Source organism: Drosophila tropicalis, unplaced genomic scaffold (assembly GCF_018151085.1).
Source record: "Drosophila tropicalis isolate 14030-0801.00 unplaced genomic scaffold, ASM1815108v1 contig_158, whole genome shotgun sequence".
NCBI lineage: Eukaryota > Metazoa > Arthropoda > Insecta > Diptera > Drosophilidae > Drosophila > Drosophila tropicalis.
The window spans coordinates 5,014,847-5,155,575 of NW_027172602.1; the positions used below are offsets into that span (position 1 = coordinate 5,014,847).

The following is a 140,729-nucleotide window of genomic DNA, read 5'->3' on the forward strand; positions in this document are numbered from 1 at the left end:
ATACATATGTATATGTAGGTATATATAGAGACCTGTTCTGTTCATGATCATGTTGTTTAAAGAGCAAGTCAGTTGCTGTTTTATCTGTCTTATGGTTAATTGTAATTACGATACTTACCTGTCGAATTGTTATGCAACGTGTCATGAATGTAAACGCGCATGTTCCTTGGTCCCCCCTGCCAACCCCCCAGTCCAACCATCGCCTTCTCAGTTAAGTTACACAGGTATGTAGGTAGCAGAAGAAGAAAAAATAAATACTGTGTAGGTAATTAACAATAATTAATAATGCAAAATTCACTCTCCCTCCCTCCTCTCTCTCTCTCTCTCTCTCTATCTCTCTCTTGCTGTGTGGTCAATTCTGTGTGTTGTGTCTGTTTCTGTCTCCTTTGTAGTTGTCGTTGCTTGTCGTTGTTGTTGTTGTTGTTGTTGCTGTTATCCTTGCAATTCTTTTTCTCTTCTTGCGTGTAAGGGGCACATTTTGCCAACATGCGTGAATAAATAAAAGTTTCCTAAAGGGATTGTCACCCATGCCACTAAAACAAAATCCGCCTGTCATATATATCACTCCGGCAATGGTAGAGGCCGCCGACACAGGCGACGAGTTTGTTGGAGTTACCCCGCTCACACACACATACATACATACATACATATAGTGAAGAAGTGTCCGAAGAGACCGAGAAGTAACCGGCCCATAAAATATGACAAACTTGGCAACGGGCAGCCTATGTATAAGAGACTAAGCGAGAGAGCAGCAGAGAGACAATAGAGAGAGGGGGGAACTGGGAGCTGTCGGCATTGGGGATACCAACTTAAAGGTGGGACACCCACTTTGCAGCTGTCAATCGTCTAAATCGTTATGGGCAATTGTCAAGAAAAAAAAAAAAAAAGCTAAAAGCCATTTGGTGGGAGGTGTAGAGGTGCTGTCCGCCGGGGGACGGTGGCCAAGGGGGCCAAGGGGTTCTTTTGTACAGAGAGTAAAATGCAGCCATAAAATGCCACAAAGTCAGTTTTAAATTATTAACGACAACAAATGTTGTGACCGAGCGGCAAACTTGACTAAACGACATGAACATAGGTAGGTACCTACCTATCCATCTATCCAGCTATCCATCTATCCACCTATCCATCTATCCTTCTATATATGTACATAAAAACCAAAATGTTATTTAATCTAAGTGAAAAAAACAAAAGAAAATCAACTAATAGCAATAAATGTAAACTAACAAGTTGGAAACTAATCAAGAACATTGTCCTTGCGTTTGACACAAAGTTTTGAAAAATTATAATTTTGAAAAGAAAACTTATGAAGATAGAGGAGCCTTTCATTAGTTATGAAGATTGATTGATATCGAAAGGAAACGATTATCAAATGATGATGGATATTAATCAAAAGCAAATGTATTGCCAACTTTTATATACCCTTTTTCGTGCAGGGTATGAATGACAAACAATGGCATGGATATCAAATCATCCCATCCTGTCGTCACGTTCATTTAAATGACCTGGAACTGGAAATGGAACTGCATTTACCCAGACTCCCTCCTCTTGCCATCCTTGCACCCATGTCTGTAGGTGATATTATGATCATTGGGACTCGCAATCAAAACAGGACAAAAAGTAAAAACCAGAGAAAAACATAATTCGCCAATCAAGTTTTATGAAGTTTTTAGAAATTAGAAAAAAATTTGACATTAAAACTGTATTGTAGGTGATTGAGTAGAACCCAAAGGATGAACTTGATTTGGAGCTCGATTGCATACATACTTATCTCTCAAATATATATATATATATATATATGCACTCTGTGTCGGTTGGCAAAAGGCGCCAATGTTTGCACCACGGGGTGCAATTTGCCATGCAGATGAGGCCAACTTGGTGAGTTTTTGGTTTTTGGTTATTCGTTTTCATTTTTGGTGTTTGTTTTGGATTTTGTGCCCCCAAAAACTGAAACCGTTTACCTTCCAAAAGGAACGTATTTAAGCAATTTTATTGCCCTTGCCCTGTGAAATGAGGAATAACACATTGTTGTCGCTAAAAACGATAAAAAAAAAAAAAAATAAGAAATCGGAATCTGTATCTGTATCTGAAAATGTGCCGATTCCTGTTTCTTGTTGGCTTTCTATTTGGCCAAAGGAGGCGGCAAAGGAAGGAAGTTGTGAATCTTTTGGAGAAGTCTTGACAGCTTTACTGAGCCGCAGATTGTTTTTTGTCTTTCGAGTGTGTATTATGGTGTTTCCTGTTGGTTCTTAGTTATTGTATATAAATTTGCCCTTTTTTATTTTTCTAAAAGTAATCGTTCAACGAACCGATTGACAAGGTAATCTTCCCGAAAACATGTGTTTGCAATATCAAGGCCGTGCCACCCAAAAACTGAATGAACCCCAAAATCGTATCTGAATCCCTCACACCCCATGCCACACCCAATGTGTGTGTGTGTGTGCGTGTGTGCTCAAAAGTTTTGCAAAAAGAAAGCCAATTCTGCCCTCTCCCCCTTTGGCCTTTTGCTTAAATGCTGAAACATAAAAAAAAGGGAATGAAAATGATGAGTGAAAAGGCAAACGTGATGGCCACAACAACAAACAAAAAATGAAGGAAGAATTCGAAGCTTCCGATAAGATTTGGACCAGCAAGTGAAAAGGGTTCTGGCAAAAGGGCAGGGACACGGACACGGGCACGAGCACGGCCACTTTTTCTCGCTTCATCACTTATGCATGCTTTGGTCTATTAGATTTCCGTTTCCGGTTCAACTGTAACGCATGAAAGTTATACACACACACACACACACACACACACACACACAACGTGTTTGAGGTTTTACGCTCTTTTTGGTGCTGCACACGTCAATGCGATTTGAACCGCTAAGGCTTACACACCTGCCCACAAAAGTCACAGGACTTTAGACCCGGTTACATCTTATGCACACAAATACAGAAACTTTGTGGCCAACAAAAAAAAAAACAGCATAAAAAGAATACATTAATACCCTCTATTTCATGGAGCTTAAGGGTATATAAGGCGGTTGGCCACAAATGGACTCTCTTTATCCTACGAGGGTAAATCGACTTGGTATACGAAAACTCTTTCACTCTCTGCCACTGAATCAATCATTTTCTATGCTATCCTTGAAAGGGCAAGGACAACCTCTTATGCAAATAGAATCGATAAATCGATTGTATAGAAATCAATTCTTTGGAAAACTATCGAAAGTTTGTCAATTAATTAATTTTCAGAAGATTTATTAGACATTTCCAATCGTTACATCAATTGATTACTTTTCAAATGCATTTTTCCCAATAATCGAAAAATTTATCGATCGATTCGATTAGTAAACAGTTCAATTCAAATGTATCGAAATTGGGTTAAGCGTATATCTAATCATTTCGGGCAAGAGAGAGGGGAGAGGGGTGTGTGGTCTCTTCAAGGGCATTCAAGGTGCGGCTGTTCAAATTGAAGCCCGTTGATAAGGACTTTGCGAAAGTCTTTGAACATTAGTGGGCAGAGGGTAGTGGGGGTGGTATGGTTGGGGGGGGGGACTTTGTCTGGTCCCTTTTGTTCATATATGTACATATAAGCATTTAATTCGTTATATGCTGTTGGAATTTTTGCCGATAAGGACGAAATAAAGTTTAGGTCGCCGCGGATGGATGGACAGATGGACAAACGGACGATTGGATGGATGGATGCATATGGTTGGTTAAGTGGACCAACAAACGGACCCACAACCGAAATACGCTTTTCTACCACTGCTGACAGAAGACAAAAAGGGTAAGGATCTGTAAAGGGTGGGTTCACATGGGTCCGAATGGTATGGCATGGGATGGGATATGTTAAGATGCCTTGGCATGTGGATGTTGATGCCAAAGGTTTTATCCCCATTGAATTGTTATTGTTGCTGATTTCTTAAGTGGCTCCCAACAGCTCAGCTCTGTCCTATTATTGTTGTTGGTGTTTCTGTTGTTGTTCCTTGTTGTTTAGTGGCATCATAAATAAGGCAACACTTTTCACAATATGTTCAATGATGGATCAGCAGGTCAATTTTTCATGCATGTTAATATATATTCGTATGGTTCAACTGCTTTGCCATAAGGAAACATCTTTAATGAGAATGGAAAGAATCCCTCTGTCGTATCCTTTGAATGATTTCCATTTCTATTTTCTAGAATGTCCGATTTCCAGAAATTCCATTTGCCAACGAGTATATTTCATTTAAGTAGTACTTACGAAGCACCCACCCAAAACATGAAGGAATCCTTGCCGCCAGGTGTCCAGTGTCAACATACCTTAGATTCGGCATTAAGTATCATTAGTGTAAACAATAAAACAAGGATCTTGCAGTTTGATTTGTTGTCATAAGTTGACTATATGTAATTGTATGGACTGCCTTTTGCCTTTACCCTAAACGAAGGAGAGAGAGGGGCAGCCAACAAGATCATTAATAATAAAGTTGTTAGGTTGATTACCTGGGCATTGATAGCTACAAAAGAAAGAAAAAAAACCCTCAAGTCCTTACACATCGATAGATGGATGGATGGATGAACTGGGCATTAATAATTGTGACAATTTCTCACTCCCCATGAGATGGACACATTATGCAATTAATCAAGTAAATATATATATATTTTTTTGTAAAAGCTCTCAATATGACAAAAGTGAAATTAATGATAATGCAAAGACAGACAAGAATTCCATCTAACCGAAAACACAAAAACAAAACGAACGAACCCTAACCCCGTAGCATGACCCCCCCCCACCCTTAATATCAGATACATACGTGGCCCATACACTTGTATAAAAGGCATAAAGGCATCACTACAAACAGTGAGGAGTGAAAAGGAGATTTGGTGGAGGGGGGGTAGTGGGAGAAGAAAATGAAAATGAAACTGGAAACAACAAATCATCAATTGACAAATCGATGCGCATCACTAAAAACTCATTATTCCAATAACAGGACGAAGATGCGCCCAGCAAGCCGCCATCCTCCATACGAGGCATAACCATCATCGATGTTTCGATGGTCATCCTCCGCCTCCGCTTCCGCCTCCGCCTCCATCGTCATCATCATCATCATCATGAATGTTGAACGTTAACGCTGGGGTTTCAAAATCGTCGCATTCGTCATCGTCATATCAGCCGCTCATCTTGTAGTTGAGTGCGAGAACAGTGGTCATTATCTGTTCAGATTTTGTTGCCTTTGTGTGTGTGTGTGTGTAACGACAACGGATGGACACACCAGATCCCCACTCTGTATCTGTGTGTGTGTTTGTGAGAGAAACAATTTTGTTGCTCACTGCAATCATTGCCAGGATCAGGGCCAAAAGCAAACCGAGTGAATTGCCAAGTGCCTAGTGCGGAGCGACATGTTGTTATGCGCGGGGAACTGAAGTTAAATCCACTTTGCCTCATTCGTAATTTACCAGGTTAATGGCAGAAGGAGGGAACCAAACAAAAAGCCAAGCAAAAAAGAAAAATAAAGAACCAAACCAGGCTAAAGGCGACAGCGTCGTCCAAAACAACAAAAACAACTAAAGTAAAGGAGACGAAACAGGGAAGAACCAAAAACTGAAAACCAAAAACCAAAACTAGACTGGAACAATGGTTATGGTTGGGGCTCCATTCGATAAAAATGGCTTCAGCTTTCGGACAGCTCATCTCATTTCGTCTCCCATCTTCATCTCTCTGTCTCTGTTTCTGTCTCTGTCTCTGTCTCTGTCGCTGACTCCATCCAGACAAGAGTTTGTCCGCCTGTTCGTTGTGCTGTCCTGCCCTGTCCATTTACCTATCCATCGAGCCATATATTTCCACATACATACATTATTCCAATTCTGATGGTCATCATCTTTATCATTAACTTTTTGCCATCGAAGATTATGCTCGTGCCCGGTGCCCAGTGTCCAGTGTCCAGTTCACGGTCCTCTGTCTCTCTCTCTCTCTCCATCTCTCTTTCTTTCTTAGTCCTGTCCCTTTCCCATATGTGTGTGTGTGTGTGTGTGTGTGTCTTCTGCATGTGAGCGACAATGGCGCAGAGTGAATTAAAAATACAAAAATGAAAATAAATCATCATCAGAGACGCATGTCAAATTCATCTCTTGACTGCTCGTTCTGCTTCTAGAGTGGCGGAGGGAGCTGTGCTTGGGGAAGGGGACTCTGTGGTCAACAACTGAGATTGAGATGGACATGGACATGGAGTCAAAGTCAGAGACTCAGATGACTCTGCTTGATGAACAATGTCATTGAAAATGTAACATGATGAAAATAATTACTATCCCTATGATTGTGTGGGTGTGCATGTGTGTGTGTGTGTGTGTGTATATGTGTTGGTCATTCAATCTGTCGACAAGATATCGTCAAGTCATAAAATGTTAATTAGATTAAGTAATCTCCCTTAGTATGACAATTAGAAAATAAAACTTCAAATCCGATGGACTTACCAGAGGGGGTCAAAGGAATGGGGGCTCTTGAGCAAGAGGTAGAAGGATCAGAAACTATATTATAACTTTCTAATGAGCAGGTTTGACATAATTTTGGGAAAGGAAAGGAAACAGGACGTTGCAATAGCATTTCAGGAGCCAACAAATCTTTCCATTACCCGACAAGGCAATGATTGAGTCATCATATCGATATGGCATCTGTGTCTTCTGTTTCCCTTTTTGTTCAAAAATCAGATTATAGAATTTCGAGTCCAAAAACGAAATGATAAACTACTTGACAAAACAAAATGTCAAAGGTTTTATTTGGTAATTAAGCGAGTCTTTACACCAAAGCACCAAAGTAATCGGCTTAAACTCAGTAGCCGATAAAAGACGAAATGACACATGGACACAAGACCCATCGAGATGTGTGTGTGTGTGTGTGTGTGTGTGGACAATGGAATCTTTTCTCAATGTGTAATCAATCAAAATTAGATTTGACTTACGAGCCAAAAAGGTGGCATAAAATAGTGCACACATTGTGACAAAATCCAAGACGATGACAATGATATCTAAGGCCACCAAATTCGACGTAGATACATTCAAACATCAATTAAGTCATTGTGAGATTTGATATGAAGCCCAGTCTGGGGTCATCCAAGTACTGAGTACAGGGGGTTGCATCAAGTCAAATGCAGAAAAGAGACCTCAGCTCAAGTGGCAATGAGTGAGCGAGTCTTTGACTAATGGATTAAGTGATTCCCACAGTTCTCTATACCATGCAACCAGATGATCATGTGGTATATTAAAGTCGCCAAAAATTAAAATCATTTTCCTTTTACCCTACTTAAAGAACAGAGTTGGCCGTTGGCGGCGCTAAGGTGCTTGTTGGAGTGAGCAAGATAGCCATCGCACCGACTTACTTATGGAGTTTTCTCTCAACTTGGCTTGGTACATTAATTAAGAGAAGAAAGAATAAAAGAAGCACTAAAACTGGGCACCTAGATCTCATTAAATTGCCATTCATTTGAACCTACATTAATATTGATTGACAGAGAAAGAGAGAGAGAAAGCGGTGGCGGATTTACCAGATGTTTGGGGTGGCCAATAAAAGCCATATTTATGGACAAAGTCTATTAAAGTTTCTTAATATTAGATTTTGAGCCCTCAAAGTTCTGAGATACATTAAGCAAATTCATATCGTTCATATCGGTCATATCTATAGACTCTTACAACTCTGATACATTAAGTCGATATCTATATGTTATGGTTGTTCGATCGTTGCCATTTCAAGAGACCAGTTTGCTTAGAAAGAGGACAAACACTTACTGCTTTTACAAGGATCAAAGGATCACCTGCTGGATCGCTATATAGGCTTTGTCATGCCGCCCATTCTGATCATTTGTGAAAGGTAAATATACATAAATGGTTGGTTAGTTATTGGCTTCGTTTGATTGTTGTTTCATCTAGTTCAAAAGCAAAGAAAAACAAATGACCTTGTGTAATCCACAAATTCAGGCTCCTCACACACACACACACACATACACACAGAGACAGAGAGACAACAAGGAGCGAAAGCAGAGCATCGTTAAAATAAAACACAGAAGAAAAAAAAAAACCAACGACAAGAAGGAAAAACGGCAGTGAAAATTCTCAGGTAACCAATGGATTGGTTCAAGTTAGTGATTGCAGAGTTTAATAGCCGCATTATTACAGCCCAAACAGAGCCATGCAAACACCATAAAAAATGAACTGAGCCAACCAAGCAACCAACCAACCAAACCCACAGTCAAGTCTATAGCCATACCCAAACCCAAAACCCATTGCCATATCCATGCCCATACCCATACCCAGAAGTAGAAGAAGTCGAAAGAGATCCAGTTATGCTCCCATGGGCCCATGCGCCTGCGCCCCGCCAAGCAGCAGGAGTTGCAAACTTCAACATTAATGCTCCTCCAAGATAATGAATATTGTGTTTTCATAGCCTGCCGCAGAAGGCTAAAGTCGCCTTTAACAGCTTCCGACTGGAAACTGTTTTTTCTCTCCAACAACAACAACAACAAATAAAGTCGATAGAGTTGGAGATGGAGCTTAAGTCTGTCTTTCTGTTGTTGTTGTTGTTTTTTTTTTTTTTCTTGTTGGTTTCAGTTTCGGTTTGGGGGGCTTGGAAGGTCGTGCACGCCATCAACATCCCAACCGATCCCCACGACACACTTACGCCGCATTTGGGTTTTGGATTTTTGGTTGCTTTTTCTTTTCTGTAGCGCCGCGAAAAAGCGCAACCATCAAAACCAGCCATCGACAACATCGGCAACAAACTCCATGCCACAAAACTCCATGCCACTTGAGCAAGTGTAGGCGTAATTGTTTTATGTTGCTCGCTTCGCTACGCAAAACTTGGCTTTTCGTTTTCGTTTTCGTTTTCTTGTCTTGCTGCCAAACAAATATTACGATGAGTGCAATATCAAACGCTTGCTTTGGGTTTGGGTTTGGGTTGGGTTCCAGAAGCATCATACCTTCTGTTTTCTTTCTTTATTTTTTGTTCTTTTTAAATTGGCCAACTGTCCCGCCTACCATCGGGGTCCATGCCCATTGCCATTCCCATTCCCATTCCCAGCATCATCAACGAGAAGCAGGAGCAGGAGCCAAACGCGTTGCACTTGTCTCGTATAGATCCTCAAGACGACTTGAGACTCCTCCAAATGCAATGAGCGCATTTTCAATTTTATGCTAATTAGTTTGGATTTGCTTGAAGACAAGTTAAGGGAATGGGAATGGGAATGGGATTGCAACTTCGAGTTGTTGTAGTTTTGGTTTCTTGTTGCCGGCAAAGGTGTTGGCCAAGGTGAGAGCGCCTGCAGCGGTTTTATTGGCCACTACGCCTTCTGGCCATAATGTAGCCAAATGAATTGTGAATGGTTGCCACTGTCTCCATAGATCACACACACACACACACACTCGCACACACACAAATCCTTAATTATTAACTAAAAATGTTCAATAATTGAAAGTTTTGTTTTTTAAGTTAAGAGAGAGTTCGGGGCTTTTTGCCATCATTAGAAACACAAAAATCTTAAACTTACAGCGTTCGAAATTGGTTGGAACAGATTTTAGTCCATAAGTCCTTTTAAAATGATCAATTGGCATAGTTTGATCGATCTTTAAGATATTGAATGAGTGGGTGTTCTTCTTTTGATCATTTCCATAAGATTTGACTCTGAAGAGATTCAAAGAGTCGAAGGCTTATAGCCAAGAGACTAGCTATCTGTGTTAGGCTTAGTTTAAGTCTCGTTGTAATTCATTGGAACCATCATAATGCCGCTCTAGGGACAGCCGGAATCATTCTCTTCCTTTTCCTACTTTCGAATAAGATTGAAATTGTGATTATCAATCAATTTCCTTCAATAATTGCTTGATTCAATGGCTTCAAAATTATCCTGCCCAAGACATTTGTCGCTAAATAAGTGATCTGTTTATGAATCGATCAGGAATGACTACCCATAAAGTAAAGTGGCCACCCAGTTATTGAATTTGTGTGAGATTTGTGTGAACCAAATTCGTTTCTCATGCCATAATTTGGGGGTTAACACACACACACAGTTGGGCATCTCCAACAGCTTTGCCACCGCTGTCCAACGCCCCACAAATTACTATATACTAGTATATGGGAAGAATAAACCTCTTACAATTAGATGATACTAACAATGAGATGTGTTGAGAGAGAGAGAGAGAGCGAATCTGATCGACTTCTTTCTGCATCTGAATTTTTGTTTTGGCCTTAATACAGGGGCTTGGACTTGGGCCTACTTACACTGTGTTACGGGATTCGAATTGAGGGATTTTCGAATTCAGGACTGCCCATTTCATGCTAGTAGACCGTTTAAGTGGCGGCGCATCCGAGATCCCATGGCATCATACTCTTAAATTGTATCGCATGAACCTCATATGCATATGCCGCCTGATCAATTTTTTCGAGTCAAGTCAAGTCGAGTCAGTCTCGACTTTGGCTTTGGCTTTCGCCGTATAATTGGTCTGGAGTGAAGTGGAGTGGAGTGGAGTGGTGTGGTATGGCCTGAGCGGTTCAAACGCAGTAACCAATTGCAAGAGGCCCCCCAATTTTAGTGATAATGATTATGCGTTGCGTTGGCCTCAACATCGACATTGGCTATGGCTTACCATATATTCTTTGTTAGGACCATGCTGATGTGATGTGATGTGGTTTTGGTTATGGAGTCTCCTCTGAGTATATGGTGTTATTGTGATTTGTGGTTAGTTGCAGCTTCTGTGCTACGTTTAAGCCACTGCCACTGCCACTGGTAGCTGTCAGGTCTACGTTTGACTTAAAGGCTCATTACGTTTGGCTACCTTTAGCAATCTGTGGGAAAATTTTCGTGTCCATAATTTGCATTGAGTTCAATTAAATTTTTGCTGCTGTTTTGCTCAGTTTTGTGCCCAGTTTTCTGGCCCAATGCACAATATGGACATTAACAGGAAATTGATGTTTTTGGCATTAGTCGCCTTTAGTTTTCTTTTTGTTTTTTGTTTTTAGGACGTTAGGGCGTGTATATCTGTAATTTTTAAAATTACATCGTTAATCCGAAATACGGCCATATATGGGAAAGTTAACAATAACAAAAACAATAGACAAGGAGTCAAATGGGTTGAAAGGTCCTTGTAGCTTTTTTCAATTAAGCCCTTTGAGTTTCGAACTTAACTGTATATAAATCTTTCAACTTCTCCCACTGAAAAGGTTCAGGAACTTTGCAGTTTGACATTCACAAAAGAATCGTTCGACTTCTGACTTCCTTATAAAACCAAAGTGGGTGGATCCTGGAAACTTTGAATTAAGCGCTCAATTTGTATCAATCATTTAGCAATTCTCAGTGGGACAATGTTTCATATAGGAAACGATTGCAAACTATTGTTTATGACTTCAAAAGTTTAATAAATATCAATCAAATCTAGCAACAAATTTTTTCTTAATGAACTTAATTTTTAAGCTGCCTTTTATTATTTTTATTTATTTATTTATTTTGTATCTTATGCACTCCACTTGATTTTAATTCGAAGTGTAACGTATATTGGTAACAAATAAAGAAAGCTTTTGCTATATGGTCACACTAAAACTGAAACTTCTGCCACCATGCAAGAGCTTTACTCACTCTCATCCTTAGGACTATTACTCGCACCCTTAGGACTATTACTCGCACCCTTAGGACTATTACTGAGTAAAAAGTGCTAAGGTCTGAGTCATTTTAGATGGGCGCCACATTTAAAACAAATGTACTCTTGATTAATAAAACCATAATTAATGAAGAATGAAGGAAAAATCATTATAAAATTATCTCCATAAGTCAATTCAAAATCGAAAATATAATATGTATTTAGCAAACACCACAAAACATAAGATGAAATGATTGAACAAACGACTTCGATACATTTAATTCCAATTTAATAATAATCAATAAATTTTGTGCATTTATGTGAATTTCCGAAAAAAATATATATATTTATGAATATAAGAAAAAAAATGCATTAACTTATTAACATACTGGAGCATAAGCTTAAGCTATGTACGAGTATGATCTGATAGTTTGATAGAGTGCTGAATATATCCTGTGCTTTAATGGGATTTTGTGGGGTTTTTTGTTTGTTTGTTTGTTTCTTTGAGTTTGTCCTACAATGACATTTTGTAATTTGTTGAATTACTCGCCAACGGGCGGAAAATGTTTTTAAGTTTCTTTTTATTCGGCTTATATGAGGAGGATGACGACAATGATGATGACGAGGAGGAGGCAGAGGCGGAGGCGGCGGCAGAGGATGAGGGTGACATGATCAGGGCAGCTGAATTTCGATCCTCCGAGCGAGCCCCATCGTACGGAGTTCGAACAATTTCCGGTAGATGAGCATAATAGACGACACGCTCATTGCGTATGGGCAATGCTAGATCTGGCAATTTATGTGGATTATATTTGGCGTTGATGTTGAAAGAGTCCACGGCGGGCACATCATCGATATAGGCACGTCTCGACTTGATATAGTCCCTTGCTGTGGGCGTATCCAAATAACGATCGGGATACATGACATAGGGGTCGGGATACTGAGGCACACGGGGGCTGTAGCTATCATAGGGATCAAAACGCTGGCGATGCATATACATATCCTCGAAATATTGCGGATAAGAGCGATGATGGTATTGTTCATCGAACCTGGCCAGGAGTCGAGGAGATAAAATAGGGTAAAGCGTCAAGAGAGAAGGAAAAGCAATAACTCACCTATCATAACGCCTTATATACGGATCATACGATCTGGATGGATATAAGGGCAAGCTGCCAGTCGGTTTATTTGCTTGGCCATACCAGGGCAAAGATCTAACCTCAGCGGTTGGACGATTTAACGATGCTGTGTCACCATAGGACATTTTCCCAGCATTACCACCAACGGCAACATTCAGATCCTTATCAATTAATCCTCGTCGTGCATTTAGATAATAATCATAGTCTGCATAGTCACTGGGATACTTCATAATTTTCATTTGTTTTGTCTGCCCGGAACTGGGCAAATGAATATTGTCCACCAAACTATAGTTATCCAATCCACTGTCCACTTGCTCCTCGGCATTCCGATTGCCATTGCCATCCAATCCCTCATAAGGTTCTCCGCTAGCAATTATCACAAATTGTACTAGGATGTAAATGCATAGTCTTCGCTTGTCCTGCAACATATCGAGACCGAATCCAACCGTTTGCAATGATTTACCAAAATGGACTGACCTAAGTAAATCAATGTAATTAAACACTGCCCAGCGCTATCGATAGGTAGGGCAACTAGGGAACTAGGGAGTCGCACACAATGGCCGGCGATATGCTGAGTTGAACTTCAAAAGGCAATTGTTTTGGCGACCAATTCCTCACCAAGCCCCCCCAACCCCGGACCCCACACCCGTTTTTGATCATTTCAAATCCAGTTTGAAAGAGTCAACCGCAAGTTGCATGCAGTAAAATAAAATGCAAAAATCAATGCCGAGTTGAGCAGTGTTCCCCATTGCATTGTGGGAGATATGTATGGGCGTGGCACTCCTCCCCCTCACTATTCTATAACAATCTAATCTGCATTCCTCTTGACATTCTCCCCATACATTCAATCCGGACATTAGCCAACTAGCTAGCCCATGTCACGCTCCGTTGATCCCGCATAGCATAGGAAGAGAATTCTCCATGGAATTGCAGCATAATACAAATTGGACTAACTAACATGTTGATACATAAACTAAACCTAAAATCTGAATATCCATTATACATTAAAATTAAAATACATTAAAAATTTCGTTGCTAAAGTTCTTAATTTGTTGCTAAAAACTTTTCCCTCTTATTTTCCCAATTATCATTGGAATCGTCTTGGTTTCTTTTTTTTTTCTTTAAATATATTTTTAAATGGTTTTAGCCTTAAAATGATGTAAATCATAATATGTAAGATAAATTATAAATTAGTTGCAATAACAAATTAATAGAATAAATCATTAAATGACTAATGTGTGTGTGTGTGTGTATTAATGCTTTACAATCCGTGGGTGATTGTTGTTGTTGTTGTTTTCTTTTCGCTGTTGAAAGGAACCGCTGCTTTTTTGCGCAAATAAATAAAAACATTTTAGAATACAATTATATTTTGCAATTGCGTCAGCGTTGAACCAAGATGAATGCTTTCGGGTAAATTCTTTATTTGAAGTAACCAACGTTGGCATTCGGCGCATTTACGTTGACGATCCTCGCGCGTGACATCGACCCCCAAACCGTTTGCTGCCCACGAATCCAGATTCTCTTGTATGGTGGGCAAGAAATTTGATAATATAATGCGTAATGTATCGCAGGCTCTTGTGAAATGGCTAAATAAAAAAAATTTAGATAATTTTAATAATTCATTAAGTTTTCTGATTATGTCACTTACAATTTATGCTGACTTTGCAATAGCTCATAAATTTCGGGTAAAACAAATGTACAAAAATCCAAATTCCATGACGAACTGAAAATTAAAAAAGGATATTTTTTATTAAAAATCCATTTCAATGAGAATAAAACTTATAATGCTTACGGTTTCTCAATTATTGCACCGAGGAGATCAATAAAAATTGATCTTCCATTATTTTTGGCCTGCCTTAATGCTCCAAGTACATCGTGTGAGCTGGGGAAAAATGAAAAACCAAATTAAATGAACACAAATGTTTGGGAAATGGATCTGCCTACCGTGTTAGACTTCTTAATAACTCTAGGCTTGTTTGCCTATTGCTTAATTCCTGTAGGACAGCTTCATGTGGTCGCGATAGGGCATCAAATTCATAATGATCATTCAAATCCTGGCGATAGCTCATTGGCTACAAAGTGAAAAGTGGAAATTATGAATTTATCCTATTGATTTTTAGTCATTATTTACCTGCGAATGCTTTTCCTGAGTTTTATTTTGTGGCGTCGTACGCATATCAAGTGTGGTACGCGATCTAATCGGAGGTTTTGTAATGATCTCGACATTGATATTCTTTTGCATTGTATTCTCTTTATAAAACTGACTCGTTGAGCCCATTGTACGTTTGTTCTTATTCACCACATTCGATGATGAGGACTTTTTCAATACCATATTATCCTTCAGATTGTGCAATTCCATTGAGCTAACAGAAGACACTTGGCTAAGTTTGTTACTACCGAATATGGATGCCGATGTGGCTTGTTTCGTGCTACTGCTGCCCCCGATACCACCTGTGGTCCGTTTGTGAACTGTGGTCGCTGCTGGTTTCTTGATTAACTTGGACGTCGCATTGATTGTAGGGGCAGCTGGCATTGCCTTATAATTGCTTTCAAAATAATTCAAATTCTGATTGACTGGAAAATCTTCAGTCATATCAAAATTATCATAATTGGTTAGTATCAGGGGATTACTATCGTTTGGATTGTACTCGACATCGTGTACATCCAATCTGTCATCATCCTTCTCAATGGAGGAGTATAAATTATAATCGTCCGTCACCTGCAACGAACTCGGCCCATTCACATGCATTAATCGGCTGGTGGTGCTGGCCGTCGTTGTTACATCCAATCCATAGCCGTAGTTTCCCTCAATATTATAGGCAATGTTGTCGGTAACTGGAACTCTGGTGAATTTTGTATGCCTCAGATTGGGATCGGGATAAATGGGTTCTGTTGTGGTTGGCTGGTTTGCATATGGTGGCAGGGATGATGCTGGTGATGTTTCTACCGACTCCAATACTGCCTCATTGACAACCTCCAAACTCAAATTTGGACTCCTATTGTCCTCATGCTCTTCCTGAACTTGAGCTGGTTTGGAGCCACTTCCCAACGATATTCGAAACGTTTGATTGCCTCTCGAGAAACTTTTTCGATTCGTTGAGTTATGCTTGAAATTTGGCTGGGCATTGGCTGGCTGATAGAATGGTATAACACGATCCAGACTGACCGTATTAACGGACACAGTATCAACCTCATAGCAACCACAGATCTAAAAGCACATATATATTTATACAAAGTTTATAGATTAATAATTTAAAACTCGTCTTAGCAACGTACCAGCTTATTCTTAAGAACCTTCATGTCGCCCAAACATGTCCAATTGCTCTTAATGTGATCCAATTCTCGATTGGGCTCCCAGCCAATAACCGATATACCTGCCACTCCTCCCACAAAAAGACATTCACCATTCTCGCTGGAAAAGCAATTTAAGAAATTTTTGTAAATCCAGATTTCGATCATCAATCGGAAACTTACCTAAATGTTATACACTTAATGGCCTGGCCATAGAAATGACTGGTTTGTGAAACAAGCTGCTGATGCTCTAGATCATATATAGAAACTGTTCCATCGGCTCGACCGGCAGCCAATAAAAATTCAAAGGGATGAAACTGTATGCAGGTGATTGGTGTTTTCGGTGGCTCGGCTATAAATTCCATTATCTGTTTGCTCTTCCGGATATCCCAAATGAGTATGGAACCCTCGACACCAGCAGAGGCTATCCAAAGACCATCCGGAGAGAACTTCACCGAATTTACATGGTACATGTGGCCACGATAAACTTTAATGCATTTGTTTTCATCCTGTACATCCCAAAGTCTAAAACAACAAAGGAATAAATATATATATATTGTATATTATAGAAACATCAGCTTTAAACACGAACTCCATGTCGTATGCGTTATTTTTCATTACGGATACGTCACTTATTTCTTTTGTTATTACAAAACATAAAAATTCAATATAATTTAATTTAATTGAACTAATAGAATACTGACACTTTAAAAAATAATTTCACATAAATAAAAAACCGTATAATAAAGAGTTAACATTTTCTCTGCCTTTTAAATTGGAAATTTTGCGCCTTTTACCATTTTTTTTTTAGCCTTTTTCTCTTTAGCGACTAAAAATGTTTGCTGGGCTATGGCTAGAGTTACCGTTTCTCGGCAAATTCGAAACATTGTTTTTGTTACTAATGCAAAACGCTTATCTCTATCGCTGGGAGACTGCACTTTGTACCTGTGTTTGTGTTTGTGCCAGATTAGTCTCTGGTGGTATTAAAGGAGTTCATTAAAAGAAAAGTTAGTCTACTACTAACTGCTCGGAAATCATGTAAGTAATAGAGCAGAAAACTTGTTGCTGCGGGATGATGCAGACTTCTTGTAGCGGTGGTGGAAGGGGGGTAAAGGGGCGCGGGCAACACTTGTGTGGACTTGGACCATTGGACAAGTCAAGTGCTTTAATTTTATAGGCAATCACTTACACACACACCACACATTCACATACACAAACACACACAGAGAAAAAGACGATTTTTTGGAGAGCTCTTGGGCGATAAAACTATTCAATTTCATTTTCTATTCATTTCACAGAGAGGATTAAGGGGATTACAACCGGACAATTCAAGCATTATAATGTCAACATCAACTTTGCGCTACGATGGCCGTGTGGCTGTAGTAACTGGAGCCGGAGCTGGTCTCGGCCGAGAATATGCCCTGCTGTTGGCCTCACGAGGAGCCAAAGTGGTGGTCAATGATTTGGGTGGTACCCATTCCGGTGAAGGGGCATCACAGCGTGCCGCTGATATTGTGGTCGACGAAATTCGCGCTGCTGGAGGTGAAGCCGTAGCCGATTACAATTCAGTTATCGATGGATCAAAGGTCATTGAGACGGCCATTAAGGCCTTTGGCCGTGTGGATATTCTGATTAACAATGCTGGAATTCTGCGTGATCGCAGCATTGTGAAGACATCCGATCAGGATTGGGATCTGGTGCATGATGTCCATTTGAAGGGCAGTTTCAAATGCACTCAGGCAGCGTTTCCCCATATGAAATCGCAAAATTATGGCCGCATCATTATGACATCATCCAATTCGGGCATTTATGGTAATTTCGGTCAGGCCAACTATTCGGCGGCCAAAATGGGTCTAGTGGGCTTGGCCAATACGACGGCCATCGAAGGTGCCAAGAACAATATCCATTGCAATGTGATTATACCAACTGCAGCCAGTCGTATGACTGAAGGCATTTTGCCCGATATGCTCTTCAATGAGCTGAAACCCAAGCTGATTGCCCCAGTGGTGGCTTACCTGTGCCACGAATCCTGCGAGGATAATGGTAAGTCAGCCGCATTTCATGTGTTTTTTAAATTAATATCGTAAATTTGTTTCTTACAGGCAGCTACATCGAAAGTGCTGCCGGCTGGGCAACCAAAGTGCATACAGCCCGCGGCAAGGGAGCAGTTTTGCGACCCACAATCGACGACACAGTGACTCCCGAATATGTGGAGAAAGTTTGGTCCAAGGTGACCGATATGTCACAGGCCCAGCATTTAGAGGCAATCGCCCATGCCTCGGGCTCCCTGATGGAAGTGTTGGAGAATCTAAAGAATGGTGATAAGGATGCCGTTGAGGATACATTTACTTTCGCTAGCCGAGAGCTTATATTGTATGCTCTGGGTATTGGAGCGACCACAAAAAATAGCCAAGATTTACGTTTCCTGTACGAGAACGATGCCGACTTTTCCCCCATTCCATCATTCTTTGTTCTACCCGGTCTACTGCTGAGCATGAGCAATCCTCTGGTGGGCAATGCTTTGCCGCACAGCGGAGCTGATCTTACCAATATACTGCATGGAGAGCAATATTTGGAAATTACCGATGATCTGCCCGCACAGGGCACTCTAACCACCAAGGGCAAGGTGATTGATGTTATGGATAAGGGTTCCGGAGCCGTTGTTGTCACCAGTTGTGAATCGTTCGACGAGAATGGACGTCTTGTCGTCAAGAATCAAAGTTGCATCTTTGTTGTCGGTGCTGGCAAATTTGGTGGCAAAAAGGAACCCAGTTCTGACGTAGTACCACTGGCACCTGTGCCCAAACGTTCGCCCGACTCATCAATTCAATACACAACCAGTGCAGATCAAGCCGCCCTTTATCGACTATCGGGAGATCTGAATCCCTTACATATTGATCCCAGTTTTGCACTAATTGCCGGCTTCAAAACTCCAATTCTCCATGGCCTTTGCTCCCTGGGCTTTTCACTGCGTGCCGTTCTCAGCAAATATGCTGATAACAATGCCAATCTATTCAAGGCAATCAAAGTGCGTTTCTCTGGCCCTGTGATTCCCGGTCAAACTCTTAAGATTGATATGTGGCAAGCTGGCACACGCATACACTTCCTTACAACGGTCGTGGAGACGGGCAAAGAAGTCATCTCTGGTGCCTATGTGGATCTGAAGAGCTCTCCAGCCAAATTGTAAACAATTGGAAGACAGGGTGATGGAGACGAAGACAGAGAGAAAAGAACTTAAACATAACCAATTTTTGGTGGTAGTTTTCCAATACATACATACATACATATTTTTGTTTCTAAACATCGTATTTCCCACACAAATGTTCGTTTGTCTGTTTTGAACTTAATAAAATTGACTAGTTTTTTAATGGATCTTCTTAATGCTGTACTAAAAGCAAATTAAATCTTATCTTTGTGGTGTGAAAGAGTGAGATAACTGTTAGTATTGCCATTTCAGTTTTAACTATGTACAAAACAGAAGTTTTCTTTTAATTTTCGTCTATTTCTTAAGTAAATATTCATGAAATTCATTCTCTATATTGTCTCTATATAATTTTTCGATCAGGTAAAGTAAAGTATATTAGAATTTCTTAGTAAGAAATTAAGAATTCAAGTTATCAAGACAAAGAAACGAAATGATTCATGTTATACTACTAAGAAAATGAGTTTTTGAAGAGATGTGTCGGTAAAAATGTGTCTACGAATCAAATAAGAAACTAACATAAGACCTAGTCTTGGATAAATTGAATTTTTAAATGCCTTTACCCTAGAATTCCCTCATGGTCTTCGGCGATATATAGTCTATAGGGATTCGTCAAAGGGAGATTTTCATTAAATAGATAAAAAGATATGACTAATATGTTGGATCGCTTCAAAAATAATTCAAAGTCAGACATAGAGATGTTACGTGGCATTCAACAGGCCAAACAATAAGTATGTTTAAGCAATAATACTATAATGATAATCGTACTTTTGATCAAAATCAGCATAATGTTAAATAAGATCGGGCATAAAAACTTACCGAACTGTGGTATCATTGCTGCCAGAGACGACATATTCACCAGATGGATTAAAATCTAACGTACGAACACTTTTCATGTGACCATTTAGGGTGGAATAGATTTTCTGTGCATTCAGGTCCCATCTTCTTATAATGCCAATATCGTCAGCGGAATAGACAAAATTATCCTTATAGGCAAAACGGACGCACTCAATCGATCGATTATGACCGGTTAGAGACTGTGAAATTGAGATAAATATTATTTGAATTGGTTGAAGTAAAATGGATAAGGACTTAACTAACCATAAAACAATCATCCTGGCCAATGGCCCAAAGATTAACATTCCGATCTTCACCGCCAGTGACCAATACACGGCCAGTTTCACCCAGATCCAGACTGGTGACCCCGCCATCGTGTGCCTTAATGGCGTCTGGAAAAAACATATAATATGGGTGGATATAAATATATACAAATTGTTATTAATATTAATTTTCTACAATGAAAATTTAATTCCCATTCAGACACAGACATTGACATGGAAATCTACACTAGACACACGCACACAAAGACACAGCAGACCACACGCACACACACAAACACACGCGCAAACATAAGATACATCATTACTTTCGAATGTATTCGATTTACTTACAGATCCTTCCTAGTAAATTTCTTGGCATTGCCATTATCTTTGAAATTTGTATTATATAATCAGTCTGACGATGTTTAATTGTTTTACAAGTGCGAGTTTTGTAAATAATTCCTTTTATTTCGTAGCAGGTGTGAGAATGCCCAATATTAAATGGGACTGATCAGCTGGAGCTGACCGATTTACGGGGCTTATGGCTTGGCAGCGTAATATAACATTAACAATTGAGTGTACGTATAGACTCATTAGCGACGACGACGACGACAATTACAACATTTTACAATCTTAGAAAAATGTAAATAAACTAATAGGAAAAATCACACAGTTCTCGTAGACAAAAACAAAAAAAAAACAAATGCACTGAAACGGTGCCAGGGCTGGCATTGATTCTCTTTTTCTTTTAATCGCAGAGCCACTGGGCAAACCATGAAACTGGCTCAGTGGTTCGGAACTTGGAACCTGTACCTGGCAATAAGCGAAAGTAACAATTATACATCTGATGAATAATACACATGTAAAATTGCATATTGATTTACACTCTATCTGTTTGCGCTCTTTGCTTACTCACCCACTAAATATACAGTCACAGTCGCTGTGAAATTCACCTTGCATATTAAATATGTTTCTGCATCCCTGTTGATAGTAACTGTTTCGCGATAGCTTATCGTCACTTGGCTATCGATTAGTTCTCAAAAAAAGCATCATCATTGCCCCTGCAAATTGACCACAAATTTTTTGCCGACCAAAGAATTTCGCTTATTCGCTGTGCGTACAAGAAAATAGAATTGTGATTGCCCATCTATAAATCCTGCTTTGTTTCAAGTGATTAAAAGATGTCTGCACGCTACGATCGAGCTGTAACAATTTTCTCTCCTGATGGTCATTTGCTTCAGGTTGAATATGCACAAGAAGCGGTTCGCAAGGGCTCCACAGCGGTAAGTAATTGTAGTTTTTCTTAAATTCTTTTTGCATATACAAATATAAATATGTTGCCATGGCTCCTAGGTTGGTGTTCGTGGAGGAAACTGTGTGGTACTCGGCGTTGAGAAGAAGTCAATGGTCAAGCTCCAGGAGGACCGCACAGTACGCAAAATCTGTATGCTCGACAGTCACGTTGTAATGGCCTTTGCCGGTCTAACTGCAGACGCACGTATCTTGATCAATCGCGCCCAAGTAGAATGCCAGAGTCATCGTCTGAATGTCGAAGACCCAGTGACCCTCGAGTATATTACAAGGTAAGTTCGTAAATAACCCATTGTTGCTTAAACTGTATGGACTAATTTCTTGCCGTCTTTTCCGAAGATTCATTGCACAATTGAAGCAAAAGTACACGCAAAGCAATGGACGTCGTCCTTTCGGTATTTCATGTCTGATAGGTGGTTTCGATACCGATGGCTCACCGCATTTATTCCAAACTGAGCCCTCGGGCATTTTCTATGAGTACAAAGCAAATGCTACAGGACGATCGGCGAAGGTAGTGCGAGAGTTCTTTGAGAAGACCTATCGCGAAGAGGATGTGGCCACTGAGCACGGTGCCGTCAAGCTAGCCATTCGGGCACTACTCGAGGTGGCACAGTCAGGACAAAATAATCTGGAATTGGCCATTATGGAGAATGGCAAGCCATTAAAAATGCTCGACCGTAGTGTCATTCTGGAGTTTGTCAACATAATAGAGAAGGAAAAGGAAGAAGAACTAGAGAAAAAGAAACAGAAGAAGTAACCCAAATGGCGCTAAAAGGAGCCGTTCGCCAGTCATTGAATCATTTTCTAGAAGTAAAAGAGCACATTTTGTATCTTTTGTAACAGAAATTGTACTTCTGTTTATTCTGGATTTTTTTTTATACATATATATATTGGCTTTGAAACGGCCTCTTTTTTTGTAAGTCACTAATTTTCATTTACCCGATATGTTATATGGTATGGATTTGTATGAAATACATGATCATCATAAAAAAGTAATATTATGGACAAGTTTAGAACTTAATCCCTAACTAGGTCGTTATTGATTTGGGCAAATCGACTTCTGTTTTGGAGAAGAGTTTTCTTTAGAATAGATTATTAAAAAAAGGAAGACGGCATTTAAAAAAAAAACCGTCAAAAGGCACTGATTTTGAGTCTTTGGAAATAACATCAAAGTGGTTTTGGCTCCTCATTTATTCATTCAACTCTACGCTTATTAAATATTTTTTAAAATAATTAGCCGGCAATAAATACTGGGAATTAATCGGGAATAATATCGATAACATTGTTCCGATAAAGTCGATAAAGACAGGGCTACCTTGATAACTTTGATCGGATATTGTCGATAACGATATGTTTGCTTCGATAACTTTGATCCGATAATATCGATTACGATATATCGTATCGAGCCAAACAACGATAATTTATAAAAATACTAACCATCGATGTTATTTCCATCTCTAATCATTGTTTTTTTTGCTTTCAACTTGAGAAGTCGTGCGGTGGAATTCTGTCATAAAAACTTTTGTAAATTTCTTTTATTTATAATTTAATTTTTTTTCAAGTGATTGAAACAAAGCATTGAACAGCATTTTCAGTTAGCTCTTATCAATTGTGTATTTATTTCTTTCTCTCTATAGTGTCTCGCTCTTTTCTGTGCATGTGTTTGTGTGTGTAAATTAGTAAAAACAAATTAGCACAACAAAACAAAAAATTATAAGAACTTATATATATAAATTACAACAAGAAAAGCAACAGCATGTCAGCCGAAGAAGTTGAAACGCAACCCGCTGTTGAGGCGACAAATGGAAGCAAATTTGATGTACCCGAAATTGAATTGATCATAAAGGTGAGAGCGCATGCAAGTGTGTGGAATTATATCTATAGATATGTGTGTGCGAGTTGTGTATGTGTGTGATGTGCAAAGAGAAAATGCAAATAGAAATGGAAATAGAGAACAACAGCCCAGCAAACGTTTCTTTTCTTCTTTAGTTTTTTTCTTCTCCTTATTATTTGTGTGTTTTGCTCATAGCCTGACCAAAACAGGTTTTTCCTCCAGCTGCTTCTTTGCTCCTCCTCCTCCTTCTCCTTCCTCTTCACCATGCCATCATCATCATCTCTATCAGCCACTCGGCAAATACACATACTTTAGCACACACACACACACACACATTTACACCTACCTATCAGTGCTGCCATACTTCTTTGAGAAAACTCTAAAAAAAAATAAATATCATAATAATGTTTAGTGTACAACAACATGGTAAAAAAAAAAGGCTACAAATTATGAGCATCCCATATGATTCCTTTCTAAGTCTTAAAGCTTAACATAATTCCAACAACAATAGTTTTAAATGTTTAGTCTAGTGTGAAATGATAATTTAGAGTTTAATACTAATATAATTGGATACAAATCGTTTTGCAATTCCAATTGTTTATTAAATTATCCGCCTAGACGCGCCACAAACTTTAAATTTTTGATAATTGAATTCTAATTTTCCATTATGGGTTAATTATGTGATGGAGTAGTGTGGGCGCGTGTGTGTTGGTAGGGGAGGGCGTGAGAAAAACCTGTGTAGATGATACCATCTCTGATTAGAGGCCTCAAATGCTAGTTTGCACCGATGCCAACAATTTGTTAAACTATTTTTGTTTTTTTTTTTTGTTTCCCCCATTTTTTGTTTTCTTATCTGTTATAAAACTTTAATCATATTTCATTTGCGCCAATTGCTCAAGAATGTGCTTCATATTCGGTCGATGTATGCGAACATTTATGTCTTTGTGTCTGTGTGTATGGTGTGTGTGTGTGTGTGTGTATGTCTGTGTCTGTGGTTTTTTATCTTCAAACTCTGAGTACAGTAATATTTCTCAACAATTACTTATATTTTTAAAGAGACTACGTCATGGCAAAAAGTGTTGTTGTACGCCCACGACTCTGCAGACTAGGACAGAAGAGAGAAAGAGAGAGAGAAGTGCTGTTGTGGTCGTTGTTGTTGTTGTTGTTGTTGGAGATGATGACTAATCTCTAACCCAAACAAAACTCCAAAGCCGAACCCCAAAATGCAATGAGCAATAACTGTTCCGCTCCCTTTTCCTGTTTCTATCCCGCTCTCTTGCCGCAGCCGCCGCCGCCGCCTTCTGTCTTTCCCTCTCTTACTCTCTCTGGTGTGTCAACGTAAAGGCGCACCTGTTGATTAGTTTTCCATTTTTCCAATTTGTTTCATTTCCCCCCAAGAGAAGAAGGTTCGTCTTTATCATTTTTTTTCTGTTTTGTACAATATCAAAAGGAAAGAAAGAAAGAGAGAGAAAAAAGTGAAAGTTCAATTCCATTGCGCGAAAGCTGGGAGTGAATTGAAGTTGTTGTCGTTGCTCCTCAGCTCGTTCCGCGCGTGCAGGCAAAGGCAACAACACTAAGGCTATGAGCATTAATACAAATTTTACAGTTGTTCCACAAAGTCCAAGTCCAAGTACAAGTGAGGCAATGCAATTGTGAATTATTCAAAGATACTTATCCCCATTTCAATCTCCGACCCTTATCCCGATTCAGACTTTACAGAAATATAGTGCATTACGATAAGGACCAAAAAGTATTGTATATAAAATCTTATATATACTTTTTAGGATTGTAAACTGTATACCTTACATTCCCATTATTAATTGGCACTTTAAGTTAGTGTATCGATTTCAATCAATCAATTAGCTAGTTTAGATAATCACTTTCATTTATTTTTTTTAGGCAGTCAACAAAAATTCAATGTGTGCATAGAAATTATTGATCAACTGTATGCAACAAAAAGCATTGAACGCTAAACAGGTTTTTCTCGTGTGTGCAGCAGAGAGTTTTCCGCCTCCCTTGGCACAACAAAAAACATAAAAACACAACAAATGTTTGATGTTGGGGGAAGAAGATGTTGTTGTTGTTGGCAGGGAAAGAGGAAATCAAAGAAATATGAGAAATCTCTTTCAAACAAAAGACTCTAAAAAACAAAGTGACAGTGGAAAATAAGTTAACATTATTGTGGGTAGAGGGGAACTGTAAAAGAAACATCTGTATAGTTTAAAAACCATATTCGGGGCGACATAAATCTTTCAGTATATTATAGTGTTAATTACTTAACACCTAAAAGTAAAATCCAAATCAGATGAAGAGAGAAAAGAAGGTGGAAAATAATATGCATAACTTGTCTTATGTCTTATAACTCATTAGCCCATTAACAATTTGGGTCAAGAAATGATGGTGACAAAAGAAGAGAGCTACTCAGAGGTGTGGCCAAAAAAGTTAATGCTTAATAATCTCAATACAGATAAAGAAACCCGTTGCATGGGGATCCTGCGAATTTGTCTACTTTTTTGGGGGGTTTTCAAAGTCTTTAGTAAATAACTTTTTGAGGTCAACATATCATGAAATTTATCAACAGACATGCATACATACAAATACATATGTATCATATATGTATTGTTATAGGTACATATGTACATACAAATGTATGTATGCATGTATATGCTGAAGGTACTTTTCGTTGATTATAATTCTCCACGTTTTGTTTCGGTTTCTTTTTTTGTTTTTGTATTATTATTATTTTGGCTATTACTTCATCGTAAATGTTGGGGCGATAACTTCCGCTGTTTCTTTGATAAGATATAGAAAATATTTTGTCGACAACTAACGACGAAATGAGAGAAACAGAGAGAGGGAGAAGAAGAAAGCTTCTGTTGGTTTCTCAAGGTTGACTGACTGCCAAAAATAATCTATCAAAACGAAAGGAGCTTTTCAAGATCTCTCCTAATATACGCTGCAATAATGAACTGTATGTATGTTTGTGTATCTGTATATGTACATATGTTTGTACATTCACCAGATGTCGTTTTGGCCGTTCACCATTTGACATTTCGTTAACTGCTTTTGGGGCCTGTCTGTCACTACTTGGCAATCTCTCTCACTCGTCATTTCTATTTCCATTGCTCCATTGCTTCATTGCTCAGTGACCTTTGACGTGTTGTTATTATTGCACAATTGCAATTGCATTTTCAACGAGCAAAATCGTGATGAAAGAAATCAGAATTAACGTGTCACATTATATTCAGGTCGACGTTTCTCTACTATAGCCTCCATTTATTACGTGTGTAATCAGCACAGTTCGCAATAATAATAATAATAATAATAATAATAATACTATCAAAAAAATAATAGTAATCTTTCTTTTTATGCATAAATTAACCATTTAAGCACTCATGCAAAGACTTAACAAAACAAAACAAAAATTTCAATACCGGAAGCTATGTTTAGCACGCAGAAATTGATATACCCTTTCGGAACTACAATTGTGGGCGTCGATCTACAAGTCTTTAGGGGGATAATTGTCTAAGGGGGCGGGCTAGTCATTGATTTTAGCTCGCTCTAGAGTGTAATCCATCAGACACTAGGCACAAAAGGGGGCAATGTCCATTAGGAGATAGTTATTCTATTGCTTCAAATGAATGTACTCTCGCTTTTTTAAAGGGTATATATGTACATACATATACCTGTTGAAGTAATCGGGGCTAAATGCTAATTAACTTCTTATTACCAAATTAAGCCGCAATTTTATTGCTTCTAATTGAAGCGTTTCAAAATGAAGTGTTCTAAATCAAAATTCAATTCTCACCTACATTTTTGTGTTGTGTTAAAAACAAAAAGTTAACTTAAATTGAGAGGAGAATATTTTTGCTAGAATATTGATATGGCTATACCCTTTATTTCACCCTCCGGATATACATTTTTGTTTTCACCTTTTTATTTGTTTGTTGATTTATTTTAAGCTTTATATTCAGTTTTGATTAACATCAAGAAATGTCTTGCATTTAGATAAGTAAATCATATTGATCAAACGAAGGATGTAATCAATTCTCAATCTCTCTCTGCTTTCTCTCCCCCGTTCTGTTTGTGTGTGTGTGTGTGTGTGTGTGTGTGTTATACGTACAATATTAATTTAATGATGATCAAATACATGGTCTGGCACCACTTTTTTCTCTCTTTCTCTCTCGCTCTCTCTGTTCTGTAAACTTTTTAGTTTGTAAAGACTCATCAATGCATGTGCTTATCTAATATATACACATCGATACACATAGTCATACAGATACACACACGCACACATACACGCACATTCAATACTTGACGGCTGCTTAACGTTTTGGGGCCATTGAAGTTAAGCCGGCAACAACAACAACAACGAGAACAGCAACAAGTAAACTTCACACAACTAAACACACTGAGAGAAACAAAGATGACATCATCATCAGTCATTTAAGGGGGCTGCTGCTGCGGCTGACTTTGCCTTGGCATTTGCCAAAACCAAAAAAAATAAAAAAATATTAAGAAGAAGAATTTCATAGGGGAGCTCCAAGATGGAACGAAATCAGAGTACCCTAAGTAGAGAGTAACCTTTAAGGGGGGCGGAACGTAATGCCCCTTCCCACCCTTCCCCTTTTTCCCTCACTCTATCTCTCTCTCTGTTAGGGAGTTAGAAGAATATTATAGATGAGAGCTGCTAATTCTTCTCTTGCTCCCACCGAATATATTCCATTAGGGCAGTTTACAGGGTATTTTGCCTTAAAGATGATTTCTTTCGACATTTATTTAAATAATTTGAAACTGTTCGAACAGCAAAAAAAAAAAACAAACTTGATCAATCATTTAGATTTGGGTAAAACCTATTTATATACACATACTAATAAATATTCCTTCGTGCATCCGAAATGAAGAAGACTTGAAATTATTTTAGCTTTTAGGCATTTCCTGTCCAGAAGAGAGTTTCTTCCCCGCCTCCCCCCACCTCTCTTCATTGTCAATAATTCATCACGCGACAAGAAAAACGAATGTTTCGACTGACTTAAACACAAATGTGAAGTGCAAATGATGATGATGGCGATGACGATGACGATGACGATCATGATGATGATGTCACATGATTGAAATTATGTTGTTTTATTTCGTTAAGAGCTTTTTTGTTTGATTTATTTATCAGTAATTGCTGGCACGCGAATTTTCAAAGGGGGGGGCCGGTGGTAAAAATGGGGAATCAAATGAAATGACCTGAAAAACTGGGAATACCTGCGACCGCAATGTGTGAAACCTTAGCATTACGTAACCGATATCGATATAGTTGGTTAACAAACTCAAATCAGTATTTACCAGTATCTAAATGTTTTACTTGATCAATGTTGTTCAATCTCAATTTCTATTCTTCTTTCTCTCTCTTTCTCAGGCATCCACCATTGATGGACGTCGAAAGGGAGCTTGCCTATTCTGTCAGGAATATTTTATGGATTTATATCTATTGGCCGAATTGAAAACAATTAGCCTGAAGGTGACCACAGTGGATATGCAAAAGCCACCGCCAGATTTTCGTACCAATTTCGAGGCAACACATCCACCAATATTGATTGATAACGGTCTGGCCATATTGGAGAATGAGAAAATCGAAAGGCATATCATGAAGAATATACCCGGTGGCTATAATCTCTTTGTTCAGGATAAGGATGTGGCCACACTGATTGAAAATCTGTATGTGAAATTGAAATTGATGCTGGTTAAGAAGGATGATGCCAAGAATAATGCATTGCTATCGCATTTGAAGAAGATCAACGATCATTTGGCCAATCGCAATACCCGATTCCTAACAGGCGATACCATGTGCTGTTTCGATTGTGAACTAATGCCTCGTCTGCAGCATATCCGAGTGGCTGGCAAATATTTTGTCGACTTTGAGATACCGGTAAGAGTTTTAACCAAAGCCCAAACCCGAAATATATTTTGTATAAATTTATCGTTATCACTATCCCTTTTTTTTTTAGACACATTTGACGGCGTTGTGGCGTTATATGTATCATATGTATCAATTGGATGCCTTCACACAATCATGCCCAGCCGATCAGGACATTATCAATCACTATAAGCTGCAACAGGTGGGTCCCCAAGAGATATAACATACTTTTCTCTAGCCAGAACAGATGTTTCCATTTTCTCTATCACATTCATGAAGTTATGGCTTTTGAAGATACAATTGAGTTAGAATTGTGTCTTTCAAAGTTGTCATTAATGAATTTGATCAATGTTGATTCAATATTTTACTTTTTCCAATCTCTGACTTTCTGTTTTTCTTTCTTTTTCGTTTCCAGAGTCTCAAAATGAAGAAGCATGAGGAGCTGGAGACGCCAACGTTTACCACATCCATTCCAATTGATATTTCGGAGTAGAGTTAACAATTTTCGTATAGCCATGATGCAGTAATTCCCCCCAAAAACGAACGCTCTCCCTCCCCCTCAAACACATAATAAGAAAAATTTTAAAGCAGCAGCAGCAATTACATATAGATCAGAGATCCATTGTTTTTTTTATACTTGGATGCACACACACAACATATTTAACTGAGTGGAATGTGACAATTACAACTACAAAAAACAACAACAACAACTGCAACTATATACATAAATGTATACTTAACACACTTGCAACATAGCATATTTAAATATCTTTCTATATATAAATAATTATATATATTTGATAACGAGCAAGAGCATTTTGCCGTGTTGCCTTTTCAATTTAGCTATGCGTAATTGAATTTTATTTACTGATTTACGACTTAAACTACAAAAACAAAACTATAAAAAACTTTTAAGAAACATGTAACTATTATTCCCCTTTCCCTGATTTTTGTTTTATTTGATTTAATTTGAGCTTTTTATTGTTTTATTTAGAGTATAATTTGAAATACACCCACCCACACACATACACACACACACACCAACACCACCCACCTATATATCTAATATATAGCTTGGCTCTACATCTAATTCAGTTCAGATTTAAACCGCTTCACGGGTACAAATTTTGTTTCAAGAAACAAAAATTATGATTTCCTTTGGTTTTTTTTTTGTTTTTTCTTTTAATTCTTTTGCCATTTTGTTTGCTTTTAAATTTTTTTTTTTTTATTTAAACATTACTTTTTTTTAATACATAACAAGGAAAAAAAAAAAAAAAAAAAAAAAGAGATGAAAGAAAAGATAACGAAAATAAGATGAGAAGAGGAAATGAAGAGTATTTTTTGAATTTAAGTGAAAAATTACAAATAAAACAAAAATATATAAAATTTGTTTATTATTTTAACATGAATTGGAATAAGACGCCATCGATTTGTCGAATACCATGGCTGATCCGAGGCCTATGGTGGGAGGGTTGGGTGGTTCCAGACCTAAGATTTAGTCTTTAACTTTCTGACCCCGCCCATACTAAGCGATATCATACATTGCATCATATTTCTCATATCAACATATTTATTTTATATACAAATTTATTAAAATCTTCTTGTCTTTAATATAAAACAATTCAACAAGCTTAAAAATTACTCTGAACACATGAAGCAATTGTCTTCTTACAGTAGTAGACTAATATTAAAATAACTAGTTTTGACTTATTCACAATAATTTCATTTACATTTTATAATAGTCAACATAGACCTGAATTTGTTGTCAGTTTTGAGTGTAAAATCCTTCTACTCTCTGTTTTTGGGATCTGCATGATGATGATGGGGATGTGCCTGTTTGGGTGGCAATTTATAAGGACGTATAAACTTAATGTTTGTCTTCAAGGAAACGGGCAACATATTTTTCGGCAACAGGCAGTGGAGAAACACTTGAGTCAGATAGCCAGTGATGCCCCAAATACGATTGCTGTCGACCAAAAAGACGGGCCCACTATAGCCGGCACGGAATTGTGTATGTCTTGCCGCCGTGCTGGCCATTAATGAGTTCAGCGGTATGCTGAAAGCCTCCTCCACCTCATCCAGATTCAAATGCAGCTCCGAGATGTGGAAGTTCTGTATATGTCCCACTACCGGCACAATAGCTGATGTGCGGGGTAAAAATATTTGTTTACCCTCGCCCCACACTTCAATGCGTTGACGTGGCAAACCGATTTCCTCTTCGGTTTCTCGCAGCGCACAGTCCACAAAACTCCTGTCCTGTTCATCTAGTTGTCCGCCGGGAAATGAGATTTGATAGCCATGGCGACGCAAGTGACGTGATCTTCGTGTGTATAACAAAGAGAGCTGATTGCTAAGAAGATTAGAAGATAAATCATTATTAACCTCCATCTACATATGTGCAATATGTATGTATGGGTGGTTTGTTCACCTTTGGAACTTACGTATCTCTGTCCTGGCACAAGGCCACTAAAACTGATGCGATTTTCTTTTCATGTTTATTGCTGGTCATCGACTTTGGCCGGGGGAATTCTGCCAAGTTACGTAACTTTTCCAAGCAGCGTTCTCGATTTTCGGGTGTAAGAAGCATCTGATAATCGGCGGGTCCAAGAAGTTCAACTGGAGCCGCAGATTCTTGCCCACCATTTGAGGAATAGTGTCTAAGCAGCAGAACGAGGCGAGAACTGTGATTTGTTTTGCTAATTTGTAAGAAATTTTTAAGATGGGTCAAGGACATAGTGTGCGTGTGTGTGTGTATGGGCGTAACTGGACAACTGTTTTATTAAGAAAATATTAAAATCTATTGTTGTGGTACTCAAATTATTTGCACACTGTTGCGCTTAAAACAGCTGATTGCGGTTCTGAACTCCGCTATCGCTAAGACTTCATGATATCGATATTTGTGTTTACTTCATTGGTAAATATCGATAAATTTTTTAAAATTTGTAAGAATCGTAATTTTAAATTTAAAACAAAAACTTTACCTTTTACAAATCTGTCTTGTACATATTACTTTAAAATTTGTAAGAATCGTAATTTTAAATTTAAAACAAAAACCTTACCTTTTACAAATATGTCTTGTTAATATTACTTTTTTTTTTTTTTTGTCGCTTAATAGAAACGTTTTAAAAACCGTGAATTTTCCATCTATATTTGTTTGGTAGCACTGGCTACGAGCTTTACCAATCTTGCAATTTTCAACACTGACATATTTTGACAGATTTTTAATGATGTACCATTTAGCGGGAATGCAAGTTTTAAATGAAAAATTAAGGTTTTAGTTATATCCTGTGCTACGGCCGACGTGGGCTTTAAAGAGAGAACGCCCAGCTTTTTGTGTATTTTAAGAAGTGTGATACAAAGAAACTTTTAAAACATGGCCACTGGTAAATCGCAGGTTAATTTTCGAATCCACACAAGAAGCATGACTTTGCAAGCTAGCCAAGCAAAATCCAATTTGATATCGTTGGAAAAGGTACCCAAAAAGAATACAACGTTTAGGGTGATGAAACTAAGAAATCGGAATATTAAATTATCTCTGCCCTTGATACAACAAAGTGATATCAAGAAGCCAAGGACTATGACGAAGGCCCAGAAGAGGAGCAAACAACAGCCAACAAATCTCGACGATTCAGAAACAACACGCGACTGCAGGAGCAATTCCTTAGGCAGCAGTAGTGGCTATAACAGCGTTTCAGATGATCAGCAGCTACCAGAATCTCAGGGGCCACCACCGCAGCAGGACACGCTTCCATTGATGCGGAACGATAATCAACCGTTGCGCAAATCTTTAAGGCGTCGCCGCTTTACTCAGTACCAGGTAGTGGTGGCATCTTCTACTGGGGACAAACCACTGCCGCGTCGCCATACTCAGTACACGGAAAGGGATCCAATGATGATGGCCAGAGGTCAGCGGCCACCCAGTGGCGAATATACAGTGGAGTTCATTGAATCTGTTGAAGTGATTCACTGCCAGCCCTTCTTTTGCGTCAAATGGTTGGGCTATGACCAAGATACCAATACGTGGGAAACGTATGATAATCTGGTGAATTGTGCGGCTCTGGTTAAATTTGTGGCAGACAAATCAAAATTATATGAGCGATATATAATCCCCCTATCAAAGGAACTGGAGGCACAGTTGAAAAATGTACCCAAGACTGATAATTTCACCATGATGCAGATTGATGGCTATGATCCATTAAAACTGCAAATAGACTTAATTTTACTGGCCCAATACGAGGCGTCCGGTAGTCGGAGCTTAGTAAATCGTTCACGTATTACCGAAAGAGCTCTACTTTGGATGCAACTGAGGGACATGCATTTGCAAAGACGCCGCCAGTTGAAAACATTGGCACAGTTTGAGAAGATTATTAGTAATGCCGATAGGCCATCGCCTGGTATCAAAGTAGAGAATAATGTGGATCTTGAACGAATCGATGCGAATTACGTTTACAGCAGGAAGAATATTTGGGGATCGGGTGTGCCCGAACCAAGAGCAAGTCTGCTGGCCTGCAAATGTTCGAATATCACAAATGGAAAACTATGTTGTCCATTGAGTCGCTGTTGTGCTCGTTTGGCCAATGAACTGTTTGCCTACAACAAGGCAACGAAGCGGTTGCGCCTCACACCTGGTAATCCCATCATTGAGTGCAACAGTTTGTGCTCCTGTGACTCGACGTGCCCCAATCGCGTCGTGCAGAATGGACGGCGGCTGGAGTTGGTTCTCTTCAAGACCAGCAATGGATGTGGCTGGGGTGTACGAACTGTCCGTGCCTTGGCAAAAGGGGAATTTGTTTGCGAATATATTGGTGAGATTATAACCAGCAAAGAGGCCGACGAACGGGGCAAGTTATATGAGAATCCTAGTTGCATTTACCTGTTTGCTCTTGACTACAATTTGACCCAGGATGAGGAGTATACTATCGATGCCACCAATTATGGCAACATCGCGCGTTATCTGAACCATTCATGTGATCCCAATATATCTGTGTTTCCATGTTGGATTGAGCATTCACATTTGGCCCTGCCTCGTCTAGTTTTCTTTACCGTGCGCTCCATAAAAGCTGGCGAGGAATTGTGTTTTGATTATATCCAAAGGACTGAAGTGCAGGATATACCCCAGTCGAAGCGCATTAAATGTCTTTGTGGTGCCAAAAATTGTCGTAAAGTTGTATTTTGATAATCGACGTTGATCTCACCCCACCGTATTTTTGTTCCATCTGGCAACGCCAAAGAAATTTCAAACAAAAGAGCAAGCCGTTATTATTTTTTTTTCTTGTCTTTTTTTAAAACATTTTATTAAAACTTTCTCATTTGCTTGTTTTTCTCGAATTATATCAATTTGGTTTTTGGCTGCACAAAAAATATATATGTATGTATTTGTATTTATATATATATATATATATAAATATGATGTATGTATATTGCATTTATTAAATATTAAACGCCTTGTGTTAACGCTAAATGTTCCTTAGGTATTTTGTTGTTGTGTTTTCTTTGTGGCTGGATTGAAGGGGGATGAGTTGGAGAAGGACGGGTAGGAAGAAGGTATTCCAATAGAATATACATATTATTTTCTCATTTTTTAATTTATGTATTTTCATGTATGTGTGTGTCTATGTGTTTGTTTGTGTTTTTTCTTTTTATTTAGGTACTGCATTCAACTACATTTAGAATTATTCAAACATTACTTTCGTTATTATTGGCGGATGCGGAAGTTTTGCCAGCATTTCCGCTGCCTGTGCCTGTGCCACTGCCACTGCCATTGCCGGCTGCCACTCGTGTACGGGTGAATTTACTAATGGACAAGGGAGAGCAAACGGATCCTGCTGATGATGATGAAGTGGCTCCTGCTGCTGCGGCGGCGGCAGCAGCGGCGGCATCTAGACGTATACTATTCCCAGCCGGATAGACACAGCAACCTTTGCGTCTGCGTCCAACCGATGGCGATGGCGAATTATTTTTATGATTATTTTGTTCTAGTTCACCGATTTGTACTAATATGGACATGGGCATGGCAAGATCCTCGCTGCCCGAACCTCGCGGAAAGACAAACTCTTCGGATGATAGACGCTTACGGACTCGGCCACCAACCACGTCGGGTCGCTTGCCATTGCCATTGAGTGGCGAGGGCGAAGCTGGTGCTATTATGGCTGGTGGTGGTGTCTCCATGGTGCCATTGCTGACAACACCGACTCCAACTCCTCCGGCTCCGGCTCCACTTATCAGAGGAAAATGTGATTCAAGAACTCCCGGACGCATCAGAATTTCATCTAAATGATGGCCACCATTCAGATTTAGAGGTGCTGGCTGTTGTCTGGGTGTGGCAAATTTTTCTAGCGATGAATTGGCGCTATAGAAACTGGTATCAGTGGAGCCCAAGGTAGCAGCGGCTGCAGGAGCCAAGGGGCCAGCCGATGTCGAACACAATTGAATGGGATCATCAGCCAAGATGTCACTATCACTAAAGGTTAACTTTTTGGCCGGTAGTGGAGCTAAATTTTCATGCTGATCATCAAGCTGATCGGCTGACTTGGAGCTTATGCCGGCGGCAGCACCCCCAACGCCACCAGGAAGCTGTAGCCTTTGCAGGCTATGGGCGGATGCAGACTCGAAGCTATCATCGCTCGAGTCCAGACTACTATTGTGATGCTGATGCAGACGCTGATGGTGTTGCTGCTGCTGATGATCCGGAAAAATACGTGGAAATGTCACAAAGACACGTCCCAGACGCTTATACTGATCCAGATTGCGACTGTCATCGGCGCAGCTGGCAAGATTTTCACTAAATTTCGGTGCCCGTCTCATCACCTTGGGTGTGTGCAACTGCGATTCAAAAATATCCTCTAATGGCACTTTGGGGGCACCTGCAGCTCCGCCGGCACCGCCCATATTTTGTAGAAATCTTTCAATGCTATTGGCCAGACTGATAGGGACACTTGTGCGCGAGGAAACACTAGAGATTTCGGATAAAGTCTCGGGGCTTGCCAATGGCGCCAGGCCATACCAATCATCATGAAGCAAATCCACACCAGCTGCATCCGATGCTCTACGCAATGCCACCTGCATCTGGGTGAGAGGCAAGGAGCGTGGCTTACGCTCCGAATGCTGTCGAAAGAGAGGCAACGTCAGATCAGGCGGCGGTGGTGGAGTTAATGCCATGTCAAAGGCCACCGCCTTGAAGCGAGGTACTATCACTTTCTCCACCACCCCCTCTTCAATCAGCTCCCCCTCTTCCAGCTGCTGATCATGATTTTGCTGGTATATCATTGTGGCTGCCGTTTCCGTTTCACTCATTATGGATGGACTCTGACGCATGGCGACTGTAACAGTGGTAGTGATGCTATCGTCCAGAGCACTTGATATGTCATATGGCGTCGGTGCTTGACTGCGTCCTCCAGCCAATGAGGAGGACTTACTACCGCCACCGCCATGGCTAATGCACATTCTATGCTGTTCGGTGGTTGTCGCACCATTCGTAAAGGATGTCTCCAGACAGACCTTATGCTGTGCTGTCGGCGTCAACAGGATGCAATTGCTTAGATTCGTATAGGAACTTTGTTGCTGCTGCAAGGATTGATGAGCACGTTCATCTGGCATTAAAAAACTGCCGCCTCTTGAACGTTCTGGCTCCTGTGGTTCATTGGATGTGGTGGAGAAGGCATTGGAGGTTTGCCTTTGGGGTTTACGTGGACCACTCGTCGTTACAACCTACGCAACAGTAAACAGCAAATGAATATATAGGGAAAGAGAGGGGAGAGAGAGAGAGAGAGACAGAGAAAAATCGCATTATATATATGGAGGAAATGCTATCTGATGTGATAATGATATTGAATACATATAATGGTATTAGCTTAAAAATTGAGAACTTTTATTTTGTTTTGCTACTAAGGATGCAGAAGAAATATCAATTTATCAATAAACTGTATATCGATTAGTTGATCCTTTAATAGGACATTTTTCTTTATTGATCTGCATCCCCAATAGAATGTAGAACATACACATCATAGAGATAGAGAGAGAGAGTGAATCAAGAGCGAGATATATAGTGGAAGATATTTATATGTATGTATGTATGTATGTATGTATTAAGGATATATTTTATATGGCTCTGGATAAGTACGAACGATTATATACAAGTTGAAAACTTGACAGCGAGTGATTTTTGAGAGAGAGCGAGTGTAAATGACATAGCGTTTAAAGTACAGTTGCGTCAAAAAAGCATTTTGTAGTAATAGTTAGTAGTTAGTAAAGTGGTTTTAAGAGGATTGTGGGAGTGGAAGTGGGTGTGGTGGTTGTCGTGGGCGCGGTAGGGGGTGAGAGGGTGAGGCTAGGTATGGTATGGTGTCTATGTGATTTTTTTTTTTTTTAATTTTAGATACAGTTGCTTAATTAATTAGTTCATAGTATACATCATGTACAAAAAAATTTGTTTACATTTAGACAAGAGCGACAAAAACAAAAATCACATAAATCATACGAGGGGGAGAGAGAAAGAGAGAGAGAGAGAGACAAATAGAGAGAGAGAGTTTTATATATGTATATATCTATATATTTATATATAGAGCGAGAGAGATAGAGAGAATTGTAATTTGATTCGACATTTTATTTTTTTTTTTTTTTAATTTGAATTGGAATTTAAAATTTGAACGAGAGCAAAATGGAAAGTCTTTTTAATTGATTTTTAATAGGCGGGCGGGCTGTACCTGGTATCTGTATTTTGTGTTGTTGTTAGAGTTGTTGTTGTTGTAGTAGTAGTAGCTATTGTGTTGTAATCATTACATTTACGATTAGTAGTTGCTGTACATGCCTTTACCGTTCGATCTCTACAAGACACGACCTGCACACGACACACACATATACAGGGAGAAAGAAAGAAAGAGAGATAGTGAGTGAGAGTGTGAGCGAACGAGCTAGCGAGCGAAAATAGAAAGTGGGGACAGCATGTGACAGAGAGAGAAGTCACAGACGAAGCTGTCGTTAAATTTCATATACCCATACATATACATATACAGGATTCTCTGCATTATCATTAAAAAAAAAATGAAAGGCCCACTACCTCTTATCCTTATTTTCCCCAGACAGGTGCAGCTCTTTTCCCATGCAATTTGGCCTAGTTCTGTTATGCAGATGAATGATTGGGCAATGAGGCGACAAAATTAAAATAAAATAATATTTTTGTTTAGAATAAAAGAACTTACCAAAAATTAATTTTAACATTAAAAAATATCTCTCATGTTAGAGGAAGAAATAGAATTAGATATTGATATTCTTGATATTCTTGCGGAGTTGGGGTTATTAAAATTAAAACTTCATCAGCGTCTATATTTTGGGAGTTCACGTACCCAATATGGTGTCTACAGCTCTTATAGTTCACGAGAGTTAGGTCATGATACAGACGGATCGGACAGCTGGTCATAAACTCGGCTGTTTATGCTAACTAAAAATATATAGCATACTTTTTGGCACTACTTTGGTGACCTTTTTAGCCTACCAATGCATGGTATAAAACATAATTTTAATATTTCCTTATAATCGGCAGAAAGGAGACTCTTTCCTTAAAAACGTAATATAATTGATAGATGATTTTAAGAATGGCAACAAAATATAACAAAAATTTATAATAATTTGGTAAGAGCAAAGTAAAATATAACAAATGAAAATTATTTAAACAACATGTGGTTTATTGTTTTTTTTTTTTGTGGTAATAACCTTCAAATCAATAATATAATGAGATAGACAAAGTACATTTTATGAACTTATCTAATAATAAATAGATAGACAATCAAATAACTTAATAAAAAATACAAGCGATTCGTAAGATATTCCGTTTAAAGTCCACTTATATGGAACTGACTGTTGATAGTTTTTTTTTTGTTTTTGGCTAAGTATCAGCGGTTATCAAAAATTAAGGCTCTTCACATACATACATAATAATAAAAAGTACAAAACAATAAAATAAAATTATAAGGAAGCTAAATAATGAATCAAAAATCCAATAGAGAGTGAGAGTAATGATAAGCACCCTTTTTTTTAGGTTGATTTTGCACTGGTAATGGAAGGGTTATTGGGGGGTTGTCGTTTTACTCGATCTCTGTGTCAGGTGGTAAGATATAAGGATGGGGTCTATGGGTCCAGGACGATACATTTAGTATGCATACATATCTATACGCTCTGCGACAACGTAGAGGACAACGACCACGAAGACATATTAATACTTAGTCAATATACTATATATGAAATATACATTATTATAATCTAATTAAAGAAAATTTGTGCAATATTCTATATATAGTATATATATACATATGTATGTATATATAGTATTTTAATTTTCAAACGACGAGATGTCAGGAAGGTGCATCATCCGATATATGAATTCCTTATTTGGTCATGGGATCAACTGGCTGTGGAATAACTATTCACCGAGGATGTACGTTCATGTTCATCATCAAATTCCGAAATTACCTTCTTGAGTGCAGCAAGAACCTTATCGGGCATATGATCCTGTAGCATCACAGGCGATATGAGTACTTCATCGAAATCTGTGGAATCGGCCCATATTGCCTGATAGACCGGTTCACGATTTTTGAGAACATTTCTGTAAGACAATTGAGATTTTGCAGTACTTTTCGTAAAATCCATAAGTTGTATGTGTTAATAAATATATATGTATGTATATAAATAGATAGATACTTATAAGATATTTGTAGATGTATGTATGTATGTAATTTGTATGTCCTAACATATATTATTTGAAGAGTTAAGAGAAGATCATGCTTGGTATCGATCGAAAATCCAAAAAAAATAAAATAAATGAAAGACCAACTTTAAAAAAAAAAAATCAATATATAAATAGACGAATTTATGTATTTACTCGCTGTCCATTATAATCAACGAGACACTAATCTAGGGAAAAGTAACGAGTGACAGTAAGACAGAGAGAGAAAGAGCGCGCGAGGGCGATAGGCGGCGAGACCAAGAGAAAGGGGCTTGGACGAAAGGGAACAAGTAGATATAGTTTAACACATGCTTTATCTCATGCAATTTTAAATTGTTCACTACTTTTGTTTTAATTCAGTTAAGATAGATATATCTTATATTAACTATTTGTACTAATTTTTATAAAATGTTATATTTTTTTGTTCTTTTAAGTATGTACACACACGCACACACAATAAAAACTAAATAAATATTATATAAAATAATAACAAACTGAATAACAATACAAAGTTGTGTAAAAGAGAGAAATAGAGAGAGAGGAGAGAGAGAGAGAGAGAGAAAAACAATAAACGAGTTGATTTTAGATCTCATCAAACTCTTGATATTTTCCTTGCAAATCCATATACAATAGTTTATGTGTAAAACTTGTTCAAAACTTGCTACGAGCTTGAGATATCAATAATTTATCTCCTGGCACTCTAATTTCAATAGATTTTGTCGTGTATCTTATTTGCAAGTGCAATGTGTGTGTACTTTGTCGCCTACCTCCAACCACTGTCGTATTTTTGCCTGAAAATAAGTTAGGAAAATTATCTAATTTATATCATTATGCATAAATTGAAATGATTATTATAGTGGATTGGGGAGGGCGGCAAAAAAGGAGAATTGAATTTCGAGATGTGTGTATATAGTCAAGAAACCAAATTTAAATCAAAATATATCCCAAAAACAAATTATTCCTATTCAAATCGTATACATACATATATTGTAGTCATTGTAGTAGTAGTCCGATTCAAACCTAAATTCATGTAATTTACTTTACAACCATTTTGAATGGTTGTGTAGGGGCTCATGATTCTAGCTCAAGTGAGTAAAGGGCTGGGGCATTTAATGGGCATGTGAGGAACTCTGCCCCTTGAAGTATGCAGTAGGTTAGTAAGGATGAGTAAGCTTTCGTATGTCTCTTGTCTATAAAAATGGTTTACTTGGATATTATTCAAAAAGGTAAATTCTTAAACTGCATACTTTAGGAGTTAAAGTTCTCCCACCAAGATCTACATAGACCTAGATCCGCCTATGCGGCGACTATACTAGCCTTGTCCAACCCGGACCTAGACTCACATTGAGACGTCATTTCGAATACATCACTCAGCATCATTCACCTGCAACTGCAAAAATGATTTTACATTTAACTGATAATTGTGTTAAAAAGTGAACAAATAAATATGTGAGTCAATCATTTTTGTTTGTTTGTGTCTACACATTTTGATCTTGGTATAAATCTATCATATGAACTACCTAATACCTAGTAATTATGGAAGAAGTTTGCTGCAATAGCTGTAATTTTTGAGGTCGATGATCTTTCAGTACCACTTGATCAACGAAAACAAGTAACATTGACTTTTTTTCATAAATATTTGTAAATTTTTCAGTCATATTTGTTCTTTGAACTGGCCCCTAATCATGTACTTATATATATATACATGTATTTTGTGTGTGGGTTTGTTATTTGGCATAAAACGAAATGAAATGATAAGAAGAACTTTCAATTTGTGATTAGGGTCCATTACTCACTCATCTGGCTTGGGATGATGACGCACTATGTGTATAATGCGTCCGGGCGGATATAAGGGCTGATGCAATGTTAAAGCTATTGAGCTATCCGTGGGATGGGCACTAGTCGAACGGGCTGTGCCGCGCTCCTGGGGAAAACAAATAACATTCAAAAATGAGCATTCTATGTGAACATGGGACTCACCTCTTGATACTGATTAATGTGGGTATCTTGACCGGACATATTGACCACTGAGGTGGGCTCTGGACCACAGCCACAGCAGATGACCGAACAGGAAATTGTTTTCCACTACAAAGCAAATGAATAGTTATTAAAATTGCCAAGATACATACATATATAAAGGGCAATCACCTTGGGATCGACACTACGCTGTATGGCATTGATGAGATCGGCACGCAATGCCTCCATTTGATTCAAGCCAATGCGTGGCACCACATCCTTGCCAAGGACCACAGATGTAATAAACGATTTGGAATACTCCACCGCTGGCATGCTACAAATATGAATGAGTATACACGAACACACAAAATGAACTCTTGGTTTACCTTAATAGTCCTCCTGGTGGCGAATAACTAAAACATTGTAACGTTGGATGCTCTGGCTTTAGAAGTATGGCCAAAATGGCCGCTGTTCCAGCGCCTAGAGAATGCCCCACCAGGACCAAATCAAACGTTTGCGTTTGCCTCTCCACATTCCGTTGCAATGCCCTCTCAATGAGATTCTCCTCTTGCAATTTATTGCGTATATAGATAGCTGCTTGCACCATACCCTTATGGCCAAGCCAATCGTCACGTGGCGGCTGCAAAGGCAGCACTTCACCCTCAGCATTCAGATCGGTTAGTATATCCTTCATGCTGAGTGTGCCACGTATACTAATCACAATGGCCTTTTGTGTATAATCAATGGCCACAAAGAACGGCGTCTCACCAACATCCACATGATATGTGGCATAGACGATATCAATGTCACCCAGCTGGAGAGTTTTCTTTAGAGCCGCATAATTGCAATAGCAGCAATTATCTTGAATCACTTCCGTATCATCACCGCTGCCACAACAGCAGCCAAAACATCTAAAACGAAAATGCAATGCAATCAAATGGACAGATGTGTTTTTCTCATACTCACTTCAATTCGGGCACCAAATGCCACATTTTGCTGCGATTGATTATCACATACATGGGCCAACCGTAGGCGCCCTGGGCAAAATACATATAATGGATGACTGTTTGAAAGAAATCATAGTTTTTGGCATCATTCAGTGCTAGGAACTGTGTACGCTCTGTTATGGGTACACCGCTAAGGAACTCATATGTTCCATTCTTGCGTTGCCGCACAATCGCCTCCCGCTCCAATCGTTGAAATTTACGCAATAGCACAAGGCCCGCCACCACATCCGATGGCACCACATCCAATTCACGAAAGAAATCGCTCAATAGACGTGCTATATCCGTAAATGAGTTACGATTACGTTCCGATGTGCCCATGCAACAGAATAGCAAACGACAGCGATGATCCCAGCTGTCTTGATAGGCGCGCATTACTTTTCTGTATAAAAAAATGAATACGAAAAATGAATTCTGTCTCTCACTCTCTTCAAGGAGGGAAGGAATCTACTCACCTTTGCCGCCAATTGCGGTTCATGCTATTGCTGCGCTTATAATTGAAACGCGATTCAGTCTCACGCATGGAACGTTGATATTTCTTCATTTTCACCCAGGAGCGACCGGCGGCATCGAAGGTGCACCAGATGGTAATCAATGTTATTAAAACCAAAGCCCAATTGCAAATGATGATGGCTAAGAATACAACAAATTGTTTAATAAAAACTCTACAAAGTATTTCATAAAATTCAATTACCAAAACCTTATCTCATATATCTCAACTCTTTTTTACTAAATTTATTTATATTCAACTTAAAGACACAGTATGAATAAATCCAACTAGTTAGTAGTATTTAACAATTGAATAAAAAACATTGGAAACTTGAAACTTTTACTGCAGTATCTACATATATAGAGTTAACATTGAAAAAAAAAAAAAAAAAAAAACATATCTAAACTCACTAAAACTTTTCTAGTTCCTTTAATAAATTCGTAAAATATTGTTAAAGATTTCTGCAACTCATCCTTTTTACCAAGTCTTTTAAGCCAAGACAATTTCTTAAGTTTTCACTCACCTATATATACTTTTTAGCCTCATCGATGGGGGCATCGATATAGTAATGGGATAACCATACCGAACCAGCCACTAACCAACCAATATCAAATAATATCACCACTGTAATGATGAAAATTCAATTATAGTGCTCAATAGATAAGATCAATGGAGAGTGTGTTACTCACAACTCTTAAGGTATATCCATATATTGATCGATGTGCGAGCTTCGGCATCCAATATGCTGCCGCGCATCGAAATCACACATATTCCTATTTCTACGCATATTGAAACTGTCACAGGGAACAAAAAGAAAATGGCAAATAATTATTATAAATTGTACACATATGTAAATATATACTTACAAAATAGTATTAACCAATAGCCTATAAGATGATAGAATAATAATTTTATACTTAATATTCGTGTATTATATTCAAATACAATCAACGAGACGCTAACAAGCACAAAACTGTAAGGAACAAGAAATTACACGTATAAAGAATATTCATTTAGACAAAGTTATATTATCATTTACTAACCATACAAAATGTATCGTCAAGAGGAATGCCCCTGGAACCACAAGATCATCAGAGCCCACAGACCAGCGACGTCTGAAGACCACAAGTCCAGGCATCTGTAATAAGTCAAAAGAAATGATAATGATAGAGAGAAAGAGCGCACAATAAGTGAGAATTACTGAATTGGGTCATCCATACTGAATTATATAATTAAGAGAGACAGAAACCCCTAGTTAATGTCCATGTAAGTATATATTCGATATACCATTACATTGGCCTTTGAATTGCTTATACCCTGTAAAAATTTAAATTACTAAAATTATTTCAACTTATTATTATTATTGTTTATACATATATGTATTCTTATTCATTTTATGTTTCAAAAGTTGTTACATTATGATTACCCCTTCAATGCATCATGTGGTTATATCTATAGAAATTTTATCATATACAAACATATTTCTGAACATTTTTGGTAAAAAACGTATTTAGTCACATTTTGTCACTCCTCCAGCTGACTCATTCAATCTATACTATATTTTCAATATGCCTGCATCAAATATAGGGTATTAATATGGCGACAAAGAAATTTGCCATTATGTACATATGTATATATGTATGTATAATGAAGAAAGTTAAGGAAAAGCTTGCTTGCAAGTTAGCAGTGACGGATTAAGCTAGTACGATGCGCCAAAAAAGATTTTCTTAGAATTTTTGATTATACCTACATTTTTGGTTAATCAACCTTTTTCTTCAGACTATATTTTGGCCACTGTCTTTTCTTAATTAAATATGCCTGCTATATGGCTAATCCGGCACTGCGAAGTAGGCTGATAACTCGGAATAGGTTTAAGCTCTTCCAACCTCTAGCAGCGCCCCCTGTTACTTGCCATACAGACAGACAGACATATAAACGAATGTGATATTAATAATAAATCATTAGTTTAGTTATTAGTTCTCTCTCTTTGGTCAGGTGCATTATACCTCAACCGATGCACATATTGATTTCTGATCCATAATCAGCACAAACAACCAGCAAACTTGAACCGAAATCGAAATGAACCTTGATGTATTAATTTATGATTAACAATTAGCTATTAATTCTATTCATATACATATGTACATATGCATGTATGTATGTAGGTGTAGTCGGTATACCTAACTATAAAGATAATGAATTATAATCTATAAGCACACTGAAACAAAAATAGCTTTTTGTTATTGAATGTTATAGAATTTATACTAATTGTTTTCATTAAAACTAAAGAAAATATAAATATCTAGGTGTAGATTTTCCCCCTCATTTATTGTCTCCCAGGAATCCCCCACTGGTCAGAGGCGAAGTTTTTCTTAATTTCCCCTTGATTTTGGTATGAAATTCAATTCAATTATCTTTTTTTGGCTAATATATGTACATATGTAGAGCCCTCTGGGGCTATAGACTTTGAATGGCTCTAATCACTTATCAAACCCTCCATCAATAATATGCGAGTCAGATTTGGCAAATTAAATTTTATCAGTAAAAACATTATCATTTAGTGGGTTTGGACTGGTTCGACACATATATTTATAGTCATATCTTTGAAACTAATTATACCTTATGTTAACAGGCGATAAAATCAAACAAACTACTTGGTCATCATGAAGAACCACTGCTAGTCCCTCTTTCCCCTCTCTCTCTCTCTCTCTCTCTCTCTCTCTTGAGTCATAATGCCATGAAAATTAAAGACAAAGAAATTGACAACATGTTTACTTACTTTAAAATTTGGTAATTTTTTTTTGTCGGATTGAATATATTTTTAAAATCACTGACCAAGTTACAAATGAAGAGGTAGACGGAGGACTGCAGCAAATGCAATTGGAACTGGAACTGAAACTGAAACTGGCATTGCCATTGGCATTGGCCTCGATTGACTTACTTACTGTAATTTTGTTTTTTTTTTCTGATTTTGCTAGCCGACGCTGACGAGCAATGATTCTGCATTTATTTACACATTTTTTTTTTTTTTTTTCTATTTTATTTGTTTGCCGTGTGGGCAATGAGCCATGGCATGGATAGAACGCACAACCAGCCAATTGACCCTCTACCCTTCCCGTTCCCCGACCCACATCTATGTGGTATACCTTCTTCACGTGAGTGACAGGCGGTGTGAAAAGCCACGCATGTTGGTCGGTTAGGAATGGATAGCAAAATTCAATTAAATATGTGTCTGTCTCTCTCCGTCCCTGTGGTAAGTGGTGAACCTTGTAATTTTCTTTTGGCTTTTCCTATTGAATAATTATTGCAATAGCAATAACCTAAGTGGAGAGAGAGAGAGAGAGAGAGAGAGAGGAACGGGCCAACTTTGGCCATGCCGCAGTTTTTGTACCCTCGCTAGCTTTTAGCTCTTGATTGTAATTTCTCTTAATAATAATTACTTAAAAATTGGGCAATTTAACAGAATTGTAGTTTTTAAATTAAGAGAGTAATTTTGAGCCAAGCTAACACATATGTATAGGAGGTTATCGATCTTAATATTATCGCTTAATAGTAGTCGTAGTAATTATGGGTAGATTTTATCATCCGCTTAGAAATGATTTTAGGGGCGGTGAAAGCTTTAGATAGTGTCTAGATAGGCAAGAAATTGTTCGACTTTGAAAGGTTTTCGGATTGTTTGCCTGCACGTGCCCTTAGTTGCCCTCTCTCTTTCTCGGCCATTCAAAAAGAGGCGTGGTGGTGTTCACTTAACGCATTTTTGGTCTGACTATTGAAGGTGAACCAAAAAAATATATACAAAAATGAAATATGACATAAATTTCAGATATTTTACAAAAATCACGCTGACAATTCATTTAAATTGTAATATTTTAATGTATTTTTGGTATTGCAAATGAGTTTTTGTTTAGGACAAAGGTTTATACCTAATGACAGAGAATTGGAAGAGACAGCGGAAGTAGAAGTGAGGTTACAAATTAAGGTGTTTAAATACCCTCACAAAATGAGCACATACAAAATATGTAAAATCATTGTATAAACTAAAAGTTAGCATAATTGTTAAAGTTGAACAACTACATACCCCAATGGAAACGATCGTGGGAATACTTCAAGAGCCTTTTGTTAATTTGAGAAGCCAAAAAATTCATTCGATTTCGCCAATTTAAAGCTTTGCAAGGATTTCATTGTAGAATATTACGTATACGCGATGTAGGGTATACAATAACGCAGCCAAAAGTCAAATTAGTTGAATGTTTCTTTGTTTATATATTTACATATGTTAATTTCTATAGTTTACTCAATATACGCAAATCTATGTAGTAGTAACCTGTGCATGTGTGTAATCAAAGACTATAAATAAATTCCACATGCATTATTTGTTTGATTTTTTGAATTTATGATCTATCAGCAAACAGTTTTCTTCCATTTGCAGTTTAATGTGTGTGTTTTTGGAAAATTTTCTTCCATTGTTTATCTTTTCGACAGTTGTCAAATTTACTCAATATTTTTCTTTTATTTAGTTTTCAAAATTTCACCCAAAAAAAAAAAAAGAAGCATAATGGCTAAGGTTGTTGAGGATATATTTGGAATTGCCATTAATCCGCTTACGAATATGGCTCAGGTAGTAAGACGATATACGATATCGAACACGAATCGTTTGTCGATATCTGTGATTCAATTGGGTGCCAGCATACAATCGATATATATGCCCGACGCCTATCATAATGTCGAGGATGTTGTCCTGGGATTCGATGATGTGGCAGGCTATTTGCAGCATAGTCAATCCCAATTTGGATGCACCTTGGGACGACTCAGCGGTCAGGTGGCCAACGCAGAGTTTATAATGGACGAGAAGCGAGTTTCGGTAACGAAAAATTTAAATAACAAACATCAGACCGATGGCGGTTTTATTGGTTTCGATAGCATCATATGGGATTTGGATCAAATACGTCCCGATGGCATAACGCTTCGGCATATGTCCGATCATGGTCATGAGGGCTATCCGGGCAAGTTGACTGTATTGATACACTATACCATTGACGATGACAATCGTTTCTATATTCGTATCGAGGCGAGGACAGATCGTCCGACAGCTGTCAATATCAGTAATCACATATACTTCAATTTGGCCGGCCATAAAGCAGGTCCCGAAGGCATTTTCGAACATCGAATGGTTGTGGAAGCAGATCATATAATCGAACTTAATGCCGAATCGTTGCCAACTGGCAGATTTAAACGAGTCGATGACACCATCAACGATATACGTTTGCCTGTCTTGATAGGGGATCGTGTGCGACGATTTGAGACTCAGGCGACTCAACCAACACGTCATTGCGAGGTCTGCTATGCCATGGACAAGGAGTTCGATGCGAATGTTACGAAGTTTGTGGCCCGATTTTTGCATCCACCATCGGGTCGTCTTATGGAAATCTACAGCAATCAGCCCGGCTTACGTTTCTCGATTGCCAATGATTTTCCCAAAGAGATGCGTGGCGATGACCCGATAATGGGTAAACAATGTACCCGATATTGGCAATATTCCGGCTTTAGTTTGCAATTGCAAAAGTTTCCCGATTCGGTTAATCAATTGGATTTCCCCACTGTCTTTATATTGCCAAGTGAGAATTATTTCCATGAGACAGTATTTCGTTTTGGCATACAAGAGTCATGGAAATGTTGTGCCGAACCTCATGAGTTGGAGCAAATGGATGCTGAATTGGTACGAACATCTTATATATAAGAGCGAGAAAGAGAAATTGATATATACATTTGAGAATATTACAAACAGTCAGTCAGTCCCCCCTCCCCCTTGTAAACCCACCGAGAAAATTTCTATTAATATACGGAAATTTTGTTGAAAATTTGTGAATTCCAACCAAAATCGCTTTTACTCGCTCAGTTTTCATCGGTTTGTGTTTGTTAGACGGCTGGGGCAAGCAGAAATGTACAGAGGCGGTTTTACAGGCTGGCTTGGCCGACCTTTTTTGCCTCCCTCCATTATTTAGCCAAACCAATACGTATACGCACTGTGGAACTTGTAGGTTTTCTCGTTAATATAGTACGTATCTTTCATATCTTTCACTTTACTTTTGGCTTTGCTGTTGCCTTCTTTGTGTTTTTTGCACATAACTTTTGCTACTTCAGTCTACCCTAGGCCTTGGTTAAATCCGCCACTGTGTATGTACATAGTTTTTTTTTTTTTTGGAATTGCGTGACATGGTTCGCGGTCTCTCTCCCTCTATCTCGCTCTTTCTCTCAGTGCTAGCAATTAAAAAACATCAACCTAAATGCCAGCAAAATGCCGACACTTTGGCGACCCCACCAACAACACGAGAACAGCCAAGTACATTTGCATACAAGTAGTAGAGAGCCTGCCTGCGCTTTTTCCGAGGCGTGTAGGCGAAAAATAGGCGGCAACAACAAGGCGCTAAATGAGTTAGGCCTCCCCAAAAGAAACAACCCTCAAAAAAGCCAAATACAATGTTTGTTACCCTCATTTTAACCCAATAGTTAAAGAGACGACACTTAATCCCATGTCTAATGCCAAAAACTTTTGAATTTCCCAATTTTTAGAATGTGTATGTACATGTAGTTAACCTTTTCTAAACAATATTCGAACCCTAACGAACTTTATTTAATTTACTTTTTCGATGTTTTTAAGTGCAGCAAATGAAATAATTCAAGGCATTGGACCTTGCCTAATACGGAGGTTATGTACCTAGAACACAACAAGTTAAGCGAATCCATGTTATACGAAACACGAGGCATCATACAAATTAAGGGATTACGTTCCAGAGGCTAGAGACAACTTGTTAAAGGTCAACACACAGGGTTTTACACAGCAAACGGTTCTAAGGTGCTTCTATCAGTTACTTTAAGATAAAACCAATTCTTATTGTCAGCCAAATTTCTATAACATACATATGTCGCCATAGATTTGCCAAAAAAAATTCCTTATCTTCGAATTCTTTACCAACATTTAACTAAAGAGCTGTTGTTATTGTGGGTACAAAGGATTTAGTTAGTGTTTAAAGAGATACAGCTAAGCAAAAGCGAATCATACGATTCTTTAAGAATTTTAATAAATTTTTATATCTTGAAAGCCCCTTTTGATGGAATTAGAGAGATGCCATGACATCAAATTGATTTATACATATATGTATTGGGCTATATGTACTTATGTGCGTATATATAGTTCATGTATACTGCGGATTGATTTGCACATCAAAAAAGAGGAGAAAACACAAAAAAAAAAACGTAACAAAGTTGACAGAGCACATATCCTGTGAATGTGGCACGGGGGGGTCATTGAGAGGAATAAAGTTGGACCCCACTATAAAAGCAATGTCACATCGTCATGCACACACACACACACACACAAACATACAATTGGAGAGGCCGGAAATCAACTAAAAGGCCATGCCAAACAGAAATAGCGAATAACAAAAAGAGAGAATGAGAGAAAAGAAGAGATAGAGTCAGTTGAGTAGGCAAAAAGGAAAAAGTTGCGACAGGAAAGTATTCAACAAAAAGAATAAAATAGAATAAAAAAAAATACAAACAAATTTCAATAGCAAAGTATAGCCTTATCAAATACCCTTAAAAAGCGAAGGGTTCCAGTTTCAGTTCTTCCAATGACGAAACAAATTATAGGATCGATTGTTCCCCTTGGGCGAAAATTTAGTTGAGATTTGGCCTAGAATTGTTTCAAATCAAAATGTAATCATTTTCATTAATCGATCAAATAATAAGGATTAGTTGTAAATACTCTAAAAAATCTACTAAATACTTTGTTGGATTTTTCGCTAATTAGTTTTATATTAATTTAAAACTGATTTTTTATGTAGTAGCCTTCTCCTGGGATTTAGTAAGGCTTTCTTGGGCCCCTTTTCTACGCTCACCATTGTCCTATTAGCTGAATATTGTATTTATATATTCGTTACTCAAACAGTTTGATGAGTTCAATGTATTCTTAATAAGGCAGGGTATTTGTATGTGTACTATGTTAAAAACCATTTTATGAGACGGACAAGAAAGAGACAGCGAGAGAGGGAGATATAGAAAAAACTATTGTATATAACAAGGCGGCTGAACATCAGTAGAAAACGCTAAAAAGATCGAGCTGTTAATAGGAATGTATATATATCCAGGAGCGATCATATGCCCCTCATATGACCATATGTATCTAACGATTTGACATTTTAAGCTATGCTGCAAATTCAGGGTATTCTTTTCACATGGCTTTGTGAAAATCCGAGAGGAGGGCAACTGCTGCAAGTGGGGATGGGGCATCGTTTTCTCTGTGTGTGTTTTATCTAATTTTTTGTTTGTTTGTTTGCCTGTTTGCTAATACCGACAGGAAATACGTCTAAATTGCTGCAGAAAAATGTTGCCTCTACCTTTGTTGTTAGCTTTTCCTTTTTTTTTTTTCTTTGCTTTTATTTTTAGCTTCAAACAATGAGGCAAAGAGTTATCTAATTGAATGACTCCTCTCTTCCTAGACACGAAAATCTTCTCTGTGTACATGAAAAAAGTTAAGTAAACAAATTGTAGGGTACAGTAGATACCCTGCACCTAATAATAGTCAGTCTCGACGTTAAATCAAAGGAAACCACGATCAGCATCGAACTACTGGGTTTATGTATATTCCTAATCAAGATCGAGGTTTTTATACAGAATTTTTCCAGGCTATTAGATCATATAGAGCTCCAAAATACTTTTTATGGGATTTTTGAGACTTTCACCAAAATATTTTGGTCACTTTCCAACTAATTTCAAACAATTATCAGAATTTAGTATATCTTAAAATGGAGATATGTACTTGACTCGATAATTCAACGATTATTTACGCCAGACAGAATGTCTGATGGATCGTTAAGCTCTTGCATGCATTATGTAGTATATCAGATATTTATCAATCAAACTTTATAAAATTTTAGAGATAAGATAACAAAAAGATACCAAGAAGGTACGCCCCAGGGGATTGGGAGGCGGGGGCCAGCAATAGACATCTGGGAATTGAAACTGTTTTCTAATGTAAAGAGAATGAGAATAATCAGTTGAGCAACGGGATCTTTTAATTTGTGTATTACAATGGGACAAGGAAAATCCTCTAAACAAAAAAAAATTCGCCACAGGTTGCCCAACGGAAATAGCAGGCGCCGTACGGACGGGCCGGAGATTGGGGATGGGGTAAGCACTTTGTCGCCTAACAGCTCAGACATTTCTATGGGTATAATGTAAATGTGTAAGACGCACAAGTGTGTATAAGTATACACATACACACATTCAGAAGTATGTGTATATCCTTGGAAAATTTTGTAAAAAGCAAAATCATCGTCTCGCCATAGTCGATTGTGTTTTTGTTTTTCGTTTTTTTTTTTGGGTTGTGTGTCAAACAGACAGTGAAAGAGACAAGCCCAAACAGAAGCGGAATCAGTCAAAGAACTTGACAACTTATCGATGATTTTGTTGAACATCTCAAGATCGATGAATGATCTAAAAGGTATCTTAAGACGACAATAAAACGACTTAAATCGGGGATAAATCTCTTTAAATGAAATCCACGATGCAAAGCCTTTACTTAATACAAAGTCGACTGATTCTCAATTATTCCATTAGAATGGAAAATCGGGGTTTCCCGGTCGATTACCGAGTTCAGTTAAAGCGTTAAAAAATCATTCTTTTGTGAGGATATTTTTCTAAAATCTAACATTGCATGAAAGAAAAGTGTTCATTCTCACCTAAGAAATTTTAGGGTCTTACCTAGCTATGTTTATTCTGTGACAAGTCAAAGTCCGCTCCTGCGCTTTAGTTTTTGGCTCTCTCTCTCTCTCGTGATTTCTCTTCCTGTCTCTGTATCTCTGTAGCCTTTCTGGAGTGGAATATATAAAACAGCCATGGCCCATAAGACATTCTCTAGCAAGCACTGGAGCCACTGTTCGTCCTCCTTGTCACAACCCCTTTGTCGCCTCCGTAGTCGTTCCCAAAAATAACTAACCCTCGAAATTGTGTGTTGGGCCATGTTACATTACAACGGAAGTTGACAAAAAACAAAAAGAAAGGAGAAACACTAGGACACTGCATCCTCCGGCTTACCCCACAATCCCTGCCCTTCTCTTTTGGCTGAACTCCACCATTGACCAACACATTGTGTTTTTTCTAACGGAGTTGTGTCCTTTTTTTAAAGTCACCATGGGGCTTTTTAGCAATTTTATCTATTTTTAGCAGTTTGTTTCTTTCTTTGGAAATTTATTTGCGGATGTCGAAAAATATAACCCAGCTGGCTTGTATATATGTACATATTACCATTATTGTATAATTTTTTGCATTTTCAGCCGAATCAGAGAGATGTGTTACAAAAATTACCAATTTACATTAACATCTCAATCAGTTAATCCTTTTTTGTTCGATTTCCTGTGTTTTCTTTTTGGGCCAAAATGCCCAGCTAATTCTATTAATTTGTTGACTGACTACTGATTTTTAATGTTTAATTTTTTAAAGTTAAAGTTTTCTTTGACACCAGAGAAAAGTAGATTTTATGTATTTTCCAATAACTTAAATATGGCACTAAATCTGAAGTTTCTCATTTCTTACCGCAATTTGTTGCCAGCGCCACACCGACGCTGGCTGCAGTCAGGCGCCGCTGCACGATTGATTCTTTGCCCTCGCCTCACGTTGCTGGGGAATGGGGGAACAGGTAATGCAGGTAACTAGCTATCCGGCTGTCGATGCGGTTGATAAAAGTTGCTTGCCTGTTTTTTTCTTTTTCTTTGCTTTGTTTTTGTTTTATTTTTTCACAAACTCATCTTCATATTAACACAATTTGCTTTTGGTTCACTTAAACAAAAGAAAAACGTTAAAAAAAACTTCCGAGAGGAAATATTGCGGACTGAGCAGAGCAGCAGTAGACGGGTAAAGGTAAACTTGTTTTTTCGGTTGTTGTTGGCTTGTTAAAGTAGGTCGAGAAAGTGAAATGGAAGTCGTTCTGAGATACAGCTTTGGTTTTTTTTTTTTATTTTGCTTGATACACTTGCAAAATCAAAGGGTATATTTAGTTTTGTGAGACAATATGAGTAATCTATTTTTCGGAGATCCCTCTGTGGATCCGGTTAAAATCAAAGTATTGCATTGAGTTTGATCAGTTAGAGTAGTTCTAGTTCTTCTATTGTGTACCTTAGTAAAAATTATTATATTTGGTATACATTTAGTGAAAATAACTTAAGCAAACAGAAAGTCTATATCTAATGACTTCTAATTCAGTTAATGCTGATCATGTTGACAGGATTCTGTTTACAAACCATCCAGATCGTTGCCGTGTTTTTCTTTGGTTAGCTTAGAGTATACAAACTTTGGCATGACCAACATTCGCCCAGCCCTTTGGTGTTTTTTTGCCCCCGCACATTTCAAACGAAACGAGACTATTTGAAGTCAAATTAGATTTTTAAGTTAATGTTCTCATAAATGATAGCTACTTATACATATATATATATATACATATGTTTGTATATATGTAGAGAGGTCTTTTCCTCTAAAGCAAAACTACTTGACTATTCGATCTATAGTTGGTATTATGGTTTCTTTAATTGCATTGAATTCATAGATTTCGTCATTCTAAATTTAAATTCTGTTTGCTCTTTCAATTTGTAAAGCTTTCTTAGAAATTTTGCACTCCACTTTTTCTATACAATATTAAATAGATTTACTAATATTTTCAAATTTAAATAAAACTTATTGTTTCGGAACATTTTGGTGAGGGTGGAGTGGAAAGAGAGAGAGAGAGAGAGAGAGAGAGAGATAGCTGGCTGGCTGGCTGTACCGTTGTCTAAAGTTTCACTATAAATGTGTGTATTGTTGTTGTTGGGTGGCTGCTCTGCTCTGCTCTGCTGCTGTTGTTGACTGCATTTAATAAGCTTGATGAGCGTGGCGCCGTTATGAACTTTCACGCGGCTGCTGCTTTTGCCATCTATCGGCCATTTACCGGTGTGGCGTGGGCGGGGAGGAGGGTTGGGGGATTTGGACTGTGTTTAGGGGTGGCTAGATGACACGACGTTGACCGGCCACCGTTGTTGCTGCTGATGCGTGGGCATCGCAATGTAGCGCGCTCACACGTAACCTTAATCCCGCTCTGATGGATTAAGTTGCCTGGAATGGCATGGGATTCAATTTCGATCGATAAAATGAAATTGCAAACAAAATAAAGGAAACAAAATCAGAATAACAACACACAAAACAAGTCCTTGTTAAATGAATAGAAAGTTTAGTAAAATTCCGAAATTTATAGAATTTTATTTGTTTCACTTTTCCTATGCCCCGAGCTATTTTCAGTTTTCTAATTTGAATATACATATATGTATATGTATGTATATGTATCTACGCTTTCGTGTCTATACATAAATAAAAAAAAAAAAAAAAAACAACAGCAAGAACGGCAGCAGGCAAAGAAAGATGAAGAAGTAGGATAAGATGAAGAAGAGCAGCAACCACCACACACACACACACTCCGCTACACATAGACATACTCGCACAACCACCAAAAGAAGTAAAATTTTAGTCAGGTGGGTTTGGTTTGGTCCATCAGCATCCAAAGAAATTTTTTTTTTTGCTATTACTATACTCTCTCTTGTCGTTCCGACGCACCACCATTTCAAATCTCTTTGCCCGCCTCTTTAGGCAAACCTCCCACCGCCCGACGATTTTTCACGTTTGTTTACGTTCTTCCGAATCCATTCAATTTTTAGCAAACAATCAACGAGGAAAAAAAAGTAAAATCTTTGAATGAACTTTACTTTCAATTTTCGCCATGCATTGATTAACACAGTTTTTCTTTTTACATATTTCGCGTGTTTCAAAGAAATTACTTATTTGCTGATTTTTGTTTTTGTGTTTTTTGTTTTCCTCCTTTACATTTTTTTTTTTTTTTTTTTTTGTAACAACAAGCGCGAGTCAAAAGTTTATTTTTCCATCCACCCGAACGGGGTGCAACCGCGCGCAACACGGACCAGTGTTGCCATTTTAGCTTATTTCAAGCTAGATCTAGCATATTTCAAACCTCAATTGCTTGAAAATTTCTGAAAATGCTTATAGCCTGAAATCTAGCTTATTTTCTATTTCAAAATGCTTATTTTAGCCTGAAAAAAATTTGCTCCCAAAACATTGTTTTTTATAATTGATATTTCTTTTTGAACGCGTTTTGGTTATTTTAAGAGCGTAACTATGAGGTATTAAATAAATTGCAAGTTTTTTCGGTTGAAAATGTACTGCGAACAACCAAAAATACAGAAGATATTATATCTTCAGTGTGAAGAAATAGATAAAATTATGTGCCAATTTGAGAAAATTCACCTAATTCCATGGGAAAATACAAGGAATACTATTCAGTTTTGGGCTGAAGTATTAAATTATAAAGATGCGGGCCAAAACAAATCCTTCGAAGAAATTGCATTATTTGCAGTAAAAATCCTTTCGTTACCGTGGTCAAATGCGGCGGTTGAACGTGTGTTCAGTCAAATGAACGTTATTAAAACCGAGCTGAGGAATAAAATGAATGTGAAAACGCTCAACTCAATATTAAGCATACGGTTTGTTTTAAAAATGTTTAATTGTTCAATGTATACTAATCAATTATTTTAGCAGATATGGATTGCGTCGTCATGGCAAATGTTGCCATAACTACCAGCTGCCCAAATATTATTTAAATTTAATCCGTACAGCCGAAAAATATTCGGACTCTAATAAAGATGAAGAAGTGGATGAAATAATTCCATTTATTTAACAAAAATTCTAATTTATCTGGTGTTTTTTTGGTTAGCTTATTTTTTAACCGATTTTAAATTTTTTTTAGCTTATTCTGTTTTTTTTTTGTAAATATAGCTTATTTGGACCCTTAAAATCTGGCAACACTGTTGATAGGGACACGGAAAAAGTATCGATTATGAAACCGATATTTTATATTCGATATTTCTGTTTCGATATCTATATACAGTAAAATCCGGTTATAACGACGCTCAAGGGACCGGCGAGGTCGTGCTCGTGGAATTTTTCTCTTTCGTTTGATACCAAAATTATGTAGTTTAAGCGCGTTTTGGGCCCAAACAACCCGACAAAGGAGTCCGACATGCGACATCGAACATCGAACGGGACTTTTTTTGCAACTGAAAGCTGCTGAATTAACAAGCCAAAATAAGCTAAATCCTAGAAAAACAGCTGAAAAGTCAGCTGATTTTTAAACGTGTTTTTATTTCATAAAAAACATATATTTTCAATAAAATTTCATATATATGAAAAATAAAACGAAACCAAGAAAAATTTAACCTTTATACATTCATTTCAACGATATTAAATCTGCTATTAGATTGTCGACAGACCCTTTGGGCTCATTATCTCAATGTTTCTCAGTTTCTATAAATTTAAGGCAGTTTGGAGAATATTTTGTAATAAAAGCAACATTTGTTGTGTCAGCGCAATCTGGATCTAGAATTTAAAACATTAGTTTTGGTAAATATGTACTTAAGCTACTCGAGATTTCGGTAAGGCTATGGATTATGGTGTTGCCAGTCTGTTGTTTTATATGGCGCGTTGTTTGACTGCTATGGCAGACAAATATTTTACTCTGAATTTTCTTAATTACACGAAAACTGCGAAATAAATCGCCAAGGCGCTCCTGAAGTCATACTCGTAGAATTTTTCTCTTTCGTTTGATACTAAAATTTGTGTAGTTTAAACCCGCTTTGGTCCCGAGTAGCTCAAGTAAATATTTACCCTTAAAAAGGCTGAGGCAGTGTTACCGGATCTTTTGAAAAAGAGCTGTGGCTCTGCCATTGAAAAGAAATCGATAAGTTTGCGAACTATCGATACTCGTACAGCACGTGTAGGAAACTTGAAGAAATATTGTTTGAATTGTAGTTTATTTTTTTTTATTGACTATAATTTTCAATCATGGTTAGCTCAGATCCGAAACGATCTGCCAATAATGTAGCCGGTAAAAAGGATGGCAAACCGCTAGCCAAATCTAAGAAACCGATAGCCAAATCATTCGGAAAACATCCAGGAGGAGCTGGTGGTCGCCCGGGTGGAACAGCCGGAGGCCGCCAAGGAGGATCACTGAATCCTGGATTTCGGCCCGCCAACAAGTTCAAGGGAAAACCAGGCCAGGCTGGACCTCCAACACCACAGCCTGGTGAAAAGCAAGATTGGGCAAAATTCAAGCAGGAGAAAAAAGATCTTAAACTGAAGCGCAAGAGTTCCCGTGACACCTACGAAGTTAGCAAGCAGATTATGCAAATATATGAGAAACTCAGATGGTAAGCAACGCCTATGAATAACCCTATATGAACGCCTTCCATATCTTATCTTCTTTTTAAGCCGACGCACGGTGAACAAGGATAAATTGGTTGAAGAAATTTACAAAATTCTAGATGTGGGCGATACAATTTCCAAAGTAGTCAAAGCCCATGACACTGCCCGTGTGCTGCAGTGCATGTTGAAGTATGCATCGCCATCGCTGCGTAGCCAGATATCTGAAAAACTGCTACCCCATACCGTTGAAATGTGTCAATCAAAGTATGCCCAATTCTGTGTAAAACGCATGCTGAAATATGGTTCACCAGCAACCAAATCCAAGCTAGCAGATAGTCTAATGGGTCACATAGTTCGTTTAGCTGGACACAATATAGCCAGTGGTTTGCTGGATAGTCTCTATTTGGGTGGTAGTCCGCTTCAAAAGGCTTATATGCGACAGGAGTTCTATGGCGATCTATATAGAAAGGCAAAGGATGGCAAAGTCAAGTGCCTCGAGGATACTTATAAGGATGCCGCCAATATGAAAGCATCAATTTTGGGCTCTGTCAAAGCCAATTTAGATCATGTGGCTAATAAACAACTGGTCGATAGCTCTCTGGTCCATGCTGTCATGTTGGAATATCTGCGAGCCTCTGAGGACAATGACGAAATATTGGAGGAAACTGTGACGGCTTTTGCAGCCCTGGTGCCCCACATGTTGTCCACCAAAGAGGGCAGCGAGGCGGCTGTGATCTGTTTTTACAAATCAACACCGAAAAATCGCAGAGTAAGTTCAACTGAAATTGATATTCCAAAAAGAAAAATAACTAAGAAGCAATTAATTTTCTTGTAGGCCATTATTAAAAACATTAAGGAGCATCTGTTGAAGATAGCAACTCATGAGCATGGTCATGTCTTTCTCATTTCCCTGCTGAATTCCCTGGACGACACAAAGGCCACTAAGAAAGCCATTTATGATAATTTGCATAACGATCTGAAGAGCCTGGTGGCCAATCAATATGGTCGTCGTGTCATCCAATGGTTAGTAGCTCCCGGTGATACTTCCTGTTTCCATCCCGGTTTCATTAAAACCATTGAAGAGGGTCTGGCCTTCGGCAAAAAGGAGAAAGACGCTCGTCGCAAGGAAATCTTTGAGCAAATTGAAGACCCCATTGCAGAAGCCATAGTAGCGGATCCATCATTCTGGTTATCCAACAGGCCCATTGGTTTGGCTACAGCTGATATACTGAATCACAGTAAGTTATAGAAATCTTATTTACATCGGTAAATTGATTAATTATCATCAACATTCACAGTTAAAGGAGAAAGTTATAAGAAGGCTGTTCAGGTTTTGGTTCAGGTGGTGGCCCAACCGAATTGGGTTGTCGCTCAGGCTGAAGATTTAGAGAATAAAAAGCAACAAAAGAAAAAGCCACAAAATGATGTGGAGGCCATCATAGCGGAGGCAACCAAACAACGCAAAAAACTCCTACAGACAGAACCCGATAGCAGTGATGATGATGACGGTGATGATTCCGATTCCAATTCTGATGCTGAGGAGGGGCAACCAAAGAAGAAGAAATCGAAACAAGCAACAGAGCAGACAAAAGATGAGAGTGTACCCTCTGTGCCTGGCATGGAGGATGCTGGCATGCATCATGTTCTTAAAAAGATTATAAAGAACGACAAAGATAAGCAGGAAACATCCGTTTCGTTTGCAGAAGAACTACTCCATCAATTATCCAGCGATGTGGTAAGTTTCCTTGCCTCCCTTATTAATTTTAACTTTAACTTACTTTCATCTCTTCTTTTAGCTTCAAAAATGGCTGGCTGTTAATCGTGGTTGCTTTATACTATTAAATTTGGTTCAGGATAATACCAGCAATGCAGAAATCTTACAAAAAACTATTAAAGCCGATTCACAGCTATTGAAATTGCTAAAGAGTCAAACAACACAAGGGGGCAAATTATTAGCTGGCAAATTGAGTTTAGTTTAAAAGACTAAACAAAATATTGATTTAGAGTTCTATATATATAGTGAGATGATTAACAAAAATAAACTTTGATTTAAATATAAATTTCTCTTTTGTATAATAGCTTCCTAAATCGAAATTCTCCGGATTTCAGCTCAGAACTTCGAGTGTAGAGAGAAAAATGTTTACTATAAAAAAAATTTATTAAATATCCGGAAAAAGAGTTTAAGACTTTAATAGAAATTTACAATGTGTTAAATCAATAAATAATTAGGCGGAGAGTCCGTATTTCTCATTTGATTTAAATCGGGTGAAAAATTTGTGATGCTGTCTAGGCGTTTAGGCTTTGCGCAAGATAATATGCAGACCAGAATCGGTGTCCACAATTCCAGACATTTGACCCACATTGAGGGCAAAGGCGGCCTTTTCGAATGCGGCTTGCATATCCCCTGAAATTAAATCAAATTAAAAATTATAGCGGATAAGTAATGAATAGTTGTACTATTCGATAATGGGTGTACCTCTTCCAAATTTGCCCAAATCACCACCACGTTTGGCGGAACTACAATCGGAATAGGAGCGGGCCAGCTCATCGAAAGTAGCTTCTTCATTGATGATTTTATTTCGATAGACTTCGAGCAGCATCTGGGCCTCCTCCTTGGTGCGTGTGATATTCTCTTCACGCCATGAGCTTGGACGACGGCTACCTTTGTGTTTAACCAGCAAATGGAGGCATTGCACTTCATCTAAGCCGTCACCGGAACCGTTTCCGCCACCACTGCCGGCTTTTTTTGCCGGTTCCGTGGGCTGATCCCACTGCGATTCCTTTGTATGTATGTTGAGGTAATAACTGAGACCTGCGATGGGCGATATGTTGAAGTTAAAGGCGGACTGCCGGCGAAAACGGGGGGAAATCGGTTTTTCAATCTTACCAGTGGACCGGCTAGTGCGCTTCTCCCAGCCTTCGGGTAATTGCTCTGTATCGGGCATCTTAGCTGATGTTGTATCACTTATTTTACTTATTTAAAAAGTTTTTTTTTTTCGTTTGTTGTGGTCTTTTAAGCAACGGAGTGGGAAGGACTACTGTGAATTATTTGGCCCCTATTGCCTTTTTAATCAGGCCAAAAGCAAATGCAGTATTTATGTAAGTAGTATCAATATATTCGAATTTTCTTAAATATATTTTCTATATGAGGTTTTTTTTTAGCAGTAAACTAAATGCGGTTATCTTCTGGTTAAACGATAATGCGAATTCGGCACGCGATAGTCAAGCCTTGCGCAGGGAATTTTGCAACACTTATCGGCTCAGCTGAAGCACCAAGACGATAGCTAACACTAATGCACTTGTGGTGGCAGAATAACTGATTCTTATTCTACGCGCTTGCGTTTCAACAATTTGAACATTTCTAAGTAAAATAATATTTTAGGTTTTAAATTTTTATGTTTAATACCCAATTCAAACTGGAGTCCATTCACCATTTTTTGTTAGAGATGACAGAAAAATGTGCCATAGTCGATATTTACTCCGCTCTACGGAGCACTAAAACATGTTTGAATCTACACATTACGAACTTTAACGGTTTTAAAATGCGTACAAAATATCTTCACGATATTTTTTTTCACAATAGTACTTATCTCTTCAAATATTTTAATGAAAGCTGAAACCTATTCATGTTTTCTGAACACACCAATTGAAGTTTTTATTGAATATTAATACATATGCCAATTTAACGCAGATATTACATAAAGAAATACTTCTTTCGTTATGTTTTAAGGGTTTTTAAAAGGTTTTGGAGATTAATGGTTCGATTCATGTTTATTTGTGAGAAAATCTAGAAAGCGCCACCGCGAAGACGCAAAACCAAATGCAAGGTAGACTCCTTTTGAATGTTATAATCTGACAAAGTGCGTCCGTCCTCAAGCTGCTTGCCGGCAAAGATCAAACGCTGCTGATCTGGGGGGGATACCCTCCTTGTCCTGTATCTTAGCCTTCACGTTCTCAATGGTATCAGAGGGCTCCACCTCCAATGTGATGGTCTTGCCAGTCAAAGTCTTGACAAATATCTGCATACCACCACGCAGACGGAGAACCAAGTGGAGTGTCGACTCCTTCTGGATATTGTAGTCGGACAAAGTGCGTCCATCCTCAAGCTGCTTGCCGGCAAAGATCAAACGCTGCTGATCTGGGGGGATACCCTCCTTGTCCTGGATCTTAGCCTTCACGTTCTCGATGGTGTCAGAGGGCTCCACTTCCAATGTGATGGTCTTGCCAGTCAAAGTCTTGACAAAGATCTGCATACCACCACGCAGACGGAGAACCAAGTGGAGTGTCGACTCCTTCTGGATATTGTAGTCGGACAAAGTGCGTCCATCCTCAAGCTGCTTGCCGGCAAAGATCAAACGCTGCTGATCTGGGGGGATACCCTCCTTGTCCTGTATCTTAGCCTTCACGTTCTCAATGGTATCAGAGGGCTCCACCTCCAATGTGATGGTCTTGCCAGTCAAAGTCTTGACAAATATCTGCATACCACCACGCAGACGGAGAACCAAGTGGAGTGTCGACTCCTTCTGGATATTGTAGTCGGACAAAGTGCGTCCATCCTCAAGCTGCTTGCCGGCAAAGATCAAACGCTGCTGATCTGGGGGGATACCCTCCTTGTCCTGGATCTTAGCCTTCACGTTCTCGATGGTATCAGAGGGCTCCACCTCCAATGTGATGGTCTTGCCAGTCAAAGTCTTGACAAATATCTGCATACCACCACGCAGACGGAGAACCAAGTGGAGTGTCGACTCCTTCTGGATATTGTAGTCGGACAAAGTGCGTCCATCCTCAAGCTGCTTGCCGGCAAAGATCAAACGCTGCTGATCTGGGGGGGATACCCTCCTTGTCCTGGATCTTAGCCTTCACGTTCTCGATGGTATCAGAGGGCTCCACCTCCAAGGTGATGGTCTTGCCAGTCAAAGTCTTGACAAAGATCTGCATACCACCACGCAGACGGAGAACCAAGTGGAGTGTCGACTCCTTCTGGATGTTGTAGTCGGACAAAGTGCGCCCGTCCTCAAGCTGCTTGCCGGCAAAGATCAATCGCTGCTGATCTGGGGGAATACCCTCTTTGTCCTGGATCTTAGCCTTAACGTTCTCGATGGTATCAGAGGGCTCCACCTCCAATGTGATGGTCTTGCCAGTCAAAGTCTTGACAAATATCTGCATACCACCACGCAGACGGAGAACCAAGTGTAGTGTCGACTCCTTCTGAATATTGTAGTCGGACAAAGTGCGTCCATCCTCAAGCTGCTTGCCGGCAAAGATCAAACGCTGCTGATCTGGGGGAATACCCTCTTTGTCCTGAATTTTAGCCTTTACGTTCTCGATGGTGTCAGAGGGCTCCACCTCCAATGTGATGGTCTTGCCAGTCAAAGTCTTGACAAAGATCTGCATACCACCACGCAGACGGAGAACCAAGTGGAGTGTCGACTCCTTCTGGATGTTGTAGTCGGACAAAGTGCGTCCATCCTCAAGCTGCTTGCCGGCAAAAATCAAACGCTGCTGATCTGGGGGGAATACCCTCTTTGTCCTGGATCTTAGCCTTAACGTTCTCGATGGTATCAGAGGGCTCCACCTCCAATGTGATGGTCTTGCCAGTCAAAGTCTTGACAAATATCTGCATACCACCACGCAGACGGAGAACCAAGTGGAGTGTCGACTCCTTCTGGATGTTGTAATCGGACAAAGTGCGCCCGTCCTCAAGCTGCTTGCCGGCAAAGATCAAACGCTGCTGATCTGGGGGAATACCCTCTTTGTCCTGGATCTTAGCCTTAACGTTCTCGATGGTATCAGAGGGCTCCACCTCCAAGGTGATGGTCTTGCCAGTTAGAGTCTTGACAAAGATCTGCATACCACCACGCAGACGGAGAACCAAGTGGAGTGTCGACTCCTTCTGGATGTTGTAGTCGGACAAAGTGCGTCCATCCTCAAGCTGCTTGCCGGCAAAGATCAAACGCTGCTGATCTGGGGGGATACCCTCCTTGTCCTGTATCTTAGCCTTCACGTTCTCAATGGTATCAGAGGGCTCCACCTCCAAGGTGATGGTCTTGCCAGTCAAAGTTTTGACAAAGATTTGCATCTTGGCTAAAAGAAAAATGATAAAATTTTTTAAAATTTTTGGCTTATGCGCAAAAAGATTTTTTCAGCACTTTGACCCAATTTCTAATGACCCAGAAAATACTTATATACACACACAAACATTTTAGCATACTCCATTTTAAATTTTGTGGGTAAAACCAATTTTAATTTCGCAATTTGGATTAATTTTTGCATCATTCTTTTTTTCCTCTACAATGACTAATCACAGTTATTTCCGCCTATTGCTCTACACAACTAGTCGCCATTTTGTTTTCAGCAAATTGACTTCAATGCATTTTTCTTACACAGTCACACACACACACACACGAAGAAACACGAGCAGGCTTAAGATACACACACCCAAGAATGCAAATGCACAAACAAATTCATCCATTTACATATACATACCTTATTTTAAAACTTCTACACTATAAATTTAAACCAATTACGGTTAAATATGTATGTTTAATTTCAGCAATTTCCTTTTTATTCTTTTCTGTTGTTTTTTTGTCCGAAAGCTTGATTTTTTTATTTTTATTACTTGCAGGACGAAAGACGACAACGATGTTCGCTCAACTATTTTCTCACAACGTTTGAATTGTTTTCGGGTTAGGCAGTCGTATTTATAGGCAGATTGAGAACCATATTTTCATAGCCTGCTATCTCATTCTAACACATTTACCACCACAAATTTTATTTTTCATGTTCTCATGCAAGATAACTTGATTGGAAATAAGAAAAACCAAGGAAATTGTCATTTATGACATGGAAATGTCACAGGAAATGGAAAACATATGGAATTCGTATTTTAAATATGTAAAATTAGGTATTGAAAATGAAATACGTAGTTTGTTTTCACCCAAGGGGTATACATCACTTGTCTCGCTTGCACAAATCGATAAACAGTACGTTTTTCCAACACTAACAGCTGTACGACAAACAGGGTGCTCACAAAAATTGTTCAATTGGAATAAATGAAATATATTAATTTTATGAACTTTTATGTTGATCAATATTAACGAGAAAACAGAAAATTAAAAACTTTAAGCATTTAACAATAGATATTGAAATTGTTTAATAAATGCAGCATGAAATCGAATAGAACATCCTGTACAAAGTTTTTATTTACATATGTTGTTCTAGAAAATGTTGTACTCTTTGTTTGGGTAATTTTCTTTTTGTTATTTTGAGTTAAACGACCTTTGTTTGTATCCAGACGATTATTTGATTTGTCTGCGCCGCTTTGGTCAATAGCCTGGCAATGTACATAACAAAGACACACCCACGCCACCCCCTTTACGGCTTCCTATTTAAAAGTGGATAATCCCCCTTCCACATCCATGTATTAGACAATGACTAATATTTTTTATATTCTGGAATGTACAGGAATAATCATTGCTAGCTGATGTAATGTAATAATTCCTTTAGCTTATTTCATTCAATGAAAACTGCATTTATTCCATGGGAATGTATCTTCTGGAAATAACATGTCAAAAGTTGAGAGACACTGTATCCGGAAACTAAGAAGAAGAAAAACCATCATCTCTTTATACAAATTGAATTTCATATTGTTTATTTCGATTTCCCTTCGCGTCTTGACGATATAAATGCAAATATCTGGCACAACATTGAATCAAACGAAATACGCCGCCAACTGTGCCATTTTGTCCTTGGGCTGTCTGCCACCGCGTCCTCCCCTAGAATTGCCACCGCCACCACCTCCACCACCACCGCCGCCACCACCACCTCCACCCGATGCATTAGTGGCATTCGGACCAGCTGCTGCGGCACCACCGGGGCCACCACCGCGTCCAGCCTTGCCGCCACGTGAACCACCGCCACTGCGTACTGGTCGGGAGGCAACAGCTCGATGCTTTTCCACTAGATGCATAAAGTCCGTAGAGCAGAAAATGCAGCCAGTTTTCTCTTCGCTGCCATCTTTGAATTTCGATTTATCTGATTTGTAGACAACACTAACCAATTGAGCACCACAGTCCGTGCATTTGGTTTCTAAATGGAGTCAAATTGTATGTCATTATAAGGAAATATCGGACAGAGAGAGTGAGAGATAGAAGGTAAATGTCTACTCACCATCCACACTAATTTTTGTAGCTCCCTTAAAACAATTAATTATGACATCGCAACGATTGCAACCTAATTTCCAGGTTGGGGCCAATGTACTATCGAGAACCAAAACACCCGTGGGACACTCTACACAACCGGATATGCCCAGGCTATTGAGAGAGTGGGGACAGGTGGCATGAGTGCATGTATTACAGCCACCCAAATAGGGCATATCACTAAATGGCGGATGATTGTAGCAATATGGGCAAAACGGATACGAGCGCCCCTTAACGCCTGTGGAGAAGGCTAAAAGATCAAAATCATCTAATGGGCATTTGAATTCACGATAAACCTTTACATTGCCATTGGGTAGGGCATAGGTTTCGTCGCAGTGCGAACAATGAAGACGAGCCGGTTTTGTCTATACGAAAGAGAAAGAGAGAGAGCGAGAGATAGATATATTTCCTTTTGTTTTTTTTTGTATTATTATGGATTAGAGGTGATATCATACCTGAATATATTTCATATATCGCCTACATTTGCCACATCGAGAATGCGCCTTGCCGGATTCGGCAAGTGGCGAAAATGAGACTTCAAATAGAGCATCCATATTCGCAATGTTCTTAACGAAATACATGAATTTCAATTTAAATATTTGAATGGCATGACGCAAAACATCATTGAAATTGGCCGATCCTTTGGCAATAAGTGTTAACATGCGTTCAACTTCCGATCTCATGGTGGGCAAAACTAGTTCCGGATCTATTTTCTGATAGCCATGCACCAGAACAATACCCAATGTGGTGGGTATCAGTTTTCTACCATTCTCTATACGTACATAATTACGCTGACAAATGTTATTAATGTGCACCGGGATTGAGGCATCTGTGCCAATGCCATGCTGTTCCATTAGGGTTATCAATTCCGCTTCTGTTAGATAATCCGGTGGACCAGTTTGACTCTCAGCTAAACGAACATCGTTGATGGCCACTTTGGTGCCCTGGACAAATGGTGGAATGGCCTCGTCACGACCAAAGGCCTGCCAGGTCATTACCTTGGTAAAGCCGGCATCCATTAAGACATTGGCAGAACATGTAAAACATTCCAGTCCTACTTTCAGTTTGGCTGTCGTAACACGATATTTTAAATCCCTCGAGACAGTGCCCAGAAAATGTCGACAAATGAACTCATAGACACGCCAGGTGTCTCGATCGAATTCACCGCGTTGAGCTAATTTCATAGGTGTAATCGGTGGATGATCGCCAGCATCTTTACCCTTACGTGGAGTTTGCATATCGGTGGCAATTTGACGGGCATCTTCACCAAATTCATTTGACGGCTGCAGCACACGAACGACAGCGGGCAAATCGAAATTCGCTGGATACTGATTAGTCTCGGTACGTGGATAACTGATATAGCCCTGCGTATACAGACGTTCGGCTATTTGCATAGCTTGAAAAGGTCCAATTCCCAGGCCGGAACTGCAGATTCTCATAAGCTCCACGGTATTTAAGGCCTGCGGCTTGCTCTTGAATGTCTCTTTGCTGGTAACACTTTCCACCCTACAGGAGGTGTTTAAAAGATGAGAGATGGATCTTCATTTTGTTCTTAATTCATACTTACATGGCCTCTTTGTGCTCTTTAACTTTCTGCATCAGCATTATGGCTATATCCTTCTTAAAGACACGCCCTCTGGCCCATTCTAGTGTAAATTCCGGCTGACCGGCCAACAATTGTAGATACCAAAAACTTTCGGGCTTAAAAGTCTGTATATCATCGTGTCGTTTGACACAGAAACCCAACGTGGGCGTTTGACACGGACCATACGAAATGAGCGATGAATCCAAATCACCGTAACGATCCTGGAAGAATTTCGTTTGGAATCGCGTAAAGGCACAGCCAATGCGCAAATCCAATTCCTGACGAGCATCCACAGATTTTGCTTCATTCTCATTGGGGAATCCGAGTTTTTCCATAGCTCCTTTAATATCTTTTTCGGTAATGGCCGAGAAATGGGCACGATATGTAACCTGGGGTGTATACACATTCCGTATGACATGCTGCACTGCATCCATGACCTCGAAGCAAATATTTTCGCCCTCTTTATCGCAGTCGAGCCAAAGGACCAAATAATCACAACCACGTGCCTCATGGGATAGAAATGTACGCATATGCTGCTTGGGATTTGTCTCTTTCTTTTCGGTGGGACAACTAAACAATTCAACCGGATCTACCTTGTCCCAGGAATTATATTTGCTTATGAAATCCAAAGACATCACATGACCACAAACGGAGGTCATGCGAAAGTGTACAGATCCCTCGTTACGGAAATTACCGGTCCATTCATGGGTGGAGCAACCATTGTTAGTTCCTAGAAAATAAACATCATCAATTTATTATAATGATGCACTTCCTCGTCCAAACTTACCCCTCTTGGCTGTACACCGTCCATTGGAGAGTATGTTGGCCAGTGAGGCTGCCAAAGAAGGCTTTTCCGCTACCATTAAAACATTCTTCATACTGATTGATGATGACTATTTCTCCAATACTCCTCCCCGTCTCTTTTTCCTACTTTTTCGCAAGCAACTCACCAACTGAATCAAAGACGATTAGCAAAATATTTCGTGGGTGGAAAACTGTGTGTACACTTACCGCTTCCACTTGTCGCAGCCCTTCAAATTTTGTCAAATCGTTTGGGTTTTTCGTTTCAAATCACTTGGTCCTGGTTTTAATATAACATTTAGTTAATATTATTCGCAAATATAAAAATAACAAAAAAAAATTCGATTCGGCGTTTTGCTAATACTTAATATTAGTGTTCGAAATCGCATCAATGGATGGCCAAACATGGGCACACTGCGGATAATTCCATTTAATCGATAAGTAATCGATAATTTTCACGAAAATGCGGAAATCATGATAACTGTTATCGATATTTAATCAATCGGCGTAATTATTTAAATTGAAAACAGCAGAGTGAATTTTAATTTAACGGTTTCTCGATGCTTTCGTTGGGTAGTTATATTTATAAAAAAATAAATATATGGGGCAATAGGGTAATTTATTTATTATTTTTGTCCTCTAGGTCCAGGTTCACCTGCCGAAGTTGATTCCTTGGACTTGGCATCTTTGTCTACAGTTCCAGATTTGGTCATTACGTCAAGTTGCTTGTTCAAAACGAAGCTATGATATTGTTCGGACAATTTCGCACATTGGAGTGGCTCTTGACTGGCTCCCCGAAGAGCTTGTTAATACGATCAAGAGTCTGGTCAAATTGTGATTCTTCGATTTCAATTGATTGCTTCTGCCAGGCAACCAGAGCGACTGGAGCAACTGACTGGGTTTCGATGCACATGCAGAAGGATCTACAGTTGCATCTGCACTAGACCTAGAATAAGTGCCGGCAACGCATGCCTCTATTCCAGTTCCCATGGATGCCGAAATATTTGGATTTGGATTCATTGTCGTAGTGGTAGTGCGGCTTCAATTCTCACAGTAATGTTGACCAGATCCCAGGCTATGATTTACCGTTGATTTGATGGGTGCTGCAGTTGTTGCCGAGTTCTCTGCTTCATTCATTTTGGTTGCTTTATTAATGCGGGCAGCAACATCTTGACTAATTTGAAATGGCATTGTATTCTCCATTTCCACAGTATGCGGCTTGCTGTTGCTAGCACCCATTGCAGCAAAATCTTAAAAATCTATGCACTCCTTAAAAGAAATTTTCAGTTTTTAGTTTGAATTTGAAGTGCCAATTTACACTGACGTGAAAAGCAATGGTAAATTTTTTTTTTGAATTGAACATAGAAATAATCTTTTCTGAGTTAAAAATAGTGGCGACTTACATACAAACAATACGAATCTTTTTACCCCCGTATGATGATGACATCAGTTGGCTGGATCTGAAAAGATATGTATGTATACAATTTATACTAATTTACAAGAGACACCGTAAAAGTTTTAAATTCCCTGTCGCACATAAAATTCCTCATCGCAAGTATGCAGGAGTCTGTTGACAAATCATGGGCTAGCTCCAGGTGAATTGCTCTAGTTCTTAAACAGGTGAATAGAGCCACCAACCTCTTCTCTTGGCGTCGACCCACCGTCACAAGTAGTGGTCCGAAATAGTCTAAACCAGTGTACTCAAATGGCCATCCACCCGGTTTTAGGCGATCTTAAGGCAACGGACCCATTAAAGGTGGGGTTGGGGTTGCACGCTGGAGTTTGCACACACCACAGTTCCGGATAACCCGCTGCAGTACCCGGCGTACTTTCGTCATCCAGAACTTCATGCGGATCTCGGTGATAGTTGCGTTTACATTCTGATGTTTCATCCTTACATGGTAGTGACGAACGATCAAATCCGTCAGTGGGTGCCTATGCGTGAGAATGATGGGCCTTCTCGCCCCATACGGTAAACACAGGGCCGCATCGCAGAATTCCCAAAAGATGCAAAGATTCTCTATATCTTTGGAATGACACTGGCCGATGATCATAGATACCTGCTCCGAGAACGTCTCTTTCATGAAATTTGTGGTCATTAATTGGTTGGATCAAAAACTACTGGAGGCATGGGAAAGTTAAGTGTGTACGACAGATCATCCAAGGACTTTAAATTTAGACGAGCACGATCACTAACAATTGCGACCAAATTAGATCTTGTATCCAATGTGACAGCTCGGAGCACTCTGCCAATACCAGTGGCCATAGATTCTGAATTTGAGAGCTGCTGCTTGCTGTTGATCTGGCAGTAACTCTCGGCAAATACCAGCGTCTGAGTCCCGTCTTGGAGGCAGGTCAGGAATATGACAAAGAACTGAAATTGAAAACTGTTTATTACCTGTGAATATGGTTGATATATTGTAAATATGCACCTTATGCACATACGGCAGGTGGTGATTATGAACTTCGTCTATATTTAACGAGTAGACCAAATTCTTTTTGAGCCACACAAATAGAAAAAAAAAACATTTAAAAAAAAAAATTAAAAAGTGCATAAATTCAAATTCGATTTTCGATAGGTTTTGCTCCGAAATGTCGATTTTCGATAGGTTTTGCTCCGGAATGTCGACTAATCGATACATTTTGCTCCGGAATGTCGCTTAACCGATAGAAATTTTAAATGTAGTGTTGCCAGACTTTTTAGTTTATTTTCTGGCAACACTGACTTAAATAGCAACAATTTGCAAGCCACCAAAAACACAAAAAAAGGGAAATCAAATCAAATAACTAAACAAATATTACAAAAACGATTTAAATATTTTGTTTAATAAACAATTTTAGTAAATAAATCAAACCTATTGAATTGCTTATATATATTATCACCTGCGTGCCTGTGTTTCTGTGTGTGTGTGTGCGTGTGCGTGTGTGTGCTTTGTTCTTGTCATAGGCCGCCTTCGCCTTTTGAGTAAGGGGAAATAATATAAAAAAAAAAAAAAAAAATGGCAAAGAAAACTTATGATTTACTTTTCAAACTGTTGCTAATTGGCGATTCGGGTGTTGGCAAAACATGCATATTATTTCGATTCTCGGATGATGCATTTACCTCCACATTTATATCAACTATAGGTAAGTGAGTGAGTGTGCCTCGGTGGAGGAGACTTACATATATAAAGAAAGAGACAGCGTGATGGCGTGTGACAGTTGGTGTGAGTGGGTGAGGGCATTTTGTGTCAGCTGCAAAGGATATAAGGTGGTGTCGGCAGCGGTGGAGAAGGGGGGATAATTTTTTTTTAGGTGCCTTTTGGGTGCTATAGTTAAGGGCGTGGTTTCTAGGCCCTTTAGTAGATCATCAAATGCCACTCTCTCACTCACACACTCGCTCTATCTCTACCGCTCTCATTGTGTTGATCATTTTCAACTTAGTCTTTGAACTAATAATTGAACCAAAAACTAGATTAATACACGTAATTGATATGTGCGTTACTTACATAGATATCGTATGTATGTATGTATTTTGTTGTTGTGGTTGTTTTTATCATATTTTGTTGCGGTTTGTTTTTGTTTTAATCGAGCATGATGAGTGAGACAAATGATTCATATTACTATTATTATTATTATTATTATTACTATTAAATGTGACGTCATTTCCAGGAATTGATTTCAAAATCAAAACAGTCGAACTCAGGGGCAAAAAGATCAAACTACAAATATGGGACACTGCCGGCCAGGAGAGATTTCACACAATAACTACGTCATATTATCGAGGTGCCATGGGCATAATGCTTGTCTATGACATAACAAATGAGAAAAGTTTCGAGAATATAGTCAAATGGCTAAGGAACATTGATGAGGTAAGTTCATATATACAGACATACATACATGTATGTATATATTATGTACATATATGTACATATGATCGATTGATAGATATATGTATGTACATATATGTATATATTTATGATCTAATTCGATCTCTTTCGCCAATTGATAATGATCTTTAAAATTCGTTTCCATTCCATTCATTTAGCATGCCAACGAGGATGTCGAGAAGATGATATTGGGAAACAAATGCGATATGACCGACAAGCGAGTGGTCAGCAAAGAACGCGGTGAGGCGGTAAGTTTTCCCTCTCCACAAATCTATCAAACACACACACACAAACACTCAGTGAGTACAGTGAAGATTCAGATGAAGAAGTATTGACCAGTTTGCTTAGACGAGCAATCGATTTGAAGACGAAATTAGAAAGAGAAAAGACCATTTATGCCTGAAAATCAATCAAAAGAAGGCTTCACTGTATAATAAATAAATAGATTGTAAAACAATTTGTGAAGCGCTCTTTCTACAATTCATAAACACACGCGCAATCATCGTATGACTGAAGATCCTTTCTCACTCTCTCCAACTGATCTTCCTATCTCTCTTTTTTCCCGTTTATAGATTGCTCGAGAGCATGGAATACGATTTATGGAAACATCCGCCAAATCAAATATAAACATTGAACGTGCCTTTTGTGAACTTGCCGAGGCCATATTAGATAAAACATCTGGACGTGAATCAGCCGAGAATCCTGAGCGTGTGGTTATTGATCGTCGGAATAATGACAAGGCGCCGGGCTATAATAAATGTTGTGCGTAAACTAAACTAAGCGGCGGGCAGGAGGAAGACGGAAGATAGACGAATAAACAGAAGCAGCAACAGCAGCAGCAGTTGGTGTGTCCAGTGGGATTTGTTCAGAGTGGTTAGGATAAATGCAGTTTTAGAAACTGCCTTCAACGGCAACCACCACCCACCAACCCACCCAACCACACACACAAAAAACACACACTAAATGAAGGATCACAAGAGATAGAGGAACAATAGCAACAGAAACGGAAACAGAAACAGAAACAACCTACCTAAAGTTTAAACAAATATTTGGAAGAAACTTTACAAAAACCATAAACAAAACAAAAAAACACAACTAAAAAAGACAAAGACAAAAAGAAACAATTAATGTTAGTTAAAGCACAAAATTTTCGAAAGAGAACAAAATAATAATAGATGGATGATGATAAGATGATGATGATGAGAGAAAACAAAAAGGGAAAGGTAGACAGAAAACAAAGTAACCATTTTGCATTTTTTTTCTGTCCAATTAGCCAACGATATATGATATACATATATATATATACATATATTGTATGTAAAAATTCACTCAACATTGATCAATTCCATAGATTAGCCAATTGCGTATAGCGAATGCTTGATACAAGAGCAAAAGAAACATTTTTGTAATGCAAAGTTTTTTGATATGATCTATAGATAACTATATATATACATATATATAAATGGGTTACTTACACCCCCTCAAGTTGTAATTCGTTCCAAATATTAATATGTACTTATCGGATTACCGTTCTTATTTCCGTTTCATCCAAGATATGACTTTCTCTAATCATTCAATGGATATATATATATATATATATATGTGTATGTATGTATAAAGCTAAATTGACAATTGAATCCCCTCATGAAAAATATTATTAAATAGAAAACAGTAAACAAAAATGAAAGCAATTCATCATATATCCTATACATATACTATACCTACACATATATAGTAATATAGATATATGTATGTATAGATGTGTATGTCTGTGTGTGTGTCTGCGCGCATGTGTGTATGTATTTGTGTCCTATGCTTTCTATGTGAATGAAAAGTCATTCATTCGACGTGTTCCTCACTTTTCCTTCTCCTTTCCTCGTCTGGGTACAAAGAAACAAGAAAAAAAAGAGTTCTCGAGACATCAACAGCGTGTTTTTGTTTTGTTAATATTAATTTGATTTTTTTCGGCCTTTTGTTTTGCAAAAACCTTTAGAAATAGTATCTATATAAATATTCATAGGTATATATGTATATATATACATTACATATATACATACTTGGCTTGCTCTGGCTATTTGTTTGTTTTTGTTGTAAGATTTAAGGAAAATGAAAGAAAACAATGTTTAACTCTCTACTCAGAAAGAATGAAAAAGAAATAAGAAACACTGATATATATAGAGATACTTATGTATATGTATGTATATTGTTTTGTTTTACCCAACCACCCCGCCCCCTCGCCCCATTCATAACAAATTTTCATAAAGAGAACTTCTATTTGGCTCTCTACCTATCTATTGATCTACCTACATACATGTATCCTTCCCCCACCAAAAAAAAAAAAAAAAAAACAAGAGAAAAAAAAATGATAATCATGATTGTGTTTCTTCGATCTGATCATAAATGGATGTGTATTCTTTTATTATATGTATGATGCAAAACGTTTTGCCGCCTTTGATTATTAATTACTATTTTTTTCCCCCGTACTTTTACTTATTTCGCATCTTTCCGATTAAACTAAAAATAAATACCTTATTATTATTTGTAACTTGTATATGGATTTAGCGTAGTTGTCCACACCAAATGATTTAATGATTAAACGAAATATTAAAGAACAATTTATCCGAATATTAAATATGTATAATTCTTATTACTTTTGGATACATTCAAATAGAAATGTATTTCTTATCAACAATCGAGAAATAACAATGAAAATCACTAGGTTCATATACATTTGTGTCAATGTTTACACATTTATATATAGACATTTTTGTTTCAGAGTAAAAAAGATAAAAACACAAAGACAATGATTAATACGTAAGCTCCCTGTATTAGTTTGTGACTCTCTATTGTGCATCCTGTCGATGCACACATTCTCCTGCTATCCAAGTGGAAAGTACATGCAAATCATCGTCTAGGACTATAAAATCGGCATCTGAACCAAAATTCAATGTGCCCTTTTGTTGCTCCATTCTAAGACTTTTGGCCGGATGCAAAGTGGCCGCTTCAATGGCATAGACAGTGGAGCAATCTGTAAAAAAACGCCAACAAGAGAGGAGAGAGAGAGAGTTTAAGTTTTTCTAGACTGAGACAAATATTGATGCTCTTACTGGTAGCATTGCGGAAAATGCGCACACACTCATCCATGGGCGCAATACTACCGCAAAGGGTTTCCGTGCCGGCAATAAAGGCTTTGCCTTGCCTCACTTCCATGGGCAATTGGCCAATATGATGCAGACCATCTTCCAGACCCAAGGCCGAAATGGCATCAGTTACCAGACACAAGCCTTGCGGATGAGTGCGATAGGCAATCCTCAGGGCAGCCGGATGAGTGTGCACCCCATCGGCTATGATGCCAAAATAGACTGTCTGACCCTTGGGTATGGCATCAGAGGCCAACAGGCCCACCAGCCCAGGATCACGATGATGAAACGGCAGCATGGCATTGAAGAGATGTGTTATCAAAGTGGCACCCTGTTGGACAGCGCGTTCGCCATCGCTAAGCGAAGCCATCGAATGGCCCAGCGATACTGTTATGCCACGCTTGACTAGTTCAGCGATAACACACGGATCGCTGACCTTTTCGGGAGCCAATGTTATTATCTTGATTCTCTCCAATGATCCATAAGTAGCCACAAGTGTTTCCAGTCCCTAAAAGCATAATATCCAGCTCAATTAGTTTGAGGGAGTTCGAGGAAGAACAAAAAGGGTTTTACCGACCTTATCTATGGTCTGTATGCAGTCCTCGGGGTGGGCGCCCTTTTTCTGCGGATTAATAAACGGTCCCTCAACATGTACACCCAAAATGTCAGCACCGTTTGGTATGGTATTTGGAATGCGTGGCAGTATTGTATGATAACTGGCATTCGGTGATGTCACCAATGTGGGACAAAAAGAGGTTACGCCCGTTTTCACTAGACCCGTGGCCACTAGCCGAACACCCTCCTCTGTGGTGTCTTTGTCATGAGAGAAATCCACACCATAACCGCCTAGAAGTTAGATATAAACATTGGTTGACTATAAATGTCTACAGTGGTTATTGGCAACAAATATAAAGGGATATATTTGGAAGGTCGATCGAAAAAACTAGGCAAATCATCAAATCCTCAAATAAACCTTCTGTATGAGTTTGATTTTAAACCTTTTCCAAATTCTTCTCTTTTATGAAACTTTAAACTAAACCGCCTAAAAGTTTGATACAGACTAGAAATAAGTAACTTTATTTTTTTAGGTATTGTTATTATTCTTTTAACAGAAAAGTAAATTTGAACACAAAATCTCTATGTTTTAATAGGCAAATCAAAAAGTTGTTCTTTTGCGGATTGTTTATACTAAAACCAGTTGGGAATTACAACAGACCCACTTCATACTTGTTTTTTCATTAGTTATTTGTTTTAAAGAAATTTCTATTGATATTTTCTGTGAGAACTGAAAATGATCAAAAATTGTAAGGCAAAAGAATATATTTTTTAAGATTTTACTGCCCAAAGAAATAACTCAACTTAACATTTCTGGGAAGATGTATAATCATCTCGTTCAAGCCAGTTTCTACTGTAGTCACCCTCATCATATATGTACATATGTTTATAGCTCACTCTCGCTTTCGTTTTCAGTCCCCCCCAACACTACCACTCACTCTTTCGCTCGCTCTCGCTTAAACAGAGCTTTGGCAATTGTTTTGTTTTTACAACTCTGCGCGTAAATGAGAAAAATATTTCTATATAGCTATATAAATACATATGTATGTATAAATATATATGTATATATAAATGCATATATATCAGCGATAAGATTAACAAACAGATTACGTGTCCCCCCTTTTATTCTCAATTGAATCTAACTGGGTGAAAAGTGAATTGACCCCCCTTTTTGGACGGAACCTTGGGAGGCGTCTCTCCTTCATGTATGAAAATGGGATCAGGGTTTGTGTTTTGAGTTAGGTTTTACCGTTAATCTGAAGGTCAATATAGCCAGGCGCTATAATGGCTCCATGGCAGTCCACTTGGCGATGTGCCTTGGAGCGTTCGTCAAAGAAAACGGGTTCCGGATTTATGATTTTGCCATTTCTCACCCAGAGATCATCCTTAATCAATTGATGATCGCGTATTAATCGGCAATTGATGAACTGCAGCAGTTCTGCGCAGCCGCGGGAGCGCGTCATTGTTGTGTGTGGCGGGCGGGCGGGTCGACGGAGTAATTAATAAAACTTAACGAGAAATTTAAAAAGAAAACAAAAACTAAAGCGAACAACAACAACGAAGGCGACGACGACAACCGTTTTTTGGATGCCCGCCTGGCGGACGAAATCAAATAAATCGCCTCAAACTGTTAATCAGCTGTTTTTATGAAACAAAAAGGCAGTGTGACCAGTTCCGCTGCCACTTCTGTTTTCTCTAGCAATGTGTTATCGATTTGACATAGCAAGTGGACAGTACTTTTATAGCAATTGGACTTTGTCTGCTATCAGGTAACGTGGGCGGCAAAATTAAAAAGCTTGACCTAGACATAGATAATTTGCTCACTCAAGGTTGACCACATTAACTTAGAAGCTTATTAAAATGTTTTTTTTTTTTTGTTTTAAACTCTTATCAGTGTGTGATAACACAAAATGAGGCATTGTTTGCATTAACTGCAACTGATAGGTCGCTGGGTACTTACATATTTGTGGCAACTTTGTATGTGTGTGTGTGTGTGTTCTTCTGTCTTTGCTGTTTGTGGCATTTTTGAGTGGAAAAGTAGATAGAAACTAGAGCAGATAATATTCAAAGTTTTTCAAATGCAATGGCAATTTGCTAGCCGAGACATTGTTTGTTATCTCTTGGCTTTTGTGGCTAAAGTTTCTGCCCCAAGTCGCCGCACCTTCTCCTCCTGCCCCCCACCCCTTGCCACGCCCCTTAAGCCAAACAATTCTCTCTTTCGTATATATGTATATATATGTATATGTATATATAGTAGGAGAATGTACCTATTTCTATCTGCCGCTCTCATCTTAGTGTGTTGAATGGGAAGGGGGTGTTGGGAGGTTTTTTTGAGGGTAAGTGCAAATTGCGTCGGTTTTCCATTTTGGCATGCACTCATTTTGGGGTTTATCTTCTTGCACTTGGGCACTTAATAAACTTAATGACTCTTCACACAGAGCAAAATCTTTGCCAGCAAAATCGCCTAAAAGCCCTCAAGTCTATCCAAGCTACTTCTAATCCACATTTTCATCTCCATCTCTATCACCACCTTAATCTCACCTTAAGCTTAATTCACCTCTCTCTCACGCTTTTAACGCAATTGAAATAAATGAAAATCACGTTGTCATTGGCGTCCATTTTCCTCGACTTTTTTTTTCTATTATTTTTCGTTACTCCTTTACTTGGTAATAAAAAAAATAAAAAAAATATGCAGAAATTACAAAATTAAAGCGTAGCCATACAAAACTCTTTTTGGGTCAAAAAGTTATAATTAGTTGAGATTAGGAGTTGGATCAGAAAAAAAAAAGAAAAAGCAAAGGCAAAACTCAAAAAGAACAAAAAATCTAATACGTACAGTCGAGGTCAAAAGTTATGCTGTGTCTTTTTTGTTCAATTTGGTTTTTTTTTTTTTCATTTTTAAAATGAAATTTTCATTCATTTTTAGTCCTTAGTCCTCATCACCTTTTACAAATAATAAAAAAGGTTATATTTCATTATATTTAAAACAGAACATTGTATATCTGTTGCTGATATGGATTTCATTTTTTTTTTGTGGGTTTTTTGATGTTCATTCCTTATTTATTTTTTCTTTTTTTGATTTTCTTGGTTTTTGCAACCGACACATGTTGCACATTCCTTTGCGGTCGGTGTGAAGCGGCTGAATAGAAAGTATTTCACTGCCTTGGTTGGATCCTGAGCTAGAGGTGCCAACGACATGGTCAGGAGGAGGAGAGGAGGTGGGAGAGCTTAGGCTTGTATCCGCCTACATACATGCATAGATGCCTACAACAAGTGTTTTCATCTTGCAGCATCTGTCAGACACAGTGTGGCAGGACAATTCTCAAGCTTATCCATCTCCTTTTTGTTACCCGTTTTGTTGCAGAAGAAAAGGGAATTCTAAATTAACTATAGAGAAACTTGTTGACATTCATTTAAACTGAAAATATCAAAGAAGCTATAAAATACCAAGGGTTAAGATATTTAGCCATCTCTCTCTCTCGCTCACTTACTTTCTAATACATGAAATTCAAATAGAGCTCTATGATCCCCTCAACGGTATTGACAAAAGAGAAGCATTTTTTTTGGCTACTTCTGGCCCAGTGTGCACCAATTTTCAGAGGGGAGGGGCGTCATGTGTGTGTGTGTGTATGAGTGAAAGACAACATGGGGCTCACTTGGTGTTAGGTTAACTAGAGAGGATGTGTGTGTGTGGGCGGGGGGATGCTTGTTGAGGTAGATGATCATGTTTTTGTATGTTGTAACCCACAAATAACGGTAAAAGTAAGTAAATGCCGCAACATTTTATTATGGTTAAGCATGCATTCATTCATTATGTGAAGAAGAAAAAACCGCAATGGTCTAAGGATGTAAGAGAAATGTGACAGAAAGGAACAAGTTTGCCTCTCCAGAGAGAAAGAGCAAGTGGAGAATGGTCAACCATATCCATATCAAGACAATTCAAGACAAATGGAACAGAAATACATGCGAGTTAGTATAGAAATATTTATGTACGTGCCCTAAGATTGTTGTCGTTCCTCAAGCTAGTTGTTGTCCTTTGTCCAGCTCATTTCACACAAACACACACACACACACACACACACACATCGATTAAAGCCACATCAGGGAGGAATGGAAAGAAGAGGAATAGAGCGAAAAGCAGAAACAATTAGCACGGACCGGGACATAATTGGCGTGCAGTTACCCCGGCGGTCCATAGCTGATTAGAAGAAGCAATCATAAAATTAAGACCCATAATCCTGTGCAATTTGTACCAAAAACAAGAAGCAGACGAAACACACACACATAACCCAAAACGGAAAACAAAAAATGGGAAAAAGCTCAAGTAGCATGGAGGAGCAAAAGAAGCTAATAATAATCCCAACCAGCAACACATACATATAAAAAAGAAAAAGAAAAGAAAAGCAAAAATCACTTTACACGCTACCCAAAAATACAATATAAGCGTGTGTTCCTGTGTGTCTGTGTGTGTGTGTGTGTGTGTATGGCAGAAGAAGGACTTGCATTCGGGATTACTAGAGAGAACGAGAACGGGAGTCAGAAGCTACGTGCGGCGATTTGTGTGCCAGGCCACCAGCAGCAACAGCAACAACAACATCAACTAGAACAACAGCAGCAATATGAAACCTTCATTAGCGAGAGAAGAGACCATGCCCAGTCCCCAGTCTCCAACCCAACCCATCCCAGTACTCCCTCCTCACCCTCGCTTGAACCTCTACCAGATTGAAAATGCTTCCGGTCATACAAATTGTACGTGAAACGTGAGAAATTAATTTTCCAGGTGGTTCCATCAATGGCAGCAACAGCAACAGCGGCTGCAGCCTGCCAAATCTCAAGTAATTATATGCCTCATATAGGCGAAAATTGAAAGAATTTTGTTAGTAAGAGACGAATTCATTTGACAATGCGAACTCGTTGCAAGCAATACAATTGAATAGACTAAAATTTAAAGCCATCAAGGTAAGGACTATTGAATAGGAACGAATGAAGATTAACAAGACAGTTGTAACGATTGAAGAGTAACGATTGAAGAGTAACGATTGAAGAGTAACGATTAAAGACTAACAAGTGGAGAGTAACGATTTAGGAGTAACAATTGAAGAGTAATGATTGAACAGTAACGAGTGAGAATTAAGTAATCTGAGGATCTTTTTGAGGAGTATTCGAAAACGAGTGATCTGTAGGCAGTGGTAAGTACCTAATTAATAAATTTTTGTATATCTTTGAACGAAATCCTGACCAATTTTAAGTTGGGTTCAACTTCTCATCAAATTAAATAAAGTAATTTACAAATCAAGTTCGGCCATTAACAGTTAGGGGCAAATTTACGATTCGGCCTCACAATTTCATGTGTAACGACAATTGGTGGTATCTCTGTGTGGATATGCAAATGCTTTTTGATTTGTTTCATTAAAGAGAAAGCATTAGCAAGAGACAAGCAGACTGACAGACAGAAGGGGACAGATGGAAATTAAATGTAAGAGAGATAAACCGCAACAAGTTGAACTGTGATCCAATGATTTATCGAAATCATGTAATTATCGATTACAATTGGGATTTCTTTCCGTTTGTTTTTTTCGGGGGGGAATTTTTTGTTTTGCTTTCTGTCCTTTAATGGCTGGCATAGCTACCTACCTACCTACATATACATACATACATACATACATATATATACCTTCGCCTGTCAACGGACTTTGGCACTATTAATTATCATGTTAAAATGTAATTAATTAAAGATGTCGTCAATGCCGCATTGCACATAACTTTCAATGAAAAGTTAATAAATTACATAATACCAAAAATGAAATTACAAACGGCCATCAATGTACAGAAGCAACAACAACAACAGGATAACAAATCAAACAGACCAAGAGAGAGAGAGATAGAGAGAGAGAGAGAGAGAGAGCAAAAAAGAAAGCCACAGCATAACAAATTAATAAATACATAATAAATATGCGTAATAATAATGACTAGAGAAAAATCAGAAACAATAAATTTTATTTGAGTAGTTTTGTGGCTCGTGTCCTCGTTGAAACCGATTGAAAAAAGGGGACCAAAGCGAGATGAGGACAAGGGCAACAAAACTGGCAAACAAATATAACCAAAAAACCCGAAACAAATGGAAAACGAAATTAACTATTAACCCTTGGGCTAACAATAAGCGAAATATTTTGACACGAAAGCAAAAAAGCTCTCGAGTCAAATATTTGACTAGAGAGGTTCTAAAAGTTTTCAAAAGGTCTTCAATGAAGATCTTTTTTATTATTTTTATTGTATTCAGATAATATTCTATCCATTAAAATCATTTGTATTTCAATTTTCAACTGAAATCCCTGAAAGTATGCAACGAAAAGTTGAAAATTAACTGCCAGAACGAATGAAACTCAAAGTTCAATGATTCTTCAAATATTATGTTTAATTAGTTATGTTTTGAGCCTCCGAAGGGTTAATTTGAGATTAAAGCGTAGCACAAAAACGACAGCAAACATCAAAACTGTATCAAGGGACAAACAAAAACAAAACAGAATAAAAAAGAAATGGCAAAAGGGAGACGAGGGCGGACACTGCTCTACATGTCATAAACGTTTATAAATTTTCATGCGTTTAAATAAAATCGTAACAATATTAAAACTGATGCGTCGCGGTATATTAAATAGATGCCAGACAGAGAGAGAAACAGAGTGAGAGAGCGAGAGAAAGAAAGAGGGGTACAGAGTCAAAGGAGAAGGAAAACGCTTTAAAATAATTTATCGCATGCAATATTCTCACACACACACTCTCACACACATACACCTACTTAATACGTGCGTGTCGTGACTTGTTTGGATTTCTTTTTTTTTTTCTTTCTGTTGGCTTTGTTGTTTCATTTTTGGCTTCTGCCCATTTGATGAGCATTTGTAAGCAAGTCAGGCAATCGTTTGCCCAATTAAGTGCGATGAAGCACTCTTTTTGTTTCCCCCTCCAGCCCCGCCCGACATTCCCCATACGCCCCGCCGCCGCTCTTTGCCTGCATTAATGTTATCACAATGGCTAATTTGCCAAGTCAAAACACTCGGATTTCATGGGTATAAGCATAACAAGCGCCAAATAAACACAGAAACGACTCTAACAACCCTCTACCCCTCTCCTCGGCTAATGCTCACCCTTCATGCCACGCCTCTCAATTAAAAGTGCTGCCCACACACACGCACACAAAAACACACACGAAACGGTTTGATTCTTTTTTGGCTTCTCGCCGTGTATAAAATGGCAGCACAACAAGGGCAACATATCTCTACAGTGTTCCCAGTGATATTTGTTTGCTAGAACTGAATAAATTTAGAACAAGACTAGAAATACATAAATAATAGTAAAACTTTGGAATTATAGTGGTCTATTCGAAGCTTCAAAAGTATTCACACACATCATTTTCTAACAAAACAACAAAAAAAAAAAGCCATGAAAACTGGCAAACTCTGATCTTAATGGATTTCGCAACACTGTTTAATGAACTCAAAGGCTAAATAGTGTTTTAATAAACTTTAGATTGATATGCTTGGCATTTATTGCAAATATAAACAAAAATTGCCTGAAATCTGTGGAATAACATACATATATACATATATTTTGTTATTTGGGCAAGGGCAAATCAAAGATTGTCTCTTACTTACCTATATAAGATCGTGAAGTGCTCAAAACCTCAATTGCATTCAAGATGGCAGTTACAAATTTTTTTTTTTTTTTTTCAAATATCTGGCAAATCCTGCGAAAACATTGAAAAATCTTTTGGTTAAAGAAAATCTTGACAGCTGGTTTGACTGTGCGTAGAAGGCGAATCGAGCAGCAGGTGTGCAACATTGCCAGTTGTTACAAACTGTAGTCTATCTCGCTTGCACTCTCTTTTTTCCCTCGCTCTCTCTCTCTCTCTCTATGGTTTTTCGCGGTTTGTGCGTGTTTTGGAGTTGGAATGTTGCAGAAACGCAGCTTTTGAGAAATCGTCTGAGTTGTCAATGTCACAAGGCAAAGCAGTCGAACCCTTTTTCGAACAATGCCCGTTGCCGCAAAAATTCACACACATACAACCAGAGAGTAAAAAAGGGAGAGAGAGAGAGAGAGAGAGAGAGAGACGGAGAGAGAATGGAAGTCAGATAAAGGAACCGTTGCCGTTTATCAAACGCTTTGGAATGTTACACTTTTCGTTCCCATACTCCCTTCATCTTTAAACTTTATCCCACCATCTCTCTCTCTCTCTCTTTCATTCTCTTTCACAGTCCCTCTCACACTCTCTACATACATATAGAGTACTGTTCTACATACAAAGTTCCCATAGCAGTCAAGAAAAAGCGCAAATCAGCCACAATTGCCGCTGACAGACGCAAGCATCCTGCTTTGGCTTTGTACTTACACACACATATATATAAATATGTATATGTTGTGTGTGTCCTGTCACACAGTGTCGTCTTTGTGTGTGTGTGTGTGTGTATTCCGTTGGCTTGGCTTTGACATTATTTGTGCTGCAAGCTGACAGATTTTCGTTACGGCAGCATTAAATTGAATTTTGACATTTCTTTGCATGCATATCGAAATAGTCGAAGCCTCAGCCAGGAAGCGGGAGGGTGAGAGAGGAGGGCCAAGTAAGAGTAGCAGGAGGAGCATACACATGCATATTACATACATATACATCTATGTCGTATGTGTGTAAGTGTGACCAAGAATGCATAAAGTATTTGTCGTATTTAGGTGAAAAACAGTCACATGTATGCACATGTGTATGTGTGAGTGTATATGAAAGGCCTTTTGTGTTACGATCATCCTACAGTGGTGGATCCTCTGTTCTTACAAACCGTAAGCTCAAGCCGGCGAGGTCAATCTTACGGAGAAGATTATTTAAATGTTCCAAGTTCCATAGAGCTCATTTACTGCTTATAATTCTATTTAATAAGCAAACAGGTCGTATACGTTATATTTGTTGAAAGTTACAATAAAACCGTAAAACATTTTGAGCTATTGAATTGAATTAGTCAGAGCGAGCGTTAAATCAGTTTCCATTTTCCAATTGCAATAATTTTATGATCAATATCAATTTGAAGAACTGAGCATGGGCATCTGTTTTAGGATATTTTAAGGACCTCAACATGAAAGCCATAAAGGGAGTGTAGTGGCAAGGGGGGAGGGGGAGGGCTGACAGAGAAAGGAAGACCTGAGCACTTTGGTGATGGATGGATAAAGGAATGGTCGCAATGAGAGAAAGAGGGAGAGGGACATGGAGAATGGTTGCTGATGATGACCATAATGATACACAAACAATTGCCAAGGAATTTCAATTCAATTCAATTTTTTGCTCTGCATTTTGTTTTATCTTTCCTTTTGGTTACATTTTTTTTTTGTTTTTGCCGCAAATTTGCTTCAATTCGCCCTTGCCCGCTGTCTCTCTCCCTCCCTCTCTATCTATCTATCTGTCTCTGTGTGTGTGTGTGTGTGTGTTTTATGTTTTTTTTTTTATTTCAGCCTTGGTCAGAAGAAGATGTAGAAGTAGGTCCCAGGACCTTAACAATAAAAAAAGTTGTTTTGACAGTAGCCAAGATTGAGTTCTTATTCAATTTGTACGGATTTGTACGAAACGTTGGCCCTTTTCCTCTTAACCCCGGACGTCCTGCTCGTGCTCCTTCTCCTCCTTGTCGCATATCCTTCTACAGTGCGCACCGTTGCCCCCCTCCGTATTTGGCCATAGGAATTTATTTCATATTATTGTCCATGCTCTGTCTCACCCCTTAAAACTCTGCTCCTGTTACAACTACTTGGCCTTGTTTTTGCAAAACTTCTGCTGCTGATTCTAGTTGTTATTGTTGTTGTTGTTGTTGTTTAGCCACAGCTGCAGTCAACTTGAGTTTGCAGTCCCCTCACCCAATGCCCACTTCTCGTCTCTCTGTCTCTCTCTTAATCTGTTTCACATGGCCTGCGGATGAGGGATCAAGTTGACTTTTGGCTCCTCAGTTCTGCTTCTTCTTCTCCTAAGGTTGTTGTTGTTTTTTTTTTTTTTTTTTTTGGTTAGTTGGTATAGTTCACCTAAACCATGTAAATGTCTTTGTCCAGCTAAGTAAATGCCAATTTCTGATGCAGTAACAAATTTCCAAGAATTGGGCAGTTTAATAATATAGTTAGGTAAGAAAAACAAAACTCTTCCTTAGACAAGAACTTGTTATTTTTGTAATTGGCAGTTTTTAGTTTTTCACCCAGAGAAAGTGAGTGAGAGAGAGAGGGAGAGAAAGCAAAAAAGTAAATATGCAGTAAGGGGGAATCTCTTACCTTTAATCAACCTTTATTTATAACAAACTAAGTTGTTACGTGTGAAGATGTGTCTCCCTCTGTTTGTGTGTGTGTGTGTGTGAGAGAGTACATGATGGCCATTACAACTAACACTCTATACACACACAAAAAAAACCCCCAAAACTTACATGGGAATAACCAAAACCTTAACCATACCTCAAGTGGCCAACGATAACCACTTTTAGAGATGAGTTGCGCATTTCTTCTTCGCTACCCTGTACACTTCAAAAATGGGCTAACAAAGAGTTTATCAATTCTCGATCTACAAAACTCAAATATACATATAGTAGTAGATATTAAAGGGTCTTGCAAATTCGATTACGAGTTTACGAGATGATATTAGGAAAGCCAAGCCAAATATTTCAAACGTCAAACAGGACTTGAATCTCATTCAAACCCGCGGTAAGAGTTCTAGTTCTCTTTGTGGTAAGAGACAGGTGTATGCTCACCATGGACCAGTGTTGTAAAATGGCATTAAACACAAGGTTTTCAAATAATTTGACTACAATTTTGTTTTGCAACACTCAACAATAAAGCGATATCTTGTTAATAACTGATGAAAAAAGTTTAAAAAAAACCGACTCTAAATTGCTTACAGGATATGCTGCCAGTCGAGCTTGTTAGCTTATCTTTGCTTCAGAATTAATTTTTTTTTTCTGTTTGTTGTTGTTGCTGGTTCTTGAGTTTTTCTTTCACATTCGCTTTTTTTTTTTTTTGGTTTGCTCTTACGCTGTTGGCATTCCTTTGCTCTATATTTCGCAATAGTTGCTATTGTTGTTGTTTGTTATGGAGTATATATAATACTCTGGTTATGCGAGACAGAAAGAGACAGAGAGAGAGTGAGAGACTACCAGCTAAGGCATATTAGTTTTGCAAACCAATTGGCTAAAAACCCTTTAATAAGGATATTATTTGAAATATTTTATCTTAAGTTAACTTTTAAATCGTCATCAGAATCCTGATCTTGAGAGCTACAACATCAAAATAGAATCTGCTTTCTGTTATGCAGATTCAAAGATCTCACTTTCTCCCTACTCACTTTGTTAATTTGTATTTAGATTAAGTGTTAAAGAAGTGTATAACAAATTCATCTGCATTTGAAAGTCGTTTTCCTTTTTGCTTCTTTGGTCTTGTTGCTTTAGCATGGTCTCGCGCGCGACTTCAAATTGCCAACTTAGTTGTTATTTGTTGCCTGTCTGGGCATAGCAGCAGCAAGGGGTATGGGAATGGGAAAGGGAGTGGGTGTTGGGTGTTGGACTTAGGGTGAAAGGGGTTAGCATGGCTGTCGGGCTGGCTGGCGGTTTGGGCGGGCAATATTCGTGGTCGCAGCACTCTGATGGCTCTCACGTCACCACTTCTGCAAATTGCGGCAATAATGCAACAAAGGTTTCTTGGGAAACACACACCAAATTGTATACGAGACTAGGTCTGCGAGCAGAGGGCGGGATTGTGGGCTACGGACTGCAAGACGCCGTCTGTCAGTCATTTTGGCGGCCAAAAAAAAAAAAAAAAAATAAAAAATTATAAAAATAGAAGAAAAACCTCCAATCCTGAACATCCAATTCCCTGGTCTCCCTTTTCCCAATTCCGGTTTATATTCTCCCTTTGCTCCTGTTGCTGCTACTGCATTTCATTTTCAATTTTTGTTGTTTTGTTGCTTGGGTTGCGGTTTCCGCTTTGGTTTCTTCATGTTGCCACGGCATGGTGAAAGGTGAAAACAGGAGCGGTTTCTATACACTCTGCAGGATGAAAGGCCCAAAATGGCTTTTCTTTGATTCATTTTGGTGTATGTCCTCCAGCTCCTGGCTGAGGTGGCGTTCAGCTAGAGGGGATGACTGGGGCATTTGAGTACTGAGCAACATTTTTGTTTGTAATTTACTTTGGAATGCTGGCGCCGTTGTCGGCTGCTTCTATTTTCTGCATTCTCCCACTTTTTTGCCTTTTTCTACTTGCTTGCGGTTTTCTAAGAAAAATCTTTTCTTGGCTCAAACTCTTAACGGTGCATGGGGAATTTTTGTAATTGCAATGCAAGAAATACGAATAAAACTGCAACGCGTAGAGGAGAGAGTGAAAAAGAGATAAAGAGAGAGAGAGAGAGAGAGAGTTAGGATAAAGGCATATCATTTTGACATTATGCGGGTGCCATGGCAAATACGCCTAATGATCTAACCCATCTCTTTTTTGTCACTTCACACAGGTGACAGCTGCGGGTCGCCTAGCAGACACATACACATACTATACGATATATAATACCACTTAAGAAACAATTCACCTTAAATACTTACATTTTATTTCCCATGCTATTGGCAGTCGGCTTCTTGCATTTCCCTCCTTTTTCTTAATGTTTCCGTTTTGCTTTTCTTTTGTTTTCCTTGTATAGTTGTTTTTTTTCATCTGCTGCTTTTTCCCCTTCTTTACACAGACACTTTTTCTCTCTTTCTCTTATTTGGTCTCTGCTTGCCCTTAAAAGTATGCAGCAATAAATTTCATTCGGCACTTTAACCCAGTTAACATGAAAATTGACTATTCCTGGCACCGTTGCTGCAGTTACCGATGTTGTTGTTGGTTCTGCTGTTGTTATTGGTGCTGTCGTCGGGTTGTTGTTGGTGTAGCTGATGTTGTTATCGTTGCTGTAACGCAAACAATGCAGAAGTGAATGCAGCCTAGCTGAGTAGAAGAAGACAATAAAGATGTTGCTTAACATAAACCACATGCACACACAACAAATCACACGCTCACACACATACACTATATACAGTGATCATGCATAATCTGAAATGGAGGGAACCTTGCCCCCTGGATATATGTATATTTATTGCTTTTCATAAATTTATAACTTCTTTTTTGGTCTATAAACATTTTTTTTCTAAAATAATCTACAGATCAACGGTTGAAGCTTTCCAGAGATCGTCTACAAAACGAAACGGAGAGAAAATGATTTCAAATACGATATACGTTAATATGTCGGTTCACATACATACACACACACAGACACATGCAAACCCACACAAGTACAACACGAAAAAGCGTCAAAGCGGAAATTTGAACAGAAGCTTCAGCTCTTTGTTTCAAACCCTCACACACACAAACACACACACACACACACACAGAAACTGGCACATACAAACAAAGAATGGCAACACCAACACTAACGACAACAACAGAAACATCACAGCTTGCTGCCACCATTCTTTTTAGACCCGAATCGAGGTGTTGGTTACACCTTTTGCCCATTGCCCTTTCCAAACAATTTGCCCTCATTCACTCACTTATTCATTTCCATTGCTCAGCAACATCATCAGCCTTACCCGCACTCGTATCCGTGCCACCAATTCTTTTTGTCCTTGCCACTAGTGGAATCCTGTTGCTAATTTTTGTTGTTGTTGTCCCTCGTTGTGTGTATATGGTGTCCGTCTTTTTGGTCTGCCTTTTACAAAGATCAGCGGGTGATTGTCCAAAAAAAAAAGGTGCTACGAACAATTGGATAGTTTCGCTTTGTTCTCTTAAACTATCGTATGAATGTATGTACTCATGTATGTATGTATGTATGAATGTGCAGCAACTGGCCTTATCTGACCAAGTGCGACGTCCTTTTCAATCTCCCCCGTGTGGAGCGCTCATTGCCGATTTCAATGCGATTTCCTTTGGACTACTCTCTTACAATGAATCCCCAACGTTTTGCAATTAATTCTGGATATTCGCATCACGTTCACTTATTCCATCATCGGAAAACTACAACGATTTCATACGTATTAAATGTTGTTTTGCCAAAATGATGATGTCCGTGAAGGGAACGAGAAGCAGGGAGCGCATGTGTTGTTTTTTGGGGGTGTGAAGTGTTGTCAACCAATTGTAATACTCTTACCAACATTTGCATCAAATTTCATAGAGTTTACTCTCTCTGATTTTACTCGTTTGACTGTACATAATTTCGTGTCGATTCATTTGTTGTATATTTATTACTCGTTCTATTTGAATTCTCTCGTTGTTTCAGTTTTTCTACATTTGTTGGAGTATTCGTTGTATATCCTCACTCGTTGTATATTGTAGTCCACTCGCTACAGATGCTCTGGGTCCTCCTACATGTTATTTATCTTCCTCATCGGCCTATGGTCAGTAGACTTGTTTTTTTTATTTTCATTTAATTTAATTTACATTTTTTTTTCTTCTGTTGAGCATTTCAACTTAATTTATTTTTGCTCCTTCACTCTGCCACAAGAATTTTCAGTGTCGATTTTATTTCATTTTTTTGTTATTTTGTTTCTCTTTTGCTCATTGCTTGTCCCAACGTCTGGTTGTGCTTCTTCGAAACCATTAAATGAAGACGATTTAATTCCATTAATTTGTACAAGCTCACCCACACAGCAAGATGTGGACGTTGATGGTGATGTAGATGGAGATGTGCAGAGGGGCCACCATTTTCACACCTTTAGAACTCTCCGGCTGGCTATCCACACACACCAAAATGTTCTCTTAATTTACGTAATTTGTTGCCTTGAGGGGGATATGAGGTGTGTAAGTGTGGGGGTGGGGAGGTGGAATGAGCTAGAAGGAGGATGAAATTTGGATTTTAATGTCTGGATGATCCAACATCATTCGAACGATACTTTTTTGCTTATTTTTTTCGGTTTTTTTCCATTGTGGTCTTGAGATTTCCATATTGAGTTCCCCCAAAATGATGGTATCAAAATGAAAGAGATGGAGGAAGAGAAAAACTCCTGCTGCTGCTGGTGTTATATGAGTAAGTATATATTCGATAAAGGTTTTAGGTACATACATTCATGCATATATCCTTCTGCCTGTCAAGCCAGAATGAATGTACAAAAAAAAGAGAATAAAATATACATACAAGCCGTCCAAGCTGCAAAGTCGTCTTGGTTATACCCTTAGCCCATTCCAAATACCATCTAAACCCATAGTAAGGACTTTCCAACTGTAATTAATTTGGGGATGTACTTGAATATAACTTTTAAAACTTATATTTTGACAACAATCGATCGGCTAAAAATGTTCGAACTGAGTATTTATCAATTTGACTGACTCTCTGACTGATTAGCTTTGTATACCCTGTCTTTTTTTGTAATGATTTTACAGACTATGTGAAAAGCAAAGTTACCTTCGTTTGCAACGACACATACACATACGCATGATGGTAATGGGAGGCTGGCATTCCCAGCTTAGCTGGCCAAAATGTGTTTTTGCATGAAAGCCTGTCAAAATAGAACCAACAAAATTAATTTTGACATATGCCAAAATGAATGAAGGCTGCGACGCAGAGGCGACGGCGACGGCAATGGCAGAGGCAGAGGCAGAGCCAAAGAATTCGTATCATTTTACCATCTCTCTCATCTCATCTCATCTCATCTCTCATCTGCTATATCTGTTTGAGTTGGGGTTCGTTTTAGGCCACTTTTATGCTAAACAAAAAATGCGCATTTATTTAATTAAAATGAGAAACAATAAACAATCTATTTTTTGTTTTATACATATATTTTTTTCAATTCAATTTGAATTTGAATAAAAACTAATAACAAACTATTATTATTCCAATCATCTTAATTCAAGCAAATTAATTTAATATAATTAATTTGTAGCGACCTAAAATTGTAAAAGTTTTTCAGCTCTTTAATTTTTTAACAAAAGGACAAATCTTTGTATGTCTCTCTTATTTATTTATGGGATTTGTAATTCTCAACTAGTTTTAGCACTGTCAAGAAATTGGTGATATTATTTCTTTGATTCGAATTTTCAAACTAATTTGCAGACATTGAAATGTTGATCCAAAGAAAGGAAGAAACCTAAATACTTGAATTTGTAAACAAAGTTCTCAAGTGAAATACTGTCATTAATCGAAATTAAGTAACAATATTTACGGACACACACACACACACACACACATACACCCACATAAAAACCTTTACATACACACACTCACACTTAATACATTTAGAGATAGAGAGAGAGAGAGAGAGAGACAAAGAGGCGAAAATAAAACTTGATTTTACTCACCATTACCTACATAAATCGATGTACATGAATATTTTAGAAAATATTCATTTACCCCTCCATATATATATATATACATATATTTTACACATTAAAAGTTAGATTTCTAATCTCTAAAATTACATTTACATTTACATATAATGGGTACAGCCGTGTCAAGGCCACTTAGCGCCGAAGAACTGGCCCTATTACAGAAGGAGACAGGCTTCTCGTTGCATCGCATTGACTCGCTATATGATGAATATCATTCGATGGCACGGGATAGCAAGGATCGAGTATTGCGCAGCGAATTGCTGCAAATGCCCGCTGTGGCGGCACATCCATTATCGGAACGTTTGGTTGACTCGTTTCTGCATCCATCGCATGGCTTCAGGCATTTCATAATGGGCCTGGCCCATTTTCGTGGCAATCAGACTCTGGAACGTAAATTGGCCAATATGGTTAGCATGTTCGATGAGGACGGCGATGGTCAGCTGAGTGTCGAACAGTGTCATAATCTTCTTGAATGCCTTCCAGCGACCAGACGTGAATTGCGTGTTATGCGTTGGAAGCTAAACAAATTGCTTGATGAGAAGGTTGCCGAGAAGCAGCAGCAACAGGATAAACTAACACTAACACCAACAACAATAGCCTGGGATAGGTTCGCAGTCAAAGTGAATTGTGCGGACTTTGAGTATATCACACGAGGTTTGGATTTGGAGCACAGCCTCTCGTTGCGCTTCAATTGAGGCGAGTGAGAGAGAGAGAGAGAGAGGGAAAGTCACGTCATACAGAATGAATTGCATATATCCTTTCGCAGCTAGCATAACATCACGTTGCAAAAAGTTTTCACATAAACGCAAAAGTTAAGTCATTCCTGAAAATTGTTTCTTGAATTTACTCGCGCACTTGCGCCGCCTCAAGCAGCCAACAGGAGTCAACAGGAAGGACGACAAGTGGAGGCCAACTGGAGAGCCCTTCTCAATGGCACTCCTCGAGTAGCAGTCATGACTTTTGTGCCCTTAGCCCGGCAGCATATGTCAGTTCTCAATTTTCGTTCCACCGCATTCGCATCCGCATCTCCGCCCAATAACCACCCGCCCACCACTTTGCTTGGCACTTTGTGTTTACTTATACATATAATACTGCCTTTGAAATCCTTCAGTTTGCTCATTTGCTATTTGCTTGCGGGTCACCTGTTACTGTTGCGTCTGCGGTTAGCCCCATTTAGTGTGCCGGATCATTCATCATCCTTATCCTCATCCTCATCCTCTTCCTCATCGTCGTCATTGAGAGAAATGGCCATTTACTACGGTAGCACTTTGTTAACTGGCTTCGATTATCCACCTGACTAAATCCCATTGATTTGATCTACCCTACATACTACGTAAATGTGTATGCAGCTAGTTATTCCCTGAATGGGTGAGCCCCATTCGGATGGTTGAACTTTCAAATGATAATTGTCCTTTGACAGCAAAATGTTTCATATTAACGACCTTTCTGCGCATATATTCATTTGATTAATCGAAACTGATTCAGTTTAATCATTTCCATTGATCCTTAATATCCCTCAGATCTATCGATCCCTTGTGCTTATTTCTATACATTGCTGACTTTTGCTTCTATTAAGATCTCAATAATCAATAAACATCAGTCGATGCATTAACTATGTATGTAGTTTAAGGATGTCAAATTGAAATAGTTTAAGTTAAAGTGCTGCCAAACTTATACACATACATATATGTATCATAGCCAAACCGAGTAAAACTTTATGGCTCAGTTTTAGTTCAGCTAAAACAAATTGGCCAATTCGTATGTATTTGTATGCTCTCGTATATGTATGTATGTATGTAAGTATATCACTTGGAAATAAAAAACTTTGACAAATCGCATTGTAAGTGAGATTTTGTTAAGGATTTTGTGGAGATTTTATTGCGTGCCGGGAACAAACTCCGATTTACCGAAATACAACAGCGTGTTCAATCTGCCCACTTTCCTTCAGTCACCGGCGCTTCGCATCCTCCGCGTCGATGTCTCGGTTCTCTGGGTGTCTGATTGTCTGCCAGTTTGTCGGTCTGTCCATTTCACTTTGCTGGTTTTTGCGACTGATTGCATTTTTATCCCTTTTACACACAAAATCCATGAAATATGCACACTAACTCATGCGTATTTTATAATAATAAAAGCGCCCAGCGAAGAGCCAAATGGAGAGCGAAAATGTTGCATCTGATGATAGAGGAATCGGTATGAGAATCATGGCGATGATGATGATACTGATGATGATGATGATCAAGCGAGTATACGAGTTGGCCATGGATAAAGTGGGGAGGCGACCACAAAATGCAAAGACAAAAGATGTAACCAGGTAAAATGCATACATACATACATACATACATATATACATAAGCAGGTGGACAGGTAACTTTTCCCATTTTACCGCATTCCTATATCAGCACCTTTTCCATTGCCATCTCCTTTCTTCCATTCCATTCTTCTCCTGCTGCCGCTGCTGCTCGTCCCGAACTAAATCTTAACACGTGCATAGGTTGAATAACTTGTTAACCATAAATCATGGACGTAGCAAAGGGGTTTCATTGCACCCATCGGTGATCGAATGACTTTTGTAAGGGTTTTTTTTTTTGTGATAATTTGATAACATGAATTGATATGAAATTTAAGTGATTAGAACACATGGAATAATATGCAAAGCCAGCTCAGTTAGACAACTGAATACGAGAGCGCTTTAATAGTGCTGATCATTGCCATATCTAGCACGGCTAGTCTTGATAAATACAGCGAATTGGAAAAATGTACTGGGCGGAGATATGTCGCTATGCCGGAAAATCCTTTAAATGAATTTTTGGCTACGCCCTTGCCGGTGCTTCTAGATGCTGGGTTAGCTGTTAACTTCATCTAACTGACATACGGCAAATCGGTTGTGGCTGCTGAGTGTGAGTGTGTGTCTGCGTGTGTAATGGGGTTAGCTTAGCGGCTTACTCGGTCAAGACGCAGGGTGTCACGTGTTTTGTGTGTGTCTGTGTGTGTTTTTTTTTTTTGGTAAATATTTTAAGGTATGGCAAAGTGCAGCATAAGCTGTCGCCGCTGCCTCGTCTGCTGTGATATCGGCATTGTATCTGCATGCCAAGTAGATATTATTTGCCAGCTGCTGCCAGTACCATTGACTGCCTACAGCTGCCCCTGGCCCCCTCGCACTGCCTTTCCATTTCTTTGGTTATAGAAATGAATCTAATTCAATTTCAACAAATAAATAATTCCTCCTTGACAATTTGTCATATATTTTCTTCCTTTTTTGTTACTTTGTTGGTATTGTCACGCTTTTGTCTTCGTTTGCATTTCCATTATCAACCTACCACTTACTTTGCCTTGCATATCCTTTTCGCGCTTATCCTTTTTGTATGTGTGGGCGTATCTGTTTTTTTCTTTTGTTCTTGCATTATTGCATCGCTTCTTCTCTTTGGTTTTTTCTTTTGTTTTCGGTTTTGTTTTTAGCTATTACAGCTGCTTTAACGTGTTTCAAATACGCAATGTGCCTGGCACATACTAAAATAAGTAATATAAAAAAGGAATGGAATACAAGTTATTACTGTTCTTTTTTCTCGCGAATTCGTATATTTTAGTTTTTAAGAATATTCTCTGCTACCGATCAATTGCAATTGCTTTATGAAACTTAAAGAGGAAAAAACATAACATACTTTTTTGCGTGACAGAGACGCTAAAGAATAAACAAGCCGACGAGTCGGTCGGAAAGGGAAACTGTTGGGGGGAGGGTAGCTGACGGGAGGTCGATGGCAATGACGAAGGGAAACGCTTTGCTACTGTCATAAATAGAATGTGTGAAATGCTTGTGGCACTGAGACCAATTGTCTCGATTGAGACGCACACATACATTTACACATTAATATTCTAGAAAAACGAATAGGCGAGAAATGACAAAAGAAGAGAGGAAATCAACAGACCTGGCTTATTACACAGAACAACAAGACTAGTAAATTCGTCTAGCCCTAGACTGTGTCATACTCTTTCTTTATATATTCCATACAGATTTATGTTTCACTTTTCAGACTTACCTTCAATTCTATTAAATGAGAAACAAGTTAAGTAGTTGTATGCCAAATGTCGCAAATATTGTCTAATATTCTTTGATTTGTTTCGTGATTTAATCTTGAAACTGAATTACGACTCTAGCCCTCAAAAGTATGCTAAGAAAGGAAGGTAAGGAAGTTGCCCTGTAGGTTTGGTCATTATTAAGTTGGCATCTCATATTCAAGTTTTATCGATTTCAGTGAGAAGTATGTAATGGAATCATCTTTGAATATATATAATAAATATAACTAACTAACGGTGACTTTTCTGAATGAAATTGTTATTTCTGACGTGATTGTCATAAAAATAATCTATGTCAGTTTGATATATGTTTGTACCTTTTGATGACTTTGGCAAGATCAGACAAATGTGACTTTTATCAATAGTTTCGTTAACAAATTAATATTTATTTATCTGTCAATAAATATGTCATTTATCATTAATATTGGATGACTATATCAGGTGCAATTCCCGGTGACTTTTATGCAAATGACTTTGCCAAACGACATTTGCTTTCATTTCCAAAACATTTTGGAATTAAAAATTTGAAAATATCAATAGTTTAATAAAATTCAAACGATTTCAAAACGAACAAATTAAGCCGTTTAAAAATGAACTCTGTTTAAAATTCACTTTAAATTTGATATATACTTAATACGTATTCTGTGTGCCTTGGTCTGTTGCACTTCACAACTTTTAGCCATCATGTATTTAATATATTGAGAAAAAACAACGAAGAGATTGCGTGTGTGTGTGTGTGTTGGCATTTGATGGGTTGTTATTGCTGCTGCTGCTTTAGCCAGTTCCATGATTCCAGTTCACGGGGTTAGACAGACAAGCCAAACTGCCGACAAGCCAAAATGATTGCAGACAAATATTGGCAGAGAAATCCGCGTTTATTGTACACTTCAAACACATACACTCACACACACACACGTACTCACAAACACGCAACTTTAATACACAAACAACGAAAGCAACAAAAAGCGAAAAGTAGCAACTGGAAAAAAAAAACAGCATAGAAAACAGCAAAAATCATCGAAAAGCCCAAACCAAACCGCAGAAATCAAAAAATTCATAGCAAAGAGCAGCCAAACAAGAAGAGGTCGAAGCAAGTATCGTGGGGGAGGGGCACAGTGTGTCCGTCACACACTACGGCCGTGTGTTTGTGTGTGTGTGTGTGTGTAAGATACAGACATTTATTTATGTATTTATGCATATTTCGTGCAACATTTTCGCACATTTCGCTCGTTTAAGGCTGAAAAGTGGCCGAGATTCACGGACTGGCTTTTGTTATTCGTGTTATTCTATATTGACCCCCCCTGGACTATGTCAGGTGGCGAAACAGAGATACATACATATATTCCCAGATATCTCATATATCAATGTGTGAAATGACTTGGTTCATTGTCCTACTATTGACCTTACGACGTCACATATTCAGTTTTATAATTGGTTTCTCTTTTTATCAATCATAGGAAAGATTACACAATTATGTATTCTAATGTTATGGCCAATATGCTATTAAAATTTTTGATTCAATCAACTATAATTCCATTAAAATTCATATTTTTTACGATTTTCGACTATTAATTTAAAAGCATCTAATCATTACAGTAAATGACCTGAAAATATGGTAAGTCGTCTGGCCCTCTCTGTTTGGCTACTGCAGCACAAAAATGGGGGGGATAACTAACAAAATAAATAACATAAATTAACTAAATTTGTAGACAATTTTGTCTGCTAAGTGTAAAAGTTTTTTGGTTCTCTCTCTTCTCATCGTTGTCGTTGTGTGTGTTATGTTTTTTTTTCGTTTTTTTTTGTAACGCTTTGTTTCTGTTCTTTTGGCCAAAAGCCATATTCATTCACATTGAGGAAGATGGTGATGGAGGTGGTAGAGGAAAGAGAGAGAGTGAGAGAGAGAGAGAGATAGAGGTGAAGAGCTTGTTCGAGAGACTGGGTAAAGGAAGACGAGATGATGGTTGGTTGACCAACTTGGACCGGCAAAGGGCTTGAATTTGGTGCAAAAATGGATACGCTTGGATCGACTCAGTGGAGTTTTTTTTCTCTGTAGAATACCCTAAACCTATTCGAAAGATGAGGCATAAACGAAGGTAAGTCAGGGAGAGTGTTAGTCCATATATATATATTGAATAGTTTAAATATTTCAACCGACTATGTTTCAATACAAATTTGACTAAAGATAAACAGCTAAAATCGAAGAGAATCACTCGAATATTCTGATATAATTTGGAGTTAAAACTTATCTAGGCTAGTATTAAGGAAGTTTTTTAGAGTATTTAAAATTCGCCATTTCTGATGTGACATATGTACATATATGTAATGGTTTTTTTTTCTTTGTTTGTTGTTGTCTGTCTCACCGTTACGGCTGTTTCCAAGTATGTCCTCACACACACACACACACACACACACATATATTTGAGTGTTAAAGGACTGGGCAGGAAACGAGGTATAAGGCAATGTTGTGACATCAAATGTTCATGTTAACAACTTTTCTAAAACTCAATGAGCTGTTGTTTGTGTTGTTTGGCGCCTTCGACTCCCTGACACACATACTCACACACACACACACACACACAAGGGAGGACAGAATGAGAGTACTAGGGGGAGCAAGGGCCAAAGCAGTCAGGCGCAAACACGAGTCGAGTGTTTTGTAGCAAATAATTTTGCACAAAGTTCTCGCCTTAACGATTTGAACACATGTTAACATGAAGAGTAACAACAGTTGCAACAACTCCAGCACCAGCACCAGCACCAGCACCACACTAGGGCCAGCTCCAGCTCCAGCTCCAGGTCTAGCCCAACCTCAACTCCAAGTCCAACTCTCGACTTCTAACACTGACTGCCAACGACGACGACGATGACGACGAGAGGATAACAACAAGGATAACACTTCGACATGATAATAAATATGCTTGAGGGCCCAACTGCAAAAACGAGCGGAGTCCTGCCAAAGCGAGAAAGAGCAACAGGGGCAGAAAGAGATAGACTGAGATACAAAGGCGAAAGATATTGTGAGATAGAGATGGTTAGTTAGGGCAAAGTAACTAGCTACATAGTAGTATTTTTTAATAGTCTGCTTATGTATTTTACATTTGCTTTCAAACAGTTTCAAATCTTTAATTTTCCCTAGTATTCATTAAAAAATCTCTTTTTCAAGCCTAACCCAAAGTAAACTTAAAGTTTTTGCTTATCTTAAATATGACTATTGAAAGTCTCATTCTCAGTACCTTAATGAAATCTATTATTAAGGATATACAAGGTATTTTTAGTGGTATTCGTTTTACAGAAGTTCATTAAACAAAGATAAAAATATCATGGAAATCTGGTAGAGCATTTCTATATCGATTCAAAAAAGATGGCATATACATATATACTCCATAGACTATATATTATGACTATTAGACAATGATTTGAATAGAAAGTTGAGACTTGCTTGCTTGTCCTTCTTTGGCAACTTTTTTCCATTGGTTATCTTAACAATCGGTTTATCGGTCTCCGTGATATCTTAACACTTTATGCAATAACATTTTGCAATCGTTAAGATGATCAATTATCGAAATGTATTGAACTTTTATGCAAAATTGCCAAATGTATGAACTTTATCCTCTTAGTCTATTGGCCAACTGAGTGTGTGTTTTCTGAATTTAGGCCAAGAAAGCTGTGCGAAGAGTCTTAACCAACAACTTGACAGCTGCCTTGTAGACAGAATGCCTCTGCATAGCATTTGCTTAGTTTCATTTCAATTTGAATTTGAGTTGAAATTTTCCACTTCTTGCTAGTTCTTTTTAGTTAGTTTTTCGCCATTTTCTCTATTCTTGTCTGTGTCTGTGTGTGTGTGTGTGTGCTTTTTGCTTCAACATAGATGATAGTCAAGTTATTCCACATTCAGAGCGCGCTGCACTTTAATTAAATTTCTTAATTATGTTGGATTAATACACAAACAAACGCACACACTGACAGTGCCACAAACGCAGACACACACACACACACACACATATATATAGACACACAGAGCCACACGTGAGAAATTTCATAGTCTCTATTGTTGTTATACGTTTAATCAACATACGTAAAAGGCCACCAGCAGGGTTGAGAAAAGACTAGTTGGGTCTAGTCTGATCTAGTTTTGGTTAAGGTTTGGTTTGCTTTTGGCCTGGGAACGGTAATTGAGAAAACTCATGCCCAAAAGTCTCCTGGCCAGGTGTCTAGAATACGTCCTCATGACAGTTAAGTCACTTAGGTTTATCATATTGTGTAGACGCAAGATGTTTTCATATTTGGCAAAGAATTATTTTAAAATCAGAATTGTGCATGAATCATTTACCCGCATAAACATAGCATCTGGTTTGAAAATAAGTGACTTAGTTGCCTAGTTGCACGCTTATTCTTTTCTTCTTTTCCATTAACCTTCTACGTTTTGTTCTTTTCGAGTGCACAAAGAGTTACTTACTTTAAGATTTACCTTTTCGTCTGGCAAACTCCATTCCATCCCGTTCCTCACACTCCTTCCATCTTAGTGGATAGGGGAGACTGCCGCTTGGGTGGGCGCATGGGCAGGATCAGTTGCAGCACGTGACTAAAATGCCAAGCGATATGTAACAAGGAGGAACTGAACGAAACTAACTACTAAAAATTAAAACACATGTAAAGAAATAATTAAGATATTATGCCACGAACCCCCAGGCAAAGAAGACGTTTCTCTTGAGCTTGTGTCCCTCCATCTGTTGGCTGCTCTTGGCACTCTTAACGAGACAGCCAGACAGACGAAGGTGGAATGAGGCAAAATGCAAGCAATAAGCGTTGGGACATCTAAGAAAATGTTATAGCTTTAATGCAACAAAGGCTTAACTACAGCAAGCACTTTGATTGATTAACCTATATACGCCAATTTGTAGTAAGTAGATCTAAACATATATTCGTATCATTTATTTATAAGCCCATGATGGCGATGATGTATTTTCGATAACAATTATGCTTAGATCCAATCGAATCAAACAAACAACTCTGTTTTTCATTGCCTTGCGTAAGGGAGGCTGTGACAGTGTAAATTTCCATTGTGTGTTTTTTTGTTGTTGTTGTTAAGATCAAAGCTTTGCAGCTCATTTCCATTTTGCCCTGGGGCAATCAGTCTTCAAATGATTAAACAAAAGTGTCTGAAATCATTTCCACGACAAAACACTTAGGGAACATGCCAAAAATTTGTTCAAAGTACGTGTATTTCTGCTGAATCAGCCTAAATGGCATAAATTGCTGCTCGTCAGTAACTTTGTCATAGTCATCATCGTCATCATCATCCTCCGTATTATACGGCCGTAGTTGTGTGGCATCATCATCGTCTTGGTCTTGACGTAAATTAAAAATTTATTTATTTAGAGCAAGGCATAATTATACAAATTGGGAATGCAATTAAATTTAATTGTTCCAACGATGCCAACACTAGTGCGGGAGCAGAAGCAACAACAATAACAACAACAACAACAACAACAAGAACAAAAACAACTTGGAGTAACCTCTTTCCCTTTCTTTCCCCATCACTTTTTTTTGCCTTCACCTTCACTGTTTCTCTGCATATGTGCGCTCTCCCCGCCCTGCCTTGCACTCACTACAGTGTTTTTCTCCTTAGTCAATGAAATGTAAAAACGTTTTGAGCACGAACCTTATCTCTCCGTCCGTACGTTCGTTCCTCCGTCCATCCATCCGTCCGTGTGTCTATCCCTCCCGTCTGTTCGTTTTGCCTTCACAGTTTCTTCTACAAGTGCACGCGGCAAGTACCGTAAATAAAGCAAGCAGAAATTATAACTGAGTCAAGAGCGTGGCAAAAAAAAAAAGAAAAAATTATAAAAAAAACACCAACAACAACAGCATCAGAGAGAAGTAGTAAAACTAAAGGTAGGGCAAAAACGCCAAATACAATAAATAATATTGCAAAGATACATTTAGTTAAATGATAAAGAGTGCAAGGCATGGTCTAAACTAACTTTCGTCTTTGAATACTCTTCAATGTAAAATCTAAGAGGATCTGTATACAATATTTCATAACTTTTGCTTGGAAACAATCCCTTTCGATCTCAGACAAATTCGCTGCAATCCCCACTAGAGATCCGAAAGGGTATGCAATTCCCTAGAGATCTACTTTATATAGCTGAAATTTCTGAAGGGTAGATTGTATTGGATCTCCGATCACTTTTAAACGATAAAGAAAGAAAACTCTAGTCAATGGATTCTGATAATATTAGTCAGTTTAAAGTTATGCAAACAAGAATAAAATTGTATTTCATTAAAAAAAACAATGTTAGTTTAATTGATTTTTGATTTTTTGATAAACTCATCGCCTAGATTAGTCATTTTGTGTCACTTTTGACAAACATGAAATCAAATGATTGACAAACTGTCTTGCAGGTCCTTACGATTTGCCATCTGAATGTTGTCAGCACTTGCATAATTTGAATTATTGAAGAGGTTTGTCTACATCACTTTCAGTTTGCAGCTTTTAGCCTTATCATCAACATCATCATCATCATTGGCAATTTGGTTTTGGCTGAGAGACAGTGGCAGGGGCCTAATCAAAATTGATGGCTAAATTGCATCGACGGGCAATTGAGATGGCCGCCATCATTGCCAATTGACAGCTGTCAATGTTTCGGCCAGAGATTTTGCCAATTTTGACGATTAGCAGCGATTGGCAGAAGCAGCAGTAGCAGCAGCATAAAGTCTTCATAATTAGTGCAGAAAGGGATAACAGGGGGATGAGTCACAACAAAAAAACAATTAGAGAGAACAAAAAACAAATAAAAATTCTGTGCGGCGATTAATCCAATAAGTTTCTATTACTTTGATTAGGTGTTGATTAGGTGTAGATGATGGTCGTACCTTTTCTTTACCCCTAACAATGCCCCTGCCTCTCTCTCTCTTTCTCTCGTTCTCTCTGTCTGTCTCTCTGTATGTCTTTCTTTGTGTGGCAAAGTTTACCTGCCCGACAGGTGGCAGAAAGAACTTTTCAAGCTGCTTGCTAATAAACTCATGAAAATACATTCAAACACACATAGACACACACGCACACACCCACAGACATACATACATACACATAAATGCCGTGAAGCAACAAAGGCCAAGAAAATGCTAAAACCCCGATCCTCTCATGGACCCCCTTCCCCCAAAAAGAGAGAAAGAAAAACTATGCGAAAGTCTCTGGCAAAGGTGAGAAAGATTTTTGCAATTTATTTAAGTCACGTGCCATATTCTCTGCCTTCTCACCTTAGGCTGGGGAAGCAACAGCAACAACACCAGAAACACCTGCCCACCTTGATTTGGAACTCAAAGTGACTGGCTGAATGACTAACTGACTGACTGAGTGACTGACTGACTGACTGACTAACAGAGATGGAGACAAAGTTATGCCAGCCAGCAAATGTAACATAAATTATATGAAGCAAAGGCACAAGAAGTTGATGCCTGAAGCAGAAAACAAGCCAAATGTGTTGGCAGAACGAGGTGAGGAAAGGCACAACCAGAAGCAGTGGTCCTTTTTTTTTGGGGTCGGTGTCGAGGCCGAAGTCGGGGTCGGGGTCGGGGTCGGGGTTTCGCCTTTATCGTCTTCATTCGGTGCCTCATCATGAGGCAACTTACTTTACTTAGTTCTTGGCAGCTCTTAATTAGTGTGCGCGAATTTTGAGCACGTGAATTTTCATAAGTGTGTCTGATAGGGACAGCTACACAGATAGAAGACGGAAAAAGACAGGGAAAGAGAGACAGAGAGAGAGAGAGAGAGAGAGAGAGTTGGGGAATGCTAAAGAGCACAGTGGAATTCTTTATTAACATTTTATTTGGCTTATAATAATGGTAATTCGTCTTTTCCTAAGATATTGATAACAAAGAGATAAGCTAAATGAAGTAAATTAATTACACTTTAATAGTTCATATATATAGTCAATAGTAAAAGAACTTAACTTTGAAAATTTTCAAAAATCAGATCCAAATCCAGGGCTCATGGAAATGTTGTCGGTTGAAGGGCTTGAAACCTTCCAATACCTTAAATTGTCCTAAATTTGTGGTAAATTGTTAATGTGCCCCATTGTGCATTAGATCGTTTGAGTTGACATTTTCATTTTTTTTTCATGTCTTGAAACAGTTTGATTAAGTTTAATTGATGTAATTACATTTTCAAATTGGATTGGATTTGTGAATACAAAGCGAACAAGCTGAACAGATAGGGCATGAGAAGAGGTGATAGAGAATCTGTGACAAGGACACAGCCACAAAAGTCTGAATGTATGTACATATATAACTGTCTACCTTTTCCCATACAATCGATCCTATTAACAACATCAAAGTCGAGATCTCGTCATGGATTTTGTGGGCACGCACACTCACACACACACACACACACATATGCAACTTTCATCAATTTCGAAAATGAATTTGAAAGTGTTACCAGTGGTGAGGGATTGACAGAGGGGTTCGAGCTGCGATTGGGGCTACGGCTTGGATGGGATTGAGGTTGATTGTAAAGGGCGAATAGAAGCTGTTGGCTCCCGCCCGAATGATGTGGCGCGCATATTTTGCATAATTTAAGCAATTTGTGCATTGGCAACGGGAATGACCATGAGAGTTGAGTTTCGTTGCGTTGCATGGCATGGCGGCCCAAAAATGACAGTGGCAACGCCAACGCCAACGACAACGACGACGATGTTGATAATAATGAGGATGATGACGATGACGATGTATGTAGACGATGCCGATGGGAAGGTGTTGAAATGGCACCCACATTATTGCATTTGAATGGCTGCCTGGCTTGCTGCCTTGCCTGCCCTCAAGCCCGACGGTCAGTACTGGCCAACGGCCAACACATAGCCCTGGGCCAGATAATGAAGCAGCAACATTTTAACCAGGCAAATGCGCAAACACGTTGAGCTCGAGACGAGTTGCAGTCAGGAGTTGAAAGGCAGAAGAACAGCAGCAGCAAAAAAGTAGAACACACTCAAAGAAAATTTGAAAACAGATTGAAAAAATAAACTCACAATGAACATATCTATAGAATCATAACATATCATATCCATCATACGAATTTCTAGATTGAATATTATTTATAGAATATTATACAATGATAGATTATAGTCTATAGAGACCTAATTTGAAGAATTTTGCTTAAAAACTTTTAAATTCCAGTTCCAAAAATGGCAAGAATATATTGAAAATGTTACCCATTTTATTACATAAATTTCACTGTCAGCGGGGGTGCTATGCTTGGTTTTTTTTCTCTCTCTCTTTTTGGGTTTCTCTGAGTGTGAAAGTGGCATAGTGTTTGGTGTTGATTGCCGACTGCCAGCTGGCGACTCACTGAGACTAGGGACTGGGACTGGGACTGGGACAGGGCACTAGGACTGGGTGACGATGACGATGATGGTGACGGTCACCAAATGGGTTGACAGACGCTGCTGCAACTGATTCATGAACTGGCAACGAGCCTGTTGGATGGCCACCAACCTGAACCTGAACCTGAGAATGGAGTCAGAGTCAGAGATGGGAGCCTCAACCTGTCCGTCCACATGCTCATATTTCGTCGTTTATATATAGACACACAAACACACACAAACTGCACAGCAAGGACTCATTTTGGCTCTGGCCAGGACACATGCTTATGGATGCTGTTTTTCTCTCTTTCTCCTCTTTATCCCTGTCTTTTTCTATGCGAGTGTGTATGTGAAAGTGTGTGTGTCCGTTGCCATGACACTGGATTTTACAGAGACTTAAGTGCTGTCTGGTTTGTGTGATGGTGTTTGTGTGTGTGTGTGTGTGTGTGTGTGTGTGCGTGTGATATATGCAGCTGACTCATTCTGCTGACGCTCCAAATTCAAACGCAAACACTGTTGCATACTTTCCGGCATGCAACAAAGAGCGAGATGGTCATATACGTATGTATGTATGTGTGTATGTGTGGCCAAGGCAGACCTTTCGAGGCAAAGCGTTAAGAGAGCAAGAGAGAGAGAGAGAGAGAGCATTCGCTTGCAACGGACACATATTTTCTGATAAATTATTGCATTGTTGATTTATTTTTGGCTTTTCGCTGTCTGCGGCTTAAGATTAATTTCCTTGCGTTGTTGAATTCACACTTATGTGGCCATCCGCTACTCCAAGCCCTCCTCTATCCGCCGTAGTTCTGCCCACACGCACACACAAACACACACAGACACACAGACACAACAGCAGCATGCCTTATGCAGTTTTCCCCAGTGGCATTGTCTGTCATCTTTGGTTCAACACACGCACACACACACAAGAGCACACACACACTGTTGGTCGTTAAATGGCTTTTGAAAAAACGCCAATAAAAAATTAAATCAAATATATATAATTTTTAATTAAAAAATGCCCTTTAATCTTTTTACAATTATTGCCAGCAAAATGAGCAACTGTAAGAACAACAACAACAACAATGCAGAACAGCAAATACAACAACATTTATTGTTGCTTTGATTGTTTTTTACATTAAGCATGTCAGTGTCAGAAATAAATACAACAACAAAAAAAAAGCACAGAAATCATTATTACTTTATACATACATTCTTATTATTATGTATATTACATACATATGTATCTATGTATATGTTATATGATTGTATGTCTATGTATGTTAATAGGGCTATTAGTTTAAGCCGAAAATTAAGTTTTCAGCGAGTAAGTTCAGTGATAATAAAAGTTTTTTTTTTTTGATTTATTTCAATTGGAATTATGAAATGCATTTAATCAACATCAAAGGAAACTTCGCCCTGAAAGTAGGCAACGAATTGTGAATTGTTTAGATTAGAAAAACACAAAGCCAAATTTAAAGTGGAAGGTTGTCAATTACTTGTTACCCATTACTGTTTACCCGCTATGATTGAAAACTGTTATTGCCAAGCTAAATGTGTCCATCAAACTGCAAATTGAGTGGTTTAAATTGCTAACGGATAGAAGGAATGATATGATGTTGGCACTTATCATGTATTCATTTCGTTCGTTGCATTGTTTTTGTGGTTTGCATTGCTGTGTGGTCAATGTGGTTGTTGTTCTTGTTGCTGTGCCCATAACCCTTGTCCAACGTCCATTGAACTTTCTTGTCGAGACAAAAGTCGCCTGGCTAAGCCTCTCCTGAATGGCCTTTGATTGGCCTCTGTCATATGTGTGTGTGTGTGTGTGTGTGTGTGTGCCTCGAGGCAGTTCAAGGAGGCGGGGAGCTGGTATATGACCACACATATTGAACCACATGGAACGTAAATATTTAAGAAGTACTTTATATATATATAAACGTATGTACACATCTTTTTTCCTACTCAAATCTTTTTTATAGATAATTCTTCTTCTTCATTTAATACCCTGGAAAGCTAAACGTTAAAAGGGTATGTAACTGTAAAGTATACACTTAAAGACTCATAATCAATATGCATTGTGGATATGCACATTCTTTAAATGGGTTATCGACATTATTCGAATATAATTTCTAACTCAAATTTCCTTTGGGCCAATATGAATAGAGTACAGGGTAAATGTGAACAAGTGCTTCGATTTAGTTCTTTGGCCCAACTAGGCAAACTTTGCCTTGGTTTGGCTTCTAAGAAGATGAGCAACATGTGTGTGTGTGTGTGTGTGTGTGTGTGTGTGTGTGTGTGTGTGCGAGGAGATAGAAACCAGATGCGAGTGGGAAGGCCTTGGCAAGGTGATAGCTTTAATAACTTAACTTAGACACTTGGGTAAAAGTTTAATATTGGACGGGCTATCATGGAGAAGAGATTAAACGTTGATGATGACCTCCTATTGCTACTGCTCCCATAACTGCCTTCTTGGCCTACTAGTTGGCTTAATTGTTCGATAAGCAAAGGAGAAAAATGAAATGAAGAAAAAATTGCAAAGCCAAACCGAGATAAGTCATAAGCCAGAGGCGGATGGTTCATACAAATTGCCACGTTAATTGCATACAAAGAGCAAGAGAAATGCCCAAGAAATTGTGTAACAAAAGGCCGTCGTTCCATTTCATTCCTTATTTTCGCAAACCTCTCTCCATTTCCCCATCCCATGTGCTACCGCTCCATCACTTGCATCACGTCTATTCCTTGTCGTCGACGCATATGAGTGGTCCTAAATGGGGGAGTTGCAGGGGGCCTGTGGTGGGCAGAGTTAGGTAGGGATTTGGGGTGGCATTTTGGCCTTACATAGTTGACAATTGACACATTTGCAATTCAACACTCGAACACACAGAACAGAACAGAACAGAACAGAACGGAACGGAACGCGCGCCTCGTTTTGCAATCAGCGGCCTCGCGTTTCATGTAACTGCCACCCGTTCCCTCTCATTGCCACTGCCACTTGTTCTATTGCTAAGCAAAAGCCAACTCCCTTCAGCCACGTAGTACTACAACTACCACTACACTGCACTGCATCCTTACTCGGACCACCGTGCTCCACTCCTCGCTTGCATTCGTTCACACAGTCAAACGTTCTCTTCCTGACATCGTTTAGGCATTTGCATTTCGATGCCATGCCGCGGCTCCCAACATACATACATAACTGCAAAGGCATACGAAATGGAGGGAATGAAAGAGCGTACAGGGAATGGGAATGAAAATGAGAGAAAGAGACAGACAGAGAGAGAGAGAGAGAGAGAGAGAGAGAGAGAGAGAGCTAGAAAATAAGGGGATACCGAATGGGGAAGCGGGAGGAAGCGGCGATATAAATATTTGCAGTGTTTGATGTGGCTGCTTTTGGGTTTGACTTCATTGCTGGGGCAGCTTTTGCCTGCTTACACTCGGACAAAAAGTCCAAACTAATATGTGTAAGTGAATGACTGAAGAGTGATCTAATGCGAATGGCTTTATAAAGATTAGGCGATTAAATAGTTGAATCGCTAGTTAGACAATATTTTAATTTGTTAAATGGCAATTCTCTCAGTGTAGAGCGGTTAGGCCTGTTCGTATTCATTAAGTCGAGCAGCGCTAGAATTTGCACATATATATGTATATATTTGTGTGTGTATGTGTGTGTGTGCACCTTGCGATTCCTGGAGGCGCACTTGCCTTAATTATTGCCTGGCATTCTGCTCAAGAAGAAGATGGAAATGAAAATGAAGAAGGAGGAAACGGAAAACGGAGTGTCAACAGTTTATGAAGTGGACTGACTCACTGTGGAACTTAACTTCTACACCATCTCTCTCTCTCTCTCTCTCTCTCTCTCTTACACACACACACACAGTTTCCTTCTCTTTCTATCTCTCCCTCTTTGCTGTATGGGCACATTGGGGCATAATCAAACGGTAATTGGTGCGGGCAACGATTTTGCAAATTGAAAGAAAGCACACATACACACACTCACACACAGAGGGGCGTTCTGTTGGGATGAGGTGAACGGAAAGAGAGGGGGTGACGAGGGGGTGTGCGGCGAACAAGCACAGACACAGACAATTTTCTATAAAAACTAAATTTGAAATTGTGTTGACTTAACGTTTGTGCATAAAGCGGCAACCAAAATGGCAAATGCACTCACATGAACAGATGGACAAGGGACACACACAGTTACACATACATAGTTAGAGGGAGATAGAGTGTATAAGAAAGGGAAGAGGATACTAGCTAGCCACGGCTTCTGCTGCTGCTGCTGCTGGTGTAGCACTTTGTGCAATGTCTCGCCTCATAGTCATCATGTTGGTGGAAATTTATTTTCATTGCTGCCGCAGGCAACGGCAATATCATCACACACACACAAACACACACACATAGAGGGAGAGAAAACGAGAGAGGGAAATGGAGACAAAGAGGAAGAAATAAGCGAGAGACGGTCCTTTGGGTTGTGTGTGTATGAATGTGTGTAAAAGGACAAACCATCTTCCATCTTCAATACCAAATGCATTTGCAACGAAAGTCGTATGACCTTTGTCAAAATAAATAAACACACACACACACTCACACACACACACACGGACAAACGAAAACTTAAAGAAATTGCCAAATATGGTAAAGTCTGCTTGTTCCTCAAATAGAATGCCGGCCTATTAAGCAACCAAGAAAACTTTTTTCAAGTGTAAATCAATCCTAACCACAGTGCAAATTGTCTATATCTATATTAAAATTATAGATATAGTGTGAAAACTTTATATTAAATTCCAATTCCATGTAAGCATCGATTTAAGGATCTTGAAAAAAAATGTGGCTGCATATTGCGTAAAAAACAAAATGCCAAAAATATTAAATGGTCATGAATTTGAACTGAAAGTACTATAGGGTAAATGCATCAATATGTAAACTCTTATAATTGTTGTTGACTGCCTAGGCCATAGAAGCCAGAAAAGAAAAATGAAGCAAATAGAGAGAGAGAGAGAGAGAGAGAGAGGAAGAAAGTCAGAGACAGAATTGCCTCGGAAAGAAAGACATAACCATAGAGCACAATAAAGTCGTTTCCATGTTGGTTAACGTTTCAATAAGTGCGTGGCCTTCCCTCTTTTGCCTTTGCCTTCTCAATTCTCTGATACATCGTTCTCATTCTCATGTTGTTGGCTATCCTTCTTGCTGTGCTGTCGCTGACAGTTTAAAGTTGTTGCATTCTAGCTGAAGCCCCCTCCCCAATGTATGTGCATACATACATATATTCATAGAGACCAACAGTAAGAGAGATCTTTGTGTCCATCTATCTATGTATGTGTATGTGCGTCACAAACGAATATGTTGCTCAATTTGTTTGTGTGGGAAGGATTTTTTGGTTGTATTCCCCCTTTTTATTCTTGTTGTTTCTTTGTGTGCTAGTGTGTGTGTGTGTATATAAAAAACTGGTACTTCTCGATGTTGCTGCTTCCCCCTTTTTGCGCTGGGCAATGAAAGTTGCAGCTTAACAGCGATGGCGAAGCGTTCAACTGAAAAGTCCGCAGCTGCCGCTCGCGTGCTAAGCTTTTGCTCGCCGCTTTGTTTTACTGCTTAGCCTGGGACTGCGGGGCATCAGGATTCAACCAGTCCAGTTATTGGCAAGGGATGCGCTCGCTTCTGTTCATATTCTCAATGTCTCCCTCTTTTTCTCACTCTCTAGCTTTCCTGGTCCCTCTCTGTGTGCGTCTGTGTGTGTGTGTGTATGTGCGAAACGTGACTGGACAGTGGCCACTGGCCACACGCTTGGCGAGATTCACAACACTTGCCCTACTAAAGTGAAGGAGATGCTGCTGTGGGTGAAAATAGTGTTGGGTTCAGGTTCAGGTTCACTGGCAACCCTCGCGCTCGCCTTTGCTTTAGATTCCCGCTTATACCCGCCTCAAAATCTCCTTTAGCCCTCCTCTTCGCATCTTGCTGCCATTCGCCATGATAGCTGTAATCGAGAAAATCCCATAAGAGACGATTTAATCCCATATTTCAAAGTTATTCAAGTGCAAAAATGCCAAAAAGGAATGCAAACATAAGCACTGCCAGAATGGAGGCCAGTAGAAGCAGCAGCGGCACTGGCATCACTTCCTTCTCAAAAGACACGACACACCCAAAAAAAAAACAACGAAAATAAAATCTAAAAAAATAGAAAATAGAATACTTGCCGGGTCAGGACAGTAAAGTCGCCGTTTTCGTTTTGGGAAAAACGGCACCTGGCCAACTAACAATCTACATCAAAACTTCTTCTACCAACGCCATCGTCATCGTCGTCGTCTGACCACACTTTGCCACTTTGTTGCATTGAATCAATTTTCCGTCTCCCCTCATGGTCATTCTCTCCTTTATCTTATTCCATTTTCCATTGCAAATCTTTAGTCTGCCCTACTAAACAAAAATCCAAGTGATAATTGGGCTCAATCGTTTGCCTGAATCCTTGTTGGGTTATCTTTGTTTCTTTATACGTTTTTTCTTCTCTTCCTCTCTCTCTCTCTCTGTCTCTTTCTTTTTACTGTGTCAGTTCCATTTTCAGTTGGTAAATTAATTGCATTTCAGTTACAGTTTATAAATATGGCGCAGCTTTAAATTGGCTCATTAAATTTCATTTGTGCTCAGGCGCCACACATCAATTGACACTCGTTGTATGAGTGTGTGTGTATGTGTGTTTGTGTTTATATACATATCTATGTGTGCAAGTGCAGACATACAGGGTGTCCAATACCTTTTTACAAACTAAATAGCTTTATAGAAATGGATTCAACTATAAAATCAAATTAAAAATTGTCTTAACTGTTGTTGATCGAGCCCACTTTTGCCTCAGTTTTGGGTGTTGGGAGACCCTATACACTTGTAAAATACACTTATACTAATTTATGATGAACGCTAGTTATAGAAAATATGAATATGTTTCTATGAAAACAACTACTTATATTTGCTCTATCACATAGTCAAAATGGGCAGGATCCTCGATCTCTTACATTGCATACTTTAAGGCTAAACTAAATTTTGAATCATTCGCGATTTCATGTTTCAGTTATTCACTTAATCAATAGAAGCAACGAGTTTTATACTAAATTGAGGAGTTATTTACAACGTAAAGTTTGTAGTAGTTGAAATTTTGTTCGTTTTAAAATTGTTTGCCACTCTTAGTTACAGGCAGAAAGGTATTCGAACTAGTTTAAAACGTTTGCTACTCAATTCCTCAATATTCTTTGCCTTCGTGTAGTTTTCTAAATGTTTCAATTTCATTTCATTTCATTTCATTTCACTTTTTTCATTCGAATGGTTTGTTGTTTGGGGCAACATTCTTTTGGTAATTTTGGCCGCTAGCTGGAGTACCCTTTATGTGCAACGTTCCGCAATCGGAATGCTGTTCCACATTTGGCGCGTGGTGCTCGCCAGAGCAATTTACTTGCGCGAATTGTGTGTGTGTGTGTGTGTGTGAGTGAGTAGAATTGTGTGTGAGTATTTTTTTTTTATATTTTGTTTGTCTATTCGTTTTTGCTGTGCTTTTTTCTTTTGCCTGGTGTGTGTGCCTGTGTGTGTGTGTGTGTGTTTTTTTTTGCTTGCTTTCTTGTTGTCTGTTTTTCTGTTTTGCTCTTTCGCGTATGCAGTAGCCAACAGCTTCCCACTGTTTGCTGTTGTTTTTTGTTTTTTCTTGTATTTTCTCTCTTTTTTGTTCGCTTCTCGTTAGAGCCAACTTGGTTTTGCTATTCATACGTTTTGCCTGGCCGTGTTTTCACACGGTTTTTATATACAGTACATGGTCACCTCTCTCCGCTTACCTCGCACCGCTCACCTGGCCCTCACCTGGCTAACCACCCGCCCAGAGTTTCCATTTCGGTTTTTTTTTTCTTTGGTTTTCCGCCCAGCGTTGTCAACGCAGTCGACGCTGCAGCCAGCCAGCATTGCCCGTGTGCACATCCATTTGTAGTAATCGCTTTAAAATGATGGCAACAGATTTATGGTGGTTTATCTGGGTGCATTCGGCTGTGCGGCATGCCAAACGTGCTATAGTTGGCACTCCTCCTCCTCCGCCTCCAGCATCATGCCTTCTGAAAGCGTTTAGAGTTGCCCAGCTGTCGACCGAATACCAATACCAATACCAATAGCAATCCCAATCCGAATCGAAGCTGGTCGCCAAAGTGACAATCGCCAGCATCCCGATGGCACCTTACTGCCATTTTTCCCTTTGCTTTTTGTTGTTGCTCTATTTTTTTTATTTTCTTTTATTTTTTATCCCCCTGTTGGTCATGTGTGTGTGTGTGTGTGTGTGTGTGTGTGTGGGTCACCCTGTCTAGCAATTTAAAGGTTATCGTGGGCAGCCTTGACGAGCTTATGCTTGACTAAACAAGCAGCCGCAGCAATCCTATGGAGGTCTCATCATTATACACCCTGGGCCATGGCCAATCCCCGTGTCAGAGCTGCAAATCTCTCTCCCAGTGATTGATGATGTGGCTATGCATGGCCACTAGACTAGACTAAACTTGACTCGGGCCATGCCATTCTGGCCGGGCATGGCCTGGGGTAGTCCGGAGTCTGTATTCCGGATTCTGCACTGGGTGTCCACCCATTGTTGCATATTCTCATGCAATTCTATCAATTTTATGCATGTTGCCCTAACTAAATGCGGCATATGCCATATATATTTTTTGTTATACTGGGTTAGCATTTGGACTGATTATTGCATACGTTTTGCATACAGGGTGGGGCTAGTGTTCCCCAATAGAAAATAGCAACACTCACTTCACTTCAAGTTAATAATGCTCATCAATAATTATGTTAATAAAGTAAATTCTAGTTTGGGCATTATCCTAATCGATTAAGGTTTAAGGTTTAACCCCACTTCATTTTTGAAATTAAGTTTGATAACCGACAGATAATGGCCGACAGAAACACCATCTATATTAACTGATTTTAATTGAATTACAGGGTGTCTCGATTGGTAGACAAAACATCAGACAAATTACACCAGCTTCTTCTGTTGTTGTTATTGTTTGTATTGCTCTTTGCTTGCACTAGCTTTTTAAACTTATCCTTAACCTGCAGCTCTTTCACTTACTGCTGCTGCTGCTCATTCTGTGCTGCTGCTTCTCCTCCATGGGTCTCATTTTACCATTTCAGGCCTCAAGTCGGCTTGCAGTTAAACATTTATGTCTGCCAGACAAACAAAATGGTCAGAGAGAAGACGATGTGCCGCTGAGAGGGTACGAACAAACACAAAAGGCAAAGGAGCAGAAGGTGGAGGAGTTGGTAGCACCGGAGGAGAACGAGAAGCATTGAGTGGAGTAAGAAAAAAAAAAAAGTATATATATATAAAAATAAGTAAACTGTCCAAAAAAGGAAGTATCTCTTGCCTGAAACACAGCACAAAATCCATACGAGCCACAGACGTTCCAAGCTAAAGCACTGCAGTCACCAAGGATGTGGATGTGGATATGGATATGGATAGAGGGACGGTTGCCGGTAGGGGCAGAGCAGGCCCAACAACAACAAGGACAACGACAAGGACAACGACAACATTTACTGTTTACCTTGATTATTTCATCAAAGTTTGAAAATATTTACATTGGCATTCCGAGCTTGGAACGTGATGTAGATATTTATACATGCCCGAGAGTCGAAAATGTAGACAGAGATGGAATCGAAATTCGAGTTGTAGTTGGAGTTGGAGACGGATGCGGAATTGAAAGTTAGAGTTGGAATCTGAGAGCCTGGCCTCAGTCGATATTTGTCTCATAGCTCATAGCTTGGCAGGCTTTCTTTTACCCATTCATTGTCCCATTTCTTATTATCGGGTATAATCGTACTGTAGTTCATAATCAAATTAATTGGCTTGATTAACTTGCTAATGAATACATACAAATTGATGGTGATCTGATTCAAGCATACAAAGATGATTAGTTCTTTTATTTCTCTATTCAGAATACCCAGTTAAAGATAACTGAAGAATAAATGTACCACTTAAAACAATTCATTAAACATTTTTTTTTTTTTTAAATTATTCCTAGGGTATTTGAAAATCAATGTCTTGGTTGAAATTTTGTTTTTTGTTTTTTTTCTTTTTTTTGATTTTCTGGTTTTGTTAGAAGAATAAGTTTGAGTTTATTTTGATACCAAAAATTAATACGTTGTTGGTCCTGTGTTTCCGCCCCTTTCCTTTGGTTTGTCTGCCAGTCAGTCAGCCTTTTATTCTGTCTCTCAGTCAGTCTGTCAGCTCTATGCCTTTGTTCTCTGGGCTTGTCGCCGTCGACACTTGCCACTTGTAAACGACATTTTATTAGTAAAGTTTATTTAAATTTGTTGTGTGTGTGTGTGTGTGTGCGTCTGTGTGTGTTTTTGCTTGTGCTGCCATTTTGTGTTACCAGTTCCCAGAAAGCACTTCTGCCCCATACCACCATCTCCCCTTCGGCCCCAATCCATCTACCATCCACAAAAATTCAACTTGGATTTCACATTCGTATTCAAAAGATCAACATATTGCGTTACGTGGTGTATTTTAAATTCAAAATTGACTTTCAAGCACTTACACAGCGGCGACTACAACAAAGATGACGACGACGACGACGACGAGGATGATGACGATGACGATGTTCGTTGAGGGCTACGTTGGAAGAACCAAAAAAAGGGGCGGGGCCAAAGATGAGGTGAAAGTCAAGACTTTTGACTGCCGCCTTATCGTATTGCCAAAATCCAAGTTGAACTGCCGTTGGAACTGCTTTGATTGGGGGGTGTAGTTTTGTGTTACTCCTATTCTCATTGTTGCCGGAAACTGCAAACTACGACCCCCAGGAGCAGGGTAGAGAGATCATCATGATGCCTAGTTTATGGTTAAGCGTTTTGGGGGTAGAGTTGAAACTCAATTGAATTATATCTAGTTTATGTACACAAACTCGCAACACGTAACACAAAATATGAGACCATCTAATCACTTTCACTTGCGTGTTACCTTTTGAAACTTTTGGGTAAGTTAAAGTGATATCCAATAAGAAAATCCAAGATCATTACACCTTTTTCTTCTTAAATACTCCAAAGAGAAAAGTTTTTGTTGGATAAAAAAATGATGGTTCTAGTATGCAGAAACAATAAAGAAAAGTGGAAAATTCTGTGAAAATAACGTTACAATCTGGGGCAATTTAAGATCTCTTTCTGGTGGGAATGAAATTCATTTTGTTTGCATTCGCGTGTTATATTACGTATACGTATCGTATATAGTATCTCGTATACATATGTAAGTTAATAATATCGTTAAAATTAAGCCTCAGTTCATTTCGTTCCCTTTTTCTCATTTTCCCTGAAAGTAAATATGCAACAAAAGATGTGCATTAAACTCAGAAACTCTGGCTCAATCTGGATGCAAAGGGCTCAGTGAGAAGGGAAGGAGGTCGGTAGAGGGGGAGAGTGTAACGTCATTTTCCATTTTGTTGACCATTAAATAAGCTCATATATGAGAAGCAGCAGCAGCTTCAGTGCGTTCTCCTGCCTGTATGCTGTGTGTGTGTGTGTGTGTGGTAAAGGCGAGACTTGCCAGCGGCAAACTAATTTTGAACTGTTGACCATGTTGTGGTCATCGTCAGCAGCAATGTGGTGGCAATGGCAATAAAAGAGCAGAGTAAAGCCATTTTAAGGGAGATGAAGAGAATGGGTAAGAGAGAGGGGGAGAGAGAGAGAGCGAAGAGTTCTGGTCACGCCCCATGCATCATTCAAGCAGCAAGTCAGTCAGTGAGTCAATCACTCATTGGGCCACTCAGCTTTTCAGTCAGTCAGTCAGTCAGTCAGACTGTCGGCTTCTATCAAATGGAGCAGGCGAATCAATTAACAAGCTTTCATGTGGCCGATGATCGACCCGGCATCATTATCACCTTACCTGACACCGAAGGGGCATGTGGCAGCTGGCATGTTGCACATGTGAGCCACACTTGTTGTTCCCTTGGGCCAATGATGAAATTTTCCAGATGATAGGCATACAGGAAACAATTACAATACAGTTGCCGAGAATCAATCAAGCATCCACACACACACACACACACACACACACACAAATAGATCCCCCCGGTTGCTCTTACTCATTATCAGTCAAAGAAACGTGACACGATTCGTTTGCGTGACACAAGTATAACCCTACAGCCCCATTTCAAGACCAAGAAGCATGGCTAAAGGAGCAGCACTTTACAAAATAAATAAAATGAAAATTTGCTGCTTCCGGCTCCATTCGGTAACTTCGACTGTTTCATATGCTCCTCCGCATCTGTCAGGCATATCCGTTGGGCATGGCCAATTCCATGGTATATGTACATATTTTTTTTTTCATCTGCATTTTTCTTGTTCTTCCTTCTCGCATTATTTTCCCTTGGTTTCTTTTTTTTTTTGTTGTACGTTTTGTTCCCCAACATAATTTTTAATGGGACGCAACGAAACGTAAAGTGAGAAAGCTGCATTGCCAGCCCTCACGTTGGGCGCCAACTAACTGTTAACGGCTGCTGATGTTGCCTTCGTGCGTGTTCGTTACCCACACAAGTAGCTGTAAGTGTGTGTTTCTCTCTCACAGACACACACACACACACACACACACACTCTGTGTGTGTAAATGCAAATGATGCTATCTGTGCCTGAGCCTGGATGTCCTGGCCTGCCTTTCCTGCTTGACATTCCGCAGTCGTGCTTGGAGCCTGCTGCTTTCGCAGAAAACTTTTCATTGCCGTTAAGAAATTGATCAAGTGAAAAGGTGAAAATTGATTTTGCTACATGTGTCACCCTCTTTCATCCCAATCCCATTTCCCACCCTATCCTCCTCAAGTGTATGCATATACACATATATGTGTCAATTGTTTATCGAGAAAGAAAACACACAAAGCCCAAGCGACATTCCCATGTATGCCTTGGTGACTTTTTACCGACTTACTTCGTTTAACTCGCCGCCTCTGGAGATGACAAGACGACAAGATGACTAACTGACTAACTCACTAACTCACTGACTGACTGACTGACTCACTGAGTGACTGGCATATGGCGTGTCATTCGATTACGTTAATCAAATGATGCACAAACACAAGACTCACCTCCCCTCAAACCAAAAAAAAAAAAAAAAAGAAGAAAAACGAAGGAATACGAATGAGGCGGAGGCATTTCTTTTGTGTTGATTTTGTTTGAGAGCTTAGTACACACACACACACACAGAGACACCTGACTTTATAATTTACAAGAAAAAACCCAAATAACAACAATGACTCATACTAAAAGACTAGACTAGACTTACTTGCTACTAAGTAGATATCGAAGACATAAGGCTAAAGCAACAATTGAGGTGGTGCTCCTGAGAGATAAGTGGCATATTAAGTGTGGCATTATCTTGGTCCAAATCAGCAAATAAAAGGAACAAAGAAATCGAAGCTTTTGTAAAAGTTTTCACATACATATTTGCTTTCATAATACAAAGTTTTCCAAGCTCAATTATAGTGCTGCTTATGAATAGATGTAGGCATTTCGTGAATTTTCCATGAGCCATATATTAGAATTAAAAGGGGATTTTACTCTAAGATTTGATCAATAAAACTGTAAGAAATTAAGGATGATAATACAAATGTATGTGCAGTATCGTTTCATATTATTTGTGGGATTGCTATTATTATGAAAATGGCTAATTTAAACGCTTCTCAAATTTCATTATCATTTGAGGCCATCCAAAAAAGTAGGCAACACATTTTTGTGTGCTGCGACAGTTGAAACAAAAACCATAAACATTTACCATTAAGGGCTCCAAAGGGGCGGCTAAGTGAAGGAGAAGGAGAATGAGGAGGAGAGGGGGGGGGTAGGGTAGGGTTGGGTTGTTGTCAAAGGATATAAATAAATAAATACATATATTTATGAGTGTGTGATATGGGTCTCTGGGTGTGTGTGTGTGTGCGTGTAAGTGGCAAAAACTGAACTAAAGAACTCAAGCATTAAAATAATGATTATGGTAGTCAACAGCTGTCCCTTTTTTTTTTTGCTCTGTTTCTGCTGTTGCTGCCAAATATAAAATGAAAATCTCTCTCTCAATGACCCATACACACACACACACAAATCCACTTGACTTTGGCACACACACGCACAGAGAATTCATTGCCTTATTCACCCTTTTGCCTGCTGCCATCATCATGTCACGGCCGCCCGCATGCTTTTTTCCTACCAAACGCCCAGCTCTCAGCTAAACGTTTTTTTATGGCCTGCCAAAATCATATTGAATACACACAATGGGCATGACCAGGCAAAGCACAAAAGAGAGATAGATAGAGAGGAAGTGAGACCAACTGAAGCGCAATCAATAGCCATCCATATGCAGCCTACAGCAGCAACATCGAGAACAGCAACAGCAACATCAGCAACAGCAACATCAGCAACAGCAACAGCAGCGGCAACAGCTTTAAATGCAAAGTTCACCAACTGTTGAGAACTGCAACCGTAAATCTAGCAGCTTGTTGCTGTGGTTCTTGCTTTTATTGGTATTGTTGTAGTTGTTGCTGCTTTTGTTGGTCTTTTGTTTTTACCTCGCCGGCAAATTGCAGGCAAAAACTTTATCGTGTAATCATTTTAAGTTCACTTTCTTATTATTTTTACGTTGAGCCTCAGTTTCAGTCTCGTCCCCGCCTTTGGCCCCTTCCCTGTGCCCCTTACCACCACTATCATCATCATCATCATCTTCATTCCAACCCAATCGAAGTAGCAACAATTGCAGTTGCTTAGTCCAGGCATCGGCAACGTCTTCGGCCTCATCTTGATTCTTGTTGCTGTTGTTGCAGCTACTTTTAAGTTTTCTGTGTACAACTTTTATGACACTTTGTCGTATTGTTTTGTTGTACTTTGCGGACGAACGTGTCATATTCAGTTATGTATTTATTTCTTGGCCAGTTTTTACTTTTTCTTTTTCTCAGTTGTGCTTTGAGCTTCCACTTTCAGATTTTCAGAGTTTCAACTATCAAAACTATCCCCCAGCCCCTCCCCCACCCTTATGGCTTCTTCTGCCTTACTTTCATCTCTCTATCCCTTAGACTTAAACCCATCCAAGCTATATATATATATGTACATATATACATATTCCTTGCTTGGCCACCACCATCATGAAAAGCTGTCAGAAAAACCCTTTGAGCACGAATCAAATTTTTAGTTTAGTTCCAAACAAGGATTTGTTTCTTTAATTTTTTCCCTAGTATGTACTAGCATAGAAATTTCTTGTTTTACTTTTCAAAATAATTGGAATCCAGCTAATGAAACATATACTAAGCAAAGAGTGGAATACTAAATCGGCTTATGATCATTTATAGGCTAAGCATAGAAGGTGATCCGATGGAAAATTGCCCAAAAAGACAAGGATTCAAATGTTGAATGTTTTTAAATACTATTGAAAAAATATGATCAACTGAAATAAAAGCCATTAAGGTCATAATGAAAATGAATCTTCTTGCTACACTTAGTGGAATGGAAAGTGCAAATGATTGATTTATATTTAATGAATATAGACACTTGATGTCTAAATGTTTGATATCCCCAGTAACTGTACTCAGAAATGTATTCAAAAAATTTGGAAAAGGATTTTTGTCAAATTGACTTTATGCTTGGCATTAGCAATTGATGGGTAAATACTCACACACACACACACACACACACACGCATATAAATACAAATTAATTTTGTCATCACCTGACACGTGTCCGTGTGTGAGTTTTGTGAGAATTTTTTTTTTCCTTTAGCCTAGAGAGTGAGAAGAAAAGTGGAAAATTTGAGTCCTATGGCAAATGTCACACAGACTTTCTACAATTGAACAACTCATTCACACACACACACACACAGAGAGAGAGAGAGAGAGAGACACACTCACATGCATACATATGTCAGTCAATGGTAGACATTTTACCATTTTCTGACTAAATTCGCGATGGGGCATGCAGCAAAAATAAGTGGAGGAATAAGAAGTAGGTGTGGGGGATTGGTGGGAGTTGGGATGTAGAGTAAACTTTGGGAGGCGAAGGGGGGGGCAACATACGATTCCCAACGATATTCGCCATTACAAATTCAATTACATGCTTAGCTACACTTTAGAGAAATTGAATTTTTATGTGCATTTATATTTAGTATATGTATTTCAACTGCCTTCCACTTCCTGCTGCCGAGTCCCCCTCATGCCGTAACATGCCACCACCCACCCACTAGCCAACCAGTTAACCCCAAGAGACTTCAGCAGAGAGAGAGAGAGGGAGAAAAAGAGAGCGAGAGAAAATGAGAGGGAGGGGAACGAGAGAATTCTCTGTCAGCCATTTTCATAGCAACTCGGTAGACAGTTTAATCTCCAGATATGTATAAGCAAAAGGTGAATTGAAGCTGCCCGCCGGGCACCTTTCTTTCTTCTTTATCCCTCCGCCCACCTCCCCAAGTATTCATTCTCCCTTCTGCTGCTGCTGCTGCTGCTGCTGGCCTTCCATGGAACCAATGTGCATCCATAGGAACCACATTTTGGAAATGGATCGTTGCCCTACCAGCCACCCTACCCAATATCCACCGATTCCACCAATTTCACCTTCTAAGTTAGTGACACCTTAATTATGGCATACACCCTCAAACCAGCCTCCCCCTCGACAAAGACAAAAAATAAACGAAAAGAAGGAGGAGTAGCTGAACCTATGCAAGAGTTAGATATGCAGTTGCTTAAAGCATCAGCGTGACAAGACACAAGAGGAGCAGCATCATTTTGAACCAATCCTTTGCTGCTTCAATTCAGTCCCCTTTAGTTCCCTTTCGCATTCACACACTTACTACACAAAGAGTAGCGTCTCTCTGTCTATCATCCTCTCTCTCGCTCTCTCTATCACGCTCTCTCTCTCTCTCTCGCTCTGTCTTTTGCTTTACGAACTAAATTAGATTTCGGTTTTGTGAATGTCAAGCCAGCAAACGAGCCAGCTGAAGTAGGAGCTGCAGTTGGAGTAGGGAACAGCACAAGCTGGAGTGCAGGCAGTGCCATTAATGTCAGCAGTGTCCCTTAACTTGAAGCACGATCCGCACATGTCGCACGCACACACACACACACACACTGGCTGCAGCAAGTTGCAACCTGGGAGTAAGTGCATTCCTTGTTACCATCATCAACATACAACACATACATATGTACATATAGGTTCTTCCTTTGCCTCTGGCTTATTGCACGCGATTATCTATGCCTTTCATGTGGCCGGAATGAAAAAAAAAAAAAAAAAAAAAAAAAGATTCAAGGACTTTAATTTTAAGTTTCAAATAGCGAAATAACATGAAAGGCTGCGGCTGCGGCTGCGGCAGCGGCTGCAGCGACGAGAAATTGAAAACAATGCTTCGAAATTATTGTTAGCAACCTTAACCGATTCAAGCCCCTTGTCTTTCCTTTCCCTTCCTGGCATATAATTGTCATTATTTTGAATACCCTGTAAAAGTGTGCAGAGACTAGCAGACAGGCATATTAGGTTGGCTATAATACAAGGCTAAAACTGTAAGCCTTAATGAAAATGAAGTGCTTCAAAAACTTATATGTTTGCTCACTTTCACTTTGTCTCAAGTCAACAAACAATTTTTCGGGTTTTTTCGGGAATTTTAAGTAATTTTGGTTTGATATGTTGGAATTATGTATTGAAGTACTTAAATATTTGACAGTTTTACTTATTAGTTTATGTACCAAACAAGTTTTGAAAAATTGATCTACTTATAAGTAGTTTGTTTTGTTTTATTTTTAGATCTGAAGTATTTCAAAAGGGTAATGATGTCCATCTGGCAATTTAGGCAAACTAGAGTTAGAATTAGTCTAAAATAAAGCAATTGTTTAATAGATTATGCAAGTTTTTTAAATAATAAACCCGTAATGTTGAGCTCGTTTAGATAGAGTATAGATACTTTTATAATAAAATGCATGCCAGTTTTTCACACCTCTTGCGTCTTCTATTAATTTCGTTTATATTAATTTGTGTATGTGTGTGTGTGTGTTTTTGTCGACATTTTATTCTTGCGCTAGTTGGTCTTGTTGTCTCTTCTCTCTTTCTGTGGCATTTCGTTTCAATTTACTTTAAACAATTGCCAAAGCACACGAACAGCTGCAGCAGGAGGAATACCACACAACAAGGAGCTAAGGGAGGATGAGGAAGAGCAGTTCTTGTACAAAATAATTTAATGATGAGATCCAGCATTATACATTTATACATACATATGTACATATATGTATTTCTATACATATAAATGGGTTGTATGTATATTTCTGTATGTGGTATGTTAATCTGTATAATTTATGCGACAATTGAAGCAAAAATGAATTTTGTCCAAAACGAAAATGCAAAAAAATAAAAATTAAAAATAAAACCAACAAAAAAAAAAAAAAAGAAAAAGAAAGGCAAAATATATATATATACATACATACATATATGTATATGTATATGTATAGTGTATGCAGAGAAGCAACACGATGCGCAGTGTGGCTGAAATTCGTCTCTGTGTGTTATCTCATTCTCATTTCATCATAGCAGATGAATTCAATTAAGTAATCTATTGTCTTTATATATGGGTATGGAAATTTAGATGGAAAAGCGTTTTTAATGGTCTATCATTGTTGTTTTTAATGGTGTGAAATGCAACTAATTATATGTTCGTTCTCAAGGAAAATCGTTGTAAACTCTTCTATTTGTTGTAAAGGACTATCCCTGATTGTGGATGTGTATTGGGCAGTCAAACCTTATGACTGCATAGCTATAGATGTCTACCTAAAAAAAAAAAGAAACAAACTTAAGCCCAATTCCAAATAGTCCACCTTTTATACCACGAACTGGTTACGGCTTCAACTATGGCTTCGTTTTGGCTCATCCTTTCGTAAACGTGGCATACAAATTGCACTCATTTTAGTTTCTCACGTTTGTTGCATGTTGTACATGACTGCAACGCGCACGCACAAACACACACACACATATGGAAGGATGTGGGTAGGGCGTTAGAGGGGACATGGGGCACATGTATGTATGTATGTATGTATGTGTGTGTGTATATGGAGGTAGGCCTTGTCGACCTCGTGTAGACCACGGCCTTTCCTCTGCTTAGTTTCGGTTTCTGTCTACTATCCATCCTTTTACCGTTTCTCCATGTCTCCGTCTATATGCCTCTCTGCCTATTCCAGAGCCGTGTCTCTTGCAACGGCATACGACAAACGGAAATGTTGCTTTTATGCTTTAAATATGGCAACTTTGTGGTGTCGACACATACTCACATACACACACACACATATCCCATTGGCAGTCGTGTCGATTGCACGTCCTGCATGCTTCTTTCTCTCTCACTTCTTCTTTCTCTACCTATATCTACTCGCACTCTTCATCTATCTCTTTGTGTGTTTGTGTGTTTGAGCGATCGACCATGAAGCCTTCATTATTGCATTTCATGATTTTGCGGTTCTTTATGCTCGTTCCTTCACACGAGTTGCGAAAGAAAGAGAACCAGAGAGAACGAGAGAGACAGAGAAAGAGAAATTGTGGCAGTGTGAGAGAGAAAGGTGGTATTGGAATAGGTGGATAGCCAAAAGGGGGGAACTGGTGGTCACCAGCCTAGAGAGCCATGTGTTTTGTCTGTATGTCTGCCTGCCTGGATGTATGCCTGATACTGGTGTCGACACTTTCACAACATCCAAGCACACACACACACACACACAACGATACAATTTTCCCTTCATCTGCACACCCAAAATCCACTATCCCATCTCCGCACTCATCCATTAACCCATTTGCCCATCATCATCGTCATCGTCATCGTCAACCATCTTCATTCTCACTACGGATATGTGTTCATTCAAATTTTCAACATTTTCGTTCACATTCGCTTGGTCGTTATCACGCATTTTCCTGTCATTTTCATGGAGTAGCGTCAAAGTTTTACTTTTTTTCTTTTACTACTCGTATTACTATTCTTTTGTAAAGTCGATATATACATATTTAGAGACGAGTTAAAATAAAAATGCTAAACTAAACGATTCATGTAAAATTACTTCATCCAGCATTAGGTAAAATATGTATATGTATTTTGCATACGAATCGTCCTTAGAACTTCTGTTACAATTATTTCAAAGGAACACTTTTTCGATCAGTTGGAGAATATTTAATAATTATAGCACATGTTGTTTCAGGGTCTGTTTGCTTTTTAGATACGCCTTGTAAAAATAGTAAAGTTAGAGACTGAAAATGCATACATTACGTATACGCCACGAAGGTTATACAAGTTACAAGAGTGCTAAATCAAAGATGATTTCCAGAGTTTCATCTTGAAAATGAGGATGCCTTAAACGGCTTTTAGTTAATATGTTGCCATATTGTTTACATTTTATATGTTTTTATTATTATTTAATTGCAATGATTTTCAGTTGAAATTGGGTAGATTTTTGCATGCTGATTGTGTTGATCGGTTTGATGAATGTGAATGAGGCATAAGGACTTTACTTGTTTTTCTCTCTCTCTCTCTCGTTTGTCTGTCTGTTTTTATCAAACAACACATTGTTGTTGCAATGCGCCTGTTAATGCCGTTGATTGCTAATAAATTGAAAACCATTTCGAAGGCTGTGCAGCAAAAAGTCAGAGAGCCAGAATCAGAATCAGAGTCAGAGTCAGAGTAAGTGGCAGTGGCACAAACAGATGTACTATATATGTATATATATATAACGAAATCAGTGAGTCTGTTAGTCCGTTAGTCCTTTAGTCTGTGGGTCCTTTCGCACTTCATGCGTGTCTGTGTGTGTGTGTGTGTGTGTGTCTGACAGTTGCCGAGTTGGTATATGCAAAAACAAGGTAAACAGTGAATAAAATCAAAATAAAAACTCATTTATCAACACGCACGCACAGACAGACAGAGTAGACAGACATACAGAAAGCAGTCAGAGGTGATCCGAAAGAGAGCAAAAAAAAAATGGACAAATGTTAAGCTGATTCTCAAGCTGAGCCTGAAATTGGCCAGCCCACGTGTTGGGCAGGTCAAAATAAAATAATACAAAAAAATCTAAAAAAAAAGCAAAACTGAAAGTGGGAAAAGGTCACAAAAAAAAGGAGGTTAAGCTGAGCTGTTTTTCCTCCTCCTCCTCCTCTGCATAACCCATGCCACCCCATCACAATGCCCACTTTAACGCAATGGACTCGGCATATTGGTGTCGGTTATCGCTATCGGTATAGGGGATTCCCCTTTTGTGCCGTTCGCCTTATTTTATTTTAATTTTTTTTTTTTGGCAAACGGAGGCCACGTGCGTAACCAAACGCCAGCGACCAACGACTGAAACCGGGCCGACTGGACCGAACGATGAAACAGTTAAGCATACCGAGGCAATGTTCGGCTAAGAGCTCGTTAGTCGTAACTTTTCGGTTCCATAAACGAAGGGCATGCACGAGGCACGAGCAAGCATACTGTTGGCCAACGATTGGCTTCAGGACTTCGTCTAACAGCAGCAGCTCTGAGCCTGTTCCGTGGTTGTGGTCCTGTAGTCCTGTGCATAGTCCTTCCATAGTGTTCTGTACGTAATCCGTTCGCTTGGATTTCTGTGTGGAATTTAGTTGCGTGTGGTAGCTTGTTGACATCAGTACAGTAGACCGGGTTGCCGGATGTGAATGCGGATGCGAATGCGAATCGTAAGCGAAGCGACACGTGCCATTCAGTCAGCCAGCCAGCCAGCAGTAGTCAGTTTCGTGTTTAATAATCTCGACAATAGCATAGCTCAAAGTGTTGGTGGGTTTCCCCGTAAAATTAAATCCTCAAACAAACAAAAGAAGAAAAAACAGACTAGTTTCTCTAACATTTCTTTCTCTTAGTTTTTTTGTTATATTTTTTTTGGGTTTTCCATCTTTTTTTTTTGTTGGATTGTGTGTACTAAAAAGGAAACATGTGAGATGAAGAGGGAGAGAGAGAGAGCGAGAGAGATACACAGAGAGATATTGTTTTGGCCCTGCAACAGTTGCCGGTTGCTGATCTGACCTGCGGTCAGACTGCCTGCGTTTAGCTAGTTTTGCGGTTACTTTATCGTGGTCGCGGGCAATTTGAAAGCCAACACCGAAACGCCGATTATTATAAATGCAGTTGATAGATAGGATAGAGAATGAATAAGAGTTTCGGTGCAGAGGAAGCTACCATCAGAGAACATCAGAAGCCATTTTGCATTTTCCTTTTTTAGTCATTTTCTACACAAACAGATTTTTGTTTTTCTTTATTATTTTCTTTCATTTTTGTGTGTGGTTTTTGTGATTTGTTTCTTATTTCACTTAAAAATTTTAGCCAACTTGCTGCAGCCTTTTTATTCACTCCACTCTCTCTCTCTCTCTCTCTCTCTCTCTCTCTCTCTCTCTCTCTCTCTCTCACTCATTTCTCACGTTGCTGGTGCCTCCAACACTCCTGACTGCCAATGCAGTTGGCAGTTTTGCAATTAAAGACTTGCTGCTCGACGCGTGAAATGCAAATATAGTAGTTGAAAGTGTGTGCTAAAACTAAATGCCAGTCGCAACCAACCCATGAACCCGCAACCCAAGCATGAGTATGAGCATGAGTATCAACATCATCATCACCAGCATCATCATCATCATCATCTTCGACATCGGCAGCAACAGCAGCAAAAACTACACCAGTAGCAGCAGCAGCAAAAGCAGCAGTAGCAACAACTGCAGTTGCACCATCTGAGATTAGGCAACAATTGCAAGTAGAGAAGCACAAGGCACAAGCTTCAATGTATGCGCACAGGTGAGTGAGTAATAAAAGCCCAACCAAAGCAAAATGTGATCTTTGCGAGATGGGCGAGAAGATTTATCCATGTCATATTTATTATTCTGCTTGTACAATAAATGCGTTTAAAATATTTTATAGCATACTTTTCAGCTACTGCAACTGCTAGCCTGAACAATTAATGCAAGCAACGATTTAAACGATCATACATGATCATTGGCAATTAATTTATGATGGAGAAAGCAATAATATATTAAGTAGTTTATTGATAAACCAAAGTGAGCACTCATTCATACGCCCTGTGGCAAATTATACACAAATATTTATGTGATTAGTATTTATGATCATTAGTTAAAGTGAAGCGCAGTTATAATCGAATTCCGTTGGATTCTCTGGATTCTCAATGTCAGCTAATTTAGACATTAGAAATGTATTAGACGCTATTGGCTTGGCAAGCCTCAGTTTTGGTGCCGCTGTTATTACTTTAGTCTTGTATTATTCTCTTTTGCAGCTTGAGCTGTTCGCACCTTCACATCACCAGCAATATTTGCTGGAATTTTATCTTGCTGCTGGTGATTTTCATTAGGTTCTCACACTTCTTCTTCCCTTTCTCTCTCTCTCTCACTCGCTTTACTGGTTAAAATTCAAAAAACGCAAACGAAAAAAAGAATAAGGAAAAAAAATCACAATATTTCGATGCGTATTTTGAAGTGTTTCGCCCAGACTTGGTTGCTTGCTTGCTTGGTCGATGGGAAGTGAAATAAACTGGGGGCATGTCTCTCTCTCTAGAGACACAACTAGCACGTAATGTGGCGAGAGTTACCCGTTTGCGAAGGGCAGCGAATTAAATTTTATGCCAACTGCATTGCCCTTTAAGACGGTTGCGATGGAGATAGGAGAAAGAGTCACAGACCGAGTCCGAGTTGTGCCACAGTGTTTCTTTTTTTTCCACTTTTTTTTTTTTTTTTTTTTTTATTTTTTTGGCTAGTTGCAGTCTCGTCACAGGCCGCAAGCCGCGCTCCGCACACACACACACACACAAGCATACACACAATCGCTATGCCACCGCAGCAAAGTTACATTTGAAATTTTATTTCTTTCGTTCGAGGCAAAAAAAAAAAAAAATATGCAACAAATAAAACGAGCTATGAAGTTACTACCACAGTTGAGATATTTCTTTTGACCTGATTGTAACATTCATACGTACCGCTGCAGCTTAAACCATACTACATTCTGTTATCATATTCACACTGATCCATTTACAAGTGAACTTTATCACTCATACAATATTTTAAAGTAGCAATTCTTAGAATCTAAAAAGCATTTTCTGAGGGGGCAAAAGAAACTTTTAAGTTTTAAGTTTTTCTGACTAATTTTGTGACTCGTTTAAAAACAAATTCATTTTTTGTTTTGCTCATTTGTTGGTTGTGGAGATAATTTAGATATCAGAGTACAAGTCGCTTGTTTATCACAAAATTGTGTAAATGATTCATGCAATGTTTTTTTCTCATATTGCCATAATCAATGGAAACATCCTTAGTTTAAACATGTAGTAATTAGTGGCTAATTGTAAGACTTGTACTAAATAATTATGTAAAATGTATTTGTGTGGTAATTGTGGTTGTAACACGATAGTGATTGATTGTAATTGATATGAAATCTATGTGAAATTTTCATTAAATGCATTAAAAGTTGTTGAAACTACATAACGATGAAATGCGAAAGTTGTTTTGAAATGCTTCAACAACTTTTTCAACAAATCGTTTTCACATATGCCACATACACACACACACACACACACATACACACAATATATATATATATATATCAAATATATATATATTTGATAGTTGATATTGGTTTACATTGAAGTATATTTATTGAACACTTGAAAACAAATTGAATAGCTTGATCTTACTTTTGGTTTGAGCACATATACTTGGAGTTACCTTTCGTAGACCTCACACACACACACACATACTCACACACAGCTCGACTGCGAATAACCACAATAGAATGGAGAGAGCAACCACTTGGACGGCCCGTCATCTCGATAGTTTTCTTACTCTGCACCACATTTTATTTCATTTTGTTATTCTGCTGTTTAGTCCTAGTTTTGCTTATTTTTTTCCGTTCTGGTATGTAGAGAATGCTTTTGGAATCAGAACGCCAAGCTAAAACTACAAAAAAAAAAAAAAACCTAAAAAACCAAAAACAAACAAAATTTTTGTGTCACTCCCTAACCCCTTTCATTTGCCTTGCCAACGATTCATGCAACTTTGCTCTCCCCTATGATGGTCACTAACCCGTCGTCTTAACCATAGTGTCTTTTGTGTTTTTTTGGAATCTCACTGCGTTAACGAACATAATAACCCTTTTCTCTCTAATTACACACCAAATTTACTACAAACGAGCAATAAAAATCATCCAAGCAAAATCTCTGCATTAACCACGCCCCCACTGGCTTAACCACTGGGTAGCCCCACTCAACCAACCAACCACCCAACCACCCACGATGGCAACGAAACGTTTAAATGCAAATGCTTTTTTCTCACGCACAACACAAAAAACATTAACAACAATGACAATAAATGAAAGACATTAACGCTAAGCGATCCAGTCTCTACCCACCCATCCCCTCGTTTTCCCTTTTCTCTGTCTTCCCCTCTTTTCAACTATGTACATACATTCCCCCCAGGAGCAGGTTGACGTTGATGTCGCCGACTGGTGACAGTGACAGTTTCCCTCTCATTCACTCTCTATCTTTCTTTCTGACACTTTCTTTGTCCCCTGTTTCCTGGTTTCGTCTCCCCCATTTTTCTCTCTCTCTCTACCTCTTTGAAACTCCTCGCCATTCAATGAAATAAATTTTAAACAATTATGAATTTCACAAGGGAAACACAGGCAAAAACTGAGCAATAGCAGATAAAACGCTAGGCAAAAGCAAAACAAAACAAAAAGGGAAAAGAAAAGTAATTAAATGTTCATAATTAACTTTAAGTTTATTCTAATTTTTGGACAATATTTTAATTAGCTGGTTAATTTTTATATCTTACTAACTTTACACTTGATTGGCATCATTTGAAAAAGAAAGCAAAATTAACTGCTAATTCTCTAATTCCACGTCTCTATCTGCTGAAATGACAGATAGAAATCGTCCTGATAGAGTTTACCTGATAGAGTTTCACTCTTACACAACAATCGAATTAGTCAAGAGCATCCGCCACTCTAAAATAGATTACGGACTACGGAAGTGTTACTAAGACAACAATTATTCCATTAATGATAATACTAAATAATAAAACAAAGGCAAAGTATGCCCTATCAACAACTCAAGCCATTTATATTAACAATAATTCCTTTATCATCGAAACTACAAAAAGGATATGCATATGGGACTAACACACAACCAGCAATTCCTTTAAAAGAATCGAAATCATTGTCATTCATTTCTGAATAAAGCAGGGTATATGTATGTAACTATACGTGAACATGTGTTCGGTCACTATATAAATCATATATTTAAACATATACATTTTCAATATGCAGATTCGCTCAATAATCCAATAAGTCCCGCTAGATGGAAACTCTTTGCTGTAGATGCGGTCAAAATTGGGTTTCCCCTCCGCTTACCGCTTATGGCAGATTCCACGTGTAAATGCATATTTTATATTAAGCCATTGTCAGCTAAACTCATTCCCTCCTGTCTCCACACTCCGTTTTTAGCTGCCGTTTTTCCGTCAACACTGAGTTTAACCTTAACATGTCATAATTTGAATAAATTTGTTTGTTTTGTCAAAAGGCTTGCCTTGGCCTCGTCGCCGACGCCAAAGTCGACCTTTTGGCCCTTCTGGTTTAGCCCGGCCCGACCTAGCCTGGGTAGCATCCTTCCTTTTTTTTTTCTTTTTTGGTAAGGTTTACATAATTATTTGATGTCTCCACCAACTCTCAACTCGAACTACATCTGTCGCTGTGGTTGACTCTGGGGTTACTTCCACTTAAATCCAAACTCTCGACATTGGAGCAAAAATTTTACGCGACGTAATCGTAATATGATTATCCAGAGCAACACACAGAAAAACCTCATTCCCTTACTCATTTCGCTCCCTCATCTGTTTGTGCTTGGGGTGTGTGTGTGTGTGTGTGTGTGTGTGGGGATGTGTTAAATAACTTCCTTCCGGTGGCGACAACCAACAGCAGCAGCAGCAGCAGCAGCAGTTGGGCAGAAGCCCATCAGACCCGGAGTCGGTAGTTCATACTCGTATATCCGTTTCCGCCAAATGATGCCGCAGAAATGTTCTAAATCTCATATCATCATTTACGCAGTAATTTTTAGCAGTCAAACAGAGGCTGAGCAGAAGGGGCATATGGGGGAGATAAGCACAGAGGCAGACAGCAAGCAAAAAAGGACACTTCATTTCCATCTCCATCTCCATCTCCATCTTGAACATCTCTTCATTCTATAATAAACAAAGCTTCAGCTCGCAACTCATGCGAGTCAAACTCTCGGGGCACGTCCAACTGGGTTGCCCCTATAAGGGTGCGGGGTGGCAGCATGTGGTAAGGGGGGTGCTCGACTGTGGCCCTTTTCTATGCTACGAGTGTCCTTATTTTAATCTCAACACAAGTTAACAGCATTGTTGGCAGCCGCGTGCCATTCGTGTGCTCCCTCTCTCTCTCTATCCACACCTCTCTTCACCCATAACTACTCTCTTTCACTCTAACTCTGATTCTGCGGCTAGAGAGATGATGGTGGGTCTGTTGGTCCTCCATCCTACATCAACATAATGCTTCCCAACCGCAGTACCTTCTGCCCGACAGTTCGCCAACACAACTGCCACACACCGACCCTCCGTCTAACACCACCTCTTCGTCTTTATCATCATCGCCAACTCAATGCTGACTGCCAGCCTGCCATTTCCCTTTTTGCCTCCTCTCCCTTTATCATTCTCATCGTCATTAGCAGTTAGCATTCAGACGGTGTCGCAGTCGCCGTCTCCTTCGTTCATAATGTTATGATGGCTAAAAAGCTAATTGCGTTTGTCTGTGTTAGTTGGTGACATTTGCTCTCGCTTATACTCTACCTCTCTTGCACCCACACACACAGACATAATCTTTCCCTCTCTATCTCTTTCTGTGTGTGTGTGTGGTCTCTTTCTCTCTCTCTCTTCTCTCCTGCTCTAGTTCACAGTTCAGCTAACGCTGACGCTGACGTCAACGTCGTGGCATTAAATGTCAGTGGAGTGCGTGATCCCTGTAAGTCGTCTAGTTACACATGTTTTTATAACCCAGCTTTGTTGTTCTAGTTGTTGTCGTTGTTGTATAGCAATATTGTGGGTAGATTAGTTTCAGATGATATGTAATTTGATTAGATAAATATATGTATGTACAGGTATATTTTATATTCATTGCATTAACCACTTTTAATTAAATTGGTATTCTGTAGAAAATACCTTTGTATTTAGAGTTTCCCCAGATTGATTACATAGAATTACAGCGACTTTTGCAACACTGAAAAATTACAACGACTTTATGGAATGTTATTCATTGGAGCAAAAGGTTATCGTACACGATTTTTAACGATTTTTAAGTTAAACTTTAATCAAAGAGCTTTCTTTGATTTAGATTGCTAAATCTAATTGATAAACTAAACAAAAATGAAACTTACCGAGGCAATCAGCTGGTCAATCAGGGTAACCATCTCTTGAACTGTTACAAATATTTATCTTTGACCTTGATTTAGCTTTTCATGGGTATCAGTTAGTCTGTGCAAAATAAATAAAATACTTTGCCAATCTACTTTCTCATTCAATGCTTTCCTTTGTCTTTTGTTTTTCTTCATCGTCATCGTCTTCATTTTGAGTCTCATTCTGAACGTTGTCCCTGTTGTCGCCGTCATAGTCATTATCTCATCCTTAGCTTTTGGCAACTTGTTGTATCATCTGTATATAGTAGACTAGACTTTGCCCCGCATCCGTTGGATTTCGCGGGGGGAAAATACGACAGGATCACTTAATCAGTTGAAGCGGACAGTATCTGGCTGTCTTTCTGTCTCTTTGTCTGTCGTTGGCTTTCTCCCTTTTTGCACACTACTTGCACCTGTCAAGATTGGCCAACGTCTAGGCAAAGTCCGTCCTTAGTGTGTGTGTGTGGTGCTTATCAGTGACAAATCACCAAGTGGATGCTGAGCTGACAACAAGAAGTGTCATCATTAACGGAAACAAGGCAAACAAATGATAAGGCCAAAAGCGAACGGACAACTTTTTGGCAAATTAAATCAAAGAGAAGGGTGGGAACAGACAGATAGTTAGACAGGCAGACAGACTGACAAACAGACAGACAGCAAGCGAGCCAGCCAGAGAAAACAAGACTAGTTGGTTGGGTAGATAACGAGGGAGGAATTCCTTAACCAATGTTGTTTCAAAACACAGTTTTCTTACCACAAAATCAAGCACAAAATCGTATTAAATAACAGTTAATTACAACGTCGAAGGCTAAAGTCAGCGCCATCTACAAAATAAGGACCACGAGCAGAGTGAGAAACCCAGAGTGGCTTTCATTGAACCGCCCATACCCGTACCCAATCCCATAGCCACTTCTTCTCATCTCTCATACCCGTCTCGCCCCTTACATACCTACAAACATACATATGTATATGTATGTATGAAAGCGTTTTTGGGTTTAGCTTTTATTTGACTATGAGTGGGGGTGTGTCTGTGTGTGTGGGTGTGGGTGTAGATGTGGATGAAGAAGTAAAAATGTGGCAGAAGAAGACTCTTTGGATATTGGTATTATAGTGTAAGGGTGCTTGGGTGTTGGGCCAAAGATGAGGTTAGAAGGTTAACTTGGCCATAACCATTGCTGAAGCTGCTGTTGCTGCTGCTGTCGAGTTTGAGGTCAAAGCTAAATGGTTGATGTTGAATTAATTAATGATATGCTTGAATGATTGATTATTTGACTAAATGATTGAATTATGTGCCAGCATGGGTCACTCTTCATCACACCACACAACAACACCACACCAGGTCCAAAGATTTAGGTCCAGCCAACCCACACAAACTCTTTCACCCTGTCGCTTTCTCTCTCTCTCTCTCTCTCTCTCTCTCTCTCTCTCTATCTCTCTCTCTCTCTCTATGAGCTCTACACAAACACATCCAAACCTTTGACCTTTGGCCAATAATTCACGCACACATACATATACAAGCTTCATGTGATTTTATATTGAGACTAATACAAACAACCATAAACCCCGATGGCCGATAGCGCAACGTCTGGTTTTAGCCTTGAACTCAATTCACATAAGCCCCCTTGTCTCTTGTCCCTGCTCCCTCCCCTCTTCGTCCTATTCGTAATCCTATTGATACCTTTTTAGCCATATATTCAGCTAAATCACCGACACTAAATATACGAAAAAAAAATATGTATCACCCTGAACGAAATTCATTTGCAAACATCAATCAATTAAAATCTAATCGAATTTTTGCACAACAAAAAAAAAAAAAAAAAAACCATTAATATTCTTTTTTTTAAATATCAATATTAGCAACGACAAAATTTATGAATTTTACTAAGCCAATTTTATATCCAATTCTAGCTTGTTTATTTTCAAATATGAGAGAAAAAATTTCAAAATTCAATTGTCAAATAATTACATTTTTTGAATTTTACTCCGATGTTTGAGTTGTCGCAGAAATAGCTCTATTTATGGGCTTTAATATTCACCTCGAATCGACCAATTGTCTTCAATGACTATATTTTATATATATTGTCATTATAGCATGACTTTTGAAACAAACAAACAAGAACTCAAATGACAAAAACTGCTTCTCAGGAGACAAAGAAAATATTCGAGAATTTTGGCCTGGGAATGGAAGACCTATTCCCCTAGAGTCTTTCTGTCTCTCAATTTGTATTTGCAACTTTAACGTTTCTATGCCAAATTTTAGTGAAGATTATTTCCTTTTGCGATGTTGAAGTGAAAATCATTTGACTTTAATTTTTAATCACATTTCGTGTCGAATCACTGTCGATGTCTAAGTCAATGACCAAGGATAAGAAGAGTGCGATGAGAGGGGGTGAAACAACTGTAGATGCAATCGAAATGAAAGTGTACAAGGATATTGTGTGTAAAATCTTATGAGTTGAGGTTGAGATTTGGTTCCGGGCTGTTGGCATTGCTTATCCGTCAGCTCATCAGCATTGCTCATTGTAAACATTTCATAATTTGATTAGTGACATTTTGCACAGCCATTTGGGTGAAAAGATAAGGCAGTGCTTACAGGACACAGGACGCAAAGCGCAGGATACGAGATGCCGGACTCCGGACAATAAACCGGGGAGAAACTGAACTGGACTGAACTGGACTGGCGAGCTGCCAAAACTGCAATTAAAGTGACCTGCAGCAGTAGCAGCAGCAGCAGTCGATCATTAATGAAGAGTCCTTTTTGGTAGAAGCACTGAAGTTTGGCTTCCCCTTTTTTTCACTTTTTGCTTTTGCTTTTCAAGCAAAAGCAGATGCAGTAGCAGAAAACAGAAATAAGTTAGTTCAGTCTGTTCTGCTTCTGTTGATTGACTGATGGCCTTTGCTGACTGCCTGCCTGCAGGTCCCATTGGTTCCCCTATGTCTAAGTCCATGTCTCTGGCTGTGTGGGCCCTTGCTGTTGCTCTTTTTGTGAAATTATCTTCATGCCAATGACTTAACCGCTGGACCAGCTCCCGTTTGCTTTAAACTAAGGTGCCGAGGTCTTTTCCACAAACGACAAAGTTTGAAACATTAGCCCCCTGCCTGGCCTGCCCTGGTGTGCTACGGTTGGTTTCTAGTCCCGGCTCGCCAGTCTGGTCGAAGGCTCACTCTTCCGTTAGGTCCTTTTTCCACTTTCTTGCTCGCATGGCAAAGTAATTCTATTTGCTATTTTACTGGCTTTCCTCTACTTATCTATTTAACATTCGTTTGTCCTAAGCATTTACTTTGCTCATTTATCTTTCACAGGACTTGAGAAAAGAAATTTCAACTTAAATCTATATACATACATATGTATGTATATATGTATATATAGAAAAAATCATAGTTGATATTATTTTTTAATTACCCATAACTTAAGTTTACAATGCAATTCGCAAAGAGGCAAACAAAAGATGGCAAGAAATGCAAAACAATAAACTGTAAATACAAAAGCTAAATAAAAAGAAAGCTACGTTAAAAATGCAAGTCATTAGTTTACTAAAAGTTAATTGAAATTGTACCAGCAAATGAAAGTATAAAACACAATGTGAAAAGGAATATTTTATTTATTAAAAATACAGAAAATTTCTGTGTTTTGAGGTTTTTCAACATCTTACAAGCCTTTTGGACTATTGATAACTGTATCTTACTTCTTCGACTGTTTGGGTCTTTTTTTTCGTTAGTTTTCCAACACTTTATGGCAATGGGAGCCATGCAATAATTCGACAAAAACCAAATATTTTTCAATTAATATTGAAACACAGAATCATAATTACCAGTTGAATCCTTTTTTGAGGCTTCGTCTGCGATATTCACATCAGCATGTTTCTCTTCATTTGAATTCAATTCAATTTGAAGGCATTATCAAGGCATTTTGCTTATAATTATTATTTTACTGTCTCGAAATGTCATAGGTTAAGTTCTCAATTGTCGTTCGGTCTCCTGTGCCTGTTCTACCTTCATTTCGCATCTTCCCCTGCCTGCCACACTTTCTCTCCTTTGTCCTTCTTAATGTTCAATTAAAAGCTCGTCGGACTGCTGCTGCTGCTGCTGCTTCTGCTGTCTGTTGCAGCTTTCAAGGATTTAAGACAACATCAGGTGGCGGTGGCTGCTTTTGCCTGTCCTGTGCCGTCCTCCTGTCGTCCTTCTTGCATATTTGATTTGTGCATTTAAACATTTCAAACAAACCTAAACCCTAACTCAGCCGTTTGGCTCCCTTTGCCACACCCGTTGCCGTCACTTATCCAACACAACACCTCACATCGACCCCACTCCACCTCAATCCCCAGTTCTGTAGTCCAATCCAGTTGGCGCTGCCATTGCCAGGCTCTATGGCAATGGGCAATGGCAAATGCTGGCGATGCCCGCTCATTGGAAATTCTCTTTCGAGTAATTTTAGTTATTATTATTGCTTTGGCTTTGTTCGTTTCAAGTTGCAGCAGCTGCAACTTAACTCCAACCTGGGCATTATTTATTATTAATGATTAACAAGCAGCAGCAGCAGCAGTAGCAGCAGTAGCAGTAGTAGCTATATTCGGGCCATCAATGCCACAGACTAAAAACTGAGACTGACTCTCTTATGACCCCGCTCCAGTAGCTGCATCCTCCTTCACCTATTCTTCTTGCCTTGCTCTTTTCTCTCGCTCTCTTATGTCTAATCTGCGTATAAATTTTGCATGTCAGGTGTTTTTCGTTCGTGTCCAAGTTTGAAAAGGCTTTAAATGGAAAGGTTTCGGCTCAGCCGGGATACCCACAAGACAAACGAAACACAAACAAACACAACAACCAAACAAACAAGCAAACAGCCATTCAAACAAACAAACAAACAGCCAAACAAATAAGCAAACAGAAACCAAAAATTGGCAACAAAATGAAATGCCACATTCATCTGGGTTTAGACATATATTTGGCCAGCAACATTGAGACTTTAATCAAAATCAAGAAAAACAAAACACTTTTTTGTTGTTTTTTAGTTTCTCTCTCTTCAATTTTTTTTGCATTGTGATTTTTTGTTTGCATTACCATGACTAAAAAGGGACTATGCAGCAAAAAAAAGCTTAGATTATGAATATTTTTACATCAGACGATTCTAATTGGTTCTCTATTCAGTTGTCTACCTCTTCTTGTTGTCCTCCTTTTAAAATCAATTTAATCCTTAGATTAGTCCACAAACATTCAATTCGATATTCCCAAAACATTGTAAAACTCTGAGTACACTTATCTTCCGATATATGTATGTATGTATGCTCAAAATGATCATGTTTCTAAAGATGCCTTCAAAAACTTTTACCATGATCAACATCATGCTGTCGTAAGAGGAATCATAAGACACTTCTTTATCGAGTACCTAGGATCCTGTGGAATTGCTTAAATTTCGCTACTATATTTGTATTAATCTCCGTAGTTTAGGATTCGTAAAAGCACGTTATCAATAAATATCCTTGTTTCTAGCAGTTTTAATGATAACAAGTCATAGTTAACAAGCTTACTGGATAAGAACTTGGCTGTAGTTTCAAGGCCTTTTTAAGCTAGACTTTTCAAGAATATAACTAC

At 38.8% G+C, this 140,729-nt stretch overlaps 17 protein-coding genes and 1 long non-coding RNA gene across 22 annotated transcripts in view; 9 read left to right on the forward strand and 9 right to left on the reverse strand.

Annotated features, from left to right (window-relative positions):
* Nucleotides 1–12,084: 12,084 nt before the first annotated feature.
* Nucleotides 12,085–13,131, reverse strand: LOC137583916 (uncharacterized). The gene is made up of 3 exons (XM_068299107.1): nt 12,683–13,131; nt 12,252–12,616; nt 12,085–12,170 (listed from the first exon to the last, which is right to left on the reverse strand). Exons 1-3 carry the CDS (start codon nt 13,129–13,131, stop codon nt 12,085–12,087), a joined length of 900 nt encoding a protein of 299 aa, XP_068155208.1.
* A 690-nt stretch (nt 13,132–13,821) lies between these two features.
* kat80 (katanin 80) lies at nt 13,822–21,027 on the reverse strand. Its single transcript, XM_068300383.1, has 10 exons — nt 20,648–21,027; nt 20,298–20,425; nt 20,016–20,233; nt 16,178–16,519; nt 15,980–16,115; nt 14,835–15,911; nt 14,648–14,775; nt 14,496–14,585; nt 14,352–14,426; nt 13,822–14,289 (listed from the first exon to the last, which is right to left on the reverse strand). Exons 1-10 carry the CDS (start codon nt 20,679–20,681, stop codon nt 14,055–14,057), a joined length of 2,463 nt encoding a protein of 820 aa, XP_068156484.1. The 5' UTR covers nt 20,682–21,027; the 3' UTR covers nt 13,822–14,054.
* Mfe2 (peroxisomal Multifunctional enzyme type 2) lies at nt 16,876–19,362 on the forward strand. Its single transcript, XM_068303342.1, has 3 exons — nt 16,876–17,032; nt 17,293–18,037; nt 18,097–19,362. Exons 2-3 carry the CDS (start codon nt 17,335–17,337, stop codon nt 19,179–19,181), a joined length of 1,788 nt encoding a protein of 595 aa, XP_068159443.1. The 5' UTR covers nt 16,876–17,032; nt 17,293–17,334; the 3' UTR covers nt 19,182–19,362.
* Nucleotides 21,028–21,329: 302 nt separating the features above from the next.
* Prosalpha4 (proteasome alpha4 subunit) lies at nt 21,330–22,603 on the forward strand. Its single transcript, XM_068302156.1, has 3 exons — nt 21,330–21,579; nt 21,650–21,879; nt 21,947–22,603. Exons 1-3 carry the CDS (start codon nt 21,478–21,480, stop codon nt 22,362–22,364), a joined length of 750 nt encoding a protein of 249 aa, XP_068158257.1. The 5' UTR covers nt 21,330–21,477; the 3' UTR covers nt 22,365–22,603.
* A 448-nt stretch (nt 22,604–23,051) lies between these two features.
* Nucleotides 23,052–30,732, forward strand: Clic (chloride intracellular channel protein 5). Of its 2 annotated transcripts, XM_068300258.1 has the most exons (5): nt 23,052–23,131; nt 23,245–23,453; nt 28,849–29,358; nt 29,438–29,548; nt 29,762–30,732. In XM_068300258.1, the coding sequence occupies exons 2-5, from the start codon at nt 23,364–23,366 to the stop codon at nt 29,837–29,839; spliced, it is 789 nt and encodes a 262-aa protein (XP_068156359.1). In that variant the 5' UTR covers nt 23,052–23,131; nt 23,245–23,363; the 3' UTR covers nt 29,840–30,732. The 2 variants fall into 2 exon arrangements, with proteins under 2 accessions (XP_068156359.1, XP_068156368.1); XM_068300267.1 differs by having other exon boundaries at nt 23,080–23,453.
* A 166-nt stretch (nt 30,733–30,898) lies between these two features.
* On the reverse strand, nt 30,899–32,203 carry LOC137586773 (mitochondrial coenzyme A diphosphatase NUDT8). The gene is made up of 2 exons (XM_068302929.1): nt 31,788–32,203; nt 30,899–31,696 (listed from the first exon to the last, which is right to left on the reverse strand). The coding sequence occupies exons 1-2, from the start codon at nt 32,078–32,080 to the stop codon at nt 31,135–31,137; spliced, it is 855 nt and encodes a 284-aa protein (XP_068159030.1). The 5' UTR covers nt 32,081–32,203; the 3' UTR covers nt 30,899–31,134.
* Nucleotides 32,204–32,419: 216 nt separating this feature from the next.
* On the forward strand, nt 32,420–34,674 carry LOC137587467 (histone-lysine N-methyltransferase Su(var)3-9-like). The gene has a single exon (XM_068303894.1). The coding sequence runs from the start codon at nt 32,720–32,722 to the stop codon at nt 34,520–34,522; it is 1,803 nt and encodes a 600-aa protein (XP_068159995.1). The 5' UTR covers nt 32,420–32,719; the 3' UTR covers nt 34,523–34,674.
* On the reverse strand, nt 34,661–56,493 carry inaE (inactivation no afterpotential E). 4 transcript variants are annotated; one of them, XM_068303891.1, is made up of 15 exons: nt 56,299–56,493; nt 54,107–54,349; nt 44,557–44,651; nt 44,380–44,486; nt 44,203–44,307; nt 44,047–44,137; nt 43,479–43,688; nt 42,986–43,405; nt 42,406–42,930; nt 42,212–42,353; nt 42,044–42,148; nt 41,860–41,987; nt 40,831–40,854; nt 39,811–39,943; nt 34,661–37,053 (listed from the first exon to the last, which is right to left on the reverse strand). In XM_068303891.1, the coding sequence occupies exons 3-15, from the start codon at nt 44,649–44,651 to the stop codon at nt 35,023–35,025; spliced, it is 4,116 nt and encodes a 1,371-aa protein (XP_068159992.1). In that variant the 5' UTR covers nt 54,107–54,349; nt 56,299–56,493; the 3' UTR covers nt 34,661–35,022. The 4 variants fall into 4 exon arrangements, with proteins under 4 accessions (XP_068159992.1, XP_068159991.1, XP_068159990.1 ...); XM_068303889.1 differs by lacking the exons at nt 44,047–44,137; nt 44,203–44,307; nt 44,380–44,486; ... (1 more) ...; nt 54,107–54,349; nt 56,299–56,493 and adding an exon at nt 38,159–38,182 and having other exon boundaries at nt 34,664–37,053; nt 43,479–43,656; XM_068303887.1 differs by lacking the exons at nt 44,047–44,137; nt 44,203–44,307; nt 44,380–44,486; ... (1 more) ...; nt 54,107–54,349; nt 56,299–56,493 and adding an exon at nt 38,153–38,182 and having other exon boundaries at nt 34,664–37,053; nt 43,479–43,656.
* Nucleotides 48,020–49,377, forward strand: LOC137586787 (galactose mutarotase). Its single transcript, XM_068302944.1, has one exon. It carries the CDS (start codon nt 48,069–48,071, stop codon nt 49,248–49,250), a length of 1,182 nt encoding a protein of 393 aa, XP_068159045.1. The 5' UTR covers nt 48,020–48,068; the 3' UTR covers nt 49,251–49,377.
* Nucleotides 56,494–58,353: 1,860 nt separating the features above from the next.
* On the forward strand, nt 58,354–61,005 carry peng (Pumilio and CPL domain-containing protein penguin). The gene is made up of 5 exons (XM_068303893.1): nt 58,354–58,812; nt 58,874–59,576; nt 59,643–60,045; nt 60,106–60,542; nt 60,604–61,005. The coding sequence occupies exons 1-5, from the start codon at nt 58,448–58,450 to the stop codon at nt 60,784–60,786; spliced, it is 2,091 nt and encodes a 696-aa protein (XP_068159994.1). The 5' UTR covers nt 58,354–58,447; the 3' UTR covers nt 60,787–61,005.
* dod ((peptidyl-prolyl cis/trans isomerase) NIMA-interacting 1 dodo) lies at nt 60,947–62,040 on the reverse strand. The gene is made up of 3 exons (XM_068303895.1): nt 61,695–62,040; nt 61,284–61,619; nt 60,947–61,211 (listed from the first exon to the last, which is right to left on the reverse strand). The coding sequence occupies exons 1-3, from the start codon at nt 61,750–61,752 to the stop codon at nt 61,102–61,104; spliced, it is 504 nt and encodes a 167-aa protein (XP_068159996.1). The 5' UTR covers nt 61,753–62,040; the 3' UTR covers nt 60,947–61,101.
* Nucleotides 62,041–62,436: 396 nt separating this feature from the next.
* LOC137587465 (polyubiquitin-C-like) lies at nt 62,437–65,484 on the reverse strand. The gene is given in 5 exon segments (XM_068303892.1): nt 62,437–62,723; nt 62,725–63,642; nt 63,644–64,321; nt 64,323–64,891; nt 65,294–65,484. Coding segments are annotated over 4 exon segments (2,289 nt in total). The 5' UTR covers nt 64,887–64,891; nt 65,294–65,484; the 3' UTR covers nt 62,437–62,594.
* A 1,034-nt stretch (nt 65,485–66,518) lies between these two features.
* On the reverse strand, nt 66,519–69,773 carry Top3beta (topoisomerase 3-beta). The gene is made up of 6 exons (XM_068299120.1): nt 69,602–69,773; nt 69,378–69,543; nt 68,573–69,320; nt 67,461–68,511; nt 66,977–67,370; nt 66,519–66,895 (listed from the first exon to the last, which is right to left on the reverse strand). The coding sequence occupies exons 2-6, from the start codon at nt 69,466–69,468 to the stop codon at nt 66,519–66,521; spliced, it is 2,661 nt and encodes an 886-aa protein (XP_068155221.1). The 5' UTR covers nt 69,469–69,543; nt 69,602–69,773.
* Nucleotides 69,774–72,102: 2,329 nt separating this feature from the next.
* Rab10 (RAS oncogene family member Rab10) lies at nt 72,103–75,892 on the forward strand. The gene is made up of 4 exons (XM_068302196.1): nt 72,103–72,517; nt 73,043–73,242; nt 73,419–73,508; nt 73,833–75,892. The coding sequence occupies exons 1-4, from the start codon at nt 72,391–72,393 to the stop codon at nt 74,028–74,030; spliced, it is 615 nt and encodes a 204-aa protein (XP_068158297.1). The 5' UTR covers nt 72,103–72,390; the 3' UTR covers nt 74,031–75,892.
* On the reverse strand, nt 75,876–78,595 carry LOC137586197 (N-acetylglucosamine-6-phosphate deacetylase). The gene is made up of 4 exons (XM_068302181.1): nt 78,205–78,595; nt 76,978–77,246; nt 76,368–76,908; nt 75,876–76,288 (listed from the first exon to the last, which is right to left on the reverse strand). The coding sequence occupies exons 1-4, from the start codon at nt 78,416–78,418 to the stop codon at nt 76,104–76,106; spliced, it is 1,209 nt and encodes a 402-aa protein (XP_068158282.1). The 5' UTR covers nt 78,419–78,595; the 3' UTR covers nt 75,876–76,103.
* Nucleotides 78,596–90,610: 12,015 nt separating this feature from the next.
* LOC137587240 (uncharacterized) lies at nt 90,611–92,213 on the reverse strand. The gene is made up of 3 exons (XR_011033894.1): nt 92,038–92,213; nt 91,868–91,984; nt 90,611–91,805 (listed from the first exon to the last, which is right to left on the reverse strand). It is a non-coding gene; the product is annotated as an uncharacterized lncRNA (long non-coding RNA).
* Nucleotides 92,214–93,406: 1,193 nt separating this feature from the next.
* LOC137583933 (calcineurin subunit B-like) lies at nt 93,407–93,994 on the forward strand. The gene has a single exon (XM_068299131.1). The coding sequence runs from the start codon at nt 93,407–93,409 to the stop codon at nt 93,992–93,994; it is 588 nt and encodes a 195-aa protein (XP_068155232.1).
* A 35,380-nt stretch (nt 93,995–129,374) lies between these two features.
* Nucleotides 129,375–140,729, forward strand: part of LOC137587026 (chondroadherin) — a 17,279-nt gene continuing 5,924 nt past the window's right edge. The window contains exon 1 of the mRNA XM_068303264.1: nt 129,375–129,472. The gene's annotated coding sequence lies outside the window, so the exon portion shown is untranslated. The remainder of the gene's footprint in view (nt 129,473–140,729) is intronic.

Excerpts from the sequence above, each read along its gene's own strand:
- Rab10 (XM_068302196.1), top strand. The coding sequence starts at position 72,391 with ATGGCAAAGAAAACTTATGATTTACTTTTCAAACTGTTGCTAATTGGC. Across the intron at positions 72,518-73,042 it reads CACATTTATATCAACTATAG|GAATTGATTTCAAAATCAAA; the intron begins GTAAGTGAGTGA and ends CGTCATTTCCAG. Across the intron at positions 73,509-73,832 it reads GCAAAGAACGCGGTGAGGCG|ATTGCTCGAGAGCATGGAAT; the intron begins GTAAGTTTTCCC and ends TCCCGTTTATAG.
- dod (XM_068303895.1), bottom strand. The coding sequence starts at position 61,752 with ATGCCCGATACAGAGCAATTACCCGAAGGCTGGGAGAAGCGCACTAGC. Across the intron at positions 61,620-61,694 it reads GCGCACTAGCCGGTCCACTG|GTCTCAGTTATTACCTCAAC; the intron begins GTAAGATTGAAA and ends CGCCCATCGCAG. Across the intron at positions 61,212-61,283 it reads TTTGGGCAAATTTGGAAGAG|GGGATATGCAAGCCGCATTC; the intron begins GTACACCCATTA and ends ATTTAATTTCAG.
- Prosalpha4 (XM_068302156.1), top strand. The coding sequence starts at position 21,478 with ATGTCTGCACGCTACGATCGAGCTGTAACAATTTTCTCTCCTGATGGT. Across the intron at positions 21,580-21,649 it reads TTCGCAAGGGCTCCACAGCG|GTTGGTGTTCGTGGAGGAAA; the intron begins GTAAGTAATTGT and ends CATGGCTCCTAG. Across the intron at positions 21,880-21,946 it reads ACCCTCGAGTATATTACAAG|ATTCATTGCACAATTGAAGC; the intron begins GTAAGTTCGTAA and ends TCTTTTCCGAAG.
- LOC137586197 (XM_068302181.1), bottom strand. The coding sequence starts at position 78,418 with ATGACGCGCTCCCGCGGCTGCGCAGAACTGCTGCAGTTCATCAATTGC. Across the intron at positions 77,247-78,204 it reads TATTGACCTTCAGATTAACG|GCGGTTATGGTGTGGATTTC; the intron begins GTAAAACCTAAC and ends TCTAACTTCTAG. Across the intron at positions 76,909-76,977 it reads GCATACAGACCATAGATAAG|GGACTGGAAACACTTGTGGC; the intron begins GTCGGTAAAACC and ends TTATGCTTTTAG.
- inaE (XM_068303891.1), bottom strand. The coding sequence starts at position 44,651 with ATGCCTGGACTTGTGGTCTTCAGACGTCGCTGGTCTGTGGGCTCTGAT. Across the intron at positions 44,308-44,379 it reads CTATTGGTTAATACTATTTT|TTTCAATATGCGTAGAAATA; the intron begins GTAAGTATATAT and ends TCCCTGTGACAG. Across the intron at positions 42,149-42,211 it reads AGCGTAGTGTCGATCCCAAG|TGGAAAACAATTTCCTGTTC; the intron begins GTGATTGCCCTT and ends TTTGCTTTGTAG.
- Top3beta (XM_068299120.1), bottom strand. The coding sequence starts at position 69,468 with ATGAAGAATGTTTTAATGGTAGCGGAAAAGCCTTCTTTGGCAGCCTCA. Across the intron at positions 69,321-69,377 it reads ACGGTGTACAGCCAAGAGGG|GAACTAACAATGGTTGCTCC; the intron begins GTAAGTTTGGAC and ends TTTATTTTCTAG. Across the intron at positions 67,371-67,460 it reads GATATATGAAATATATTCAG|ACAAAACCGGCTCGTCTTCA; the intron begins GTATGATATCAC and ends TCTTTCGTATAG.
- peng (XM_068303893.1), top strand. The coding sequence starts at position 58,448 with ATGGTTAGCTCAGATCCGAAACGATCTGCCAATAATGTAGCCGGTAAA. Across the intron at positions 59,577-59,642 it reads CAACACCGAAAAATCGCAGA|GCCATTATTAAAAACATTAA; the intron begins GTAAGTTCAACT and ends ATTTTCTTGTAG. Across the intron at positions 60,046-60,105 it reads AGCTGATATACTGAATCACA|TTAAAGGAGAAAGTTATAAG; the intron begins GTAAGTTATAGA and ends CAACATTCACAG.
- LOC137583933 (XM_068299131.1), top strand. The coding sequence starts at position 93,407 with ATGGGTACAGCCGTGTCAAGGCCACTTAGCGCCGAAGAACTGGCCCTA.
- LOC137587467 (XM_068303894.1), top strand. The coding sequence starts at position 32,720 with ATGGCCACTGGTAAATCGCAGGTTAATTTTCGAATCCACACAAGAAGC.
- Clic (XM_068300258.1), top strand. The coding sequence starts at position 23,364 with ATGTCAGCCGAAGAAGTTGAAACGCAACCCGCTGTTGAGGCGACAAAT. Across the intron at positions 29,359-29,437 it reads TTGTCGACTTTGAGATACCG|ACACATTTGACGGCGTTGTG; the intron begins GTAAGAGTTTTA and ends TTTTTTTTTTAG. Across the intron at positions 29,549-29,761 it reads ATCACTATAAGCTGCAACAG|AGTCTCAAAATGAAGAAGCA; the intron begins GTGGGTCCCCAA and ends TTTCGTTTCCAG.
- LOC137586773 (XM_068302929.1), bottom strand. The coding sequence starts at position 32,080 with ATGTCCTTGACCCATCTTAAAAATTTCTTACAAATTAGCAAAACAAAT. Across the intron at positions 31,697-31,787 it reads TTGTGCCAGGACAGAGATAC|CAATCAGCTCTCTTTGTTAT; the intron begins GTAAGTTCCAAA and ends TAATCTTCTTAG.
- LOC137583916 (XM_068299107.1), bottom strand. The coding sequence starts at position 13,131 with ATGTTGCAGGACAAGCGAAGACTATGCATTTACATCCTAGTACAATTT. Across the intron at positions 12,617-12,682 it reads TATATAAGGCGTTATGATAG|GTTCGATGAACAATACCATC; the intron begins GTGAGTTATTGC and ends ACTCCTGGCCAG. Across the intron at positions 12,171-12,251 it reads CTCGGAGGATCGAAATTCAG|CCTCATATAAGCCGAATAAA; the intron begins CTGCCCTGATCA and ends TGTCGTCATCCT.
- Mfe2 (XM_068303342.1), top strand. The coding sequence starts at position 17,335 with ATGTCAACATCAACTTTGCGCTACGATGGCCGTGTGGCTGTAGTAACT. Across the intron at positions 18,038-18,096 it reads CGAATCCTGCGAGGATAATG|GCAGCTACATCGAAAGTGCT; the intron begins GTAAGTCAGCCG and ends TGTTTCTTACAG.
- kat80 (XM_068300383.1), bottom strand. The coding sequence starts at position 20,681 with ATGGCAATGCCAAGAAATTTACTAGGAAGGATCT. Across the intron at positions 16,116-16,177 it reads ATTAAGTGTATAACATTTAG|CGAGAATGGTGAATGTCTTT; the intron begins GTAAGTTTCCGA and ends TTGCTTTTCCAG. Across the intron at positions 14,776-14,834 it reads CTCAGGAAAAGCATTCGCAG|CCAATGAGCTATCGCCAGGA; the intron begins GTAAATAATGAC and ends TTCACTTTGTAG.
- LOC137586787 (XM_068302944.1), top strand. The coding sequence starts at position 48,069 with ATGGCTAAGGTTGTTGAGGATATATTTGGAATTGCCATTAATCCGCTT.